General features: G+C 38.4%; 23 protein-coding genes and 3 pseudogenes across 23 annotated transcripts; 24 read left to right on the top strand and 2 right to left on the bottom strand.

Annotated features, from left to right (window-relative positions):
• Positions 1-2,617: 2,617 nt before the first annotated feature.
• On the top strand, positions 2,618-3,490 carry LOC139462149 (uncharacterized). The gene is made up of 2 exons (XM_071243652.1): positions 2,618-2,705; positions 3,168-3,490. The coding sequence occupies exons 1-2, from the start codon at positions 2,618-2,620 to the stop codon at positions 3,488-3,490; spliced, it is 411 nt and encodes a 136-aa protein (XP_071099753.1).
• A 7,171-nt stretch (positions 3,491-10,661) lies between these two features.
• On the top strand, positions 10,662-12,186 carry LOC139462687 (serine-enriched protein-like). Its single transcript, XM_071244515.1, has 4 exons — positions 10,662-10,750; positions 10,990-11,192; positions 11,330-11,487; positions 12,166-12,186. The coding sequence occupies exons 1-4, from the start codon at positions 10,662-10,664 to the stop codon at positions 12,184-12,186; spliced, it is 471 nt and encodes a 156-aa protein (XP_071100616.1).
• A 23,852-nt stretch (positions 12,187-36,038) lies between these two features.
• Positions 36,039-40,382, top strand: LOC139462686 (serine-enriched protein-like). Its single transcript, XM_071244514.1, has 4 exons — positions 36,039-36,127; positions 36,300-36,493; positions 36,668-36,825; positions 40,248-40,382. Exons 1-4 carry the CDS (start codon positions 36,039-36,041, stop codon positions 40,380-40,382), a joined length of 576 nt encoding a protein of 191 aa, XP_071100615.1.
• A 50-nt stretch (positions 40,383-40,432) lies between these two features.
• On the top strand, positions 40,433-44,776 carry LOC139462685 (serine-enriched protein-like). Its single transcript, XM_071244512.1, has 4 exons — positions 40,433-40,521; positions 40,694-40,887; positions 41,062-41,219; positions 44,642-44,776. The coding sequence occupies exons 1-4, from the start codon at positions 40,433-40,435 to the stop codon at positions 44,774-44,776; spliced, it is 576 nt and encodes a 191-aa protein (XP_071100613.1).
• A 50-nt stretch (positions 44,777-44,826) lies between these two features.
• On the top strand, positions 44,827-49,170 carry LOC139462684 (serine-enriched protein-like). Its single transcript, XM_071244511.1, has 4 exons — positions 44,827-44,915; positions 45,088-45,281; positions 45,456-45,613; positions 49,036-49,170. The coding sequence occupies exons 1-4, from the start codon at positions 44,827-44,829 to the stop codon at positions 49,168-49,170; spliced, it is 576 nt and encodes a 191-aa protein (XP_071100612.1).
• A 50-nt stretch (positions 49,171-49,220) lies between these two features.
• On the top strand, positions 49,221-53,562 carry LOC139462683 (serine-enriched protein-like). Its single transcript, XM_071244510.1, has 4 exons — positions 49,221-49,309; positions 49,482-49,675; positions 49,850-50,007; positions 53,428-53,562. Exons 1-4 carry the CDS (start codon positions 49,221-49,223, stop codon positions 53,560-53,562), a joined length of 576 nt encoding a protein of 191 aa, XP_071100611.1.
• A 50-nt stretch (positions 53,563-53,612) lies between these two features.
• Positions 53,613-57,956, top strand: LOC139462681 (serine-enriched protein-like). The gene is made up of 4 exons (XM_071244509.1): positions 53,613-53,701; positions 53,874-54,067; positions 54,242-54,399; positions 57,822-57,956. The coding sequence occupies exons 1-4, from the start codon at positions 53,613-53,615 to the stop codon at positions 57,954-57,956; spliced, it is 576 nt and encodes a 191-aa protein (XP_071100610.1).
• Positions 57,957-58,006: 50 nt separating this feature from the next.
• On the top strand, positions 58,007-62,350 carry LOC139462680 (serine-enriched protein-like). The gene is made up of 4 exons (XM_071244508.1): positions 58,007-58,095; positions 58,268-58,461; positions 58,636-58,793; positions 62,216-62,350. The coding sequence occupies exons 1-4, from the start codon at positions 58,007-58,009 to the stop codon at positions 62,348-62,350; spliced, it is 576 nt and encodes a 191-aa protein (XP_071100609.1).
• A 50-nt stretch (positions 62,351-62,400) lies between these two features.
• On the top strand, positions 62,401-66,742 carry LOC139462679 (serine-enriched protein-like). The gene is made up of 4 exons (XM_071244507.1): positions 62,401-62,489; positions 62,662-62,855; positions 63,030-63,187; positions 66,608-66,742. Exons 1-4 carry the CDS (start codon positions 62,401-62,403, stop codon positions 66,740-66,742), a joined length of 576 nt encoding a protein of 191 aa, XP_071100608.1.
• Positions 66,743-66,792: 50 nt separating this feature from the next.
• LOC139462678 (serine-enriched protein-like) lies at positions 66,793-71,136 on the top strand. Its single transcript, XM_071244506.1, has 4 exons — positions 66,793-66,881; positions 67,054-67,247; positions 67,422-67,579; positions 71,002-71,136. Exons 1-4 carry the CDS (start codon positions 66,793-66,795, stop codon positions 71,134-71,136), a joined length of 576 nt encoding a protein of 191 aa, XP_071100607.1.
• A 50-nt stretch (positions 71,137-71,186) lies between these two features.
• Positions 71,187-75,528, top strand: LOC139462677 (serine-enriched protein-like). Its single transcript, XM_071244505.1, has 4 exons — positions 71,187-71,275; positions 71,448-71,641; positions 71,816-71,973; positions 75,394-75,528. Exons 1-4 carry the CDS (start codon positions 71,187-71,189, stop codon positions 75,526-75,528), a joined length of 576 nt encoding a protein of 191 aa, XP_071100606.1.
• A 50-nt stretch (positions 75,529-75,578) lies between these two features.
• Positions 75,579-79,920, top strand: LOC139462676 (serine-enriched protein-like). The gene is made up of 4 exons (XM_071244504.1): positions 75,579-75,667; positions 75,840-76,033; positions 76,208-76,365; positions 79,786-79,920. Exons 1-4 carry the CDS (start codon positions 75,579-75,581, stop codon positions 79,918-79,920), a joined length of 576 nt encoding a protein of 191 aa, XP_071100605.1.
• A 50-nt stretch (positions 79,921-79,970) lies between these two features.
• LOC139462675 (serine-enriched protein-like) lies at positions 79,971-84,312 on the top strand. The gene is made up of 4 exons (XM_071244503.1): positions 79,971-80,059; positions 80,232-80,425; positions 80,600-80,757; positions 84,178-84,312. The coding sequence occupies exons 1-4, from the start codon at positions 79,971-79,973 to the stop codon at positions 84,310-84,312; spliced, it is 576 nt and encodes a 191-aa protein (XP_071100604.1).
• A 50-nt stretch (positions 84,313-84,362) lies between these two features.
• Positions 84,363-88,704, top strand: LOC139462674 (serine-enriched protein-like). The gene is made up of 4 exons (XM_071244502.1): positions 84,363-84,451; positions 84,624-84,817; positions 84,992-85,149; positions 88,570-88,704. Exons 1-4 carry the CDS (start codon positions 84,363-84,365, stop codon positions 88,702-88,704), a joined length of 576 nt encoding a protein of 191 aa, XP_071100603.1.
• A 50-nt stretch (positions 88,705-88,754) lies between these two features.
• LOC139462673 (serine-enriched protein-like) lies at positions 88,755-93,096 on the top strand. The gene is made up of 4 exons (XM_071244501.1): positions 88,755-88,843; positions 89,016-89,209; positions 89,384-89,541; positions 92,962-93,096. Exons 1-4 carry the CDS (start codon positions 88,755-88,757, stop codon positions 93,094-93,096), a joined length of 576 nt encoding a protein of 191 aa, XP_071100602.1.
• Positions 93,097-94,531: 1,435 nt separating this feature from the next.
• On the bottom strand, positions 94,532-96,441 carry LOC139462242 (uncharacterized). The gene is made up of 2 exons (XM_071243842.1): positions 96,394-96,441; positions 94,532-95,779 (listed from the first exon to the last, which is right to left on the bottom strand). The coding sequence occupies exon 2, from the start codon at positions 95,772-95,774 to the stop codon at positions 95,235-95,237; it is 540 nt and encodes a 179-aa protein (XP_071099943.1). The 5' UTR covers positions 95,775-95,779; positions 96,394-96,441; the 3' UTR covers positions 94,532-95,234.
• LOC139462243 (uncharacterized) lies at positions 95,692-99,712 on the bottom strand (annotated as a pseudogene).
• A 4,318-nt stretch (positions 99,713-104,030) lies between these two features.
• Positions 104,031-105,231, top strand: LOC139462672 (serine-enriched protein-like). Its single transcript, XM_071244500.1, has 4 exons — positions 104,031-104,119; positions 104,302-104,495; positions 104,670-104,822; positions 105,131-105,231. Exons 1-4 carry the CDS (start codon positions 104,031-104,033, stop codon positions 105,229-105,231), a joined length of 537 nt encoding a protein of 178 aa, XP_071100601.1.
• A 2,231-nt stretch (positions 105,232-107,462) lies between these two features.
• LOC139462670 (serine-enriched protein-like) lies at positions 107,463-109,124 on the top strand. Its single transcript, XM_071244498.1, has 5 exons — positions 107,463-107,544; positions 107,718-108,012; positions 108,195-108,388; positions 108,563-108,715; positions 109,024-109,124. The coding sequence occupies exons 1-5, from the start codon at positions 107,463-107,465 to the stop codon at positions 109,122-109,124; spliced, it is 825 nt and encodes a 274-aa protein (XP_071100599.1).
• Positions 109,125-111,354: 2,230 nt separating this feature from the next.
• LOC139462669 (serine-enriched protein-like) lies at positions 111,355-113,018 on the top strand (annotated as a pseudogene).
• A 2,230-nt stretch (positions 113,019-115,248) lies between these two features.
• On the top strand, positions 115,249-119,077 carry LOC139462668 (serine-enriched protein-like; annotated as a pseudogene).
• Positions 119,078-119,143: 66 nt separating this feature from the next.
• On the top strand, positions 119,144-123,347 carry LOC139462667 (serine-enriched protein-like). Its single transcript, XM_071244497.1, has 5 exons — positions 119,144-119,225; positions 119,399-119,693; positions 119,876-120,069; positions 120,244-120,401; positions 123,291-123,347. Exons 1-5 carry the CDS (start codon positions 119,144-119,146, stop codon positions 123,345-123,347), a joined length of 786 nt encoding a protein of 261 aa, XP_071100598.1.
• Positions 123,348-123,496: 149 nt separating this feature from the next.
• On the top strand, positions 123,497-127,239 carry LOC139462666 (serine-enriched protein-like). Its single transcript, XM_071244496.1, has 4 exons — positions 123,497-123,585; positions 123,768-123,961; positions 124,136-124,293; positions 127,183-127,239. Exons 1-4 carry the CDS (start codon positions 123,497-123,499, stop codon positions 127,237-127,239), a joined length of 498 nt encoding a protein of 165 aa, XP_071100597.1.
• Positions 127,240-127,388: 149 nt separating this feature from the next.
• Positions 127,389-130,754, top strand: LOC139462665 (serine-enriched protein-like). Its single transcript, XM_071244495.1, has 4 exons — positions 127,389-127,477; positions 127,660-127,853; positions 128,028-128,185; positions 130,698-130,754. The coding sequence occupies exons 1-4, from the start codon at positions 127,389-127,391 to the stop codon at positions 130,752-130,754; spliced, it is 498 nt and encodes a 165-aa protein (XP_071100596.1).
• A 66-nt stretch (positions 130,755-130,820) lies between these two features.
• LOC139462664 (serine-enriched protein-like) lies at positions 130,821-134,627 on the top strand. The gene is made up of 5 exons (XM_071244494.1): positions 130,821-130,902; positions 131,076-131,370; positions 131,553-131,746; positions 131,921-132,078; positions 134,571-134,627. The coding sequence occupies exons 1-5, from the start codon at positions 130,821-130,823 to the stop codon at positions 134,625-134,627; spliced, it is 786 nt and encodes a 261-aa protein (XP_071100595.1).
• A 66-nt stretch (positions 134,628-134,693) lies between these two features.
• On the top strand, positions 134,694-137,183 carry LOC139462663 (serine-enriched protein-like). Its single transcript, XM_071244492.1, has 5 exons — positions 134,694-134,775; positions 134,949-135,243; positions 135,426-135,619; positions 135,794-135,951; positions 137,049-137,183. Exons 1-5 carry the CDS (start codon positions 134,694-134,696, stop codon positions 137,181-137,183), a joined length of 864 nt encoding a protein of 287 aa, XP_071100593.1.
• The last annotated feature ends 4,217 nt before the right edge of the window (positions 137,184-141,400 follow it).

Here is a 141,400-nt window from a genome sequence, read left to right as displayed (position 1 = left end):
ACCTGATGAGGCTGACATAGACATGTATTCTGATTTACTCTAGAAACAAAATACACGTTGTTTTCACATTCACGGATGTCCTCATACATAGGGGGTCGCCTTTCACTACACTTTTTCCCCATGTTTTCTGTTGTTGCATCATTTTTCAAAGACCGCTTTATCTTTACATCTTGTTTGAGAAGATGAAGAACATGTACTCTTGCATTGTCCCAAATATTATGACATACGCTCTTCATGTTTTTCTTCAAAATATGATTAATTATCGTCATATAAGGTGAATTTGTTTGTCAAATAATAATAAAAACCACAATATTAATGCTTGCTAAATGTGTGTACGATATGTTCAAGATTCATGAAAATACAGGATATTAAGTTGTAACCAGAGCATATGTGTTCAATATACTATATAAGTAGATGCATGTCTTACATTGGTCTGTGGGCCTGAAGGGCAATAGAAATTGTCATTGTTAGCATGTTGGATTATTTAATAATATTCGCGGGGGCACGGGTGGCCCAGTCGTCTAAGGCGCCGCGATTCGCTGTGCAGAGTTGCGTCCCTTGGACACGCCAGAAACCTATAATTGTGGGTTCGAATCCCGGTTCGCCCCGATTATGTTTCTAGGTTTGTCAGCACCATACCCGTGCTCGTGGGTTTCACCGAAGTGGTAAAGGTCTGAGACCTGCATGACTTCGGGCTTTCCTCCCACATTAAGCTGACACGCCGCGATATAACTGGAATACTGTTAAAAGCGGCGTTAAACCAAACTCACTCACTAATAATATTCGCGTACACCCGTTGTCATCACTCGTTTTCACATAATTTTCACCACTATTTTGACGTTACACCCTATGGAATCTGTCTCCCCGGATATTCGAGACTGGTCATTCTCTGATATTTTACATTAAAAAGATTGTGGTAATTCAGAGTAATATATAACGTCAAGGATAGAGATTTTTTAATTATCGATTATCTGCCGAAACAGATTACATTGGGCTTAAAATTGAAAATAGAGTTGGAAATGATATCATCCTGCAATGCACAATGTAAAAGGTAATGTTTTTCACTTTTAACGATAACGCTGTTGTTTTAAATTAACAGCAATATAATAATACATGTGGAATCAATCTTCCATGTACGTGTCATCTGCTGTTTGGGACGAATTTCTTTTTAGGTGTGAAGCACTTCTCCAACAACGACTTCTTTACATCCCACAGAATTGTTATATCTGGCCAAAAATGTGTAAATTGAGTAAAACGTTATCACCTAAAAATATATCCACTTTGAAACATCTGTCCAGATTCATCGAACATTTGAACACATTATTGCGTTCAGGTGTCTAATTTGATTTCTTCTTCTTCTTCTTCTTCTTCTTCTTCTTCTTCTTCTTCTTATCATTATTATTATTATTATTATTATTTTTATATTATTATTATTATTATTATTATTATTATTATTATTATTATTATTATTATTTGATGATGATGATGATGATGATGATTATTATTATTATTATTATTTTATTATTATTATAATTATTATTATTTATTTTTTTTATTTAGGCTTGTTACCAACTTGATCTGCATTGTATGTTATATGTTGTATATATATATATACTCTTGTACCACCTTTGGTGGTTTTTCAGAGAAATAAAACTGAAACTGAAATCAATCTTCCATGTACGTGTCACGCCTAGTGTGAAAGTCCTTAAGGCTCGTTGCATCTCCAACGTACATGTTTATTTAGCAGAACTAGAGTTGGTTCAACTTCTTTAAATCTTAAATGAAATAATAACAGGGCATTAAAGCAGAAAAGAGTTTAGCTTATGTCCTCTTTCCAACAATGTGTCAAAAGATAACGACGAGCTATGTGCGTTGTTGACACAATGTTGAAGCCTTTTTGTTCATTGCCATCCATTAAACAAATGTTCGGTTAGAGTTTCTTAAATTTAAAATCTTGAAAAATCATATACGATTGCGTTATTAATAAGTGCAATATATTCCATTTTAATATATGTCGTTGTAGGAGGTATTTGCTTATATATTTTAATTAGTTTTAATTTAGATCAATCATTGTCCATTTATTATCTATTTACACAGGTGTTGCGTACATTCTAACAACACCGTTGTGATTGCAAACTTTCATTTCAAGAAGCTCAAATACTTCAGAATCTGTTGCAAAGAGCAATGTGTAACAGTTGTTTCGCCTTTGTCCATAAATCTATCAATCTCACTAATAATCTGATAATCACATCTCTAATTGACCACTTAACTCTTAAACCCCTTTCATAGGATAAATCCGTAAACCTAACAAATCGCTGAGCCTAATGCCTTAATTACGTCGGTGTTGTGACACGTAACAACCTTCAGCTATGAACAGTTGTGATAAGCAGATATCACGTGGTGGCAATTCATTCGGCGTGGAATCACGTGGCACGAGCAGAGCGCGTGAAGTTGAAGCCTCAGTGTCAACATTGATTTATGAATGACACTGACATTGGTTGTTTTTATAAGTACAGCTATATAATGTAGCTTGTTGTAGATGCGGTCATTCCCCACTTGGATTTGAACATACACAGCTTTCTCCCACATTTAGTCTAAGTTATCCCAAACATCAAGAATGAACCGTTATGATTCTCGTGTGTGTCTGTTGGATGCTGATGTCCTTGAATTCGAAACAGTTCAGGGCAATGACGGTGATGTTGATGGTGAGTTTACCTTCATATTTGTCTTAGAACCTGTCACAAACATGATTCCTAGTAATTTCTTTGGGAGGCATTTAGAAGTTGGAGGTCTAAGTAAGGATACGAATTATGGATGAACTACTTCTTTATTACACATGTTTGATAACGGTGATAGAACCTACACCAAAACGTCGCTCCTAATTGTAATAAAGAAGTTGTCCATCCATAAATCTTTATCCTTACCATGTATCATTGTATATGAAACTGCAAAATAATTTTCCCACACTAGGACCAAGCATCCATTATTTTCCAATCCGTTTTTGTTAGGTTATCATAAATTGATTTTCATAGACCATTACGGCATAAAAAAAGCTGTAGAGCAAGTCATCGTAATCTGGGTATGATATTGAACATATAATGTGAACTACACGTGAAAATGTGTTTTTCAAGACATGTTATGATGATTAATTTCCATGATTGTTCCAGCCGAGAGCTCTTCATCTGGGTACGACTCTAGTGATTACAGCTCTGACGAAGAAGTAAACCCCACCAACGTACCCAACGTCACTTCCGGGCTCGCTACCCTCCATCCAGCCTCGACTCGCTCCAACCCCGTCCAACACAGTCACTGCGGGAACGCCATGGTGTTCAGGAGTACAGGAGGACTCCAGGACAGCCTTGCACTCATCCTGGAAATGCCTGACATGTGTGACGTCACTTTTCTTGTGGGCAAGACAAAGGTTCCTGTTTATGGAGTCAAAGCCATTTTGGCAACGCGAAGCAGGTACGTCGTGTTCTTTATTACATGAAAACAGTGTAACAAAGATACTCATTTTATGAATGATTTACCGAATGTGATTTATTATTAGGGTAATACCCAATTTACCCTTTTACACTTTTTGTTATTTGTTTTTTTTGGGGATATGTTTCATTACCATTTCAGAAAATGAAAGCGACAAAACCCTTTCCAAGGGCACAAGAAACAAAATCCCGAAAATGAAGTCATTTCTGTGCATTTATAAACCATTTTCACTTTTTAGATATCTGTACCAGCTGGTATTAAAGCACCAGAAACAATCAAGGCAAGATATTTCCAACAAGAAAAAATCTAAAAAGGTCAAAGACTCTCCGTTGTCAGCGAGACTCCTCATCAACGTCCCCGATTACCAAGTCGAGGACTTCAAGACATTCATCAAATTTGTCCACTCCGGGAAGGCCAGAGTCGATCTTGGCAATGTGATAGGTGAGTGTCCTTGTATTCAAGTCATCACTATAAACACAATAATGAATGACTGTTTATCATTACATTTTCCTCATTAATATCTTTTACGAACTTCATTTCAAATGTTCACAACTAACGTTTTATTTGTCAATGTTTTTATAGGACTACTTTGTTCTGCGGTCGAGTTTGGATTTACTGACCTTGAAGCTGCCTGTAATGAGTTCATACAGAGATGCCGAGGTCAAGGCCATGGATCAGTGCTTATAGATTGTGCCTGGAACTATCAACACAAAAGAACAGCACAAAGACTTATTTGCCAGGTATGTACCCGCATTTCCTTTTAGATGACCGCTTCCAAAAGTATACAGTTTAATATCGCCACATGATGCCAAAGTGTCTAGAAAAATATATAGAGGACAATGTTATAGTATTAGGATCGATTGAATTTGAAAAACGAAACATCGCTCTTTTCCTGAATGGAGACAAAATTAATAAACTAGTTTACATTTTACCCTCAGCTTTCGACGGTGACAAGCTGAACAACACATGTGAGCAGTAAGGATCAAAGCGCGTCATAATAATCCCAAGGTGATTCGAAAATGACAACAAGCAGACGAAGTGAGAATCAGAAAGAGAAGAAGTAAGACAAGAAGGACACCAACCAAGCCGGAACGGAACAGTACTTGTGAATGTCAAGTCACTCCACACCAGTGCAAGAAAGCACATCGACGACGCTCACCGTGAAAGCTGGGAAAAGCAAATATATCCACAACTATCGGAGGCGGTGATGAAACTCGAGATGAACCATGTACAGCAGTACTGGTATTTCTAAGTTCACGGAACAGCAGTTCAAGGCGCAGCAACGGGTCAATTGGTGCAGACAACGTATCGACGCCCCATTGTATGGCTCTACAATGCGACTTTGATTAATAAAGAATATTTATTCATACTCCAGGTCTTTACTGTTGCTACATTACACAGAGTTCCAAATCTGAGACGCAAAAAAACTGGTGGAAAGAAGTAAGAGAACAATTGTTCGGGGACGTACACATCAAGAATTCCATTTCGTACATATCTTATCCCGGACATTAATTGGTTGTGTAGCAAACACATTAGATACAACATTCCACCTCGTTATTTACTTACTTGAAAATGTACATTCTGAACACAACTGTTTCCTGTTCTCTTACTAAGATCCGAGGTTCAATAGGTCTTCAGCAACCCATGCTGGCCGTAAAAGGCGACTTTGCTTGTCGTCAGAGGCGACTAACGGCATCGGGTCGTCAGGCTCGCTAACCTGGTTGATGCATATCATAGTATCCCAATTACGTTGATCGATGCTCATGATGTCAATCACCGGAGTGTCTGGTCCAGACTCGATTATTTCCAGACCGCCGTCATATAGCTGGAACATTGCTGAGTGCTGAGTTAAACGACAAACAAATCTTACTTGCACTTGCGGGACACAGCATGCGTGTACAAGCCATTGTATAAACTATAAGGCTACACATGTGGAAAACTTGGAAGAACACAACATTCACCAATGCATATGCGTTTACTCATGTATATAACCATATAAAATACCCCCAGACACACAAGTATGCGTAAATGCGAGACTTTTCGCATGACGGTTAACCATCACATGCACTCAGGCCGACACACAAACATGTAAACGTATCCGAATTTTGACATTCAGATACATACATACCCGTATTTGATATACCCAGTTCATATATACTAGAATACGCACGCGCACATACAAGAAAGATGTACCTATGCTTATTCAAATACACACGCGCACATAGACATGTGGATATGCCAAGTAATGATAACATGCTTTTACCAAAAGTAAATGAAAGTTAGACGTATATTTGTTTTGTTTTAAGCATATTTTACTGTCCCAAAAGACAATGGGATTGGCACCATTGCAACCGTATTGTCGTCTTCTCCCTGAACTCTGGTATCAACTTGTAAAATAAAATACGTCACTGGCAATATGATATCTTTATACTTGATTTATCTTATAAACCTTTCCCATCAACTTTCTTAAAAACATGATAAGCGCGTTTATTTTCATATGTTCCTTCGCGACATTTTTGCTTAATTGAGTCCCAATGCAATGCGTATATGTACGAATAAAACATCATTATAAAATGCCAATGCAGCGACATCCTTACTGTGACAATACTACGTCAAACAATGTATGTTATTCGGAAGATTAAGCGTTGTGGAATACATTGTAGGTGTATGTTGAAATAACATGTGAAGCCGGCGTATGTGTTCAATTAAGTTGGATTTGCTATTCGCAGCAACAACGTGTTTGCTCTGTAAACATTGAAGCCTTAAAACGTAGAACCAGTGTTATTCACTTTATTTCTTAATTCATTGCGAAATCATGTATTTTTTAATCTCTTAAGCTGAGCCTTAACTATAGGCAAATAAGCAGACAGAAATAATTCAAAACAGATGCAGATTTTGGTTTGTCTTTTATGATAATTACAACGTTGTACACGACTTATGAAATGACAGTTTTTGTCCAAATCATTTAAGTCCTATTTACAATTGTGTCTCATCAAGTCAAGATTTGTAAATGTCACCCAAACTGTGTTAACCGTCATTCCTGTTGGTGGATATGTAAGTTAAATGGATACGTTTTCTTCCCAAATTGTAATTTATGGCCTGTTAATTATTGCCATAACAGTCAACTTTCACTTCACGTCGAGATATATTCCAGCAACACCAACCTTTGGTGTCCACATTTTCTCAGCCGTCATGGAAAAAAACCCAGTTGACATAAGTGTTCAAAACAAAAGCTTGTACATACAGCCTTATTAGGCGTTTAGGAGACACATTTAAGTACATGTGTATTCATTGTGAAATAGTAATGAATGAATGAATGAATGAATGAATGAATGAATGAATGAATGAATGAATGAATGAATGAATGAATGAATAAATAAATAAATAAATAAATAAATAAATAAATAAATAAATAAATAAATAAATAAATAAATAAATAAATAAATAAATAAATAAATAAATAAATAAATAAATAAATAAATTGTCAGTATCTCGGACATGAACAATGAAATTGTTCCTAAAGAAGAAATATTTCCCAAGGTAAATCATATAGAAAGCATTATGTTTGAAGCGAACAATGCAATTATTGCATATACCAATAAATAATGCCAGGTCAAAACGTATATTATAATGGTTAAGAGCACATTGTTTGACACTCATATCGTGTTAAAGTATACTGCGTGTCACTAGCAGCACAATACCCACATTCATCTGTTAACGTGTCAGGTACTTCTGAAAGCTTATACGCTATAAGTTAATTGCCCATAAACAGCTGAGATACGCAAGGTAATGAAATTTAATTGATGATCTAATTAACGCGACATGATACACATGTTCTCTTAATTGCTGCCCCCTGTGTTATTTCAACAATATGACAGAACGGTAACACCTTAACAGAAGGTGTCATAGCCAAGATATCGCTGCATGCGCATATTGTGGATATATAGATAGATTTAAGTATGTGGTTTGTGGATTCTAAAAAATATCAATGCAATTGCAATTTTTAATTAGACCTTGGATAAATGTTTCTTAAGTATTTACCATTTAACAATTTCCCTAGTATGATAACAAAATATGTATTTGATTTGGTTTAGGGAACGATCCCGCTTATTCCACCACAACAAAATATATCACTTATCCGCTTAATGTGTCATGCGATATTATACCACATATATGTTGATTTAAACATATTTTATTGCGGAAAACCAAATGGATTAGGCACAAGTGACACACTTACGAGGCCTTCTCCTATATACATTTCGTTACATTGTGGTATGTGAATTCTGTTGTGCAGAATAAATGTACAGTGCATAGGAATTACAAGTAATGAGAAAATATAAAAACACACACATATTCATATATATACACTATGACACACAAACACATATACCTACATACACTCACACATACATATGCATATATACATATGATGAATTTACATTTTTGGTATACAATGGTACATGATATATTTATAAAATAACACAGTAGTTAATAAACTACATGTAATAGACATTTTAAATTTATGTGATAGACATTTACATCTATGTTCCGGGAACAAACAGTCATGTACGACAAGCACGTGGCCTCCCGTTTTGCCTTTCCCTATTTCTTCTAGCCGTATTTCTAACCGTATTAGTTTTTAAAAAATCACATATTGTTATACATATATCAATATTCATATACACATATGTATGTTATTTGCTCAGGAAATACTTGTTGTTTCTGTTATATTATGAACACGGGAGTTTTATCGACTGGGAATTGAATGGAATTTTCTCGATGTTAAGAACGATAAAATCGACATCCCCACACGCAAGATTTCGATTTGTTTTGTAGATGAGTACCAATATATAAATGAAGTGATAACATTGTGTCAAACATCTGCAGCTTCTGGAACTATAACTGACGCTTCCAACCAATACTGACTCAGCCCTCGGGTTAATACATACGCGCACTCTATGTCATTCTCTTATATAACTTTGCCTGTAAATGTTGGAAATATAGATTGTTACATAAGGAAAAATCACATGTCCCGCGTGAGAAGTTTGATTATCTGGACTGAGCATGCATTTGTTTCCTAAAAGGTTTTGTTTGTTGTTTAACGGCGCACTCAGCAACATTCTATCCATATGACGGCGATCTGTAAATAAATGATTCTGGACAGGACATTCCAGTGATTGACATCGTGAACATCGATCTATGCAATTGGGATACGACGACATGCGTAATTATGCATCAACCAAGTCAGCGAGCCTGACAAACGGATCCCGTTAGTCGTATACTTACGACAAGCAAAGTCGCATCTTTCGGCAAGCATGGGTTGCTGAAGACTTTTTCTCTTCCTGGATCTTCACGGGTCTTCTAAAAGGTAAATGAACGGTATCGTTTTTGCACAAACAAAGTAAACGACCAATGTTCCGATGATACAGGCCGGAAAACATAATGACTCATTATACAGATTTTTAAATCCGAAGTTACTTATACAGAAAAGAAATGTTTGATGTGGTCGAAACTTTGTATTTTAAAAACATGTCGCAAATTACAATTCTATTCTAAGGGATATCTTCGCTTGAATTCATTTTATATGTACAATATGGTATATAATAGCGTCGTAATTAAGGTTTAATTCAAAACAATATTTCTTATCTATTTAACGTGTTAATATTCGTCAAATATTCGTTTTCATGATATTTCATAATAAATTCCGAACATAAATCAAGCTGATGCATCGATGCCTCCGTTTGGTAACAATCTATCTGATCGGAACATGTATTTTAAGAATCAATCTGCAAAGCAAACCATACAAAAAATTATATGAAATGTATGCACTTTGATATGATATTTTATCCCGAGTTTAATGTAGCATTTGGGTATGTACCTGAATCGAAGCAGTGTGAGCCACTGATCACAGTAAAAGTTATTAAGCTGCAATCTGCGAAATATTCCTTATGATTTTGTCGGAATCTTACAACGGACTCAGAGATTTTAAGGTTTATTCAAGTTTTATACAATAGGATATTATCAACACATATACAAACAAGTCTATCAATCTCCTTCCTCTCTGTTCGGCAATCAGGGCTCAATTACCCACATAACACACAACACCGAGTCACCTAGGCGCTTAATACAAACAACCCAGATAGTCGCTTTCACGGATATGAATGTTTTCCCAAGTAACAGGTCTTATCTGTATGTTGGTGTTCTTGCAGCGGTCACGTGATTACGACTTATTCATCCCTGAAACACGTGTCACAAGCACAACACACGAAACTGAAGCCGATATGTCAACATTGATGTAAGCATGACATGAAGTGGTTAGAACTACAGTTTAAGCTGTGTTTGGAAACGCTTGGGTATAAAGCTTAGCCGAGTGTATGGGTTGACATTGCTACCTAAGATAACTGTGTACAAAGACGTCGAAAACTGTATAATACTTCTACGAACAGTTGAACATTTTATCTGAAAGAAGATATGAACCGTTATGTTTCTCGAGTTTGTCTCCTTGACAGTGATGTCTTGGAACATGTTGACCATTGTAACTACGAATCAGATGTTTATGGTAGGAATAAATATACTTTATGTTTTTTACATGTTTAAGTTATTTAAAGGACTAAAATGCAAACTTTCTCACCTCAATAAGCAAATGTTACAGAGTTATAGTTCTAATGTCTCACTATCGTTTCAGAACCCATTGTATATTTTAAAGTATCCAGTACATACACAAGTCACATATAATAAATCATTTTCAAGTATTATTTGCAGAGTTCATTTCAGATTTGATATACTTTCCTAAACGTGGAAGTTTAGGCTATTCAATGCATTAGTGCGCTGGTTTATATCGATAAATTATTTACCTTATATAAAACCTATAGATGTTATTTCATGTTATAATCCACATAATACGGATGACGTATTTGTCTTTATAATCTTACAACTATTTTAAAACAAATTTACTGATTTCAGCAGAAAGTTCTTCCTCCGGCTATGAGTCGAGTGATTTCTCAGATGAGGAGGCAAACGACCACCACTTACCCCTAAACCCCACTCTATGTCCAGCATCTGCCTTTAAACAGCAACCTACTGGACGTTGTAGATCCATCCGAACCCCCACATGCGGGGACGTGATGATGTTGAGGAGTACAGGGAAGCTTCAGGATAACCTCAGCCTCATTTTGGAAATGCCAGACATGTGTGACGTCACATTCCTTGTTGGTAGAAAACAGGTTCCTATCTATGGAGTCAAGGCTATTTTAGCTACCAGAAGCAGGTAATTCACATTGCAGGCTAAACGTCTTAAAGCATATAATTGAAAAATGTCCACAGTGTAAATAGATGTATTAGAATTCTCAATAACATAGAATCAATGTACAAACAAAACGTAAGCTCATACTTCAAAACAGTGTCAACGTTTTTAGCTATAAATTCTTCTTCTCGGACAGTTTTGACATGTGAGAAAAGTAACAGTAAAGAATTTGCATTTGCACTTTTTAAATTCCATATTTTCAGATATCTGTACCAGCTGATTCAGCAACAACAAAAACAAGTCGAACACGATAACGCCAGTAAGAAACGATCAAAGAAATCCAAACCTTCCCCAATCCAACACAAACTCTGCATCAAGGTCCCTGATTATCAAGTTGAGGATTTCAGGGCATTTCTACGTTTCGTTCATTCGGGCAAGGTAGAAATAGATTCCAGCAATGTAATAGGTAAGTGTGTGCATTTATCCTGTGCTTATATCTATCAACTTGCACACTAATAAGGAAAATCCTTTATTGTACTTCGTTGTGTTTCTATCTGATGTTTTTTCGTGACAATTATTTTTTTACAATTGTTTTTTTTGCAGGACTACTTTGTGCTGCTGTCGAGTTTGGATTCTCCGACCTTCAGTCGACCTGCATGAAGTTTACTGAGATATTACAAGACAAGGGCCGTAGATCAGCATTACTCGATTCTGCTTGGAACTATCAGCACAAGCGTACAGCACAGAAACTGATCTGTCAGGTATATATAAAACATAGAGCATATCATCGTTCTTGTAGTAATATAGTAAACACACATACATTTTTATTTTAAGTGCACCCCAGACCAATAACGACAACCATACATATAGTACACTAACTCACTCGATCTCACTGTTTGGCAGTTTAGAGTGTCGTGGTTAAATGCTATTTTGCACCATTATGGCATTTCAGTAATATTGGGGGACACGGGTGGACCAGTCGTCTTAGGCGCCGTGATTCTCTGTGCGTTGCGTCCCTTGGGCACGCCAGAAACCTATGGTTATGGTTTCGAATCCCGGTTCGCCCCGATGTCGTTTTTAGGTTTGTCAGCACCATACCCGTGTTCGTGTGTTTCACCGAAGTGGTAAACGTCTAAGACCTGCATTACTTCGGGCTTTCCTCCCATATTAAGCCGACACGCCGTGATATAACTGAAATACTGTTACAAGCGGCGTTAAACCAAACTCACACTCTCAGTCACTTCAGTGATATTGAGACGCCAAACCTGAGTCATGTATAGTGTAATTGATAAAAGTGTAACTCAAAGAAGAAACTCCAAGACAATAACTCACATAAGACGAAATTGCTGGAGCAACTGTGCCCCTTTCAACAACAGTGAATATTAGTCAATATATATGTGAAATATATCCATTAAATAATTATTTCTTTTATATTCCAGCTGTCCAGTATAACCAGCTGAAGTTCTCAAAGCGCCGCGAGGTTTCAGTAACAGCCCGCCCCTGGGATCCAGAAGAAGACTGGAGACACGGATGGAGGACATCAACGACAGATCTTAGTGGATGAGAAGACGACAACCGTATGTCATCGTACGACCCAGTGGAATGTCTTACGGCCCTGAAGGAGGCACAGCTGAACACAAGCTTACATTGGTTTCCATTGGATACAGCAGAGAGACTATACAAAGCCTATAGACTCCCTGGGTATAGGTTCGAATCCCAGATCACTTACCGGGTTCCAGTAGATGACTGAAGAAATAGATCGAGGACATCAACGTCAGGTCACAGTGAATGAGAAGATGACTACGGAAGGTCACGGTGCTGCGGAACTGTCCAGGTCAGCGTACAGGCATACCTTGATCCCTGTGAAGGACAAAGACGACAGGTCTCAGTGGATGAGAAGAAGAGAACCGTATGTCATCGTACGACCTTGTGGAATGTCGTCGTACGGCCCTAAAGGATGTTCAGCTGATCACACATTGGTTCCATCAATGCAAGCTGTGCAAACTGTATGCCGCATTTAAAGTTATGCGGCTTGCTGTCGGAGATATTTGATGCAACAGGGGAACAATACAAAGACCATAGACACCCTTGATATTGGTTCGAATCTCAGACACCTTCCCAGCCTCCAGAAGATGACTTAAGAAATAGATCGAGGACATCAACGTCATGTCACAATGAATGAGAAGATGACTACGGAAAGTCATGGTGCTGCGGCCCACGGAATGCCATCGTATATATGGAACAGAAAGAAGTCCAGGTCAACGCACAGGCATGCCTTGGTCCCTATGAAGAACAAAGACGTGGATGTTCCAACCACGAACGGGGTCATGAATGTAAGCTGTGCAGAATGTCCAGCACGTTACAGTTGTTGCGGGGCAATATTTGATATTGGTTCGAATTCCAGACACCTTCTCTGTCACAACCAGAGTGGTAAACATCTACCACATGCGTCTCTCTGTCGTTTGGGTGGTCGGGTAGCCTAGTGATTAAAGTGTTCGCTCTTCACGCTGGAGACCCGGGTTCAATTCCCGACATGGGTACAATGTGTGAAGCCCATGTCTAGTGTCCCCGCCGTGATATTGCTGGAATATTGCTAAAAGCGGCGTAAAATCAAACTCACTGTACATGTCTCTGCGCATTGTAATGACACACAATGATGTATATGGACTGGAGAAGTTCCACAGCAACGTCAATCCAAATAACACTTATAATTACAGAGACTGTGTGCTCAATATAATCTATTATTTTAATGTATTGATCTGGTTCATACAATTGAACGCAATGGTTGTATTTCAAAGTATGAATTAAAAGTGTTTTTTGTACGAATGTCTTGTAATTCGTTATCATTGCTGGGCCGTATTAACCGATGTCGTCACTGATGTTCACTGTTGTTTTGCCTTGTACACCCAATGGAAACTATTTGGGCGGATAATCGAGACTGGTTGTTCTCTGGCAGTGACGTTTTGTAGTTATAAAATAACATACGTGAATGAATACACAGATGCAAATATGCCAAGATGTTCAAGTTGTGATCTAAAACCATGAAATGTAATCATCCTAGGAAAAGTTAAACGTGCATGATATAGAATGTGACTTACTATTTGTCACTAGAGCCACCTGTCACGTGGTATCATCACTAATTAGTTTTGAGTCATAAAAACAGGCTTTTGGTATAGCTGGAATCGTACAATAAGATTGCTTATGGTTCGTGATGTGGTTTTGTCGCTTTTACGAACAACAAGGGTTATTACAGGCATGCATTCCAGTTTATTTTTCACACACCTTATGAATGCTTCTTTTTAATATTGTTCAATTGCATACATGCACACAAGCATCAACACCTGTATAATAACATGCGGAAATATGTTCCTACACACGCCCACGTACAGTCAAGTAGACAAGTCCTAAATTGTAAACATGTTGAGATGCAAAGAGAAATTGATATCATACAATTTCACAAATTAAATTGAGGCATGAAATTTGTTTCGGAAAGTATGTGCTATATTTCAATTTGTAAATAGATGTGGGACATTGGCAGTATAATATGTTTATACTTTAGTCCCCAAATATCCTTCATTAAGCTTCATAGATATAACAAACGCATGTAGTAGACAATTTGCTTATACACTTTCATTGTGTTACTTTATCCCTTCACAATGGTACAGGGAAAGAATAAAAGATCAAGGTAGAATGACAAAGAAGAAACGAGGTTCTTACTTTGACAACACTACGTTTATCTCTTTATAGGCATCTACAAGTAAACAAGGAAACAATAAATGTGTTTCGGAATGTCGCAATTAAGCCCTGCTGAATATATTGAAATAACAGTTTCCAAGTGAAGCAGGCATATGTGTTCAGTTCAGTTGGATATGCTATCCCCGCCAGCGAACTTGTTTGCTCTGTAAAGCATGGAAGCCCCATGTGAACATAAAACCAGTTAATTTCTTTTGGACTGTAATGTCCCTATTTTCTTTACCCTGTTATGTTGTGCGCTAAAGCTGCGTCTAATAGCCTATGAACACAAGCGTACACAGTTCATTGTAAATATGTTAAGTTAGGTAAATAGGTACATATAATGAATACATCTCGATGAATAAAATCACACAAACATTGCTATTATGACATTTTCATGTGCATGTCATGAAATACAAGTCTTTCTCCCAATTATTTGACACATATTTTGGTACTTCATGTTGTTTTCAGTCAAACTTTGAAAATGTTCAAAACAAAAACGACTGATGAGACTTAACCTAAAATTTATTAAGCGTAATTACTTTTCGTAAATTAAACTTGTACAAATGTGTATGTCTGAAGGGTTAGTTGTCTTTTAAGTTACATGAACATATTCGTTTAAAAAATTTGTTTCCCAAATGTTTAATTATTTCGGCTTTTCCTTTCGACATACTCCAATAAATAATATTTGTGTGATTTATTCACAATTGAACTCGCTGTACGAAGGGCATAATAGCTTGGAAAGATTTGTTTAGCAAATGAGATAAAAAGACAAATGTATGTGTGCATCAATGTACTAATGGCTTACCTTCCGTTATATGTTTAATGTGATACACTTTATTAAGTGGTTACTTGATGATCTTTCATCTGATATTTTGAAGAACCTACACAATTAACCACACCAAACCAAATCAGACAACTACATTGTAATATATATTTTTTGATAAATAGAGTCATGACAAAAAATTAAAATGCTAATTATTTGACACTCGGATCATGTTATGTCGTTCTGGAAGTCGCATCCAGGGCTCTACATACAGTATCTATAATGTGTCAGTTGCTTATATTGTTTGTATTGGCATTACCCTGTAAGTTAATTGCACATAAACAGCTGAATACACACAGCAGTGCAATTTAATTGATGATCTAATTAACACGACACGATACACTTCTTATCTCAACTGTTATCCACTATGTGATTTCAATGATATGCCATAACGGTAACACCTTAATGCTAAACATTGAACACACAATATCAAGAAGAAAGGTGTCATTTAATGTATGATGAGGGAAAATGTGTTACGTACGTGTTTAAGTTGATACACTATGGACAATGGGAATCCAGTGTGTGAGTAAAAAAGGGGTATTTTGATTTGGATTAGGGAACGACTTTACTCATCCCTCTTCAACAAAATATGTCACTTACTAAATATGGCTCAAAATATCTAACCCATGCCTCCTTTCTGCGGTTTGCGATTTCTATCCATTCGTATTTTTATACCTGGAAATAATACATGGGCATTTTTATTGACAAGTAAATAAATGCAAACGACATCCTCACACGCGAGATTTACACGTTTTTTCAAACTCATTTTTAATCCTGAAGACGAGTGACAATTTGTACGATTCCAGCTATTGCCTTTGTACATTCGGTTTAATATACATACACACTGTGACATCCTGATACAACGGTTGTCAATAAGGGTTTGGATGTGTTTGAATGAGCGGGTGTGTTTGAACAGTTTGAGTAAGCTGCTGTGTCTGGACTGGATGTTGGAATGGATGTGGTTGTGTGTAAATAGGATGCTTGTACGGGGGATATTTTGAATGTTATTTATTAAAAGTGGTGTGCATATATTTAATAAAATATTGTTTTTATGAGTCTTTTAGTGTCTCATAGGCTATTTTGGCCGGCCGATGATCAGTTTTTACACCCTTGCCTTGTCATTGTATATGTATAACGGGTGACACTATAATAAAATATTCTTCTTCGTCTTCTTTTATAACCTTGTCAATACGTACCATGTCATCCTCATATACCTTTGCTGCAAATGTTGTTGAAAACTAAGATTGCATAATTTATGAATAGTTGTGTGAATGGGTACCAAGAACTTTGCTTTCGTAAAAACATGTGTGTCGCACAAGAAGATAAGGTATCTGACGAAGCATGAAAAACTAATCTCAAAGGTACAAAAACAAAGAGACGAACAATGGACCGATGACACAGACATTTAAAAGAAAAAGACGTATCGCAAATGGCGATTCTATTCTGAGTAATATATTGGTCATGAATTAATTCATAATACACTATTTGATCTACAAGAGCTTGCAATTATTTTTTTATTCCTCGCTTTCTTATTCATATTTATTCAATATGTTGTTAATGTACATAAAGGTTGCACATTTTGTTCATCTTTAACATTTCATCATATATTCTTAATATCAATCATGTTGATACATAGATTCTTCCACCTGACATATAAATAATCAACTATCTTGTCTAAACATGTATTTTAATCATCGATATGCTGAGCCACATTTAAAGTATTTCTTCAAGCGTTACAAAACCGGTTATAAGCAAACCATCTACAAACGAATTTATATGATTTTTTTGCGCCTTGTGTTAGCTTCATATTGCTCACAGTTATTACACTGTAGCCTTTAATTGTATGTACTGAAACGAAACATATTGATAAACAGATTCCTCCATTTGAGAACTTAAATAACAATTTGTGTGGCTTTTGTATGCATTATTAAACCTTGATATGATATAGTCTGAATCGCAATACAGACTGTGCTTAAGCGGAGATATTTCTCATCATTGGGGAAATGGTTTTGTTGCTTGTATTCAAGTATAAAACAAATTATTTCTAACATATATAAAAACAAATCTATCACTCTCCACTCTCTTCCGGCAATCACGTCTCATTTAACCACTTGACACAAACAAACAACTGAGCCTAGATATTCTAGTAATCATGGTTGTTTTAACAAGTAAATGGTCAAAACCGTAAGTTGTTTTGGTTGTAGCGGTCACGTGATTACGACTAATTCATCACTGAACCACGTGGCACGAGCAAACAATCGAAACAGAAGCCGATATGTCAACATTGATTTTGGTTGACATGAAGTGATTAGAACTACATTATCAGCTGTGTTTGGATACGCTTGGGTATAAAACTTAGCCGAGTGTATGGGGTGACATTGCTACCTGAGATAACTGTGATCAAAGACCTCGAAAACAGTGTAATACTTCAAGAACAGTTGAACATTTTATCTGACAGAGGATATGAACCGTTATGATTCCCGAGTTTGTCTCCTTGACAGTGATGTCTTGGAACATGTTGACCATTGTAACTACGAATCAGATGTTTATGGTAAGAATACATATAGTTTATGATGTTTACATTTCTTAGCTATTTAAATGACTAAAATCCAAACTCACTAACCTTCAATAAGAGAATGTTATAGGGTTATAGTTTTAATGTCACACTATCGTTCCAGAACCCATCATATGTTTCTTTATGTACTCTGAACTGTCCAGTCTATACACAAGTCACATATCATAAGATATTTTCAATTATTTTTTGCAGAATTCACTTCAGATTTAATATACTTTCCTAAGCGTGGAAGTTTAGGTTATTCAAGACATTAGTGTGCTGGTTTACATCGATAAATTATTTACCTTATATAATACCTATAGATGTTATTTCATGTTATACTCGACATCATACATGATGTATTTGTCTTTTAAATCTAACCACTGTTTTAAAACAAATTTACTGATTTCAGCAGAAAGTTCTTCCTCCGGCTATGAGTCGAGTGATTTCTCAGATGAGGAGGCAAACGACCACCACTTACCCCTAAACCCCCCTCCAGCATGTCCAGCATCTGCCTTTAAACAGCAACCTACAGGACGTTGTAGATCCATCCGAAACCCGACATGCGGGAATGTGATGATGTTGAGGAGTACAGGGAAGCTTCAGGATAACCTCAGCCTCATTTTGGAAATGCCAGACATGTGTGACGTCACATTCCTTGTTGGTAGAAAACAGGTTCCTATCTATGGAGTCAAGGCTATTTTAGCTACCAGAAGCAGGTAATACATGTTACAGGCTTGCCATCTTAACGCATGAAATTAAAAAATATCAGCCGTGTAAATAGATGTATGAATATTCGTATCCATTTTACAAGAACAATATACAAACAAAACGTAAGCTCATATCTTAATACAGGGTCAACACTTGTATGTACAAATGATTGTTCTCAGCCATTTTTGCCATGTAAGAAAAGTAACAGTAAAGAATTTGCATTACACTTTTTAATTCCATATTTTCAGATACCTGTACCAGCTGATTCTGCAACAACAAAAACAAGTCGAATACGATAACACCAGTAAGAAAAGATCAAAGAAATCCAAACCTTCCCCAATCCAACACAAACTCTGCATCAAGGTCCCTGATTATCAAGTTGAGGATTTCAGGGCATTTGTACGTTTCGTTCATTCGGGCAAGGTAGAAATAGATTCCAGCAATGTAATAGGTAAGTGTGTGCATTAATCTTGTGCTTTTATATTTCTATATAAACACTAATAAGGAACATTCTTTGTTTTACTTATTTTGTTTCTATATCTGTTGCATTGATTTTTTTGTGTGTCGAAAGTCTTTTCGTGACAAATATTTTTTATAAATATTTTTTGTTTGTAGGACTTCTTTGTGCTGCTGTCGAGTTTGGATTTCCCGACCTTCAGTCGACCTGCATGAAGTTCAATGATATATTACAAGACAAGGGACATAGATCAGCATTAATCGGCTCTGCTTGGAACTACCAGCACAAACGTACAGCACAGAAACTGATATGTCGGGTATGTATAAGAAAAACATATGCTATATGATTATTTATGTTGTAATATATACACATATAACTATTCTACTCTATTTTAAGTGCAATTCAGATCAATAAAGATAAATTGTCAATGCAAGAGAAAAAACAGCCTTGATTTTCTCCCGAAACAGATTCCACTTGGTGTAGAAGGGAAATACATGTAGCAATGGACATTATACTAATGGAACACTGACCAACAACCATACATACATGTTTACATTATACTAACTCACTCGAGGTCATTGCTTGGCTGATGAGAGTGGTTAAAATGCTATTTTGCACCAATAAGGCATTTCAGTGATATCACGGCACCAATCCCGAGTTATACGTAGGCGTGGTAGGCATTGATTGCTTTGGTGAAATATTCGTAACAATAACATACATCAAATTTTGGATAAAAGTGGTTCAACTCCTAGACAATACCTTACATTAGCCTGTAATTACTGGATCAGTTGTGCAGTGAACCGATATTTGTTCAATATATTTGACATAATTAGCCATTGCATAATTCATGTTTGTTCCAGCTATCCAATGTAAGCAGCTGAAGTTCTCAATGCGTCAAGAGGTTTCAGTAACAGCCCACCCCCGGGATCCAGTAGAAGACTGGAGACACAGATGGAGGACATCAACGACAGGTCTCGACAGGACAGGACGTGGAATGTCGTCGTACGGCCCTGAAGGAGGCACAGCTGAACACAAGCTGAAATTGGTTTCCATTGGATACAGCAGGGAAACTATACAAAGACTATAGACTCCCTGGGTGTAGGTTCGAATCCCAGATCCCTTACCGGGCTCCAGTTGGTGACTGAAGAAATAGATCGAGGACATCAAAGTCATGTCACAGTGAATGAGAGGATGACCATGGAAGTTCATGGTGCTGCGGAACAGTCCAGGTCAGCGCACAAGCATGCCTTGATCCCTGTGAAGGACAAATTTGTGGATGTACCAATCAGGCACGGGGCCACGAATATAAATTGTGCAGAATGTACAACACGTTACAGTTGTTACCGGGAATTTTTGATATTTGTTCGAATTCCAGACAAGTTCTCTGTTACCACCGGAGTGGTAAACATCTGTCACATGCTTCACTCTGTTACTTCCTGCGCATTATGATGACACATCAGGTTGTATATAGAGTGGAGTAGTTCCACAGCAACTACAATCCCAATAACACTTATAATTACATGAATGTGTGCTTCATATAATCGATTATTTTGATGTGTTGATCTAGTTGAAACAAATGAACGCAATGATTGTATTTCAAAGAATCAATTAAAAGTGTTCATTGTAATGTCTTGTAATTCGTTAATCATTGCTGGACTGTGATAATTGATGTCAGAATCAGTTTATTCTCAAAAACCATAAAAGGTGGTACATATTACAATAAATAATTATGTATATGTACAAAAAGCAGACAAGGTGGAAGTTAATAAACAACATGTGATTACCTAGCATTTTTAATACTAATGGACATTTTTACAATAAACTTCGAGAAATTCTTTACATCCTGTGTGTTTGTTGTTGATAAGAGTTTTATATTATTATAATATTTAGCCATTCAGTATAATATGATGAGAGAAATGTTTGTGTCTCTCTTTTAAAAAACATACATCTGAATAAGTAGTGAAATTCATCAGCAATAGATGGAGATTTACATATTTTTCTATCGGCCAGTCTCATTAGGTAAATTATGATTACAGGTTCGAAATCGTAGTATTGGAATTGCTATTCGTTTTGGCAATAGAAGATATTTATCGAGAGCCGGAGTGTCCTTTAAATGTTTATATTATAATCCTTTAGAACTAAAATTAACGTCACTTCTCCATTTCTGAAAAGAATTATCTTTAAGCATTTGCTCTACTTCTGACACTAGCCACTTTGTTGTGCAAATTGACGGAATGTTAAATACATAAGATAATTCAATACTGTCTAATATATCCATAACACGTCTAACCCAGGGCTTTTTTGATGCAATAGTCTTATTCCTATTAATTGACAAATATTGATATAACAGCTGTGAAAGTTTATACACACCAGTTTGATGTGTTAATTTGTAGCAGAAAGATATCATTCCTTTACAAATTATTATTCTTAACGGCAGCCTACCTAATTCGCCATATATCATATAAAGAGGAGCTGAATTTCTTAATCCTGTGATCAGTCTGAGGAATTTGAGGTGTATTCTTTCTATAAGTTCTAAATTTTCAAAGCCCCAGATTTCTGAACCATAGGTTAATATTTGGTAATACCATCGTATCAAAAGCTGATAATACACAGTCGAAAGGTAAATTTAAATTTCTTGATTTTTTATCAGACAAAACATTGCTTTCAATGCATTATCACTAAGGGACCTAAGACTTGATACTAGTTTTCTATTCCTGTGAAGTACAATTCCTAGATACGTATAAGTGTCGACAATATTTAGAGTTTTATCAGAATAGTGAAATTTATGTTTCGAATTTTTCGATGGGTCACCACCGAAAATCACAATTTTTGTTTATATTTACATGTAATTTCCACTCTTCACAATGTTCATTAAAAGTGTCTAAGCCTTTCTATAAACCTTCTGGTGATTCATCAAATAATACAGCATCATCTGCACACAATAAAATTATGAATTGGATCCATACAATTAAGTCTTTATCTTCTTACTACATCTATCACTTTTTGCGGTAAGCGACATTCATATGAAAACAATTAAACGGATGTTTTGTTTTAGGCCCACCGCTCAATTGAAGCAATATTGTCGTCATGAAACCAGGATAATATTGTTGTTTGTCGGTATAATTCCCTTATATAACTGCAATGTTTGTTTTGTAAAGCATGGAAGCCTAACATATAGATAAAAAACGGTTTCCCTTCATTTCACCACTACATTGCCAAATCATATGTTGAGACTGCTCAAAGAATGTGATCTAAAACCATGGTAAAAAATCATCCTTTGCAAAGGTAAAAGTGCCATATACAGAAGGTGGCTCACTATTTATCACTAAAGCCACCTGTCACCTGGTATCATCACTAATTGATTTTGATTCATAAAAGCAGGTTATTGGTATAATTGGAATCGTACAAGGAGATTGCTTATGATTCTGAACGTGGTTTTGTCGCTTTTATGACAAGTAAGGGTCATTTCAGACATGCATACCCAGAATATATTTCACACACTTCAGGAATTCCTCTTTTTGATTTTATTCTCAATTAACAAACTTTAAAAAGAAGAAAATGATGATAAATAACTACCTAACATGCACACAACCTACAACACTGTTACATACTTCATTTTCTTTACTATGGAGCTGCGTCTTATTAACTAGGAACACAATTCGTACTTAGTCCATTGTAACTATTATATTTCGGGCAAACAGGTATATGAATTGAATTCTTCCAGGGACTCTTCTTTTTAATTTTATTCCCAAATCACAAGCTTTAAAAAGAAGAAAATGATGATAAATAACTACCTACGTAAGCAACACACACGTTTACGGATAATAGTAAACTAGCATATCATTCACACATGAACACCGCATACACACACACATACGCATCTTCACACAGACATCTACATTCATACATGCACCTATTGGGCATACATATACATGCACACAACCTACAAGACATGATGGATTCCTCCGATAGTTAGACAGTGGATGTGTATTGTTAGACAGTATTGTCGTTTTACTAAAATGTCCCTTAGATTAAATAAGTATGCTTTTATGTGGTCTGAACGTTATGCTGGTGGACGTGTGAAAAACTGGAATTTTCGTCTGAGGGCAAAGCTGAACGAATGGGGTCTGAATTTTTCTGAGAATGTTAGCGTGAAAAGTGTAGTTGTACGTGTGCAAGATATATGCATGGGAAAGTATGTGCCTGGTTGCAATGAACGGTTATGCAAGCCTGGCGGAAGAACGGGTGGTAACAAATTACGTACGTATAGAATGTTTAAAGATGGGTATGGATGTGAAAGTTATGTAAGTATGTATATGCCTCGTTCTTACCGCTCTGCCTTCTCCAAATTTATATCATGTACTGCTCCTCTGAAGTTGGAAACAGGCAGATATATGAATATGAATGGGAATGAAAGAGTGTGTTTTCAGTGTAAGGGAAGTATTGAAGATGAATGTCATGTATTGCTTGATTGTCCTGTGTACGATGATTTGCGTGAAAGTTTATACGAAAAGGTGAGTTTTAGCTATCCCAACTATCTAGAGTTATCCAATACTGATATACTTATTGTACTTTTTAAATATTATGTATATTTAACAGCCAAAACCTGCTTTTTAATTCTCCCACGAAGAAAAAATATTTTACATGGCTAGTTGCGGGTAGTATATTTTCATACCCCTTTTACACCAATATATTTATGCTGTACATACTGTGATATATTTTAAGTCTCTCGTAACCCTTAACGGGTGGCTCACTTTTATGTCCTTTTATATGTATTTATGTAATTATTTTTGTGAGGTGAGACTCAAATAAACAATCTGTCTGTCTGTCTGTCTATATGGTACCTACACACGCCTGTATATAGACAAGTAGACGGGTCCATTTTTGTAAACATGTTGAGATGCAAAGAGAAATAGATATCATGCAATTTCACAAATTAAAGGAAGGCACGAAGTATGGTTCGAAACGTTGATGCTACATTTCAATTTGTAAATAGGCGTGTGGCATTGGCAGTGTAATATATTTATACCTTAGTCACCTATTATCATTTATAATGCTATATACATATAACAAACTCATGTTTCCGATAATTTGCTTATGTGCTTTCATTAAGTTGATCTATCACTTCTACAATGCACACACAAAAGAATTTAAGACCCAAGTAGAATGACAAAGATGCAGCGAGGTTCTCCCTTTTTACAGGCATCTATAAGTAAACAACTATACAATGAATGTGTTTCGGAATCTTAATTAAGCGCTACTGAATACATTGAAATCACAGATTCCAGGTGAAGCGGGGATATGTGTTTATTTCGGTTGGTTATGCTATCCTTAGTAACAATCGTGTTTGCGCTATAAAAGCAAGGAAGCCTAATATAAACTTTAACTAGTTAATTCGTTTGAACTGTTATATACTTCATTTTCTTTACTCTGGGGCTGCGTCTTATAACCTGGGAACACAATTCGTACTTAGTCCATTGTAACTATGATATTTCAGGCAAATAGGTACATAAATTGATAAGCCCGAAGGGGAAAAGCATTGACATTGCAACATCTTTAGGACAATGTTATATGCATGGCATGGTTCGGCAAATTTTCTCCCAAGTATTTTTACTCATATTTCGTATATGTACTTGATGTTGTCTCAAGTTAAACTTTGCGAATTTTAAAATGCATACGACTGTTGAGGTTTCACCTAAGTTTTGTTTACAGTCATTACTGATTTTTTCCAAATGTGTAACCCTAAATGGTAAGTAATTAATATAACTGTTGTCTTTCAACTTAAATCAAACACATTCTACCTATTCCAACCAGGTATTTGTGTGACTTATTCATCATAGAATTCGCATGAAAAAGGGCACAAGGACTTTAAGAGAATTTCCTTAAACATACCATATAATCTTCCATTAAATATTTATTACGATACATGTTATTAATTGGTTACTTGATGATATTCCATCTGATAGTTTGAAGAAAAGAATTAAGCGAGGAATAATACTAAGAATATATTTACGACAAGTTTCTTTCTGCGAAGACCCTACACAGTTTCATCCCACAAATCCAGATCAAACAACTATATTTTGATGTTCATCGATCTTAAGAATGCACATGATAAAATACCTATTGATTACAATTATTGCACATTACTATAAACAGTGTCATGACAGCTTAAAAGTCGTAATGTTGACGAACATATTATTGTAAAAATGTCGGGTTATTTCGTTCTGGAAGTCGCCCTCAGGGCATTACATACAGTATCTGTAATGTGTCAGTTCCTCCTGAAGTTTGTCTTGCCATTATCATGTAAGTTAATTGCCCATAAACAGCTGAATACACACACCAATGCAATTTAATTGATGATCTAATTAACAGGACATTATACACTTGTTATCTTAATTGTTATCTACTTTGTGATTACAATACTATGCCAGAACAGTAACACATTAAAGCTAAACATTGAAAATACAATGTCAGAAGGAAAGGTGTCCTTTAATGGAAAAATGTCATTTTGTGATGAGGGAAAATGTGTAAAGTACGTATTTAATTTGAGACACTGTGGATATTTTCCTTACATCTAGTACGACTAAAAAAACCTATTTGGTTCAGGGAACGACTTCATTTGTCTCTGTCTCTAAACAAATATGTCACTTTGTGGAATGATACAAGAGCTCAAACTATAAAACCCATGCCTCTTTTCTGCTGTTTGCGACTTCTTTGCAGAGATTTCTATTAGATTTGGAAGTTTAATCCTGAAGATGAGTGCCAGTTTCTAAATGAGGTGGTAACACCTATGAAGTAGTACTGGATATGTAAGGAACAATTCCAGCCATTGCCTTGTACATTCAGGTTTATATACATACATACGATGACATCCTTATATAACCTTGCCTGTACACACCATGTCATCCTTATATAATATTGCTTGTAAGTGTTGTTGAAAATAGATATTGCAGAAGAAATGAATGGTTGTGTGAATGGGTACCAAGGACTTCGCTTTCCTAGAAACATATGCCACACGAGAAGTATCTGGCTATCTGGTGAGGCATCAAAAGCTCACCTAAAAGATGCACATACAAAGAGACGAAAAGTGGACTGATGATACAGGTTTTTTATTATTAAAAAAACGTATCGCAAATGACGATTTAATTCTGACTTAATTATTTTGGTCATGAATTAATTTATAATATAATATGTGATCTACAACAGATTGAACTGATTTGTTATTCATTTCTTTCTTGTTTATGTTTATTCAACATGTTGGTTATATACATAAAAGTTGTACATTTTGGTAAACTTTAAAATATCATCATAAATTCTGAAAATAAATCATGTTGACACCGGTTGTTAGCAAACCATCTACAAACATCTTAAAATGATTTTTTTGCGCTTTGTGTTGAGTGAAGCTGAGAATCATCTTCGCTTTCTTCAACATTCCCAAATGATGTGGTCATGTGTCACGAGTATTCCAGAACACAATAAAGTTTCAGTTTAGCAAACTGAATGAAGAGTGACACGGTGAATTGACTTTGGCTGACACAAATTTTAAGGGAATAGTGAGTGAGTGAGTGAGTGAGTATGGTTTTACGCCGCTTTTAGCAATATTCCAGCAATATCACGGCGGGGACAACAGCAATGGGCTTCACACATTGTACCCATGTCGGGAATCGAACCCGGGTCTTCGGCCTGACGAGCAAACGCTTTCACCACTACCCGACCGCCCCTTTAAGGAAATAGCAGGGAGTCATATGCACATACCAGAAATAGAAACATTCTCTTCTATAATTTGCCATTCTAACTTTGTGTTATCATACTCGTACTTGAGAAAATTGCAACAGCAAAAAACACACCAAAAGATCAGTTATGCTTAAACACAGTTCAATAATAGACCTATTTCAGTTCAATTTCAAATTAATAAGGAAATCACAATGACTGTCTTCAATTTAATATCTATATGTCAAGTGCAAATAATTCACTTATTTATGCAGGTAGATATTGTATAATTCCACCAACATTCTGTAACTACATCTACATTATTAGCATCTAAACATTAAACTCACATCAAATATAACTTCTGTACAAATAGAAGCTTCAAACAAGATACCATTTAACACCGGCAAAGGAAACACATTATCATCCAAACTCTATTATCTCGGTGTTTTGACAACAGACGGCATTACCGTGGAACACTCACGGCTAGATTGGTCACGTGATGTCAGCTCATTAAGTGCAGCAATCGTGACATATAGTTGTAGTTGACTCTGTCATTTGTGTTGTGATACGCTAAGGTATAAAGCTGGTCTGGTAGAGGAAGAAGAACCGTGTGCGAAATACGCTGTAGTCGGAAAGCGCACGTTAAATCTTCTATATCAGTCAGTCAGTCGGAAGAAGGCATTCCAATCTTGGAAACATTACATCGAGATACATACTTAGATCTTTAGATTCGTCGAGTTTAACCAAATACCAGTTCTGTCTTTCATTATCAAAAAGATCTAACAACAAGTAACATGAATCATTACGATTCCCGACTTTGTCTTCTGGACTCTTCGGCCATGGAAACTATTGACCACACTGGTCATGACGCAGACGGTGAGATATTTGCATTATTCACTTTTATCACATCAGGATAATAATCCCTTGATGTTTTTATTCAAAGTATATTTCAAGGACACATTTTGTTCATGAAACAACACTCAGCTTTACTAACATTTGCAACAAATGAAATATTATTTCATAACTGATTTGTTTTCTTAATCCAGCTGAAGGTACCTCTTCAGGCTATGACTCAAGCGACTACTCCTCTGATGAAGGCGTCAGCACGACCTCGAAGTCAAGATCTTTCAGCCAATCCAGCTCTCACCCCTCACAGTCCTCCGGTCGGGGTGACGTCATGATGCTTAAAAGCACAGGGGACTTACAGGAAAGTCTCTCCCTCATCCTAAACATGCCAGAGATGTCAGGGACATGGTCGAGCCCTTCTGGATTTAGCCTGGACCTACCAACATAAACGACCAGCACAGAAACTCATCTGCCAGGTATGTAGCTTGAGATGCTCTTGGCATTGACCACACTTGGGCGACACGCATGATAAAGGTATATGAAATTGATTTGGTTGAGGAACATTTCAAGGAACCGAATGATTTTTAAGGGATTGATAAATATAGACTGCAAAGAACTTCGAATATCAGATGATCAAATACTCTCTATTGCTGTTCTAATTTTGGATACTTTACTCTTTTCCAGCTGTCGTGTGTAACCAGATGAAAACCGCAACCGAGCTTACATGAAGGTTCCCAACAGTAGGATCAATATCCACACTACATTCTCTGTTCCCAACGAGAGGATAAACCAACAGCAGCAAGCCTGTTGTTCAAGATGACGAAGACGACGAAATGAAGAAGAAGACACCAGTCACTGTCGCTCAGTCCCATAACGTTTAGAGCGTCACAAAGCTGTGGTTGACGAAGACGAAGATAAAGTCACCAAGACACTCTGTGTGTGAAGACAATAGCATTGTCAAACATGATTCTTGACTTGCACATTGTACGTTGTTGTTAATGTGAAGGAACAAAGCATACCGACAAGTACTTAACAGTGTCATCGTACTTATGTTCCTTGCCAGTGTCAGTGTGAATGTATAAAAATAGCGACACATGTTATGTATTACTATGTTCATTAAACAGTATTGGCAGAAAATATGAACCTGTTTAAGTTTTACATTTCCACATTGCTTGCATGGTGACAGTTTATGTTGTAACAATGAACAGATACAATACATTCAAGAACATGTATTATCATATATTATTTCAACTGAGCATTACAGGAACTGCGATTTAATCAGAATTACGATTTTTTTTAGAAAATAAAATGTTACAAAAATACCAAATACATATCCATTCATTTTCATTGTTGACATGTGTGGCCTCGACCACCGCATTTCTGTATGCACAGTTGCGTCCAGAATCCAGTGTTTGTTGGTTTGAATCTAGATTTAGAAGTTGTACGCCATTTGCGGCTTTCCTTCCATATTTAGCTGAAATACTGCATATTTTATCTCATTAATAAAGGACACATTGTTGTCAACTGTATCTGCAAAGAGCTTTCGTGGTAAAAAGAACTTGAACACGCATGTTAATGTCATTAGCTCATTTGTATATAATTAGGTGTAACGTATGTTGCACATGTAAATTTTAATGATCTTTGATATTTCAAACGTACGTCTGAGACAATACAACACTAAAGAGTTGTTTTTTTCTGAGAGTGCATGTAACCATAATTAGAAAGTGTGGAAAGTTGAAGCTTTTCTTAGGCTTTACGTAAATGATTATTTGAGAATGGTTGAAATAAAATTATTGCTTGAAATCAAACTGGATTGGAAAACAAGCCCATGTCTTATGTTGATGCCAATCCATTACAAGCTATTCTGCACGGGATATCAGTGTATGAGCTGTGATTTCATAGGAAGCACATATAGCCTGGCATTCAGATGTTAATTCAATAACACGACTCAACAATGGAAGGTTTTGCTTATAAGATACTAGTATGTGTTTGAACAATGAACCCTAATTGCTTCATTTAATGTGACAGATGTAACGATGCACAGACTGAATGAAATCTACCCTTTTACTTACCGATTTTTGCAACATTTCCATATTCCACTTAGGATCTTACGGTCACAAGATCGTATCCAATTGGATAACAAACATATTATTTCTATGTGTGTACTAATATTGACATCCAAATAAATAATGAGTTGTAGTTTCGCAAGTAGCGCCACAAGAGCAGGATGACTTATTTGAAATCATTCTATGAGCTTTGTGTAAGCTGAGATCACTACAAGCTAATCGTAGTCGCGAATGCATTGCGTGGCAGAATCTATTGTAGCAAATGCTGGAAATAACAAAGGAAACATGTATTGACATTATTGTCTCAGAACCATTTCATGTCACTGGCAACTGTCTCTGGCTTTTCGGAAGTCAGAGCGGACCATGTGTATCAATAATGTCATCACTACAAGTCTCATGTGCCATTTCCTGATAATGTGCACGTGGTCTTTGTGTTTTCAAAGGTTCTAGTTATATGTGACACGTTGGAAGATTGTTCATCAAAGCGCCTTGATTGCCAATCAATTTGTTTAAAAAACATGTACCACTTGACTAGCTTGTCTACAACATCTATCAGCAATCGTACAATCACACATTCAATTTATGATTAAACAATACTCCTCACTGTGCATATCATCTATAGCCAAGCCCTCAACTCAACAAATCGCTGCGCCTCCGCTCAATCCCAAATGATGTGGTTATGTGTCACGAGTAATCCGGAGTACAATAAAGTTCAGTTCAGCAAACTGTTTGTTTGACGAATGACACGATGAAATGACTTTGGCTGACACAAATTTTATTGAAATAGCAGGGTGTCATTTGCACACATGAACAATAAAAAATCATTTGACACTCTAACTTTGTTGTCATATCACACTTGCACTTGAAAAAATTGAAACAAAAAAGATCAGTTATATATTTATACACTGTTCAATAACAGAACTATTTTAGTTCAATTTTATTTCAATAAGGAAATCACAATGGCTGTTTTCAGTGAGTGGAATCTATAACGCTAGACATTTATATTTCAAGTGCAAATAATTCACGTACGTATACAGGTAGATAATGTATAATTCCATCAACATACCGTTACTACATTTACATCATTAGCATCTAAAAGTTCCACTCGCATTAAACATAACTTGACTCCAAATGGATCCTTAATAACATAATACCATTTATCACCGACAAATGAACACGTATATCGTAAATCCTTAAATAATCAAACACCCGAAACACATCATCACCCAAACTCTATTATCTCGGTGTTTTGACAACAGACGACATTACCGTAGAACACTTATTCTTAGATTGGTCACGTGATGTCAGCTCATTAACAAGTGCAGCACGTGCCACTAGCAAAATGTGCTAAGCTGAAGCCTTCGTGTCAACATTGACTTAATCCTGACATGTAGTTGTAGTAATGACTCTGTCATTTGTGTTGTGATACGCAAAGGTATAAAGCTGGTCTGGTAGAGGAAGAAGGCATTCCAATCTTGGAAACATTACATCGAGATACATACTTAGATCTTTAGATTCGCCGAGTTTAACCAAATATCAGTTCTGTCTTTCATTATCAATAAGATCTAACAACAAGTAACATGAATCATTACGATTCCCGACTTTGTCTTCTGGACTCTTCGGCCATGGAAACTATTGACCACACTGGTCATGACGCAGACGGTGAGACATTTGCATTATTCACTTTTATCACATCAGGATAATAATTCCTTGATGGTTTTTTCAAAGTATATTTCAAGGACACATTTTGTTCATGAAACAACACTCAGCTTTACTAACATTTGCAACAAATGAAATATTATTTCATAACTGATTTGTTTTCTTATTCCAGCTGAAGGTACCTCTTCAGGCTATGACTCAAGCGACTACTCCTCTGATGAAGGCGTCAGCACGACCTCGAAGTCAAGATCTTTCAGCCAATCCAGCTCTCACCCCTCACAGTCCTCCGGTCGGGGTGACGTCATGATGCTTAAAAGCACAGGGGACTTACAGGACAGTCTCTCCCTCATCCTAAACATGCCAGAGATGTGTGACGTCACCTTTCTCGTTGGGAAGGAGAAGGCTCCTGTTCATGGAGTCAAAGCCATAATGGCTACACGAAGCAGGTAAGATATTCTACAAAACAATAATCCATTAAAAAGGTCAGAACAATAATAAGTGTATGTTTAAGTAGAGTACATTTGGCTCTTATACCCTGTGAATGTACTCAACATGGGAACAATTTTTGGACTGTTTGTGTTTAAATATCGTCTTCAATTTTTTCTTTCTTTTCTCTAGGTACATGTATCAGCTTTTGCTTCAACATCAGAAACAGTCCTCCGTTGAGCGACCCAAGACCAAAAAGATCAAAGACTCACCCTTTTCACAGAAACTCACCATCACCATTCCTGACTACCACATTGGAGACTTTCAGGCGTTTCTCAAATTCGTCCACTCAGGGAAAGCTAACATCGGTTTTAACAATGTGATTGGTAAGTACTATCTTCATTTGTTTAACTGGGATATTCATTTCAACACAAAAGTATGGCCATTCCACTAATCGTGATGACACATGCGCGAAACACACACAATTATCCATAACATGAACTTCACCTTCATGATAATATTTTATCAAACACATTACAATATGTCCTCGGTTCTTTCAGGATTACTCTGTGCATCTGTGGAATTTGGATTCTCCGACCTACGAACGGCCTGTATGCAGTTTATCCAGAGATGTCAAAGTCAGGGACATGGTCTAGCCCTTCTGGATTTAGCCTGGACCTACCAACATAAACGACCAGCACAGAAACTCATCTGCCAGGTATGTAGCTTGAGATGCTCTTGGCATTGACCACACTTGGGCCACACGCATGATAAACGTATATGTAATTGATTTGGTTGAGGAACATTTCAAGGAACCGAATGATTTTTAAGGGATTGATAAATATAGACTGCAAAGAACTTCGAATATTAGATGATCAAATAGTCTTTATTGCTGTTCTAATTTTGGATACTTTACTCTTTTCCAGCTGTCGTGTGTAACCAGATGAAAACCGCAACCGAGCTTACATGAAGGTTCCCAACAGTAGGATCAATATCCACACTACATTCTCTGTTCCCAACGAGAGGATGAACCAACAGCAGCAAGCCTGTTGTTCAAGATGACGAAGACGACGAAATGAAGAAGAAGACACCAGTCACTGTCGCTCAGTCCCATAACGTTTAGAGCGTCACAAAGCTGTGGTTGACGAAGACGAAGATAAAGTCACCAAGACACTCTGTGTGTGAAGACAATAGCATTGTCAAACACGATTCTTGACTTGCACATTGTACGTTGTTGTTAATGTGAAGGAACAAAGCATACCGACAAGTACTTAACAGTGTCATCGTACTTATGTTCCTTGCCAGTGTCAGTGTGAATGTATAAAAATAGCGACACATGTTATGTATTACTATGTTCATTAAACAGTATTGGCAGAAAATATGAACCTGTTTAAGTTTTACATTTCCACATTGCTTGCATGGTGACAGTTTATGTTGTAACAATGAACAGATACAATACATTCAAGAACATGTATTATCATATATTATTTCAACTGAGCATTACAGGAACTGCGATTTAATCAGAATTACGATTTTTTTCTAAAAAATAAAATGTTACAAAAATACCAAATACATATCCATTCATTTTCATTGTTGACATGTGTGGCCTCGACCACCGCATTTCTGTATGCACAGTTGCGTCCAGAATCCAGTGTTTGTTGGTTTGAATCTAGATTTAGAAGTTGTACGCCATTTGCGGCTTTCCTTCCATATTTAGCTGAAATACTGCATATTTTATCTCATTAATAAAGGACACATTGTTGTCAACTGTATCTGCAAAGAGCTTTCGTGGTAAAAAGAACTTGAACACGCATGTTAATGTCATTAGCTCATTTGTATATAATTAGGTGTAACGTATGTTGCACATGTAAATTTTAATGATCTTTGATATTTCAAACGTACGTCTGAGACAATACAACACTAAAGAGTTGTTTTTTTCTGAGAGTGCATGTAACCATAATTAGAAAGTGTGGAAAGTTGAAGCTTTTCTTAGGCTTTACGTAAATGATTATTTGAGAATGGTTGAAATAAAATTATTGCTTGAAATCAAACTGGATTGGAAAACAAGCCCATGTCTTATGTTGATGCCAATCCATTACAAGCTATTCTGCACGGGATATCAGTGTATGAGCTGTGATTTCATAGGAAGCACATATAGCCTGGCATTCAGATGTTAATTCAATAACACGACTCAACAATGGAAGGTTTTGCTTATAAGATACTAGTATGTGTTTGAACAATGAACCCTAATTGCTTCATTTAATGTGACAGATGTAACGATGCACAGACTGAATGAAATCTACCCTTTTACTTACCGATTTTTGCAACATTTCCATATTCCACTTAGGATCTTACGGTCACAAGATCGTATCCAATTGGATAACAAACATATTATTTCTATGTGTGTACTAATATTGACATCCAAATAAATAATGAGTTGTAGTTTCGCAAGTAGCGCCACAAGAGCAGGATGACTTATTTGAAATCATTCTATGAGCTTTGTGTAAGCTGAGATCACTACAAGCTAATCGTAGTCGCGAATGCATTGCGTGGCAGAATCTATTGTAGCAAATGCTGGAAATAACAAAGGAAACATGTATTGACATTATTGTCTCAGAACCATTTCATGTCACTGGCAACTGTCTCTGGCTTTTCGGAAGTCAGAGCGGACCATGTGTATCAATAATGTCATCACTACAAGTCTCATGTGCCATTTCCTGATAATGTGCACGTGGTCTTTGTGTTTTCAAAGGTTCTAGTTATATGTGACACGTTGGAAGATTGTTCATCAAAGCGCCTTGATTGCCAATCAATTTGTTTAAAAAACATGTACCACTTGACTAGCTTGTCTACAACATCTATCAGCAATCGTACAATCACACATTCAATTTATGATTAAACAATACTCCTCACTGTGCATATCATCTATAGCCAAGCCCTCAACTCAACAAATCGCTGCGCCTCCGCTCAATCCCAAATGATGTGGTTATGTGTCACGAGTAATCCGGAGTACAATAAAGTTCAGTTCAGCAAACTGTTTGTTTGACGAATGACACGATGAAATGACTTTGGCTGACACAAATTTTATTGAAATAGCAGGGTGTCATTTGCACACATGAACAATAAAAAATCATTTGACACTCTAACTTTGTTGTCATATCACACTTGCACTTGAAAAAATTGAAACAAAAAAGATCAGTTATATATTTATACACTGTTCAATAACAGAACTATTTTAGTTCAATTTTATTTCAATAAGGAAATCACAATGGCTGTTTTCAGTGAGTGGAATCTATAACGCTAGACATTTATATTTCAAGTGCAAATAATTCACGTACGTATACAGGTAGATAATGTATAATTCCATCAACATACCGTTACTACATTTACATCATTAGCATCTAAAAGTTCCACTCGCATTAAACATAACTTGACTCCAAATGGATCCTTAATAACACAATACCATTTATCACCGACAAATGAACACGTATATCGTAAATCCTTAAATAATCAAACACCCGAAACACATCATCACCCAAACTCTATTATCTCGGTGTTTTGACAACAGACGACATTACCGTAGAACACTTATTCTTAGATTGGTCACGTGATGTCAGCTCATTAACAAGTGCAGCACGTGCCACTAGCAAAATGTGCTAAGCTGAAGCCTTCGTGTCAACATTGACTTAATCCTGACATGTAGTTGTAGTAATGACTCTGTCATTTGTGTTGTGATACGCAAAGGTATAAAGCTGGTCTGGTAGAGGAAGAAGGCATTCCAATCTTGGAAACATTACATCGAGATACATACTTAGATCTTTAGATTCGCCGAGTTTAACCAAATATCAGTTCTGTCTTTCATTATCAATAAGATCTAACAACAAGTAACATGAATCATTACGATTCCCGACTTTGTCTTCTGGACTCTTCGGCCATGGAAACTATTGACCACACTGGTCATGACGCAGACGGTGAGACATTTGCATTATTCACTTTTATCACATCAGGATAATAATTCCTTGATGGTTTTTTCAAAGTATATTTCAAGGACACATTTTGTTCAAGAAACAACACTCAGCTTTACTAACATTTGCAACAAATGAAATATTATTTCATAACTGATTTGTTTTCTTATTCCAGCTGAAGGTACCTCTTCAGGCTATGACTCAAGCGACTACTCCTCTGATGAAGGCGTCAGCACGACCTCGAAGTCAAGATCTTTCAGCCAATCCAGCTCTCACCCCTCACAGTCCTCCGGTCGGGGTGACGTCATGATGCTTAAAAGCACAGGGGACTTACAGGACAGTCTCTCCCTCATCCTAAACATGCCAGAGATGTGTGACGTCACCTTTCTCGTTGGGAAGGAGAAGGCTCCTGTTCATGGAGTCAAAGCCATAATGGCTACACGAAGCAGGTAAGATATTCTACAAAACAATAATCCATTAAAAAGGTCAGAACAATAATAAGTGTATGTTTAAGTAGAGTACATTTGGCTCTTATACCCTGTGAATGTACTCAACATGGGAACAATTTTTGGACTGTTTGTGTTTAAATATCGTCTTCAATTTTTTCTTTCTTTTCTCTAGGTACATGTATCAGCTTTTGCTTCAACATCAGAAACAGTCCTCCGTTGAGCGACCCAAGACCAAAAAGATCAAAGACTCACCCTTTTCACAGAAACTCACCATCACCATTCCTGACTACCACATTGGAGACTTTCAGGCGTTTCTCAAATTCGTCCACTCAGGGAAAGCTAACATCGGTTTTAACAATGTGATTGGTAAGTACTATCTTCATTTGTTTAACTGGGATATTCATTTCAACACAAAAGTATGGCCATTCCACTAATCGTGATGACACATGCGCGAAACACACACAATTATCCATAACATGAACTTCACCTTCATGATAATATTTTATCAAACACATTACAATATGTCCTCGGTTCTTTCAGGATTACTCTGTGCATCTGTGGAATTTGGATTCTCCGACCTACGAACGGCCTGTATGCAGTTTATCCAGAGATGTCAAAGTCAGGGACATGGTCTAGCCCTTCTGGATTTAGCCTGGACCTACCAACATAAACGACCAGCACAGAAACTCATCTGCCAGGTATGTAGCTTGAGATGCTCTTGGCATTGACCACACTTGGGCCACACGCATGATAAACGTATATGTAATTGATTTGGTTGAGGAACATTTCAAGGAACCGAATGATTTTTAAGGGATTGATAAATATAGACTGCAAAGAACTTCGAATATTAGATGATCAAATAGTCTTTATTGCTGTTCTAATTTTGGATACTTTACTCTTTTCCAGCTGTCGTGTGTAACCAGATGAAAACCGCAACCGAGCTTACATGAAGGTTCCCAACAGTAGGATCAATATCCACACTACATTCTCTGTTCCCAACGAGAGGATGAACCAACAGCAGCAAGCCTGTTGTTCAAGATGACGAAGACGACGAAATGAAGAAGAAGACACCAGTCACTGTCGCTCAGTCCCATAACGTTTAGAGCGTCACAAAGCTGTGGTTGACGAAGACGAAGATAAAGTCACCAAGACACTCTGTGTGTGAAGACAATAGCATTGTCAAACACGATTCTTGACTTGCACATTGTACGTTGTTGTTAATGTGAAGGAACAAAGCATACCGACAAGTACTTAACAGTGTCATCGTACTTATGTTCCTTGCCAGTGTCAGTGTGAATGTATAAAAATAGCGACACATGTTATGTATTACTATGTTCATTAAACAGTATTGGCAGAAAATATGAACCTGTTTAAGTTTTACATTTCCACATTGCTTGCATGGTGACAGTTTATGTTGTAACAATGAACAGATACAATACATTCAAGAACATGTATTATCATATATTATTTCAACTGAGCATTACAGGAACTGCGATTTAATCAGAATTACGATTTTTTTCTAAAAAATAAAATGTTACAAAAATACCAAATACATATCCATTCATTTTCATTGTTGACATGTGTGGCCTCGACCACCGCATTTCTGTATGCACAGTTGCGTCCAGAATCCAGTGTTTGTTGGTTTGAATCTAGATTTAGAAGTTGTACGCCATTTGCGGCTTTCCTTCCATATTTAGCTGAAATACTGCATATTTTATCTCATTAATAAAGGACACATTGTTGTCAACTGTATCTGCAAAGAGCTTTCGTGGTAAAAAGAACTTGAACACGCATGTTAATGTCATTAGCTCATTTGTATATAATTAGGTGTAACGTATGTTGCACATGTAAATTTTAATGATCTTTGATATTTCAAACGTACGTCTGAGACAATACAACACTAAAGAGTTGTTTTTTTCTGAGAGTGCATGTAACCATAATTAGAAAGTGTGGAAAGTTGAAGCTTTTCTTAGGCTTTACGTAAATGATTATTTGAGAATGGTTGAAATAAAATTATTGCTTGAAATCAAACTGGATTGGAAAACAAGCCCATGTCTTATGTTGATGCCAATCCATTACAAGCTATTCTGCACGGGATATCAGTGTATGAGCTGTGATTTCATAGGAAGCACATATAGCCTGGCATTCAGATGTTAATTCAATAACACGACTCAACAATGGAAGGTTTTGCTTATAAGATACTAGTATGTGTTTGAACAATGAACCCTAATTGCTTCATTTAATGTGACAGATGTAACGATGCACAGACTGAATGAAATCTACCCTTTTACTTACCGATTTTTGCAACATTTCCATATTCCACTTAGGATCTTACGGTCACAAGATCGTATCCAATTGGATAACAAACATATTATTTCTATGTGTGTACTAATATTGACATCCAAATAAATAATGAGTTGTAGTTTCGCAAGTAGCGCCACAAGAGCAGGATGACTTATTTGAAATCATTCTATGAGCTTTGTGTAAGCTGAGATCACTACAAGCTAATCGTAGTCGCGAATGCATTGCGTGGCAGAATCTATTGTAGCAAATGCTGGAAATAACAAAGGAAACATGTATTGACATTATTGTCTCAGAACCATTTCATGTCACTGGCAACTGTCTCTGGCTTTTCGGAAGTCAGAGCGGACCATGTGTGTCAATAATGTCATCACTACAAGTCTCATGTGCCATTTCCTGATAATGTGCACGTGGTCTTTGTGTTTTCAAAGGTTCTAGTTATATGTGACACGTTGGAAGATTGTTCATCAAAGCGCCTTGATTGCCAATCAATTTGTTTAAAAAACATGTACCACTTGACTAGCTTGTCTACAACATCTATCAGCAATCGTACAATCACACATTCAATTTATGATTAAACAATACTCCTCACTGTGCATATCATCTATAGCCAAGCCCTCAACTCAACAAATCGCTGCGCCTCCGCTCAATCCCAAATGATGTGGTTATGTGTCACGAGTAATCCGGAGTACAATAAAGTTCAGTTCAGCAAACTGTTTGTTTGACGAATGACACGATGAAATGACTTTGGCTGACACAAATTTTATTGAAATAGCAGGGTGTCATTTGCACACATGAACAATAAAAAATCATTTGACACTCTAACTTTGTTGTCATATCACACTTGCACTTGAAAAAATTGAAACAAAAAAGATCAGTTATATATTTATACACTGTTCAATAACAGAACTATTTTAGTTCAATTTTATTTCAATAAGGAAATCACAATGGCTGTTTTCAGTGAGTGGAATCTATAACGCTAGACATTTATATTTCAAGTGCAAATAATTCACGTACGTATACAGGTAGATAATGTATAATTCCATCAACATACCGTTACTACATTTACATCATTAGCATCTAAAAGTTCCACTCGCATTAAACATAACTTGACTCCAAATGGATCCTTAATAACATAATACCATTTATCACCGACAAATGAACACGTATATCGTAAATCCTTAAATAATCAAACACCCGAAACACATCATCACCCAAACTCTATTATCTCGGTGTTTTGACAACAGACGACATTACCGTAGAACACTTATTCTTAGATTGGTCACGTGATGTCAGCTCATTAACAAGTGCAGCACGTGCCACTAGCAAAATGTGCTAAGCTGAAGCCTTCGTGTCAACATTGACTTAATCCTGACATGTAGTTGTAGTAATGACTCTGTCATTTGTGTTGTGATACGCAAAGGTATAAAGCTGGTCTGGTAGAGGAAGAAGGCATTCCAATCTTGGAAACATTACATCGAGATACATACTTAGATCTTTAGATTCGCCGAGTTTAACCAAATATCAGTTCTGTCTTTCATTATCAATAAGATCTAACAACAAGTAACATGAATCATTACGATTCCCGACTTTGTCTTCTGGACTCTTCGGCCATGGAAACTATTGACCACACTGGTCATGACGCAGACGGTGAGACATTTGCATTATTCACTTTTATCACATCAGGATAATAATTCCTTGATGGTTTTTTCAAAGTATATTTCAAGGACACATTTTGTTCATGAAACAACACTCAGCTTTACTAACATTTGCAACAAATGAAATATTATTTCATAACTGATTTGTTTTCTTATTCCAGCTGAAGGTACCTCTTCAGGCTATGACTCAAGCGACTACTCCTCTGATGAAGGCGTCAGCACGACCTCGAAGTCAAGATCTTTCAGCCAATCCAGCTCTCACCCCTCACAGTCCTCCGGTCGGGGTGACGTCATGATGCTTAAAAGCACAGGGGACTTACAGGACAGTCTCTCCCTCATCCTAAACATGCCAGAGATGTGTGACGTCACCTTTCTCGTTGGGAAGGAGAAGGCTCCTGTTCATGGAGTCAAAGCCATAATGGCTACACGAAGCAGGTAAGATATTCTACAAAACAATAATCCATTAAAAAGGTCAGAACAATAATAAGTGTATGTTTAAGTAGAGTACATTTGGCTCTTATACCCTGTGAATGTACTCAACATGGGAACAATTTTTGGACTGTTTGTGTTTAAATATCGTCTTCAATTTTTTCTTTCTTTTCTCTAGGTACATGTATCAGCTTTTGCTTCAACATCAGAAACAGTCCTCCGTTGAGCGACCCAAGACCAAAAAGATCAAAGACTCACCCTTTTCACAGAAACTCACCATCACCATTCCTGACTACCACATTGGAGACTTTCAGGCGTTTCTCAAATTCGTCCACTCAGGGAAAGCTAACATCGGTTTTAACAATGTGATTGGTAAGTACTATCTTCATTTGTTTAACTGGGATATTCATTTCAACACAAAAGTATGGCCATTCCACTAATCGTGATGACACATGCGCGAAACACACACAATTATCCATAACATGAACTTCACCTTCATGATAATATTTTATCAAACACATTACAATATGTCCTCGGTTCTTTCAGGATTACTCTGTGCATCTGTGGAATTTGGATTCTCCGACCTACGAACGGCCTGTATGCAGTTTATCCAGAGATGTCAAAGTCAGGGACATGGTCTAGCCCTTCTGGATTTAGCCTGGACCTACCAACATAAACGACCAGCACAGAAACTCATCTGCCAGGTATGTAGCTTGAGATGCTCTTGGCATTGACCACACTTGGGCCACACGCATGATAAACGTATATGTAATTGATTTGGTTGAGGAACATTTCAAGGAACCGAATGATTTTTAAGGGATTGATAAATATAGACTGCAAAGAACTTCGAATATTAGATGATCAAATAGTCTTTATTGCTGTTCTAATTTTGGATACTTTACTCTTTTCCAGCTGTCGTGTGTAACCAGATGAAAACCGCAACCGAGCTTACATGAAGGTTCCCAACAGTAGGATCAATATCCACACTACATTCTCTGTTCCCAACGAGAGGATGAACCAACAGCAGCAAGCCTGTTGTTCAAGATGACGAAGACGACGAAATGAAGAAGAAGACACCAGTCACTGTCGCTCAGTCCCATAACGTTTAGAGCGTCACAAAGCTGTGGTTGACGAAGACGAAGATAAAGTCACCAAGACACTCTGTGTGTGAAGACAATAGCATTGTCAAACACGATTCTTGACTTGCACATTGTACGTTGTTGTTAATGTGAAGGAACAAAGCATACCGACAAGTACTTAACAGTGTCATCGTACTTATGTTCCTTGCCAGTGTCAGTGTGAATGTATAAAAATAGCGACACATGTTATGTATTACTATGTTCATTAAACAGTATTGGCAGAAAATATGAACCTGTTTAAGTTTTACATTTCCACATTGCTTGCATGGTGACAGTTTATGTTGTAACAATGAACAGATACAATACATTCAAGAACATGTATTATCATATATTATTTCAACTGAGCATTACAGGAACTGCGATTTAATCAGAATTACGATTTTTTTCTAAAAAATAAAATGTTACAAAAATACCAAATACATATCCATTCATTTTCATTGTTGACATGTGTGGCCTCGACCACCGCATTTCTGTATGCACAGTTGCGTCCAGAATCCAGTGTTTGTTGGTTTGAATCTAGATTTAGAAGTTGTACGCCATTTGCGGCTTTCCTTCCATATTTAGCTGAAATACTGCATATTTTATCTCATTAATAAAGGACACATTGTTGTCAACTGTATCTGCAAAGAGCTTTCGTGGTAAAAAGAACTTGAACACGCATGTTAATGTCATTAGCTCATTTGTATATAATTAGGTGTAACGTATGTTGCACATGTAAATTTTAATGATCTTTGATATTTCAAACGTACGTCTGAGACAATACAACACTAAAGAGTTGTTTTTTTCTGAGAGTGCATGTAACCATAATTAGAAAGTGTGGAAAGTTGAAGCTTTTCTTAGGCTTTACGTAAATGATTATTTGAGAATGGTTGAAATAAAATTATTGCTTGAAATCAAACTGGATTGGAAAACAAGCCCATGTCTTATGTTGATGCCAATCCATTACAAGCTATTCTGCACGGGATATCAGTGTATGAGCTGTGATTTCATAGGAAGCACATATAGCCTGGCATTCAGATGTTAATTCAATAACACGACTCAACAATGGAAGGTTTTGCTTATAAGATACTAGTATGTGTTTGAACAATGAACCCTAATTGCTTCATTTAATGTGACAGATGTAACGATGCACAGACTGAATGAAATCTACCCTTTTACTTACCGATTTTTGCAACATTTCCATATTCCACTTAGGATCTTACGGTCACAAGATCGTATCCAATTGGATAACAAACATATTATTTCTATGTGTGTACTAATATTGACATCCAAATAAATAATGAGTTGTAGTTTCGCAAGTAGCGCCACAAGAGCAGGATGACTTATTTGAAATCATTCTATGAGCTTTGTGTAAGCTGAGATCACTACAAGCTAATCGTAGTCGCGAATGCATTGCGTGGCAGAATCTATTGTAGCAAATGCTGGAAATAACAAAGGAAACATGTATTGACATTATTGTCTCAGAACCATTTCATGTCACTGGCAACTGTCTCTGGCTTTTCGGAAGTCAGAGCGGACCAAGTGTGTCAATAATGTCATCACTACAAGTCTCATGTGCCATTTCCTGATAATGTGCACGTGGTCTTTGTGTTTTCAAAGGTTCTAGTTATATGTGACACGTTGGAAGATTGTTCATCAAAGCGCCTTGATTGCCAATCAATTTGTTTAAAAAACATGTACCACTTGACTAGCTTGTCTACAACATCTATCAGCAATCGTACAATCACACATTCAATTTATGATTAAACAATACTCCTCACTGTGCATATCATCTATAGCCAAGCCCTCAACTCAACAAATCGCTGCGCCTCCGCTCAATCCCAAATGATGTGGTTATGTGTCACGAGTAATCCGGAGTACAATAAAGTTCAGTTCAGCAAACTGTTTGTTTGACGAATCACACGATGAAATGACTTTGGCTGACACAAATTTTATTGAAATAGCAGGGTGTCATTTGCACACATGAACAATAAAAAATCATTTGACACTCTAACTTTGTTGTCATATCACACTTGCACTTGAAAAAATTGAAACAAAAAAGATCAGTTATATATTTATACACTGTTCAATAACAGAACTATTTTAGTTCAATTTTATTTCAATAAGGAAATCACAATGGCTGTTTTCAGTGAGTGGAATCTATAACGCTAGACATTTATATTTCAAGTGCAAATAATTCACGTACGTATACAGGTAGATAATGTATAATTCCATCAACATACCGTTACTACATTTACATCATTAGCATCTAAAAGTTCCACTCGCATTAAACATAACTTGACTCCAAATGGATCCTTAATAACATAATACCATTTATCACCGACAAATGAACACGTATATCGTAAATCCTTAAATAATCAAACACCCGAAACACATCATCACCCAAACTCTATTATCTCGGTGTTTTGACAACAGACGACATTACCGTAGAACACTTATTCTTAGATTGGTCACGTGATGTCAGCTCATTAACAAGTGCAGCACGTGCCACTAGCAAAATGTGCTAAGCTGAAGCCTTCGTGTCAACATTGACTTAATCCTGACATGTAGTTGTAGTAATGACTCTGTCATTTGTGTTGTGATACGCAAAGGTATAAAGCTGGTCTGGTAGAGGAAGAAGGCATTCCAATCTTGGAAACATTACATCGAGATACATACTTAGATCTTTAGATTCGCCGAGTTTAACCAAATATCAGTTCTGTCTTTCATTATCAATAAGATCTAACAACAAGTAACATGAATCATTACGATTCCCGACTTTGTCTTCTGGACTCTTCGGCCATGGAAACTATTGACCACACTGGTCATGACGCAGACGGTGAGACATTTGCATTATTCACTTTTATCACATCAGGATAATAATTCCTTGATGGTTTTTTCAAAGTATATTTCAAGGACACATTTTGTTCATGAAACAACACTCAGCTTTACTAACATTTGCAACAAATGAAATATTATTTCATAACTGATTTGTTTTCTTATTCCAGCTGAAGGTACCTCTTCAGGCTATGACTCAAGCGACTACTCCTCTGATGAAGGCGTCAGCACGACCTCGAAGTCAAGATCTTTCAGCCAATCCAGCTCTCACCCCTCACAGTCCTCCGGTCGGGGTGACGTCATGATGCTTAAAAGCACAGGGGACTTACAGGACAGTCTCTCCCTCATCCTAAACATGCCAGAGATGTGTGACGTCACCTTTCTCGTTGGGAAGGAGAAGGCTCCTGTTCATGGAGTCAAAGCCATAATGGCTACACGAAGCAGGTAAGATATTCTACAAAACAATAATCCATTAAAAAGGTCAGAACAATAATAAGTGTATGTTTAAGTAGAGTACATTTGGCTCTTATACCCTGTGAATGTACTCAACATGGGAACAATTTTTGGACTGTTTGTGTTTAAATATCGTCTTCAATTTTTTCTTTCTTTTCTCTAGGTACATGTATCAGCTTTTGCTTCAACATCAGAAACAGTCCTCCGTTGAGCGACCCAAGACCAAAAAGATCAAAGACTCACCCTTTTCACAGAAACTCACCATCACCATTCCTGACTACCACATTGGAGACTTTCAGGCGTTTCTCAAATTCGTCCACTCAGGGAAAGCTAACATCGGTTTTAACAATGTGATTGGTAAGTACTATCTTCATTTGTTTAACTGGGATATTCATTTCAACACAAAAGTATGGCCATTCCACTAATCGTGATGACACATGCGCGAAACACACACAATTATCCATAACATGAACTTCACCTTCATGATAATATTTTATCAAACACATTACAATATGTCCTCGGTTCTTTCAGGATTACTCTGTGCATCTGTGGAATTTGGATTCTCCGACCTACGAACGGCCTGTATGCAGTTTATCCAGAGATGTCAAAGTCAGGGACATGGTCTAGCCCTTCTGGATTTAGCCTGGACCTACCAACATAAACGACCAGCACAGAAACTCATCTGCCAGGTATGTAGCTTGAGATGCTCTTGGCATTGACCACACTTGGGCCACACGCATGATAAACGTATATGTAATTGATTTGGTTGAGGAACATTTCAAGGAACCGAATGATTTTTAAGGGATTGATAAATATAGACTGCAAAGAACTTCGAATATTAGATGATCAAATAGTCTTTATTGCTGTTCTAATTTTGGATACTTTACTCTTTTCCAGCTGTCGTGTGTAACCAGATGAAAACCGCAACCGAGCTTACATGAAGGTTCCCAACAGTAGGATCAATATCCACACTACATTCTCTGTTCCCAACGAGAGGATGAACCAACAGCAGCAAGCCTGTTGTTCAAGATGACGAAGACGACGAAATGAAGAAGAAGACACCAGTCACTGTCGCTCAGTCCCATAACGTTTAGAGCGTCACAAAGCTGTGGTTGACGAAGACGAAGATAAAGTCACCAAGACACTCTGTGTGTGAAGACAATAGCATTGTCAAACACGATTCTTGACTTGCACATTGTACGTTGTTGTTAATGTGAAGGAACAAAGCATACCGACAAGTACTTAACAGTGTCATCGTACTTATGTTCCTTGCCAGTGTCAGTGTGAATGTATAAAAATAGCGACACATGTTATGTATTACTATGTTCATTAAACAGTATTGGCAGAAAATATGAACCTGTTTAAGTTTTACATTTCCACATTGCTTGCATGGTGACAGTTTATGTTGTAACAATGAACAGATACAATACATTCAAGAACATGTATTATCATATATTATTTCAACTGAGCATTACAGGAACTGCGATTTAATCAGAATTACGATTTTTTTCTAAAAAATAAAATGTTACAAAAATACCAAATACATATCCATTCATTTTCATTGTTGACATGTGTGGCCTCGACCACCGCATTTCTGTATGCACAGTTGCGTCCAGAATCCAGTGTTTGTTGGTTTGAATCTAGATTTAGAAGTTGTACGCCATTTGCGGCTTTCCTTCCATATTTAGCTGAAATACTGCATATTTTATCTCATTAATAAAGGACACATTGTTGTCAACTGTATCTGCAAAGAGCTTTCGTGGTAAAAAGAACTTGAACACGCATGTTAATGTCATTAGCTCATTTGTATATAATTAGGTGTAACGTATGTTGCACATGTAAATTTTAATGATCTTTGATATTTCAAACGTACGTCTGAGACAATACAACACTAAAGAGTTGTTTTTTTCTGAGAGTGCATGTAACCATAATTAGAAAGTGTGGAAAGTTGAAGCTTTTCTTAGGCTTTACGTAAATGATTATTTGAGAATGGTTGAAATAAAATTATTGCTTGAAATCAAACTGGATTGGAAAACAAGCCCATGTCTTATGTTGATGCCAATCCATTACAAGCTATTCTGCACGGGATATCAGTGTATGAGCTGTGATTTCATAGGAAGCACATATAGCCTGGCATTCAGATGTTAATTCAATAACACGACTCAACAATGGAAGGTTTTGCTTATAAGATACTAGTATGTGTTTGAACAATGAACCCTAATTGCTTCATTTAATGTGACAGATGTAACGATGCACAGACTGAATGAAATCTACCCTTTTACTTACCGATTTTTGCAACATTTCCATATTCCACTTAGGATCTTACGGTCACAAGATCGTATCCAATTGGATAACAAACATATTATTTCTATGTGTGTACTAATATTGACATCCAAATAAATAATGAGTTGTAGTTTCGCAAGTAGCGCCACAAGAGCAGGATGACTTATTTGAAATCATTCTATGAGCTTTGTGTAAGCTGAGATCACTACAAGCTAATCGTAGTCGCGAATGCATTGCGTGGCAGAATCTATTGTAGCAAATGCTGGAAATAACAAAGGAAACATGTATTGACATTATTGTCTCAGAACCATTTCATGTCACTGGCAACTGTCTCTGGCTTTTCGGAAGTCAGAGCGGACCATGTGTATCAATAATGTCATCACTACAAGTCTCATGTGCCATTTCCTGATAATGTGCACGTGGTCTTTGTGTTTTCAAAGGTTCTAGTTATATGTGACACGTTGGAAGATTGTTCATCAAAGCGCCTTGATTGCCAATCAATTTGTTTAAAAAACATGTACCACTTGACTAGCTTGTCTACAACATCTATCAGCAATCGTACAATCACACATTCAATTTATGATTAAACAATACTCCTCACTGTGCATATCATCTATAGCCAAGCCCTCAACTCAACAAATCGCTGCGCCTCCGCTCAATCCCAAATGATGTGGTTATGTGTCACGAGTAATCCGGAGTACAATAAAGTTCAGTTCAGCAAACTGTTTGTTTGACGAATGACACGATGAAATGACTTTGGCTGACACAAATTTTATTGAAATAGCAGGGTGTCATTTGCACACATGAACAATAAAAAATCATTTGACACTCTAACTTTGTTGTCATATCACACTTGCACTTGAAAAAATTGAAACAAAAAAGATCAGTTATATATTTATACACTGTTCAATAACAGAACTATTTTAGTTCAATTTTATTTCAATAAGGAAATCACAATGGCTGTTTTCAGTGAGTGGAATCTATAACGCTAGACATTTATATTTCAAGTGCAAATAATTCACGTACGTATACAGGTAGATAATGTATAATTCCATCAACATACCGTTACTACATTTACATCATTAGCATCTAAAAGTTCCACTCGCATTAAACATAACTTGACTCCAAATGGATCCTTAATAACACAATACCATTTATCACCGACAAATGAACACGTATATCGTAAATCCTTAAATAATCAAACACCCGAAACACATCATCACCCAAACTCTATTATCTCGGTGTTTTGACAACAGACGACATTACCGTAGAACACTTATTCTTAGATTGGTCACGTGATGTCAGCTCATTAACAAGTGCAGCACGTGCCACTAGCAAAATGTGCTAAGCTGAAGCCTTCGTGTCAACATTGACTTAATCCTGACATGTAGTTGTAGTAATGACTCTGTCATTTGTGTTGTGATACGCAAAGGTATAAAGCTGGTCTGGTAGAGGAAGAAGGCATTCCAATCTTGGAAACATTACATCGAGATACATACTTAGATCTTTAGATTCGCCGAGTTTAACCAAATATCAGTTCTGTCTTTCATTATCAATAAGATCTAACAACAAGTAACATGAATCATTACGATTCCCGACTTTGTCTTCTGGACTCTTCGGCCATGGAAACTATTGACCACACTGGTCATGACGCAGACGGTGAGACATTTGCATTATTCACTTTTATCACATCAGGATAATAATTCCTTGATGGTTTTTTCAAAGTATATTTCAAGGACACATTTTGTTCATGAAACAACACTCAGCTTTACTAACATTTGCAACAAATGAAATATTATTTCATAACTGATTTGTTTTCTTATTCCAGCTGAAGGTACCTCTTCAGGCTATGACTCAAGCGACTACTCCTCTGATGAAGGCGTCAGCACGACCTCGAAGTCAAGATCTTTCAGCCAATCCAGCTCTCACCCCTCACAGTCCTCCGGTCGGGGTGACGTCATGATGCTTAAAAGCACAGGGGACTTACAGGACAGTCTCTCCCTCATCCTAAACATGCCAGAGATGTGTGACGTCACCTTTCTCGTTGGGAAGGAGAAGGCTCCTGTTCATGGAGTCAAAGCCATAATGGCTACACGAAGCAGGTAAGATATTCTACAAAACAATAATCCATTAAAAAGGTCAGAACAATAATAAGTGTATGTTTAAGTAGAGTACATTTGGCTCTTATACCCTGTGAATGTACTCAACATGGGAACAATTTTTGGACTGTTTGTGTTTAAATATCGTCTTCAATTTTTTCTTTCTTTTCTCTAGGTACATGTATCAGCTTTTGCTTCAACATCAGAAACAGTCCTCCGTTGAGCGACCCAAGACCAAAAAGATCAAAGACTCACCCTTTTCACAGAAACTCACCATCACCATTCCTGACTACCACATTGGAGACTTTCAGGCGTTTCTCAAATTCGTCCACTCAGGGAAAGCTAACATCGGTTTTAACAATGTGATTGGTAAGTACTATCTTCATTTGTTTAACTGGGATATTCATTTCAACACAAAAGTATGGCCATTCCACTAATCGTGATGACACATGCGCGAAACACACACAATTATCCATAACATGAACTTCACCTTCATGATAATATTTTATCAAACACATTACAATATGTCCTCGGTTCTTTCAGGATTACTCTGTGCATCTGTGGAATTTGGATTCTCCGACCTACGAACGGCCTGTATGCAGTTTATCCAGAGATGTCAAAGTCAGGGACATGGTCTAGCCCTTCTGGATTTAGCCTGGACCTACCAACATAAACGACCAGCACAGAAACTCATCTGCCAGGTATGTAGCTTGAGATGCTCTTGGCATTGACCACACTTGGGCCACACGCATGATAAACGTATATGTAATTGATTTGGTTGAGGAACATTTCAAGGAACCGAATGATTTTTAAGGGATTGATAAATATAGACTGCAAAGAACTTCGAATATTAGATGATCAAATAGTCTTTATTGCTGTTCTAATTTTGGATACTTTACTCTTTTCCAGCTGTCGTGTGTAACCAGATGAAAACCGCAACCGAGCTTACATGAAGGTTCCCAACAGTAGGATCAATATCCACACTACATTCTCTGTTCCCAACGAGAGGATGAACCAACAGCAGCAAGCCTGTTGTTCAAGATGACGAAGACGACGAAATGAAGAAGAAGACACCAGTCACTGTCGCTCAGTCCCATAACGTTTAGAGCGTCACAAAGCTGTGGTTGACGAAGACGAAGATAAAGTCACCAAGACACTCTGTGTGTGAAGACAATAGCATTGTCAAACATGATTCTTGACTTGCACATTGTACGTTGTTGTTAATGTGAAGGAACAAAGCATACCGACAAGTACTTAACAGTGTCATCGTACTTATGTTCTTTGCCAGTGTCAGTGTGAATGTATAAAAATAGCGACACATGTTATGTATTACTATGTTCATTAAACAGTATTGGCAGAAAATATGAACCTGTTTAAGTTTTACATTTCCACATTGCTTGCATGGTGACAGTTTATGTTGTAACAATGAACAGATACAATACATTCAAGAACATGTATTATCATATATTATTTCAACTGAGCATTACAGGAACTGCGATTTAATCAGAATTACGATTTTTTTTAGAAAATAAAATGTTACAAAAATACCAAATACATATCCGTTCATTTTCATTGTTGACATGTGTGGCCTCGACCACCGCATTTCTGTATGCACAGTTGCGTCCAGAATCCAGTGTTTGTTGGTTTGAATCTAGATTTAGAAGTTGTACGCCATTTGCGGCTTTCCTTCCATATTTAGCTGAAATACTGCATATTTTATCTCATTAATAAAGGACACATTGTTGTCAACTGTATCTGCAAAGAGCTTTCGTGGTAAAAAGAACTTGAACAGGCATGTTAATGTCATTAGCTCATTTGTATATAATTAGGTGTAACGTATGTTGCACATGTAAATTTTAATGATCTTTGATATTTCAAACGTACGTCTGAGACAATACAACACTAAAGAGTTGTTTTTTCTGAGAGTGCATGTAACCATAATTAGAAAGTGTGGAAAGTTGAAGCTTTTCTTAGGCTTTACGTAAATGATTATTTGAGAATGGTTGAAATAAAATTATTGCTTGAAATCAAACTGGATTGGAAAACAAGCCCATGTCTTATGTTGATGCCAATCCATTACAAGCTATTCTGCACGGGATATCAGTGTATGAGCTGTGATTTCATAGGAAGCACATATAGCCTGGCATTCAGATGTTAATTCAATAACACGACTCAACAATGGAAGGTTTTGCTTATAAGATACTAGTATGTGTTTGAACAATGAACCCTAATTGCTTCATTTAATGTGACAGATGTAACGATGCACAGACTGAATGAAATCTACCCTTTTACTTACCGATTTTTGCAACATTTCCATATTCCACTTAGGATCTTACGGTCACAAGATCGTATCCAATTGGATAACAAACATATTATTTCTATGTGTGTACTAATATTGACATCCAAATAAATAATGAGTTGTAGTTTCGCAAGTAGCGCCACAAGAGCAGGATGACTTATTTGAAATCATTCTATGAGCTTTGTGTAAGCTGAGATCACTACAAGCTAATCGTAGTCGCGAATGCATTGCGTGGCAGAATCTATTGTAGCAAATGCTGGAAATAACAAAGGAAACATGTATTGACATTATTGTCTCAGAACCATTTCATGTCACTGGCAACTGTCTCTGGCTTTTCGGAAGTCAGAGCGGACCATGTGTGTCAATAATGTCATCACTACAAGTCTCATGTGCCATTTCCTGATAATGTGCACGTGGTCTTTGTGTTTTCAAAGGTTCTAGTTATATGTGACACGTTGGAAGATTGTTCATCAAAGCGCCTTGATTGCCAATCAATTTGTTTAAAAAACATGTACCACTTGACTAGCTTGTCTACAACATCTATCAGCAATCGTACAATCACACATTCAATTTATGATTAAACAATACTCCTCACTGTGCATATCATCTATAGCCAAGCCCTCAACTCAACAAATCGCTGCGCCTCCGCTCAATCCCAAATGATGTGGTTATGTGTCACGAGTAATCCGGAGTACAATAAAGTTCAGTTCAGCAAACTGTTTGTTTGACGAATGACACGATGAAATGACTTTGGCTGACACAAATTTTATTGAAATAGCAGGGTGTCATTTGCACACATGAACAATAAAAAATCATTTGACACTCTAACTTTGTTGTCATATCACACTTGCACTTGAAAAAATTGAAACAAAAAAGATCAGTTATATATTTATACACTGTTCAATAACAGAACTATTTTAGTTCAATTTTATTTCAATAAGGAAATCACAATGGCTGTTTTCAGTGAGTGGAATCTATAACGCTAGACATTTATATTTCAAGTGCAAATAATTCACGTACGTATACAGGTAGATAATGTATAATTCCATCAACATACCGTTACTACATTTACATCATTAGCATCTAAAAGTTCCACTCGCATTAAACATAACTTGACTCCAAATGGATCCTTAATAACACAATACCATTTATCACCGACAAATGAACACGTATATCGTAAATCCTTAAATAATCAAACACCCGAAACACATCATCACCCAAACTCTATTATCTCGGTGTTTTGACAACAGACGACATTACCGTAGAACACTTATTCTTAGATTGGTCACGTGATGTCAGCTCATTAACAAGTGCAGCACGTGCCACTAGCAAAATGTGCTAAGCTGAAGCCTTCGTGTCAACATTGACTTAATCCTGACATGTAGTTGTAGTAATGACTCTGTCATTTGTGTTGTGATACGCAAAGGTATAAAGCTGGTCTGGTAGAGGAAGAAGGCATTCCAATCTTGGAAACATTACATCGAGATACATACTTAGATCTTTAGATTCGCCGAGTTTAACCAAATATCAGTTCTGTCTTTCATTATCAATAAGATCTAACAACAAGTAACATGAATCATTACGATTCCCGACTTTGTCTTCTGGACTCTTCGGCCATGGAAACTATTGACCACACTGGTCATGACGCAGACGGTGAGACATTTGCATTATTCACTTTTATCACATCAGGATAATAATTCCTTGATGGTTTTTTCAAAGTATATTTCAAGGACACATTTTGTTCATGAAACAACACTCAGCTTTACTAACATTTGCAACAAATGAAATATTATTTCATAACTGATTTGTTTTCTTATTCCAGCTGAAGGTACCTCTTCAGGCTATGACTCAAGCGACTACTCCTCTGATGAAGGCGTCAGCACGACCTCGAAGTCAAGATCTTTCAGCCAATCCAGCTCTCACCCCTCACAGTCCTCCGGTCGGGGTGACGTCATGATGCTTAAAAGCACAGGGGACTTACAGGACAGTCTCTCCCTCATCCTAAACATGCCAGAGATGTGTGACGTCACCTTTCTCGTTGGGAAGGAGAAGGCTCCTGTTCATGGAGTCAAAGCCATAATGGCTACACGAAGCAGGTAAGATATTCTACAAAACAATAATCCATTAAAAAGGTCAGAACAATAATAAGTGTATGTTTAAGTAGAGTACATTTGGCTCTTATACCCTGTGAATGTACTCAACATGGGAACAATTTTTGGACTGTTTGTGTTTAAATATCGTCTTCAATTTTTTCTTTCTTTTCTCTAGGTACATGTATCAGCTTTTGCTTCAACATCAGAAACAGTCCTCCGTTGAGCGACCCAAGACCAAAAAGATCAAAGACTCACCCTTTTCACAGAAACTCACCATCACCATTCCTGACTACCACATTGGAGACTTTCAGGCGTTTCTCAAATTCGTCCACTCAGGGAAAGCTAACATCGGTTTTAACAATGTGATTGGTAAGTACTATCTTCATTTGTTTAACTGGGATATTCATTTCAACACAAAAGTATGGCCATTCCACTAATCGTGATGACACATGCGCGAAACACACACAATTATCCATAACATGAACTTCACCTTCATGATAATATTTTATCAAACACATTACAATATGTCCTCGGTTCTTTCAGGATTACTCTGTGCATCTGTGGAATTTGGATTCTCCGACCTACGAACGGCCTGTATGCAGTTTATCCAGAGATGTCAAAGTCAGGGACATGGTCTAGCCCTTCTGGATTTAGCCTGGACCTACCAACATAAACGACCAGCACAGAAACTCATCTGCCAGGTATGTAGCTTGAGATGCTCTTGGCATTGACCACACTTGGGCCACACGCATGATAAACGTATATGTAATTGATTTGGTTGAGGAACATTTCAAGGAACCGAATGATTTTTAAGGGATTGATAAATATAGACTGCAAAGAACTTCGAATATTAGATGATCAAATAGTCTTTATTGCTGTTCTAATTTTGGATACTTTACTCTTTTCCAGCTGTCGTGTGTAACCAGATGAAAACCGCAACCGAGCTTACATGAAGGTTCCCAACAGTAGGATCAATATCCACACTACATTCTCTGTTCCCAACGAGAGGATGAACCAACAGCAGCAAGCCTGTTGTTCAAGATGACGAAGACGACGAAATGAAGAAGAAGACACCAGTCACTGTCGCTCAGTCCCATAACGTTTAGAGCGTCACAAAGCTGTGGTTGACGAAGACGAAGATAAAGTCACCAAGACACTCTGTGTGTGAAGACAATAGCATTGTCAAACACGATTCTTGACTTGCACATTGTACGTTGTTGTTAATGTGAAGGAACAAAGCATACCGACAAGTACTTAACAGTGTCATCGTACTTATGTTCCTTGCCAGTGTCAGTGTGAATGTATAAAAATAGCGACACATGTTATGTATTACTATGTTCATTAAACAGTATTGGCAGAAAATATGAACCTGTTTAAGTTTTACATTTCCACATTGCTTGCATGGTGACAGTTTATGTTGTAACAATGAACAGATACAATACATTCAAGAACATGTATTATCATATATTATTTCAACTGAGCATTACAGGAACTGCGATTTAATCAGAATTACGATTTTTTTCTAAAAAATAAAATGTTACAAAAATACCAAATACATATCCATTCATTTTCATTGTTGACATGTGTGGCCTCGACCACCGCATTTCTGTATGCACAGTTGCGTCCAGAATCCAGTGTTTGTTGGTTTGAATCTAGATTTAGAAGTTGTACGCCATTTGCGGCTTTCCTTCCATATTTAGCTGAAATACTGCATATTTTATCTCATTAATAAAGGACACATTGTTGTCAACTGTATCTGCAAAGAGCTTTCGTGGTAAAAAGAACTTGAACACGCATGTTAATGTCATTAGCTCATTTGTATATAATTAGGTGTAACGTATGTTGCACATGTAAATTTTAATGATCTTTGATATTTCAAACGTACGTCTGAGACAATACAACACTAAAGAGTTGTTTTTTTCTGAGAGTGCATGTAACCATAATTAGAAAGTGTGGAAAGTTGAAGCTTTTCTTAGGCTTTACGTAAATGATTATTTGAGAATGGTTGAAATAAAATTATTGCTTGAAATCAAACTGGATTGGAAAACAAGCCCATGTCTTATGTTGATGCCAATCCATTACAAGCTATTCTGCACGGGATATCAGTGTATGAGCTGTGATTTCATAGGAAGCACATATAGCCTGGCATTCAGATGTTAATTCAATAACACGACTCAACAATGGAAGGTTTTGCTTATAAGATACTAGTATGTGTTTGAACAATGAACCCTAATTGCTTCATTTAATGTGACAGATGTAACGATGCACAGACTGAATGAAATCTACCCTTTTACTTACCGATTTTTGCAACATTTCCATATTCCACTTAGGATCTTACGGTCACAAGATCGTATCCAATTGGATAACAAACATATTATTTCTATGTGTGTACTAATATTGACATCCAAATAAATAATGAGTTGTAGTTTCGCAAGTAGCGCCACAAGAGCAGGATGACTTATTTGAAATCATTCTATGAGCTTTGTGTAAGCTGAGATCACTACAAGCTAATCGTAGTCGCGAATGCATTGCGTGGCAGAATCTATTGTAGCAAATGCTGGAAATAACAAAGGAAACATGTATTGACATTATTGTCTCAGAACCATTTCATGTCACTGGCAACTGTCTCTGGCTTTTCGGAAGTCAGAGCGGACCATGTGTATCAATAATGTCATCACTACAAGTCTCATGTGCCATTTCCTGATAATGTGCACGTGGTCTTTGTGTTTTCAAAGGTTCTAGTTATATGTGACACGTTGGAAGATTGTTCATCAAAGCGCCTTGATTGCCAATCAATTTGTTTAAAAAACATGTACCACTTGACTAGCTTGTCTACAACATCTATCAGCAATCGTACAATCACACATTCAATTTATGATTAAACAATACTCCTCACTGTGCATATCATCTATAGCCAAGCCCTCAACTCAACAAATCGCTGCGCCTCCGCTCAATCCCAAATGATGTGGTTATGTGTCACGAGTAATCCGGAGTACAATAAAGTTCAGTTCAGCAAACTGTTTGTTTGACGAATGACACGATGAAATGACTTTGGCTGACACAAATTTTATTGAAATAGCAGGGTGTCATTTGCACACATGAACAATAAAAAATCATTTGACACTCTAACTTTGTTGTCATATCACACTTGCACTTGAAAAAATTGAAACAAAAAAGATCAGTTATATATTTATACACTGTTCAATAACAGAACTATTTTAGTTCAATTTTATTTCAATAAGGAAATCACAATGGCTGTTTTCAGTGAGTGGAATCTATAACGCTAGACATTTATATTTCAAGTGCAAATAATTCACGTACGTATACAGGTAGATAATGTATAATTCCATCAACATACCGTTACTACATTTACATCATTAGCATCTAAAAGTTCCACTCGCATTAAACATAACTTGACTCCAAATGGATCCTTAATAACACAATACCATTTATCACCGACAAATGAACACGTATATCGTAAATCCTTAAATAATCAAACACCCGAAACACATCATCACCCAAACTCTATTATCTCGGTGTTTTGACAACAGACGACATTACCGTAGAACACTTATTCTTAGATTGGTCACGTGATGTCAGCTCATTAACAAGTGCAGCACGTGCCACTAGCAAAATGTGCTAAGCTGAAGCCTTCGTGTCAACATTGACTTAATCCTGACATGTAGTTGTAGTAATGACTCTGTCATTTGTGTTGTGATACGCAAAGGTATAAAGCTGGTCTGGTAGAGGAAGAAGGCATTCCAATCTTGGAAACATTACATCGAGATACATACTTAGATCTTTAGATTCGCCGAGTTTAACCAAATATCAGTTCTGTCTTTCATTATCAATAAGATCTAACAACAAGTAACATGAATCATTACGATTCCCGACTTTGTCTTCTGGACTCTTCGGCCATGGAAACTATTGACCACACTGGTCATGACGCAGACGGTGAGACATTTGCATTATTCACTTTTATCACATCAGGATAATAATTCCTTGATGGTTTTTTCAAAGTATATTTCAAGGACACATTTTGTTCATGAAACAACACTCAGCTTTACTAACATTTGCAACAAATGAAATATTATTTCATAACTGATTTGTTTTCTTATTCCAGCTGAAGGTACCTCTTCAGGCTATGACTCAAGCGACTACTCCTCTGATGAAGGCGTCAGCACGACCTCGAAGTCAAGATCTTTCAGCCAATCCAGCTCTCACCCCTCACAGTCCTCCGGTCGGGGTGACGTCATGATGCTTAAAAGCACAGGGGACTTACAGGACAGTCTCTCCCTCATCCTAAACATGCCAGAGATGTGTGACGTCACCTTTCTCGTTGGGAAGGAGAAGGCTCCTGTTCATGGAGTCAAAGCCATAATGGCTACACGAAGCAGGTAAGATATTCTACAAAACAATAATCCATTAAAAAGGTCAGAACAATAATAAGTGTATGTTTAAGTAGAGTACATTTGGCTCTTATACCCTGTGAATGTACTCAACATGGGAACAATTTTTGGACTGTTTGTGTTTAAATATCGTCTTCAATTTTTTCTTTCTTTTCTCTAGGTACATGTATCAGCTTTTGCTTCAACATCAGAAACAGTCCTCCGTTGAGCGACCCAAGACCAAAAAGATCAAAGACTCACCCTTTTCACAGAAACTCACCATCACCATTCCTGACTACCACATTGGAGACTTTCAGGCGTTTCTCAAATTCGTCCACTCAGGGAAAGCTAACATCGGTTTTAACAATGTGATTGGTAAGTACTATCTTCATTTGTTTAACTGGGATATTCATTTCAACACAAAAGTATGGCCATTCCACTAATCGTGATGACACATGCGCGAAACACACACAATTATCCATAACATGAACTTCACCTTCATGATAATATTTTATCAAACACATTACAATATGTCCTCGGTTCTTTCAGGATTACTCTGTGCATCTGTGGAATTTGGATTCTCCGACCTACGAACGGCCTGTATGCAGTTTATCCAGAGATGTCAAAGTCAGGGACATGGTCTAGCCCTTCTGGATTTAGCCTGGACCTACCAACATAAACGACCAGCACAGAAACTCATCTGCCAGGTATGTAGCTTGAGATGCTCTTGGCATTGACCACACTTGGGCCACACGCATGATAAACGTATATGTAATTGATTTGGTTGAGGAACATTTCAAGGAACCGAATGATTTTTAAGGGATTGATAAATATAGACTGCAAAGAACTTCGAATATTAGATGATCAAATAGTCTTTATTGCTGTTCTAATTTTGGATACTTTACTCTTTTCCAGCTGTCGTGTGTAACCAGATGAAAACCGCAACCGAGCTTACATGAAGGTTCCCAACAGTAGGATCAATATCCACACTACATTCTCTGTTCCCAACGAGAGGATGAACCAACAGCAGCAAGCCTGTTGTTCAAGATGACGAAGACGACGAAATGAAGAAGAAGACACCAGTCACTGTCGCTCAGTCCCATAACGTTTAGAGCGTCACAAAGCTGTGGTTGACGAAGACGAAGATAAAGTCACCAAGACACTCTGTGTGTGAAGACAATAGCATTGTCAAACATGATTCTTGACTTGCACATTGTACGTTGTTGTTAATGTGAAGGAACAAAGCATACCGACAAGTACTTAACAGTGTCATCGTACTTATGTTCCTTGCCAGTGTCAGTGTGAATGTATAAAAATAGCGACACATGTTATGTATTACTATGTTCATTAAACAGTATTGGCAGAAAATATGAACCTGTTTAAGTTTTACATTTCCACATTGCTTGCATGGTGACAGTTTATGTTGTAACAATGAACAGATACAATACATTCAAGAACATGTATTATCATATATTATTTCAACTGAGCATTACAGGAACTGCGATTTAATCAGAATTACGATTTTTTTCTAAAAAATAAAATGTTACAAAAATACCAAATACATATCCATTCATTTTCATTGTTGACATGTGTGGCCTCGACCACCGCATTTCTGTATGCACAGTTGCGTCCAGAATCCAGTGTTTGTTGGTTTGAATCTAGATTTAGAAGTTGTACGCCATTTGCGGCTTTCCTTCCATATTTAGCTGAAATACTGCATATTTTATCTCATTAATAAAGGACACATTGTTGTCAACTGTATCTGCAAAGAGCTTTCGTGGTAAAAAGAACTTGAACACGCATGTTAATGTCATTAGCTCATTTGTATATAATTAGGTGTAACGTATGTTGCACATGTAAATTTTAATGATCTTTGATATTTCAAACGTACGTCTGAGACAATACAACACTAAAGAGTTGTTTTTTTCTGAGAGTGCATGTAACCATAATTAGAAAGTGTGGAAAGTTGAAGCTTTTCTTAGGCTTTACGTAAATGATTATTTGAGAATGGTTGAAATAAAATTATTGCTTGAAATCAAACTGGATTGGAAAACAAGCCCATGTCTTATGTTGATGCCAATCCATTACAAGCTATTCTGCACGGGATATCAGTGTATGAGCTGTGATTTCATAGGAAGCACATATAGCCTGGCATTCAGATGTTAATTCAATAACACGACTCAACAATGGAAGGTTTTGCTTATAAGATACTAGTATGTGTTTGAACAATGAACCCTAATTGCTTCATTTAATGTGACAGATGTAACGATGCACAGACTGAATGAAATCTACCCTTTTACTTACCGATTTTTGCAACATTTCCATATTCCACTTAGGATCTTACGGTCACAAGATCGTATCCAATTGGATAACAAACATATTATTTCTATGTGTGTACTAATATTGACATCCAAATAAATAATGAGTTGTAGTTTCGCAAGTAGCGCCACAAGAGCAGGATGACTTATTTGAAATCATTCTATGAGCTTTGTGTAAGCTGAGATCACTACAAGCTAATCGTAGTCGCGAATGCATTGCGTGGCAGAATCTATTGTAGCAAATGCTGGAAATAACAAAGGAAACATGTATTGACATTATTGTCTCAGAACCATTTCATGTCACTGGCAACTGTCTCTGGCTTTTCGGAAGTCAGAGCGGACCATGTGTGTCAATAATGTCATCACTACAAGTCTCATGTGCCATTTCCTGATAATGTGCACGTGGTCTTTGTGTTTTCAAAGGTTCTAGTTATATGTGACACGTTGGAAGATTGTTCATCAAAGCGCCTTGATTGCCAATCAATTTGTTTAAAAAACATGTACCACTTGACTAGCTTGTCTACAACATCTATCAGCAATCGTACAATCACACATTCAATTTATGATTAAACAATACTCCTCACTGTGCATATCATCTATAGCCAAGCCCTCAACTCAACAAATCGCTGCGCCTCCGCTCAATCCCAAATGATGTGGTTATGTGTCACGAGTAATCCGGAGTACAATAAAGTTCAGTTCAGCAAACTGTTTGTTTGACGAATGACACGATGAAATGACTTTGGCTGACACAAATTTTATTGAAATAGCAGGGTGTCATTTGCACACATGAACAATAAAAAATCATTTGACACTCTAACTTTGTTGTCATATCACACTTGCACTTGAAAAAATTGAAACAAAAAAGATCAGTTATATATTTATACACTGTTCAATAACAGAACTATTTTAGTTCAATTTTATTTCAATAAGGAAATCACAATGGCTGTTTTCAGTGAGTGGAATCTATAACGCTAGACATTTATATTTCAAGTGCAAATAATTCACGTACGTATACAGGTAGATAATGTATAATTCCATCAACATACCGTTACTACATTTACATCATTAGCATCTAAAAGTTCCACTCGCATTAAACATAACTTGACTCCAAATGGATCCTTAATAACACAATACCATTTATCACCGACAAATGAACACGTATATCGTAAATCCTTAAATAATCAAACACCCGAAACACATCATCACCCAAACTCTATTATCTCGGTGTTTTGACAACAGACGACATTACCGTAGAACACTTATTCTTAGATTGGTCACGTGATGTCAGCTCATTAACAAGTGCAGCACGTGCCACTAGCAAAATGTGCTAAGCTGAAGCCTTCGTGTCAACATTGACTTAATCCTGACATGTAGTTGTAGTAATGACTCTGTCATTTGTGTTGTGATACGCAAAGGTATAAAGCTGGTCTGGTAGAGGAAGAAGGCATTCCAATCTTGGAAACATTACATCGAGATACATACTTAGATCTTTAGATTCGCCGAGTTTAACCAAATATCAGTTCTGTCTTTCATTATCAATAAGATCTAACAACAAGTAACATGAATCATTACGATTCCCGACTTTGTCTTCTGGACTCTTCGGCCATGGAAACTATTGACCACACTGGTCATGACGCAGACGGTGAGACATTTGCATTATTCACTTTTATCACATCAGGATAATAATTCCTTGATGGTTTTTTCAAAGTATATTTCAAGGACACATTTTGTTCATGAAACAACACTCAGCTTTACTAACATTTGCAACAAATGAAATATTATTTCATAACTGATTTGTTTTCTTATTCCAGCTGAAGGTACCTCTTCAGGCTATGACTCAAGCGACTACTCCTCTGATGAAGGCGTCAGCACGACCTCGAAGTCAAGATCTTTCAGCCAATCCAGCTCTCACCCCTCACAGTCCTCCGGTCGGGGTGACGTCATGATGCTTAAAAGCACAGGGGACTTACAGGACAGTCTCTCCCTCATCCTAAACATGCCAGAGATGTGTGACGTCACCTTTCTCGTTGGGAAGGAGAAGGCTCCTGTTCATGGAGTCAAAGCCATAATGGCTACACGAAGCAGGTAAGATATTCTACAAAACAATAATCCATTAAAAAGGTCAGAACAATAATAAGTGTATGTTTAAGTAGAGTACATTTGGCTCTTATACCCTGTGAATGTACTCAACATGGGAACAATTTTTGGACTGTTTGTGTTTAAATATCGTCTTCAATTTTTTCTTTCTTTTCTCTAGGTACATGTATCAGCTTTTGCTTCAACATCAGAAACAGTCCTCCGTTGAGCGACCCAAGACCAAAAAGATCAAAGACTCACCCTTTTCACAGAAACTCACCATCACCATTCCTGACTACCAGATTGGAGACTTTCAGGCGTTTCTCAAATTCGTCCACTCAGGGAAAGCTAACATCGGTTTTAACAATGTGATTGGTAAGTACTATCTTCATTTGTTTAACTGGGATATTCATTTCAACACAAAAGTATGGCCATTCCACTAATCGTGATGACACATGCGCGAAACACACACAATTATCCATAACATGAACTTCACCTTCATGATAATATTTTATCAAACACATTACAATATGTCCTCGGTTCTTTCAGGATTACTCTGTGCATCTGTGGAATTTGGATTCTCCGACCTACGAACGGCCTGTATGCAGTTTATCCAGAGATGTCAAAGTCAGGGACATGGTCTAGCCCTTCTGGATTTAGCCTGGACCTACCAACATAAACGACCAGCACAGAAACTCATCTGCCAGGTATGTAGCTTGAGATGCTCTTGGCATTGACCACACTTGGGCCACACGCATGATAAACGTATATGTAATTGATTTGGTTGAGGAACATTTCAAGGAACCGAATGATTTTTAAGGGATTGATAAATATAGACTGCAAAGAACTTCGAATATTAGATGATCAAATAGTCTTTATTGCTGTTCTAATTTTGGATACTTTACTCTTTTCCAGCTGTCGTGTGTAACCAGATGAAAACCGCAACCGAGCTTACATGAAGGTTCCCAACAGTAGGATCAATATCCACACTACATTCTCTGTTCCCAACGAGAGGATGAACCAACAGCAGCAAGCCTGTTGTTCAAGATGACGAAGACGACGAAATGAAGAAGAAGACACCAGTCACTGTCGCTCAGTCCCATAACGTTTAGAGCGTCACAAAGCTGTGGTTGACGAAGACGAAGATAAAGTCACCAAGACACTCTGTGTGTGAAGACAATAGCATTGTCAAAAATGATTCTTGACTTGCACATTGTACGTTGTTGTTAATGTGAAGGAACAAAGCATACCGACAAGTACTTAACAGTGTCATCGTACTTATGTTCTTTGCCAGTGTCAGTGTGAATGTATAAAAATAGCGACACATGTTATGTATTACTATGTTCATTAAACAGTATTGGCAGAAAATATGAACCTGTTTAAGTTTTACATTTCCACATTGCTTGCATGGTGACAGTTTATGTTGTAACAATGAACAGATACAATACATTCAAGAACATGTATTATCATATATTATTTCAACTGAGCATTACAGGAACTGCGATTTAATCAGAATTACGATTTTTTTTAGAAAATAAAATGTTACAAAAATACCAAATACATATCCGTTCATTTTCATTGTTGACATGTGTGGCCTCGACCACCGCATTTCTGTATGCACAGTTGCGTCCAGAATCCAGTGTTTGTTGGTTTGAATCTAGATTTAGAAGTTGTACGCCATTTGCGGCTTTCCTTCCATATTTAGCTGAAATACTGCATATTTTATCTCATTAATAAAGGACACATTGTTGTCAACTGTATCTGCAAAGAGCTTTCGTGGTAAAAAGAACTTGAACACGCATGTTAATGTCATTAGCTCATTTGTATATAATTAGGTGTAACGTATGTTGCACATGTAAATTTTAATGATCTTTGATATTTCAAACGTACGTCTGAGACAATACAACACTAAAGAGTTTTTTTTTCTGAGAGTGCATGTAACCATAATTAGAAAGTGTGGAAAGTTGAAGCTTTTCTTAGGCTTTACGTAAATGATTATTTGAGAATGGTTGAAATAAAATTATTGCTTGAAATCAAACTGGATTGGAAAACAAGCCCATGTCTTATGTTGATGCCAATCCATTACAAGCTATTCTGCACGGGATATCAGTGTATGAGCTGTGATTTCATAGGAAGCACATATAGCCTGGCATTCAGATGTTAATTCAATAACACGACTCAACAATGGAAGGTTTTGCTTATAAGATACTAGTATGTGTTTGAACAATGAACCCTAATTGCTTCATTTAATGTGACAGATGTAACGATGCACAGACTGAATGAAATCTACCCTTTTACTTACCGATTTTTGCAACATTTCCATATTCCACTTAGGATCTTACGGTCACAAGATCGTATCCAATTGGATAACAAACATATTATTTCTATGTGTGTACTAATATTGACATCCAAATAAATAATGAGTTGTAGTTTCGCAAGTAGCGCCACAAGAGCAGGATGACTTATTTGAAATCATTCTATGAGCTCTGTGTAAGCTGAGATCACTACAAGCTAATCGTAGTCGCGAATGCATTGCGTGGCAGAATCTATTGTAGCAAATGCTGGAAATAACAAAGGAAACATGTATTGACATTATTGTCTCAGAACCATTTCATGTCACTGGCAACTGTCTCTGGCTTTTCGGAAGTCAGAGCGGACCATGTGTGTCAATAATGTCATCACTACAAGTCTCATGTGCCATTTCCTGATAATGTGCACGTGGTCTTTGTGTTTTCAAAGGTTCTAGTTATATGTGACACGTTGGAAGATTGTTCATCAAAGCGCCTTGATTGCCAATCAATTTGTTTAAAAAACATGTACCACTTGACTAGCTTGTCTACAACATCTATCAGCAATCGTACAATCACACATTCAATTTATGATTAAACAATACTCCTCACTGTGCATATCATCTATAGCCAAGCCCTCAACTCAACAAATCGCTGCGCCTCCGCTCAATCCCAAATGATGTGGTTATGTGTCACGAGTAATCCGGAGTACAATAAAGTTCAGTTCAGCAAACTGTTTGTTTGACGAATGACACGATGAAATGACTTTGGCTGACACAAATTTTATTGAAATAGCAGGGTGTCATTTGCACACATGAACAATAAAAAATCATTTGACACTCTAACTTTGTTGTCATATCACACTTGCACTTGAAAAAATTGAAACAAAAAAGATCAGTTATATATTTATACACTGTTCAATAACAGAACTATTTTAGTTCAATTTTATTTCAATAAGGAAATCACAATGGCTGTTTTCAGTGAGTGGAATCTATAACGCTAGACATTTATATTTCAAGTGCAAATAATTCACGTACGTATACAGGTAGATAATGTATAATTCCATCAACATACCGTTACTACATTTACATCATTAGCATCTAAAAGTTCCACTCGCATTAAACATAACTTGACTCCAAATGGATCCTTAATAACATAATACCATTTATCACCGACAAATGAACACGTATATCGTAAATCCTTAAATAATCAAACACCCGAAACACATCATCACCCAAACTCTATTATCTCGGTGTTTTGACAACAGACGACATTACCGTAGAACACTTATTCTTAGATTGGTCACGTGATGTCAGCTCATTAACAAGTGCAGCACGTGCCACTAGCAAAATGTGCTAAGCTGAAGCCTTCGTGTCAACATTGACTTAATCCTGACATGTAGTTGTAGTAATGACTCTGTCATTTGTGTTGTGATACGCAAAGGTATAAAGCTGGTCTGGTAGAGGAAGAAGGCATTCCAATCTTGGAAACATTACATCGAGATACATACTTAGATCTTTAGATTCGCCGAGTTTAACCAAATATCAGTTCTGTCTTTCATTATCAATAAGATCTAACAACAAGTAACATGAATCATTACGATTCCCGACTTTGTCTTCTGGACTCTTCGGCCATGGAAACTATTGACCACACTGGTCATGACGCAGACGGTGAGACATTTGCATTATTCACTTTTATCACATCAGGATAATAATTCCTTGATGGTTTTTTCAAAGTATATTTCAAGGACACATTTTGTTCATGAAACAACACTCAGCTTTACTAACATTTGCAACAAATGAAATATTATTTCATAACTGATTTGTTTTCTTATTCCAGCTGAAGGTACCTCTTCAGGCTATGACTCAAGCGACTACTCCTCTGATGAAGGCGTCAGCACGACCTCGAAGTCAAGATCTTTCAGCCAATCCAGCTCTCACCCCTCACAGTCCTCCGGTCGGGGTGACGTCATGATGCTTAAAAGCACAGGGGACTTACAGGACAGTCTCTCCCTCATCCTAAACATGCCAGAGATGTGTGACGTCACCTTTCTCGTTGGGAAGGAGAAGGCTCCTGTTCATGGAGTCAAAGCCATAATGGCTACACGAAGCAGGTAAGATATTCTACAAAACAATAATCCATTAAAAAGGTCAGAACAATAATAAGTGTATGTTTAAGTAGAGTACATTTGGCTCTTATACCCTGTGAATGTACTCAACATGGGAACAATTTTTGGACTGTTTGTGTTTAAATATCGTCTTCAATTTTTTCTTTCTTTTCTCTAGGTACATGTATCAGCTTTTGCTTCAACATCAGAAACAGTCCTCCGTTGAGCGACCCAAGACCAAAAAGATCAAAGACTCACCCTTTTCACAGAAACTCACCATCACCATTCCTGACTACCACATTGGAGACTTTCAGGCGTTTCTCAAATTCGTCCACTCAGGGAAAGCTAACATCGGTTTTAACAATGTGATTGGTAAGTACTATCTTCATTTGTTTAACTGGGATATTCATTTCAACACAAAAGTATGGCCATTCCACTAATCGTGATGACACATGCGCGAAACACACACAATTATCCATAACATGAACTTCACCTTCATGATAATATTTTATCAAACACATTACAATATGTCCTCGGTTCTTTCAGGATTACTCTGTGCATCTGTGGAATTTGGATTCTCCGACCTACGAACGGCCTGTATGCAGTTTATCCAGAGATGTCAAAGTCAGGGACATGGTCTAGCCCTTCTGGATTTAGCCTGGACCTACCAACATAAACGACCAGCACAGAAACTCATCTGCCAGGTATGTAGCTTGAGATGCTCTTGGCATTGACCACACTTGGGCCACACGCATGATAAACGTATATGTAATTGATTTGGTTGAGGAACATTTCAAGGAACCGAATGATTTTTAAGGGATTGATAAATATAGACTGCAAAGAACTTCGAATATTAGATGATCAAATAGTCTTTATTGCTGTTCTAATTTTGGATACTTTACTCTTTTCCAGCTGTCGTGTGTAACCAGATGAAAACCGCAACCGAGCTTACATGAAGGTTCCCAACAGTAGGATCAATATCCACACTACATTCTCTGTTCCCAACGAGAGGATGAACCAACAGCAGCAAGCCTGTTGTTCAAGATGACGAAGACGACGAAATGAAGAAGAAGACACCAGTCACTGTCGCTCAGTCCCATAACGTTTAGAGCGTCACAAAGCTGTGGTTGACGAAGACGAAGATAAAGTCACCAAGACACTCTGTGTGTGAAGACAATAGCATTGTCAAACACGATTCTTGACTTGCACATTGTACGTTGTTGTTAATGTGAAGGAACAAAGCATACCGACAAGTACTTAACAGTGTCATCGTACTTATGTTCCTTGCCAGTGTCAGTGTGAATGTATAAAAATAGCGACACATGTTATGTATTACTATGTTCATTAAACAGTATTGGCAGAAAATATGAACCTGTTTAAGTTTTACATTTCCACATTGCTTGCATGGTGACAGTTTATGTTGTAACAATGAACAGATACAATACATTCAAGAACATGTATTATCATATATTATTTCAACTGAGCATTACAGGAACTGCGATTTAATCAGAATTACGATTTTTTTCTAAAAAATAAAATGTTACAAAAATACCAAATACATATCCATTCATTTTCATTGTTGACATGTGTGGCCTCGACCACCGCATTTCTGTATGCACAGTTGCGTCCAGAATCCAGTGTTTGTTGGTTTGAATCTAGATTTAGAAGTTGTACGCCATTTGCGGCTTTCCTTCCATATTTAGCTGAAATACTGCATATTTTATCTCATTAATAAAGGACACATTGTTGTCAACTGTATCTGCAAAGAGCTTTCGTGGTAAAAAGAACTTGAACACGCATGTTAATGTCATTAGCTCATTTGTATATAATTAGGTGTAACGTATGTTGCACATGTAAATTTTAATGATCTTTGATATTTCAAACGTACGTCTGAGACAATACAACACTAAAGAGTTGTTTTTTTCTGAGAGTGCATGTAACCATAATTAGAAAGTGTGGAAAGTTGAAGCTTTTCTTAGGCTTTACGTAAATGATTATTTGAGAATGGTTGAAATAAAATTATTGCTTGAAATCAAACTGGATTGGAAAACAAGCCCATGTCTTATGTTGATGCCAATCCATTACAAGCTATTCTGCACGGGATATCAGTGTATGAGCTGTGATTTCATAGGAAGCACATATAGCCTGGCATTCAGATGTTAATTCAATAACACGACTCAACAATGGAAGGTTTTGCTTATAAGATACTAGTATGTGTTTGAACAATGAACCCTAATTGCTTCATTTAATGTGACAGATGTAACGATGCACAGACTGAATGAAATCTACCCTTTTACTTACCGATTTTTGCAACATTTCCATATTCCACTTAGGATCTTACGGTCACAAGATCGTATCCAATTGGATAACAAACATATTATTTCTATGTGTGTACTAATATTGACATCCAAATAAATAATGAGTTGTAGTTTCGCAAGTAGCGCCACAAGAGCAGGATGACTTATTTGAAATCATTCTATGAGCTCTGTGTAAGCTGAGATCACTACAAGCTAATCGTAGTCGCGAATGCATTGCGTGGCAGAATCTATTGTAGCAAATGCTGGAAATAACAAAGGAAACATGTATTGACATTATTGTCTCAGAACCATTTCATGTCACTGGCAACTGTCTCTGGCTTTTCGGAAGTCAGAGCGGACCATGTGTATCAATAATGTCATCACTACAAGTCTCATGTGCCATTTCCTGATAATGTGCACGTGGTCTTTGTGTTTTCAAAGGTTCTAGTTATATGTGACACGTTGGAAGATTGTTCATCAAAGCGCCTTGATTGCCAATCAATTTGTTTAAAAAACATGTACCACTTGACTAGCTTGTCTACAACATCTATCAGCAATCGTACAATCACACATTCAATTAATGATTAAACAATACTCCTCACTGTGCATATCATCTATAGCCAAGCCCTCAACTCAACAAATCGCTGCGCCTCCGCTCAATCCCAAATGATGTGGTTATGTGTCACGAGTAATCCGGAGTACAATAAAGTTCAGTTCAGCAAACTGTTTGTTTGACGAATCACACGATGAAATGACTTTGGCTGACACAAATTTTATTGAAATAGCAGGGTGTCATTTGCACACATGAACAATAAAAAATCATTTGACACTCTAACTTTGTTGTCATATCACACTTGCACTTGAAAAAATTGAAACAAAAAAGATCAGTTATATATTTATACACTGTTCAATAACAGAACTATTTTAGTTCAATTTTATTTCAATAAGGAAATCACAATGGCTGTTTTCAGTGAGTGGAATCTATAACGCTAGACATTTATATTTCAAGTGCAAATAATTCACGTACGTATACAGGTAGATAATGTATAATTCCATCAACATACCGTTACTACATTTACATCATTAGCATCTAAAAGTTCCACTCGCATTAAACATAACTTGACTCCAAATGGATCCTTAATAACATAATACCATTTATCACCGACAAATGAACACGTATATCGTAAATCCTTAAATAATCAAACACCCGAAACACATCATCACCCAAACTCTATTATCTCGGTGTTTTGACAACAGACGACATTACCGTAGAACACTTATTCTTAGATTGGTCACGTGATGTCAGCTCATTAACAAGTGCAGCACGTGCCACTAGCAAAATGTGCTAAGCTGAAGCCTTCGTGTCAACATTGACTTAATCCTGACATGTAGTTGTAGTAATGACTCTGTCATTTGTGTTGTGATACGCAAAGGTATAAAGCTGGTCTGGTAGAGGAAGAAGGCATTCCAATCTTGGAAACATTACATCGAGATACATACTTAGATCTTTAGATTCGCCGAGTTTAACCAAATATCAGTTCTGTCTTTCATTATCAATAAGATCTACTAACAAGTAACATGAATCATTACGATTCCCGACTTTGTCTTCTGGACTCTTCGGCCATGGAAACTATTGACCACACTGGTCATGACGCAGACGGTGAGACATTTGCATTATTCACTTTTATCACATCAGGATAATAATTCCTTGATGGTTTTTTCAAAGTATATTTCAAGGACACATTTTGTTCATGAAACAACACTCAGCTTTACTAACATTTGCAACAAATGAAATATTATTTCATAACTGATTTGTTTTCTTATTCCAGCTGAAGGTACCTCTTCAGGCTATGACTCAAGCGACTACTCCTCTGATGAAGGCGTCAGCACGACCTCGAAGTCAAGATCTTTCAGCCAATCCAGCTCTCACCCCTCACAGTCCTCCGGTCGGGGTGACGTCATGATGCTTAAAAGCACAGGGGACTTACAGGACAGTCTCTCCCTCATCCTAAACATGCCAGAGATGTGTGACGTCACCTTTCTCGTTGGGAAGGAGAAGGCTCCTGTTCATGGAGTCAAAGCCATAATGGCTACACGAAGCAGGTAAGATATTCTACAAAACAATAATCCATTAAAAAGGTCAGAACAATAATAAGTGTATGTTTAAGTAGAGTACATTTGGCTCTTATACCCTGTGAATGTACTCAACATGGGAACAATTTTTGGACTGTTTGTGTTTAAATATCGTCTTCAATTTTTTCTTTCTTTTCTCTAGGTACATGTATCAGCTTTTGCTTCAACATCAGAAACAGTCCTCCGTTGAGCGACCCAAGACCAAAAAGATCAAAGACTCACCCTTTTCACAGAAACTCACCATCACCATTCCTGACTACCAGATTGGAGACTTTCAGGCGTTTCTCAAATTCGTCCACTCAGGGAAAGCTAACATCGGTTTTAACAATGTGATTGGTAAGTACTATCTTCATTTGTTTAACTGGGATATTCATTTCAACACAAAAGTATGGCCATTCCACTAATCGTGATGACACATGCGCGAAACACACACAATTATCCATAACATGAACTTCACCTTCATGATAATATTTTATCAAACACATTACAATATGTCCTCGGTTCTTTCAGGATTACTCTGTGCATCTGTGGAATTTGGATTCTCCGACCTACGAACGGCCTGTATGCAGTTTATCCAGAGATGTCAAAGTCAGGGACATGGTCTAGCCCTTCTGGATTTAGCCTGGACCTACCAACATAAACGACCAGCACAGAAACTCATCTGCCAGGTATGTAGCTTGAGATGCTCTTGGCATTGACCACACTTGGGCCACACGCATGATAAACGTATATGTAATTGATTTGGTTGAGGAACATTTCAAGGAACCGAATGATTTTTAAGGGATTGATAAATATAGACTGCAAAGAACTTCGAATATTAGATGATCAAATAGTCTTTATTGCTGTTCTAATTTTGGATACTTTACTCTTTTCCAGCTGTCGTGTGTAACCAGATGAAAACCGCAACCGAGCTTACATGAAGGTTCCCAACAGTAGGATCAATATCCACACTACATTCTCTGTTCCCAACGAGAGGATGAACCAACAGCAGCAAGCCTGTTGTTCAAGATGACGAAGACGACGAAATGAAGAAGAAGACACCAGTCACTGTCGCTCAGTCCCATAATGTTTAGAGCGTCACAAAGCTGTGGTTGACGAAGACGAAGATAAAGTCACCAAGACACTCTGTGTGTGAAGACAATAGCATTGTCAAACATGATTCTTGACTTGCACATTGTACGTTGTTGTTAATGTGAAGGAACAAAGCATACCGACAAGTACTTAACAGTGTCATCGTACTTATGTTCCTTGCCAGTGTCAGTGTGAATGTATAAAAATAGCGACACATGTTATGTATTACTATGTTCATTACACAGTATTGGCAGAAAATATGAACCTGTTTAAGTTTTACATTTCCACATTGCTTGCATGGTGACAGTTTATGTTGTAACAATGAACAGATACAATACATTCAAGAACATGTATTATCATATATTATTTCAACTGAGCATTACAGGAACTGCGATTTAATCAGAATTACGATTTTTTTTAGAAAATAAAATGTTACAAAAATACCAAATACATATCCGTTCATTTTCATTGTTGACATGTGTGGCCTCGACCACCGCATTTCTGTATGCACAGTTGCGTCCAGAATCCAGTGTTTGTTGGTTTGAATCTAGATTTAGAAGTTGTACGCCATTTGCGGCTTTCCTTCCATATTTAGCTGAAATACTGCATATTTTATCTCATTAATAAAGGACACATTGTTGTCAACTGTATCTGCAAAGAGCTTTCGTGGTAAAAAGAACTTGAACACGCATGTTAATGTCATTAGCTCATTTGTATATAATTAGGTGTAACGTATGTTGCACATGTAAATTTTAATGATCTTTGATATTTCAAACGTACGTCTGAGACAATACAACACTAAAGAGTTTTTTTTTCTGAGAGTGCATGTAACCATAATTAGAAAGTGTGGAAAGTTGAAGCTTTTCTTAGGCTTTACGTAAATGATTATTTGAGAATGGTTGAAATAAAATTATTGCTTGAAATCAAACTGGATTGGAAAACAAGCCCATGTCTTATGTTGATGCCAATCCATTACAAGCTATTCTGCACGGGATATCAGTGTATGAGCTGTGATTTCATAGGAAGCACATATAGCCTGGCATTCAGATGTTAATTCAATAACACGACTCAACAATGGAAGGTTTTGCTTATAAGATACTAGTATGTGTTTGAACAATGAACCCTAATTGCGTCATTTAATGTGACAGATGTAACGATGCACAGACTGAATGAAATCTACCCTTTTACTTACCGATTTTTGCAACATTTCCATATTCCACTTAGGATCTTACGGTCACAAGATCGTATCCAATTGGATAACAAACATATTATTTCTATGTGTGTACTAATATTGACATCCAAATAAATAATGAGTTGTAGTTTCGCAAGTAGCGCCACAAGAGCAGGATGACTTATTTGAAATCATTCTATGAGCTTTGTGTAAGCTGAGATCACTACAAGCTAATCGTAGTCGCGAATGCATTGCGTGGCAGAATCTATTATAGCAAATGCTGGAAATAACAAAGGAAACATGTATTGACATTATTGTCTCAGAACCATTTCATGTCACTGGCAACTGTCTCTGGCTTTTCGGAAGTCAGAGCGGACCATGTGTGTCAATAATGTCATCACTACAAGTCTCATGTGCCATTTCCTGATAATGTGCACGTGGTCTTTGTGTTTTCAAAGGTTCTAGTTATATGTGACACGTTGGAAGATTGTTCATCAAAGCGCCTTGATTGCCAATCAATTTGTTTAAAAAACATGTACCACTTGACTAGCTTGTCTACAACATCTATCAGCAATCGTACAATCACACATTCAATTAATGATTAAACAATACTCCTCACTGTGCATATCATCTATAGCCAAGCCCTCAACTCAACAAATCGCTGCGCCTCCGCTCAATCCCAAATGATGTGGTTATGTGTCACGAGTAATCCGGAGTACAATAAAGTTCAGTTCAGCAAACTGTTTGTTTGACGAATCACACGATGAAATGACTTTGGCTGACACAAATTTTATTGAAATAGCAGGGTGTCATTTGCACACATGAACAATAAAAAATCATTTGACACTCTAACTTTGTTGTCATATCACACTTGCACTTGAAAAAATTGAAACAAAAAAGATCAGTTATATATTTATACACTGTTCAATAACAGAACTATTTTAGTTCAATTTTATTTCAATAAGGAAATCACAATGGCTGTTTTCAGTGAGTGGAATCTATAACGCTAGACATTTATATTTCAAGTGCAAATAATTCACGTACGTATACAGGTAGATAATGTATAATTCCATCAACATACCGTTACTACATTTACATCATTAGCATCTAAAAGTTCCACTCGCATTAAACATAACTTGACTCCAAATGGATCCTTAATAACATAATACCATTTATCACCGACAAATGAACACGTATATCGTAAATCCTTAAATAATCAAACACCCGAAACACATCATCACCCAAACTCTATTATCTCGGTGTTTTGACAACAGACGACATTACCGTAGAACACTTATTCTTAGATTGGTCACGTGATGTCAGCTCATTAACAAGTGCAGCACGTGCCACTAGCAAAATGTGCTAAGCTGAAGCCTTCGTGTCAACATTGACTTAATCCTGACATGTAGTTGTAGTAATGACTCTGTCATTTGTGTTGTGATACGCAAAGGTATAAAGCTGGTCTGGTAGAGGAAGAAGGCATTCCAATCTTGGAAACATTACATCGAGATACATACTTAGATCTTTAGATTCGCCGAGTTTAACCAAATATCAGTTCTGTCTTTCATTATCAATAAGATCTAACAACAAGTAACATGAATCATTACGATTCCCGACTTTGTCTTCTGGACTTTTCGGCCATGGAAACTATTGACCACACTGGTCATGACGCAGACGGTGAGACATTTGCATTATTCACTTTTATCACATCAGGATAATAATTCCTTGATGGTTTTTTCAAAGTATATTTCAAGGACACATTTTGTTCATGAAACAACACTCAGCTTTACTAACATTTGCAACAAATGAAATATTATTTCATAACTGATTTGTTTTCTTATTCCAGCTGAAGGTACCTCTTCAGGCTATGACTCAAGCGACTACTCCTCTGATGAAGGCGTCAGCACGACCTCGAAGTCAAGATCTTTCAGCCAATCCAGCTCTCACCCCTCACAGTCCTCCGGTCGGGGTGACGTCATGATGCTTAAAAGCACAGGGGACTTACAGGACAGTCTCTCCCTCATCCTAAACATGCCAGAGATGTGTGACGTCACCTTTCTCGTTGGGAAGGAGAAGGCTCCTGTTCATGGAGTCAAAGCCATAATGGCTACACGAAGCAGGTAAGATATTCTACAAAACAATAATCCATTAAAAAGGTCAGAACAATAATAAGTGTATGTTTAAGTAGAGTACATTTGGCTCTTATACCCTGTGAATGTACTCAACATGGGAACAATTTTTGGACTGTTTGTGTTTAAATATCGTCTTCAATTTTTTCTTTCTTTTCTCTAGGTACATGTATCAGCTTTTGCTTCAACATCAGAAACAGTCCTCCGTTGAGCGACCCAAGACCAAAAAGATCAAAGACTCACCCTTTTCACAGAAACTCACCATCACCATTCCTGACTACCAGATTGGAGACTTTCAGGCGTTTCTCAAATTCGTCCACTCAGGGAAAGCTAACATCGGTTTTAACAATGTGATTGGTAAGTACTATCTTCATTTGTTTAACTGGGATATTCATTTCAACACAAAAGTATGGCCATTCCACTAATCGTGATGACACATGCGCGAAACACACACAATTATCCATAACATGAACTTCACCTTCATGATAATATTTTATCAAACACATTACAATATGTCCTCGGTTCTTTCAGGATTACTCTGTGCATCTGTGGAATTTGGATTCTCCGACCTACGAACGGCCTGTATGCAGTTTATCCAGAGATGTCAAAGTCAGGGACATGGTCTAGCCCTTCTGGATTTAGCCTGGACCTACCAACATAAACGACCAGCACAGAAACTCATCTGCCAGGTATGTAGCTTGAGATGCTCTTGGCATTGACCACACTTGGGCCACACGCATGATAAACGTATATGTAATTGATTTGGTTGAGGAACATTTCAAGGAACCGAATGATTTTTAAGGGATTGATAAATATAGACTGCAAAGAACTTCGAATATTAGATGATCAAATAGTCTTTATTGCTGTTCTAATTTTGGATACTTTACTCTTTTCCAGCTGTCGTGTGTAACCAGATGAAAACCGCAACCGAGCTTACATGAAGGTTCCCAACAGTAGGATCAATATCCACACTACATTCTCTGTTCCCAACGAGAGGATGAACCAACAGCAGCAAGCCTGTTGTTCAAGATGACGAAGACGACGAAATGAAGAAGAAGACACCAGTCACTGTCGCTCAGTCCCATAACGTTTAGAGCGTCACAAAGCTGTGGTTGACGAAGACGAAGATAAAGTCACCAAGACACTCTGTGTGTGAAGACAATAGCATTGTCAAACATGATTCTTGACTTGCACATTGTACGTTGTTGTTAATGTGAAGGAACAAAGCATACCGACAAGTACTTAACAGTGTCATCGTACTTATGTTCCTTGCCAGTGTCAGTGTGAATGTATAAAAATAGCGACACATGTTATGTATTACTATGTTCATTACACAGTATTGGCAGAAAATATGAACCTGTTTAAGTTTTACATTTCCACATTGCTTGCATGGTGACAGTTTATGTTGTAACAATGAACAGATACAATACATTCAAGAACATGTATTATCATATATTATTTCAACTGAGCATTACAGGAACTGCGATTTAATCAGAATTACGATTTTTTTTAGAAAATAAAATGTTACAAAAATACCAAATACATATCCGTTCATTTTCATTGTTGACATGTGTGGCCTCGACCACCGCATTTCTGTATGCACAGTTGCGTCCAGAATCCAGTGTTTGTTGGTTTGAATCTAGATTTAGAAGTTGTACGCCATTTGCGGCTTTCCTTCCATATTTAGCTGAAATACTGCATATTTTATCTCATTAATAAAGGACACATTGTTGTCAACTGTATCTGCAAAGAGCTTTCGTGGTAAAAAGAACTTGAACACGCATGTTAATGTCATTAGCTCATTTGTATATAATTAGGTGTAACGTATGTTGCACATGTAAATTTTAATGATCTTTGATATTTCAAACGTACGTCTGAGACAATACAACACTAAAGAGTTTTTTTTTCTGAGAGTGCATGTAACCATAATTAGAAAGTGTGGAAAGTTGAAGCTTTTCTTAGGCTTTACGTAAATGATTATTTGAGAATGGTTGAAATAAAATTATTGCTTGAAATCAAACTGGATTGGAAAACAAGCCCATGTCTTATGTTGATGCCAATCCATTACAAGCTATTCTGCACGGGATATCAGTGTATGAGCTGTGATTTCATAGGAAGCACATATAGCCTGGCATTCAGATGTTAATTCAATAACACGACTCAACAATGGAAGGTTTTGCTTATAAGATACTAGTATGTGTTTGAACAATGAACCCTAATTGCGTCATTTAATGTGACAGATGTAACGATGCACAGACTGAATGAAATCTACCCTTTTACTTACCGATTTTTGCAACATTTCCATATTCCACTTAGGATCTTACGGTCACAAGATCGTATCCAATTGGATAACAAACATATTATTTCTATGTGTGTACTAATATTGACATCCAAATAAATAATGAGTTGTAGTTTCGCAAGTAGCGCCACAAGAGCAGGATGACTTATTTGAAATCATTCTATGAGCTTTGTGTAAGCTGAGATCACTACAAGCTAATCGTAGTCGCGAATGCATTGCGTGGCAGAATCTATTATAGCAAATGCTGGAAATAACAAAGGAAACATGTATTGACATTATTGTCTCAGAACCATTTCATGTCACTGGCAACTGTCTCTGGCTTTTCGGAAGTCAGAGCGGACCATGTGTGTCAATAATGTCATCACTACAAGTCTCATGTGCCATTTCCTGATAATGTGCACGTGGTCTTTGTGTTTTCAAAGGTTCTAGTTATATGTGACACGTTGGAAGATTGTTCATCAAAGCGCCTTGATTGCCAATCAATTTGTTTAAAAAACATGTACCACTTGACTAGCTTGTCTACAACATCTATCAGCAATCGTACAATCACACATTCAATTAATGATTAAACAATACTCCTCACTGTGCATATCATCTATAGCCAAGCCCTCAACTCAACAAATCGCTGCGCCTCCGCTCAATCCCAAATGATGTGGTTATGTGTCACGAGTAATCCGGAGTACAATAAAGTTCAGTTCAGCAAACTGTTTGTTTGACGAATCACACGATGAAATGACTTTGGCTGACACAAATTTTATTGAAATAGCAGGGTGTCATTTGCACACATGAACAATAAAAAATCATTTGACACTCTAACTTTGTTGTCATATCACACTTGCACTTGAAAAAATTGAAACAAAAAAGATCAGTTATATATTTATACACTGTTCAATAACAGAACTATTTTAGTTCAATTTTATTTCAATAAGGAAATCACAATGGCTGTTTTCAGTGAGTGGAATCTATAACGCTAGACATTTATATTTCAAGTGCAAATAATTCACGTACGTATACAGGTAGATAATGTATAATTCCATCAACATACCGTTACTACATTTACATCATTAGCATCTAAAAGTTCCACTCGCATTAAACATAACTTGACTCCAAATGGATCCTTAATAACATAATACCATTTATCACCGACAAATGAACACGTATATCGTAAATCCTTAAATAATCAAACACCCGAAACACATCATCACCCAAACTCTATTATCTCGGTGTTTTGACAACAGACGACATTACCGTAGAACACTTATTCTTAGATTGGTCACGTGATGTCAGCTCATTAACAAGTGCAGCACGTGCCACTAGCAAAATGTGCTAAGCTGAAGCCTTCGTGTCAACATTGACTTAATCCTGACATGTAGTTGTAGTAATGACTCTGTCATTTGTGTTGTGATACGCAAAGGTATAAAGCTGGTCTGGTAGAGGAAGAAGGCATTCCAATCTTGGAAACATTACATCGAGATACATACTTAGATCTTTAGATTCGCCGAGTTTAACCAAATATCAGTTCTGTCTTTCATTATCAATAAGATCTAACAACAAGTAACATGAATCATTACGATTCCCGACTTTGTCTTCTGGACTCTTCGGCCATGGAAACTATTGACCACACTGGTCATGACGCAGACGGTGAGACATTTGCATTATTCACTTTTATCACATCAGGATAATAATTCCTTGATGGTTTTTTCAAAGTATATTTCAAGGACACATTTTGTTCATGAAACAACACTCAGCTTTACTAACATTTGCAACAAATGAAATATTATTTCATAACTGATTTGTTTTCTTATTCCAGCTGAAGGTACCTCTTCAGGCTATGACTCAAGCGACTACTCCTCTGATGAAGGCGTCAGCACGACCTCGAAGTCAAGATCTTTCAGCCAATCCAGCTCTCACCCCTCACAGTCCTCCGGTCGGGGTGACGTCATGATGCTTAAAAGCACAGGGGACTTACAGGACAGTCTCTCCCTCATCCTAAACATGCCAGAGATGTGTGACGTCACCTTTCTCGTTGGGAAGGAGAAGGCTCCTGTTCATGGAGTCAAAGCCATAATGGCTACACGAAGCAGGTAAGATATTCTACAAAACAATAATCCATTAAAAAGGTCAGAACAATAATAAGTGTATGTTTAAGTAGAGTACATTTGGCTCTTATACCCTGTGAATGTACTCAACATGGGAACAATTTTTGGACTGTTTGTGTTTAAATATCGTCTTCAATTTTTTCTTTCTTTTCTCTAGGTACATGTATCAGCTTTTGCTTCAACATCAGAAACAGTCCTCCGTTGAGCGACCCAAGACCAAAAAGATCAAAGACTCACCCTTTTCACAGAAACTCACCATCACCATTCCTGACTACCAGATTGGAGACTTTCAGGCGTTTCTCAAATTCGTCCACTCAGGGAAAGCTAACATCGGTTTTAACAATGTGATTGGTAAGTACTATCTTCATTTGTTTAACTGGGATATTCATTTCAACACAAAAGTATGGCCATTCCACTAATCGTGATGACACATGCGCGAAACACACACAATTATCCATAACATGAACTTCACCTTCATGATAATATTTTATCAAACACATTACAATATGTCCTCGGTTCTTTCAGGATTACTCTGTGCATCTGTGGAATTTGGATTCTCCGACCTACGAACGGCCTGTATGCAGTTTATCCAGAGATGTCAAAGTCAGGGACATGGTCTAGCCCTTCTGGATTTAGCCTGGACCTACCAACATAAACGACCAGCACAGAAACTCATCTGCCAGGTATGTAGCTTGAGATGCTCTTGGCATTGACCACACTTGGGCCACACGCATGATAAACGTATATGTAATTGATTTGGTTGAGGAACATTTCAAGGAACCGAATGATTTTTAAGGGATTGATAAATATAGACTGCAAAGAACTTCGAATATTAGATGATCAAATAGTCTTTATTGCTGTTCTAATTTTGGATACTTTACTCTTTTCCAGCTGTCGTGTGTAACCAGATGAAAACCGCAACCGAGCTTACATGAAGGTTCCCAACAGTAGGATCAATATCCACACTACATTCTCTGTTCCCAACGAGATGATGAACCAACAGCAGCAAGCCTGTTGTTCAAGATGACGAAGACGACGAAATGAAGAAGAAGACACCAGTCACTGTCGCTCAGTCCCATAACGTTTAGAGCGTCACAAAGCTGTGGTTGACGAAGACGAAGATAAAGTCACCAAGACACTCTGTGTGTGAAGACAATAGCATTGTCAAACATGATTCTTGACTTGCACATTGTACGTTGTTGTTAATGTGAAGGAACAAAGCATACCGACAAGTACTTAACAGTGTCATCGTACTTATGTTCCTTGCCAGTGTCAGTGTGAATGTATAAAAATAGCGACACATGTTATGTATTACTATGTTCATTACACAGTATTGGCAGAAAATATGAACCTGTTTAAGTTTTACATTTCCACATTGCTTGCATGGTGACAGTTTATGTTGTAACAATGAACAGATACAATACATTCAAGAACATGTATTATCATATATTATTTCAACTGAGCATTACAGGAACTGCGATTTAATCAGAATTACGATTTTTTTTAGAAAATAAAATGTTACAAAAATACCAAATACATATCCGTTCATTTTCATTGTTGACATGTGTGGCCTCGACCACCGCATTTCTGTATGCACAGTTGCGTCCAGAATCCAGTGTTTGTTGGTTTGAATCTAGATTTAGAAGTTGTACGCCATTTGCGGCTTTCCTTCCATATTTAGCTGAAATACTGCATATTTTATCTCATTAATAAAGGACACATTGTTGTCAACTGTATCTGCAAAGAGCTTTCGTGGTAAAAAGAACTTGAACACGCATGTTAATGTCATTAGCTCATTTGTATATAATTAGGTGTAACGTATGTTGCACATGTAAATTTTAATGATCTTTGATATTTCAAACGTACGTCTGAGACAATACAACACTAAAGAGTTTTTTTTTCTGAGAGTGCATGTAACCATAATTAGAAAGTGTGGAAAGTTGAAGCTTTTCTTAGGCTTTACGTAAATGATTATTTGAGAATGGTTGAAATAAAATTATTGCTTGAAATCAAACTGGATTGGAAAACAAGCCCATGTCTTATGTTGATGCCAATCCATTACAAGCTATTCTGCACGGGATATCAGTGTATGAGCTGTGATTTCATAGGAAGCACATATAGCCTGGCATTCAGATGTTAATTCAATAACACGACTCAACAATGGAAGGTTTTGCTTATAAGATACTAGTATGTGTTTGAACAATGAACCCTAATTGCGTCATTTAATGTGACAGATGTAACGATGCACAGACTGAATGAAATCTACCCTTTTACTTACCGATTTTTGCAACATTTCCATATTCCACTTAGGATCTTACGGTCACAAGATCGTATCCAATTGGATAACAAACATATTATTTCTATGTGTGTACTAATATTGACATCCAAATAAATAATGAGTTGTAGTTTCGCAAGTAGCGCCACAAGAGCAGGATGACTTATTTGAAATCATTCTATGAGCTTTGTGTAAGCTGAGATCACTACAAGCTAATCGTAGTCGCGAATGCATTGCGTGGCAGAATCTATTATAGCAAATGCTGGAAATAACAAAGGAAACATGTATTGACATTATTGTCTCAGAACCATTTCATGTCACTGGCAACTGTCTCTGGCTTTTCGGAAGTCAGAGCGGACCATGTGTGTCAATAATGTCATCACTACAAGTCTCATGTGCCATTTCCTGATAATGTGCACGTGGTCTTTGTGTTTTCAAAGGTTCTAGTTATATGTGACACGTTGGAAGATTGTTCATCAAAGCGCCTTGATTGCCAATCAATTTGTTTAAAAAACATGTACCACTTGACTAGCTTGTCTACAACATCTATCAGCAATCGTACAATCACACATTCAATTAATGATTAAACAATACTCCTCACTGTGCATATCATCTATAGCCAAGCCCTCAACTCAACAAATCGCTGCGCCTCCGCTCAATCCCAAATGATGTGGTTATGTGTCACGAGTAATCCGGAGTACAATAAAGTTCAGTTCAGCAAACTGTTTGTTTGACGAATCACACGATGAAATGACTTTGGCTGACACAAATTTTATTGAAATAGCAGGGTGTCATTTGCACACATGAACAATAAAAAATCATTTGACACTCTAACTTTGTTGTCATATCACACTTGCACTTGAAAAAATTGAAACAAAAAAGATCAGTTATATATTTATACACTGTTCAATAACAGAACTATTTTAGTTCAATTTTATTTCAATAAGGAAATCACAATGGCTGTTTTCAGTGAGTGGAATCTATAACGCTAGACATTTATATTTCAAGTGCAAATAATTCACGTACGTATACAGGTAGATAATGTATAATTCCATCAACATACCGTTACTACATTTACATCATTAGCATCTAAAAGTTCCACTCGCATTAAACATAACTTGACTCCAAATGGATCCTTAATAACATAATACCATTTATCACCGACAAATGAACACGTATATCGTAAATCCTTAAATAATCAAACACCCGAAACACATCATCACCCAAACTCTATTATCTCGGTGTTTTGACAACAGACGACATTACCGTAGAACACTTATTCTTAGATTGGTCACGTGATGTCAGCTCATTAACAAGTGCAGCACGTGCCACTAGCAAAATGTGCTAAGCTGAAGCCTTCGTGTCAACATTGACTTAATCCTGACATGTAGTTGTAGTAATGACTCTGTCATTTGTGTTGTGATACGCAAAGGTATAAAGCTGGTCTGGTAGAGGAAGAAGGCATTCCAATCTTGGAAACATTACATCGAGATACATACTTAGATCTTTAGATTCGCCGAGTTTAACCAAATATCAGTTCTGTCTTTCATTATCAATAAGATCTAACAACAAGTAACATGAATCATTACGATTCCCGACTTTGTCTTCTGGACTCTTCGGCCATGGAAACTATTGACCACACTGGTCATGACGCAGACGGTGAGACATTTGCATTATTCACTTTTATCACATCAGGATAATAATTCCTTGATGGTTTTTTCAAAGTATATTTCAAGGACACATTTTGTTCATGAAACAACACTCAGCTTTACTAACATTTGCAACAAATGAAATATTATTTCATAACTGATTTGTTTTCTTATTCCAGCTGAAGGTACCTCTTCAGGCTATGACTCAAGCGACTACTCCTCTGATGAAGGCGTCAGCACGACCTCGAAGTCAAGATCTTTCAGCCAATCCAGCTCTCACCCCTCACAGTCCTCCGGTCGGGGTGACGTCATGATGCTTAAAAGCACAGGGGACTTACAGGACAGTCTCTCCCTCATCCTAAACATGCCAGAGATGTGTGACGTCACCTTTCTCGTTGGGAAGGAGAAGGCTCCTGTTCATGGAGTCAAAGCCATAATGGCTACACGAAGCAGGTAAGATATTCTACAAAACAATAATCCATTAAAAAGGTCAGAACAATAATAAGTGTATGTTTAAGTAGAGTACATTTGGCTCTTATACCCTGTGAATGTACTCAACATGGGAACAATTTTTGGACTGTTTGTGTTTAAATATCGTCTTCAATTTTTTCTTTCTTTTCTCTAGGTACATGTATCAGCTTTTGCTTCAACATCAGAAACAGTCCTCCGTTGAGCGACCCAAGACCAAAAAGATCAAAGACTCACCCTTTTCACAGAAACTCACCATCACCATTCCTGACTACCAGATTGGAGACTTTCAGGCGTTTCTCAAATTCGTCCACTCAGGGAAAGCTAACATCGGTTTTAACAATGTGATTGGTAAGTACTATCTTCATTTGTTTAACTGGGATATTCATTTCAACACAAAAGTATGGCCATTCCACTAATCGTGATGACACATGCGCGAAACACACACAATTATCCATAACATGAACTTCACCTTCATGATAATATTTTATCAAACACATTACAATATGTCCTCGGTTCTTTCAGGATTACTCTGTGCATCTGTGGAATTTGGATTCTCCGACCTACGAACGGCCTGTATGCAGTTTATCCAGAGATGTCAAAGTCAGGGACATGGTCTAGCCCTTCTGGATTTAGCCTGGACCTACCAACATAAACGACCAGCACAGAAACTCATCTGCCAGGTATGTAGCTTGAGATGCTCTTGGCATTGACCACACTTGGGCCACACGCATGATAAACGTATATGTAATTGATTTGGTTGAGGAACATTTCAAGGAACCGAATGATTTTTAAGGGATTGATAAATATAGACTGCAAAGAACTTCGAATATTAGATGATCAAATAGTCTTTATTGCTGTTCTAATTTTGGATACTTTACTCTTTTCCAGCTGTCGTGTGTAACCAGATGAAAACCGCAACCGAGCTTACATGAAGGTTCCCAACAGTAGGATCAATATCCACACTACATTCTCTGTTCCCAACGAGAGGATGAACCAACAGCAGCAAGCCTGTTGTTCAAGATGACGAAGACGACGAAATGAAGAAGAAGACACCAGTCACTGTCGCTCAGTCCCATAACGTTTAGAGCGTCACAAAGCTGTGGTTGACGAAGACGAAGATAAAGTCACCAAGACACTCTGTGTGTGAAGACAATAGCATTGTCAAACATGATTCTTGACTTGCACATTGTACGTTGTTGTTAATGTGAAGGAACAAAGCATACCGACAAGTACTTAACAGTGTCATCGTACTTATGTTCCTTGCCAGTGTCAGTGTGAATGTATAAAAATAGCGACACATGTTATGTATTACTATGTTCATTACACAGTATTGGCAGAAAATATGAACCTGTTTAAGTTTTACATTTCCACATTGCTTGCATGGTGACAGTTTATGTTGTAACAATGAACAGATACAATACATTCAAGAACATGTATTATCATATATTATTTCAACTGAGCATTACAGGAACTGCGATTTAATCAGAATTACGATTTTTTTTAGAAAATAAAATGTTACAAAAATACCAAATACATATCCGTTCATTTTCATTGTTGACATGTGTGGCCTCGACCACCGCATTTCTGTATGCACAGTTGCGTCCAGAATCCAGTGTTTGTTGGTTTGAATCTAGATTTAGAAGTTGTACGCCATTTGCGGCTTTCCTTCCATATTTAGCTGAAATACTGCATATTTTATCTCATTAATAAAGGACACATTGTTGTCAACTGTATCTGCAAAGAGCTTTCGTGGTAAAAAGAACTTGAACACGCATGTTAATGTCATTAGCTCATTTGTATATAATTAGGTGTAACGTATGTTGCACATGTAAATTTTAATGATCTTTGATATTTCAAACGTACGTCTGAGACAATACAACACTAAAGAGTTTTTTTTTCTGAGAGTGCATGTAACCATAATTAGAAAGTGTGGAAAGTTGAAGCTTTTCTTAGGCTTTACGTAAATGATTATTTGAGAATGGTTGAAATAAAATTATTGCTTGAAATCAAACTGGATTGGAAAACAAGCCCATGTCTTATGTTGATGCCAATCCATTACAAGCTATTCTGCACGGGATATCAGTGTATGAGCTGTGATTTCATAGGAAGCACATATAGCCTGGCATTCAGATGTTAATTCAATAACACGACTCAACAATGGAAGGTTTTGCTTATAAGATACTAGTATGTGTTTGAACAATGAACCCTAATTGCGTCATTTAATGTGACAGATGTAACGATGCACAGACTGAATGAAATCTACCCTTTTACTTACCGATTTTTGCAACATTTCCATATTCCACTTAGGATCTTACGGTCACAAGATCGTATCCAATTGGATAACAAACATATTATTTCTATGTGTGTACTAATATTGACATCCAAATAAATAATGAGTTGTAGTTTCGCAAGTAGCGCCACAAGAGCAGGATGACTTATTTGAAATCATTCTATGAGCTTTGTGTAAGCTGAGATCACTACAAGCTAATCGTAGTCGCGAATGCATTGCGTGGCAGAATCTATTATAGCAAATGCTGGAAATAACAAAGGAAACATGTATTGACATTATTGTCTCAGAACCATTTCATGTCACTGGCAACTGTCTCTGGCTTTTCGGAAGTCAGAGCGGACCATGTGTATCAATAATGTCATCACTACAAGTCTCATGTGCCATTTCCTGATAATGTGCACGTGGTCTTTGTGTTTTCAAAGGTTCTAGTTATATGTGACACGTTGGAAGATTGTTCATCAAAGCGCCTTGATTGCCAATCAATTTGTTTAAAAAACATGTACCACTTGACTAGCTTGTCTACAACATCTATCAGCAATCGTACAATCACACATTCAATTAATGATTAAACAATACTCCTCACTGTGCATATCATCTATAGCCAAGCCCTCAACTCAACAAATCGCTGCGCCTCCGCTCAATCCCAAATGATGTGGTTATGTGTCACGAGTAATCCGGAGTACAATAAAGTTCAGTTCAGCAAACTGTTTGTTTGACGAATCACACGATGAAATGACTTTGGCTGACACAAATTTTATTGAAATAGCAGGGTGTCATTTGCACACATGAACAATAAAAAATCATTTGACACTCTAACTTTGTTGTCATATCACACTTGCACTTGAAAAAATTGAAACAAAAGAGATCAGTTATATATTTATACACTGTTCAATAACAGAACTATTTTAGTTCAATTTTATTTCAATAAGGAAATCACAATGGCTGTTTTCAGTGAGTGGAATCTATAACGCTAGACATTTATATTTCAAGTGCAAATAATTCACGTACGTATACAGGTAGATAATGTATAATTCCATCAACATACCGTTACTACATTTACATCATTAGCATCTAAAAGTTCCACTCGCATTAAACATAACTTGACTCCAAATGGATCCTTAATAACATAATACCATTTATCACCGACAAATGAACACGTATATCGTAAATCCTTAAATAATCAAACACCCGAAACACATCATCACCCAAACTCTATTATCTCGGTGTTTTGACAACAGACGACATTACCGTAGAACACTTATTCTTAGATTGGTCACGTGATGTCAGCTCATTAACAAGTGCAGCACGTGCCACTAGCAAAATGTGCTAAGCTGAAGCCTTCGTGTCAACATTGACTTAATCCTGACATGTAGTTGTAGTAATGACTCTGTCATTTGTGTTGTGATACGCAAAGGTATAAAGCTGGTCTGGTAGAGGAAGAAGGCATTCCAATCTTGGAAACATTACATCGAGATACATACTTAGATCTTTAGATTCGCCGAGTTTAACCAAATATCAGTTCTGTCTTTCATTATCAATAAGATCTAACAACAAGTAACATGAATCATTACGATTCCCGACTTTGTCTTCTGGACTCTTCGGCCATGGAAACTATTGACCACACTGGTCATGACGCAGACGGTGAGACATTTGCATTATTCACTTTTATCACATCAGGATAATAATTCCTTGATGGTTTTTTCAAAGTATATTTCAAGGACACATTTTGTTCATGAAACAACACTCAGCTTTACTAACATTTGCAACAAATGAAATATTATTTCATAACTGATTTGTTTTCTTATTCCAGCTGAAGGTACCTCTTCAGGCTATGACTCAAGCGACTACTCCTCTGATGAAGGCGTCAGCACGACCTCGAAGTCAAGATCTTTCAGCCAATCCAGCTCTCACCCCTCACAGTCCTCCGGTCGGGGTGACGTCATGATGCTTAAAAGCACAGGGGACTTACAGGACAGTCTCTCCCTCATCCTAAACATGCCAGAGATGTGTGACGTCACCTTTCTCGTTGGGAAGGAGAAGGCTCCTGTTCATGGAGTCAAAGCCATAATGGCTACACGAAGCAGGTAAGATATTCTACAAAACAATAATCCATTAAAAAGGTCAGAACAATAATAAGTGTATGTTTAAGTAGAGTACATTTGGCTCTTATACCCTGTGAATGTACTCAACATGGGAACAATTTTTGGACTGTTTGTGTTTAAATATCGTCTTCAATTTTTTCTTTCTTTTCTCTAGGTACATGTATCAGCTTTTGCTTCAACATCAGAAACAGTCCTCCGTTGAGCGACCCAAGACCAAAAAGATCAAAGACTCACCCTTTTCACAGAAACTCACCATCACCATTCCTGACTACCAGATTGGAGACTTTCAGGCGTTTCTCAAATTCGTCCACTCAGGGAAAGCTAACATCGGTTTTAACAATGTGATTGGTAAGTACTATCTTCATTTGTTTAACTGGGATATTCATTTCAACACAAAAGTATGGCCATTCCACTAATCGTGATGACACATGCGCGAAACACACACAATTATCCATAACATGAACTTCACCTTCATGATAATATTTTATCAAACACATTACAATATGTCCTCGGTTCTTTCAGGATTACTCTGTGCATCTGTGGAATTTGGATTCTCCGACCTACGAACGGCCTGTATGCAGTTTATCCAGAGATGTCAAAGTCAGGGACATGGTCTAGCCCTTCTGGATTTAGCCTGGACCTACCAACATAAACGACCAGCACAGAAACTCATCTGCCAGGTATGTAGCTTGAGATGCTCTTGGCATTGACCACACTTGGGCCACACGCATGATAAACGTATATGTAATTGATTTGGTTGAGGAACATTTCAAGGAACCGAATGATTTTTAAGGGATTGATAAATATAGACTGCAAAGAACTTCGAATATTAGATGATCAAATAGTCTTTATTGCTGTTCTAATTTTGGATACTTTACTCTTTTCCAGCTGTCGTGTGTAACCAGATGAAAACCGCAACCGAGCTTACATGAAGGTTCCCAACAGTAGGATCAATATCCACACTACATTCTCTGTTCCCAACGAGAGGATGAACCAACAGCAGCAAGCCTGTTGTTCAAGATGACGAAGACGACGAAATGAAGAAGAAGACACCAGTCACTGTCGCTCAGTCCCATAACGTTTAGAGCGTCACAAAGCTGTGGTTGACGAAGACGAAGATAAAGTCACCAAGACACTCTGTGTGTGAAGACAATAGCATTGTCAAACATGATTCTTGACTTGCACATTGTACGTTGTTGTTAATGTGAAGGAACAAAGCATACCGACAAGTACTTAACAGTGTCATCGTACTTATGTTCCTTGCCAGTGTCAGTGTGAATGTATAAAAATAGCGACACATGTTATGTATTACTATGTTCATTACACAGTATTGGCAGAAAATATGAACCTGTTTAAGTTTTACATTTCCACATTGCTTGCATGGTGACAGTTTATGTTGTAACAATGAACAGATACAATACATTCAAGAACATGTATTATCATATATTATTTCAACTGAGCATTACAGGAACTGCGATTTAATCAGAATTACGATTTTTTTTAGAAAATAAAATGTTACAAAAATACCAAATACATATCCGTTCATTTTCATTGTTGACATGTGTGGCCTCGACCACCGCATTTCTGTATGCACAGTTGCGTCCAGAATCCAGTGTTTGTTGGTTTGAATCTAGATTTAGAAGTTGTACGCCATTTGCGGCTTTCCTTCCATATTTAGCTGAAATACTGCATATTTTATCTCATTAATAAAGGACACATTGTTGTCAACTGTATCTGCAAAGAGCTTTCGTGGTAAAAAGAACTTGAACACGCATGTTAATGTCATTAGCTCATTTGTATATAATTAGGTGTAACGTATGTTGCACATGTAAATTTTAATGATCTTTGATATTTCAAACGTACGTCTGAGACAATACAACACTAAAGAGTTTTTTTTTCTGAGCGTGCATGTAACCATAATTAGAAAGTGTGGAAAGTTGAAGCTTTTCTTAGGCTTTACGTAAATGATTATTTGAGAATGGTTGAAATAAAATTATTGCTTGAAATCAAACTGGATTGGAAAACAAGCCCATGTCTTATGTTGATGCCAATCCATTACAAGCTATTCTGCACGGGATATCAGTGTATGAGCTGTGATTTCATAGGAAGCACATATAGCCTGGCATTCAGATGTTAATTCAATAACACGACTCAACAATGGAAGGTTTTGCTTATAAGATACTAGTATGTGTTTGAACAATGAACCCTAATTGCTTCATTTAATGTGACAGATGTAACGATGCACAGACTGAATGAAATCTACCCTTTTACTTACCGATTTTTGCAACATTTCCATATTCCACTTAGGATCTTACGGTCACAAGATCGTATCCAATTGGATAACAAACATATTATTTCTATGTGTGTACTAATATTGACATCCAAATAAATAATGAGTTGTAGTTTCGCAAGTAGCGCCACAAGAGCAGGATGACTTATTTGAAATCATTCTATGAGCTTTGTGTAAGCTGAGATCACTACAAGCTAATCGTAGTCGCGAATGCATTGCGTGGCAGAATCTATTATAGCAAATGCTGGAAATAACAAAGGAAACATGTATTGACATTATTGTCTCAGAACCATTTCATGTCACTGGCAACTGTCTCTGGCTTTTCGGAAGTCAGAGCGGACCATGTGTATCAATAATGTCATCACTACAAGTCTCATGTGCCATTTCCTGATAATGTGCACGTGGTCTTTGTGTTTTCAAAGGTTCTAGTTATATGTGACACGTTGGAAGATTGTTCATCAAAGCGCCTTGATTGCCAATCAATTTGTTTAAAAAACATGTACCACTTGACTAGCTTGTCTACAACATCTATCAGCAATCGTACAATCACACATTCAATTTATGATTAAACAATACTCCTCACTGTGCATATCATCTATAGCCAAGCCCTCAACTCAACAAATCGCTGCGCCTCCGCTCAATCCCAAATGATGTGGTTATGTGTCACGAGTAATCCGGAGTACAATAAAGTTCAGTTCAGCAAACTGTTTGTTTGACGAATGACACGATGAAATGACTTTGGCTGACACAAATTTTATTGAAATAGCAGGGTGTCATTTGCACACATGAACAATAAAAAATCATTTGACACTCTAACTTTGTTGTCATATCACACTTGCACTTGAAAAAATTGAAACAAAAAAGATCAGTTATATATTTATACACTGTTCAATAACAGAACTATTTTAGTTCAATTTTATTTCAATAAGGAAATCACAATGGCTGTTTTCAGTGAGTGGAATCTATAACGCTAGACATTTATATTTCAAGTGCAAATAATTCACGTACGTATACAGGTAGATAATGTATAATTCCATCAACATACCGTTACTACATTTACATCATTAGCATCTAAAAGTTCCACTCGCATTAAACATAACTTGACTCCAAATGGATCCTTAATAACACAATACCATTTATCACCGACAAATGAACACGTATATCGTAAATCCTTAAATAATCAAACACCCGAAACACATCATCACCCAAACTCTATTATCTCGGTGTTTTGACAACAGACGACATTACCGTAGAACACTTATTCTTAGATTGGTCACGTGATGTCAGCTCATTAACAAGTGCAGCACGTGCCACTAGCAAAATGTGCTAAGCTGAAGCCTTCGTGTCAACATTGACTTAATCCTGACATGTAGTTGTAGTAATGACTCTGTCATTTGTGTTGTGATACGCAAAGGTATAAAGCTGGTCTGGTAGAGGAAGAAGGCATTCCAATCTTGGAAACATTACATCGAGATACATACTTAGATCTTTAGATTCGCCGAGTTTAACCAAATATCAGTTCTGTCTTTCATTATCAATAAGATCTAACAACAAGTAACATGAATCATTACGATTCCCGACTTTGTCTTCTGGACTCTTCGGCCATGGAAACTATTGACCACACTGGTCATGACGCAGACGGTGAGACATTTGCATTATTCACTTTTATCACATCAGGATAATAATTCCTTGATGGTTTTTTCAAAGTATATTTCAAGGACACATTTTGTTCATGAAACAACACTCAGCTTTACTAACATTTGCAACAAATGAAATATTATTTCATAACTGATTTGTTTTCTTATTCCAGCTGAAGGTACCTCTTCAGGCTATGACTCAAGCGACTACTCCTCTGATGAAGGCGTCAGCACGACCTCGAAGTCAAGATCTTTCAGCCAATCCAGCTCTCACCCCTCACAGTCCTCCGGTCGGGGTGACGTCATGATGCTTAAAAGCACAGGGGACTTACAGGACAGTCTCTCCCTCATCCTAAACATGCCAGAGATGTGTGACGTCACCTTTCTCGTTGGGAAGGAGAAGGCTCCTGTTCATGGAGTCAAAGCCATAATGGCTACACGTAGCAGGTAAGATATTCTACAAAACAATAATCCATTAAAAAGGTCAGAACAATAATAAGTGTTTATCCCGCGATATGCCAAGGAGAGGCACGGGCCACCGAGCCGTTGGTGCCCGTGCCTGTAATAAAACAGAAGATGAGATTGGGTTAAATGGCCGAGGGTGTGCAGGTACTAGTGGGCTACTTAGCTGCTAATTGTATATACCAAAAATGCTACCGTTGCCATGGCCACGCGCGTGGCCGACGGCGATTGCAGCTAGCGCTGCTGGCCTGAGACTGCTACCGCTGTCCGGCCCCCACGGTAGCATATTTAAACGCTACCATTGCTTGGCAACTCCCACGTTGCCAAAATCAGCTCCACGCTGCTGGCCTAAGTCAGACTGCCGCTGCCCGGCCCCAGGTAGCCGGCCAAAGCAGATCACACTGCCCGGCCCCATTAGCAAAACCATTGTGCGGCTCCCGCCGCGGACCCAACTGTCAGCTACCGCTTGACAAGACGACTTCCGCCGCCGGGCCCATATACGTGGCAACTGTTTGCCCCAACGTATGTTATTCTACGATTCCCCGGCTGAAAAGTCGGGAAAGACAAGGTTCCCACTGAGAAGCAGGTAACCCCGGAAAGGTTCCCACTGAAAAGCAGGTAGCCTTAAGCACGAGTATTAATTTGGAAGCAAGTTAATTTGTTACTAGCAGTGTAGCCCACAAGAACCCCCGCACACCTCGACATAGTTTATTGTTGAGACAGGTATTGCATATGTACAGATATACAGCTATTAAGAAGTCATGTTTAATTACATATATCAGAATCGTTTAGAAGTATGTACATATATACAAGCGCTCTGAAAACCTATTTTACATATGTACAGGTTTATTTACATATATACAATCCGCTCTGCTGGTACCTGTAATAGAATAAACGCTGAAGAAAAGAAGTGATTAGCATTCCAGGTGAAGAGGACACGTCAGGCTGAAAAGGAAAGAAAAAGGAGTGGCAAGCTGGGTGGGTTGGTGGGAAAGCGATTAGATACAGTGACACACGTGTGTACTTGGGGAAGGGCTGCTCGCGAATGACGGACTAACAAAGGGCGGGATGATGCTTGCGCGGGATTATTCCCCGGGCACGGTGCCGAGTGGTGGCCCGGGGTGATTGAGTTACGAGGGGTGATTGGGTTACAGACGTAATTAGCCCATGGTTTGGATACGCGCGATAAAGTCATTTAGTAGTTAGTACTAAATGTAATTATCCTGCGATATGCCAAGGAGAGGCACGGGCCACCGAGCCGTTGGTGCCCGTGCCTGTAATAAAACAGAAGATGAGATTGGGTTAAATGGCCGAGGGTGTGCAGGTACTAGTGGGCTACTTAGCTGCTAATTGTATATACCAAAAATGCTACCGTTGCCATGGCCACGCGCGTGGCCGACGGCGATTGCAGCTAGCGCTGCTGGCCTGAGACTGCTACCGCTGTCCGGCCCCCACGGTAGCATATTTAAACGCTACCATTGCTTGGCAACTCCCACGTTGCCAAAAGCAGCTCCACGCTGCTGGCCTAAGTCAGACTGCCGCTGCCCGGCCCCAGGTAGCCGGCCAAAGCAGATCACACTGCCCGGCCCCATTAGCAAAACCATTGTGCGGCTCCCGCCGCGGACCCAACTGTCAGCTACCGCTTGACAAGACGACTTCCGCCGCCGGGCCCATATACGTGGCAACTGTTTGCCCCAACGTATGTTATTCTACGATTCCCCGGCTGAAAAGTCGGGAAAGACAAGGTTCCCACTGAGAAGCAGGTAACCCCGGAAAGGTTCCCGCTGAAAAGCAGGTAGCCTTAAGCACGAGTATTAATTTGGAAGCAAGTTAATTTGTTACTAGCAGTGTAGCCCACAAGAACCCCGCCACAAAGCACCAGAGTGCTACCCCACACCCACGGCCACGCGATACGCGGAGATAGCATTGTTGCCCGGCTTGCTTATGCACTGAAAGGAAACACTAACCTGTGGAGATAATATCCTTACTGGCGCAAAACGAGCGCCAGGGCATGCAATAAATTGTCCGTAAACACACACAGTCCTTTGTCACTGAGGTGGACGCCCTCCCAGGCGTACCATGTCTTGTCAGATGCCAGGATCTGGGGATGTGGCACTGTTGTACCGCCGAGCTCTTTGATTCGGTTGGTCAGTCGGCGGTTGATATTCTTCCGCATCCCCTCGATCTTTCGTGGATCCCTGGCATCGTGCCAGTAGCGCCTGGGCAGCATTGAGGATACGATGATCTTGGTGTCAGGAAGCTGGAGTTGTATCCGAAGGATTGATGCCACCATGTCAAGGTAGAGTTGGCTGCCTTTGACCGAGCACAGGTCGTTGGAGCCCAGGTGAATGATGAGGGCTCTGGGGCTGCGCCGTGTCGCCTTGACCTGTGCATCCAGAATGGTGTCCAGCTCCTTCCACCTCATCCCCCCTCGTGCCAGCCATAGCATCCTCGGTTGGTTCGGGCTGGTGCCCTTCAGGAGCAAGTACTGCCGTGCCCTGGCCATGTAGCTGGATCCCACCATCCAAACTGTAAACAATAAGAAGTGTAGTAAGTACCATGAAAGACTATTTGATTTAATTGTGCAACATTGAATTTGTTGGTAGGCGTATGTAAGCATTGTAGCAATCTGATTTCCACCTGCCGTATTGTTGTATGAGGTGTTCGGGCACCCCGTTCATGGCTGCTGATGTGGCTGCCCCAATGCGGAAGGAGTGCGAAGAATAGCAGGCCGTGTTTATGTTGCTGTGTGCTAAGGCCTTTTTTAGGAGTGCCTGGAATTGGTACCTTGTAACGGGGGAATGGTCAAAGTGGACGAATGCATGTTGTGGGCCGGAGGGGCGCGCCTCCAGGTAGTGCTTGATGGCGACTACCGGACATAGCGGATTACCTGGTATAGGTGACATTGTAACTGTTGTCCCCATCCTGTACTGATCAGACTTTGAGTGTGGTAAATGGATTGAAAGCTGCTGGGGGTTGCCCGAGAAGCTTAAATTCTGGATGGCGCAACCTGTTTTTGAGGGTCCAGTTTGGACGAGTTCGCTAACCCTAAAGAAACCGAAGAAGGCTGTGCAGTAGACTGCCTTGAACAGCCTGGCTTCATATGCTGATGAGCATACGTGAGGCAGATTGTTGGTTACTACCTGCAGCAGATCTGCAGTGATCGGTTTTCTGGTGTCTGGTCGGCCCGCTGATTTGTGTAAGGCGGTTACAATCTTGCCTATCAGGAAATGGTTTGTACAGTCGGTGAGCCCGTGGAATTTGTGGTGTGAAGACAGCGCTGCAATGTAAGTCTTGACTGTGTTAGGGGAGTGGTGAGTGACTGACAGATAAGCAATAAAGTTTACGACCTGATCCAGCGGGACTGGCCACACCTCTTGTAGCTGGTGTGCGGACCGGAACTGGTGCAAGGCATTGATGCCTGTTTGGTAAGTGGCCCATGTATTAGTAGACAGAGATTGTTGTAGGAGTCTGCCGGCTTCCTGCCTCAGATCAGCCATATGTTGCACGGGATAGGTGTGGGGTTCTGGTCCGCGGCTGGTGCTGCCTCTCGGAAGCGTTTGAGCTGAAACCTCGAGAGAGCATCGGCAATAGTGTTAGCAGTGGAACATACATACTTTGCCTTAAACATAATATTATATCGGAGACACTGCAGGATTAGGCGACGGAGTAGGCTCATCACTCTGGGGGCCTTGGTTGACTGCTTGTTGATTATTGTTACGACGGCTTGGGTGTCGCAGTAAAAGAGGACCTTTTTGTTTGCGAGTTGCTTGCCCCAGATTTGGATGGCCAGTGTGATGGGGAACAGCTCCAGGAGCGTCAAGTCCCGTGTAGTTCCATCCGTCACCCACCGGGGTGGCCATGCGCCGTTAAACCATTTGCCCTGCATGTAGGCCCCAAAGCCGGCGCCACCCGCTGCGTCTGAAAACAGCTGGAGGAAATCGCTGTCCACCCATAGTTGGTCCTGAAACACTGAAATGCCGTTATAACTCGTAAGAAATGTTAACCACATTTGTAGGTCTTCCTTGACCCAGCTGGTAATCCTAATGTGGTGAAATGGTTGCTTACCTTTGCTAAGCAGATCGATTAGCCTGCGGCTGAATGCCCTTGCCATTGGTATAGCCCTGCACATAAAGTTAAGCTTGCCTATGAGGGACTGAAGGGCCCTTTTTGTGACCTTGATGTTACCTGTTGACAGGATGTCTTGGATTTCCCTTGTTGCCTCCTTGATCTTGGGCTCTGGGATTCTGATCTGCATTGCAATGGTGTCGATTTCCAGCCCTAGGAATGTCAGTTTGGTTGTGGGGCCCACCGTCTTGTCGTGCGCAATAGGAACCCCAAGCTGTTCAAGTGTATTCACGCATCCGTTGAGGTTGTCTGAGCAGTGGCTGGTGCCTGCTGTGCCCCCCGTTAGGAAGTCATCCAGGTAATGCATGACCGGACACGTTGGAAGATGCGATTGCATGCACCATTGCACGAAGGTACTAAACGTTTCAAATATGGCGCAAGATATGGAGCAGCCAAATGGTAAGCATTTATCGAAATAGAACTCACCTTCGAATCTGATGCCTAGCAGCTCGAAATCGGATGGGTGGACTGGTATAATTCTAAAGGCCGACTGAATGTCGAATTTTGCTAGTAATGCTCCCTTTCCCAGTTGTTGCACCATCTGGGTAGCTTCATCAAATCTGGCGTACACAACGGAGCAGGCCTCTGTGTCTATGGAGTCATTTATAGATTTACCCCTGGGATAGGATAGATGGTGAATTAGACGGAATTCCTCCGCATGCTTACCCAGGTGCTGACCATATCCTGGCTGCTTCTTGGGCACCAGGCCTATTGGGGATACTTGGAGGTTGTCTAGGGGGGTGTCCTTGAAGGGGCCCGCCATCCTGCCAAGGTCGACTTCCTTTTGTAGTTTTTGTTTCACGTAGCCTGCCGTATCTTGGTGTGTGGCTGATCGCAAGTTTCGTGCCAGGCGACCCGTGCGGCTTCCCTGGAACTCGAGCTTAAAGCCAAAGCTAAAACCTACCCATAAATAATTTGCATCTCTGTAATTGACCCTAGCATATTGGCGTAACCAGGGTGCCATTTCATTGAGATCCACGGGGGAAGGGGCCATTGAATTTACCTGCCTTGCCGGCTGGTTTTCTGTTAGGAAAGGGCTGATTGGGCTTGTATGGGGTCGGTTGGACCCCATTCCCTCGAAAGCAGGTCCTAGAGCTATGGGAATGTTTGCAACACTTACCGCATTTGTGAGTGTACTTACAGTTGACCCTGCTACAGCCAAATTTATTGAAATCCCAGCATACCTGACTGGCGATGTCCCCCTGTACGCGTGTCATTGCGCCCCGTCCGCCTGATTCTGGTTGTAGTACCGGCTGTGTTACCATGTACTTCAGCCACAACTCCCCGTCGATGTTGTCCCAGCGTCGTGAGGGGTCCCTTGACATTCTGTGTCGGAATTGTTGGTCGTAGGTTGACCAGGCATCCCCCCCGAATCGAAGTGCCGCCGTTCTTATGGTTTCCATGTAGGACAGCAACCCCTGGGTTGTGCGGACCTCGGAGTGCCTACTAACGTAAGTACACATGAAAATGTGGAAAGCTGAAGTCCAGCTTGCCAGGGACAGGCGCTTTGCTTGCTGTTTTATTGGTTTAAAAATTACCTTACCTGAGGAGTCATACGCCATGGTAATCGTACCGTCCTCGTGACTTCCCTCGGTGTTTGGTAGTATTGTGCCGAGGTCAACATACTCGCCACGCCAGATTTTTTCCCTCACCTGTTGTTTGACGTGCGCGTCTATTCCGTCCGCACGGAAGGAAAGGGAATCCCCGTATCCAGCGATGTGATTGGCTGGGGCCGCGTCACCGTCGGCCTCGTTGTGCGCATCGGGGATTCTCCCTATGTTGGGCGAAATGGCGGGAGAACTAAAACCAAGCCTTACCTGTTGGTTTGCGCTAACCGGGCCGGGCGCTGAATGTTCCAGCAACTGGAGTATTTTTCCCAGTTGCTCGTTTACCTGGGTAGCCGAGTTGGCAACCTGCGCGGCATTTACAAGCTGCGCCGATTGTACGTTAATTCTGTTGCCACCTTCGATATTTCCGTAATTGGCAGACTCACCATCAGCTGTTGTCTCCTGTACAATGTGTACTCCCGGGGTTTGTCTTCTGGTTGTCCTGGCCTGCTTGGCTCCCCTCACAAGCTTGTGGTTGACGGTTGCTCTTCTCTTGGGAGGCATCACGAAAAGTCGGGGTGGTGAGTTGGTATTCCACAAGCGTAAATTGTCCCGAGGGTGAAGTTCGGGAGTAGAGCGGAATAAATGCGATACGGCGAGTGCTGAAATAGATGGTATTCAAAGCGTAATCGGCGAAACGGTCGCGATTGTGTAAATGCGATACGGCGAGTGTTGGAATAGATGGTATTCAAAGCGTAATCGGCGAAACGTTCGCGACTGGGTACAAAGGAAACATAAAATGGGAAAGCGATTAGATACAGTGACACACGTGTGTACTTGGGGAAGGGCTGCTCGCGAATGACGGACTAACAAAGGGCGGGATGATGCTTGCGCGGGATTATTCCCCGGGCACGGTGCCGAGTGGTGGCCCGGGGTGATTGAGTTACGAGGGGTGATTGGGTTACAGACGTAATTAGCCCATGGTTTGGATACGCGCGATAAAGTCATTTAGTAGTTAGTACTAAATGTAAATGTTTAAGTAGAGTACATTTGGCTCTTATACCCTGTGAATGTACTCAACATGGGAACATTTTTTGGACTGTTTGTGTTTAAATATCGTCTTCAATTTTTTCTTTCTTTTCTCTAGGTACATGTATCAGCTTTTGCTTCAACATCAGAAACAGTCCTCCGTTGAGCGACCCAAGACCAAAAAGATCAAAGACTCACCCTTTTCACAGAAACTCACCATCACCATTCCTGACTACTCATGATAATATTTTATCAAACACATTACAATATGTCCTCGGTTCTTTCAGGATTACTCTGTGCATCTGTGGAATTTGGATTCTCCGACCTACGAACGGCCTGTATGCAGTTTATCCAGAGATGTCAAAGTCAGGGACATGGTCTAGCCCTTCTGGATTTAGCCTGGACCTACCAACATAAACGACCAGCACAGAAACTCATCTGCCAGGTATGTAGCTTGAGATGCTCTTGGCATTGACCACACTTGGGCCACACGCATGATAAACGTATATGTAATTGATTTGGTTGAGGAACATTTCAAGGAACCGAATGATTTTTAAGGGATTGATAAATATAGACTGCAAAGAACTTCTCGAATATTAGATGATCAAATAGTCTTTATTGCTGTTCTAATTTTGGATACTTTACTCTTTTCCAGCTGTCGTGTGTAACCAGATGAAAACCGCAACCGAGCTTACATGAAGGTTCCCAACAGTAGGATCAATATCCATACTACATTCTCTGTTCCCAACGAGAGGATGAACCAACAGCAGCAAGCCTGTTGTTCAAGATGACGAAGACGACGAAATGAAGAAGAAGACACCAGTCACTGTCGCTCAGTCCCATAACGTTTAGAGCGTCACAAAGCTGTGGTTGACGAAGACGAAGATAAAGTCACCAAGACACTCTGTGTGTGAAGACACTAGCATTGTCAAACATGATTCTTGACTTGCACATTGTACGTTGTTGTTAATGTGAAGGAACAAAGCATACCGACAAGTACTTAACAGTGTCATCGTACTTATGTTCCTTGCCAGTGTCAGTGTGAATGTATAAAAATAGCGACACATGTTATGTATTACTATGTTCATTAAACAGTATTGGCAGAAAATATGAACCTGTTTAAGTTTTACATTTCCACATTGCTTGCATGGTGACAGTTTATGTTGTAACAATGAACAGATACAATACATTCAAGAACATGTATTATCATATATTATTTCAACTGAGCATTACAGGAACTGCGATTTAATCAGATTTACGATTTTTTTTAGAAAATAAAATGTTACAAAAATACCAAATACATATCCGTTCATTTTCATTGTTGACATGTGTGGCCTCGACCACCGCATTTCTGTATGCACAGTTGCGTCCTGAATCCAGTGTTTGTTGGTTTGAATCTAGATTTAGAAGTTGTACGCCATTTGCGGCTTTCCTTCCATATTTAGCTGAAATACTGCATATTTTATCTCATTAATAAAGGACACATTGTTGTCAACTGTATCTGCAAAGAGCTTTCTTGGTAAAAAGAACTTGAACACGCATGTTAATGTCATTAGCTCATTTGTATATAATTAGGTGTAACGTATGTTGCACATGTAAATTTTAATGATCTTTGATATTTCAAACGTACGTCTGAGACAATACAACACTAAAGAGGTTTTTTTTCTGAGAGTGCATGTAACCATAATTAGAAAGTGTGGAAAGTTGAAGCTTTTCTTAGGCTTTACGTAAATGATTATTTGAGAATGGTTGAAACAAAATTATTGCTTGAAATCAAAATGGATTGGAAAACAAGCCCAAGTCTTATGTTGATGCCAATCCATTACAAGCTATTCTTCACGGGACATCAGTGTATGAGCTGTGATTTCATAGGAAGCACATATAGCCTGGCATTCAGATGTTAATTCAATAACACGACTCAACAATGGAAGGTTTTGCTTATAAGATACTAGTATGTGTTTGAACAATGAACCCTAATTGCTTCATTTAATGTGACAGATGTAACGATGCACAAACTGAATGAAATCTACCCTTTTACTTACCGATTTTTGCAACATTTCCATATTCCACTTAGGATCTTACGGTCACAAGATCGTATCGTATTGGATAACAAACATATTATTTCTATGTGTGTACTAATATTGACATCCAAATAAATAATGAGTTGTAGTTTCGCAAGTAGCGCCACAAGAGCAGGATGACTTATTTGAAATCATTCTATGAGCTTTGTGTAAGCTGAGATCACTACAAGCTAATCGTAGTCGCGAATGCATTGCGTGGCAGAATCTATTATAGCAAATGCTGGAAATAACAAAGGAAACATGTATTGACATTATTGTCTCAGAACCATTTCATGTCACTGGCAACTGTCTCTGGCTTTTCGGAAGTCAGAGCGGACCATGTGTATCAATAATGTCATCACTACAAGTCTCATGTGCCATTTCCTGATAATGTGCACGTGGTCTTTGTGTTTTCAAAGGTTCTAGTTATATGTGACACGTTGGAAGATTGTTCATCAAAGCGCCTTGATTGCCAATCAATTTTTAAAAAAAACATGTACCACTTGACTAGCTTGTCTACAACATCTATCAGCAATCGTACAATCACACATTCAATTAATGATTAAACAATACTCCTCATTGTGCATATCATCTATAGCCAAGCCCTCAACTCAACAAATCGCTGCGCCTCCGCTCAATCCCAAATGATGTGGTTATGTGTCACGAGTAATCCGGAGTACAATAAAGTTCAGTTCAGCAAACTGTTTGTTTGACGAATGACACGATGAAATGACTTTGGCTGACACAAATTTTATTGAAATAGCAGGGTGTCATTTGCACACACGAACAATAAAAAATCATTTGACACTCTAACTTTGTTGTCATATCACACTTGCACTTGAAAAAATTGAAACAAAAAAGATCAGTTATATATTTATACACTGTTCAATAACAGAACTATTTTAGTTTAATTTTATTTCAATAAGGAAATCACAATGGCTGTTTTCAGTGAGTGGAAACTGTAACCCTAGCATCTATATTTCAAGTGCAAATAATTCACGTACGTATACAGGTAGATAATGTATAATTCCATCAACATATCGTTACTACATTTACATCATCAGCATCTAAAAGTTCCACTCGCATTAAACATAACTTGACTCCAAATGGATCCTTAATAACATAATACCATTTATCACCGACAAATGAACACGTATATCGTAAATCCTTAAATAATCAAACACCCGAAACACATCATCACCCAAACTCTATTACCTCGGTGTTTTGACAACAGACGACATTACCGTAGCACACTTATTCTTAGATTGGTCACGTGATGTCATCTCATTCACAAGTGCAGCACGTGCCACTAGCTAAATGTGCTAAGCAAAAGCCTTCATGTCAACATTGAATTAATCGTGACATGTAGTTGTAGTAATGACCCTGTCGTTTGTGTTGTGATACGCAAAGGTATAAAGCTGTTCTGTTACAGGAAGAAGGCATTCCACTCTTGGAAACATTACATCGAGGTACATACTTAGCTCTTTAGATTCGTCGAATTTAGCCAAATATCAGTTCTGTCTTTCATTCTTAATTAGATCTAACAACAAGTAACATGAATCATTACGATTCCCGACTTTGTCTTCTGGACTCTTCGGCCATGGAAACTATTGACCACAGTGGTCATGACGCAGACGGTGAGTCATTTGCACTATTCACTTTTATCACATCAGGATAATAATTCATTGGTGTTGTTTTTATTCAAAGTATATTTCAACTACCCGTTCTGTTCATCAAACACCACTCAGCTTTAATAACATTTGCAACAAACTGAATATTGTTTCATAACTGATTTCTTTTCTTATTCCAGCTGAAGGTACCTCTTCAGGCTATGACTCAAGCGACTACTCCTCTGATGAAGGCGTGAGCGCGACCTCAAAATCAAGATCGTTCAGCCAATCCAGTTCCAACCCATCACAAGGCCGCACTCACCCCACACAGTCCTCCGGTCGGGGAGACGTCATGATGCTTAGAAGCACAGGGGACTTACAGGACAGCCTCTCCCTCATCCTCAACATGCCAGATATGTGTGACGTCACCTTTCTCGTTGGGAAGGAGAAGGCTCCTGTTCATGGAGTCAAAGCCATAATGGCTACACGAAGCAGGTAAGATATTCTCGAAAACAATCAAATCCATTACAAAGGTCAGGACAATAATAAGTGCATGTTTAAGTAGAGCCTGTTTGGCTCTTATACTCTGTGAATGTACTCAACATGAGAACAATATTTGGACCATTTACTAGTTGTGTATGCATGTCGTCTTTAACTTGTTTCTTTCTTTTCTCTAGGTACCTATATCAGCTTTTGCTTCAACATCAGAAACACTCCTCCTTGGAACGATCAAAGAGCAAAAAGATCAAAGACTCAGCCTTTGCACAGAAACTCACCATCAGCATTCCTGACTACCAGATTGGAGACTTTCGGGCGTTCCTCAAATTCGTCCACTCAGGGAAAGCTAACATCGATTTTAACAATGTGGTTGGTAAGTACTATCTTTAATTGTTTAAATGGGATATTCATTTCAACACAAAAATTTCCCCATACCACTAATCTTGATGACACATGAGCGAAACACAGACAATTATCCATAATATGAACTTCACCCTTTTGATGATATTTGATCAAACACATTACAATATGTCCTCGGATCTTTCAGGATTACTCTGTGCATCTGTGGAATTTGGATTCACCGACCTACAAACGGCCTGTACGCAGTTTGTCCAGAGATGTCAAAATCAGGGACATGGTCCAGCCCTTCTGGATTTAGCCTGGACCTACCAACACAAACGGCCAGCACAGAAGCTCATCTGTCAGGTATGTAACATACTTTCCTTCAGGTTCTCTTGGCCATGATCTCACTTGGGCCACACGCATGCTAAAATTAATTGATTTCGTTTGGGAAACATTTCAAGGACCCAAATGATTCTTAATGTGATTGATAAATTTTGACTCCAAAAACAACCTTCGAATATTACATGATTAAAATACTCTCTACTGCGGTTCTAATTTTTGCAAATGTACTCTTTTCCAGCTGTCAGGTGTAACCAGATGAAAAGCGCAAACGAACTTACAAGAAGGTTCCAAACAGTAGGATCAATATCCATACTATACTCACAGTTCCCAACAAGAGGATGAACCAACAGCAGCAAGCCTGTTGTCCAAGACGACGAAGACGACGCCAAGAAGAAGACACAAGTCACTGTCGCTCAGTCCCATAACGTTTAGAGCGTCACAAGGTTGGGGTTGACGAAGACGAAGATAAAGTCATCAAGACACTCTCTGTGTGAAGACGATAGCATTGTCAGACATGATGCTTGACTTGCACATTGTACGTTGTTGTTTATGTGAAGGAACAAAGCATACCGACACGTACTTAACAGTGTCATTGTACTAATGTTACTCGTCAGTGTCAGTGTGCTTGTGTGTAAACATTGCGACACAAGTTATGCATTACTATGTTCATTAAACAATATTGGCAGAATATATGAACCTGGTTAAGTTTAACATTTTCACCTTGCTTGCAAGGTGACCGCTCATGTTGTAACAATGAAACAGATACAATACCTGCAAGAACGTGTATTATCATATAATAGATTACACTGAGCATTACAGGAACTGCGATTTTATCTGAATTGCGATTTGTCCAGAAAATAAAATATTTCAACAATACAAAATATGTTTCCGTTCAGTTTCATCGTTAACAAGTGTGGCCTAGAGCGCCGCATTTCTTAATGCACACTTGCGTACCTTCGACGGCCCAGAATCCTGTGGTTGTTGGTTTGAATCTAGATCAGCTCTGATTATGATTCTCAGTTTGCCAGCAATAAACCCTGCACATCGGTTTCACCAAAGTTGTGCACCATTATCGGCTTTCCTCTCACATTTACATGACATACTGCATATTTTATCTTATAAATAAAGAACATATTGGTGCCAATTGTACCTGCAAAGAGCTTCCTTCATCAAAAGAACTTGAACACGCATGTTAATGTCATTAGCTCATTTGTATATAATTAGGTGTGATGTATGTCTCACATGTAAATTGCAATGAACTTTAATGTTTCAACTGTTCGAATGAGACAATACAACACAAAAGATTTTTTTGTGAGCGTGCATGTAACCATAATTAGAAATTGTGGAAAGTTAAAGCCTTCATTAGGCTTGATGTTAATGCTTAGTTAAGAGTAGTTGAAACAAAGTTATTTCTTGAAATCCAACTGGATTGGCAAACAAGCCCATGTCTTATGTTGATGCCAATCCATTACAAGCTATACAGCATGGGATATAAGTGCAGAAGCAGTGAGCGCATAGGTTCTAGTTATATGTTGCAAGTTTGTTCCTCAAACTGCCTTTATTGCCAGTCAATTCAAATGCAAACATGTACCACTTGACTAGCCTGTCTACAACGTCTGTCAGCAACCGTACAATCACACATTCCATTATGATTAAACAAATACACATCGCTGAGTATATCATCTATAGCCAAGCCCTCTAATCAACAAATCGTTGCGCCTCCGCTCAGTTTCAAATCATGTGGTCATGTGTCACGAGTAATCCCGAGTACAATAAAGTTCAGTTTAGCAAACTCTTTGCCTGAAGAGTGACACGGTGAATTGACTTTGGCTGACACAAATTGTAAGGAAACAGCAGGGTGTCATATACACACACCAGAAATAAAAACACTCTCTTTCAACATTTGACACTCTAACTTTGTGTTGTCACACTTGCACTTAGGAAAAGTGAAACAAAAAACTATCAGTTATGTTTATACACAGTTCAATAACAGAACTATTTTAGTTCAATTATACATCAATAAGGAAATCACAATGACTGTCTTTAGTCAGTGGAAACTATAACCCTAAACATCTATATTTCAAGTGCAAGTAAGTTTCACATATTTATACAGATATATAGTGTATAATTCCACCAACATTCTGTAACTACATCTACATCACGAGCATATAAAAGTTCCACTCATATCAAATCTAACTTGTGTACAAATGGATGCTTTATAACAAGATACCAATTAACACCGGCAAATGAACACGGATATCGTAAATCCTTAAATAATCAAACACCTGAAACACATTATCATCCTAATTATATTGTGTCGATGTTTTGACAACAAACGACATTACCGTAGCACACTTACGGCTAGATTGGTCACGTGATGTCATCTCATTCACAAGTGCAGCACGTGCCACTAGCTAAATGTGCTAAGCAAAAGCCTTAATGTCAACATTGAATTAATCGTGACATGTAGTTGTAGTAATGACCCTGTCGTTTGTGTTGTGATACGCAAAGGTATAAAGCTGTTCTGTTACAGGAAGAAGGCATTCCACTCTTGGAAACATTACATCGAGGTACATACTTAGCTCTTTAGATTCGTCGAATTTAGCCAAATATCAGTTCTGTCTTTCATTCTTAATTAGATCTAACAACAAGTAACATGAATCATTACGATTCCCGACTTTGTCTTCTGGACTCTTCGGCCATGGAAACTATTGACCACAGTGGTCATGACGCAGACGGTGAGTCATTTGCACTATTCACTTTTATCACATCAGGATAATAATTCATTGGTGTTGTTTTTATTCAAAGTATATTTCAACTACCCGTTCTGTTCATCAAACACCACTCAGCTTTAATAACATTTGCAACAAACTGAATATTGTTTCATAACTGATTTCTTTTCTTATTCCAGCTGAAGGTACCTCGTCAGGCTATGACTCAAGCGACTACTCCTCTGATGAAGGCGTGAGCGCGACCTCAAAATCAAGATCGTTCAGCCAATCCAGTTCCAACCCATCACAAGGCCGCACTCACCCCTCACAGTCCTCCGGTCGGGGAGACGTCATGATGCTTAGAAGCACAGGGGACTTACAGGACAGCCTCTCCCTCATCCTCAACATGCCAGATATGTGTGACGTCACCTTTCTCGTTGGGAAGGAGAAGGCTCCTGTTCATGGAGTCAAAGCCATAATGGCTACACGAAGCAGGTAAGATATTCTCGAAAACAATCAAATCCATTACAAAGGTCAGGACAATAATAAGTGCATGTTTAAGTAGAGCCTGTTTGGCTCTAATACTCTGTGAATGTACTCAACATGAGAACAATATTTGGACCATTTACTAGTTGTGTATGCATGTCGTCTTTAACTTGTTTCTTTCTTTTCTCTAGGTACCTATATCAGCTTTTGCTTCAACATCAGAAACACTCCTCCTTGGAACGATCAAAGAGCAAAAAGATCAAAGACTCAGCCTTTGCACAGAAACTCACCATCAGCATTCCTGACTACCAGATTGGAGACTTTCGGGCGTTCCTCAAATTCGTCCACTCAGGGAAAGCTAACATCGATTTTAACAATGTGGTTGGTAAGTACTATCTTTAATTGTTTAAATGGGATATTCATTTCAACACAAAAATTTCCCCATACCACTAATCTTGATGACACATGAGCGAAACACAGACAATTATCCATAATATGAACTTCACCCTTTTGATGATATTTGATCAAACACATTACAATATGTCCTCGGATCTTTCAGGATTACTCTGTGCATCTGTGGAATTTGGATTCACCGACCTACAAACGGCCTGTACGCAGTTTGTCCAGAGATGTCAAAATCAGGGACATGGTCCAGCCCTTCTGGATTTAGCCTGGACCTACCAACACAAACGACCAGCACAGAAGCTCATCTGTCAGGTATGTAACATACTTTCCTTCAGGTTCTCTTGGCCATGATCTCACTTGGGCCACACGCATGCTAAAATTAATTGATTTCGATTGGGAAACATTTCAAGGACCCAAATGATTCTTAATGTGATTGATAAATTTTGACTCCAAAAACAACCTTCGAATATTACATGATTAAAATACTCTCTACTGCGGTTCTAATTTTTGCAAATGTACTCTTTTCCAGCTGTCAGGTGTAACCAGATGAAAAGCGCAAACGAACTTACAAGAAGGTTCCAAACAGTAGGATCAATATCCATACTATACTCACAGTTCCCAACAAGAGGATGAACCAACAGCAGCAAGCCTGTTGTCCAAGACGACGAAGACGACGCCAAGAAGAAGACACAAGTCACTGTCGCTCAGTCCCATAACGTTTAGAGCGTCACAAGGTTGGGGTTGACGAAGACGAAGATAAAGTCATCAAGACACTCTCTGTGTGAAGACGATAGCATTGTCAGACATGATGCTTGACTTGCACATTGTACGTTGTTGTTTATGTGAAGGAACAAAGCATACCGACACGTACTTAACAGTGTCATTGTACTAATGTTACTCGTCAGTGTCAGTGTGCTTGTGTGTAAACATTGCGACACAAGTTATGCATTACTATGTTCATTAAACAATATTGGCAGAATATATGAACCTGGTTAAGTTTAACATTTTCACCTTGCTTGCAAGGTGACTGCTCATGTTGTAACAATGAAACAGATACAATACCTGCAAGAACGTGTATTATCATATAATAGATTACACTGAGCATTACAGGAACTGCGATTTTATCTGAATTGCGATTTGTCCAGAAAATAAAATATTTCAACAATACAAAATATGTTTCCGTTCAGTTTCATCGTTAACAAGTGTGGCCTAGAGCGCCGCATTTCTTAATGCACACTTGCGTCCCTTCGACGGCCCAGAATCCTGTGGTTGTTGGTTTGAATCTAGATCAGCTCTGATTATGATTCTCAGTTTGCCAGCAATAAACCCTGCACATCGGTTTCACCAAAGTTGTGCACCATTATCGGCTTTCCTCCCACATTTACATGACATACTGCATATTTTATCTTATAAATAAAGAACATATTGGTGCCAATTGTACCTGCAAAGAGCTTCCTTCATCAAAAGAACTTGAACACGCATGTTAATGTCATTAGCTCATTTGTATATAATTAGGTGTGATGTATGTCTCACATGTAAATTGCAATGAACTTTAATGTTTCAACTGTTCGAATGAGACAATACAACACAAAAGATTTTTTGTGAGCGTGCATGTAACCATAATTAGAAATTGTGGAAAGTTAAAGCCTTCATTAGGCTTGATGTTAATGCTTAGTTAAGAGTAGTTGAAACAAAGTTATTTCTTGAAATCCAACTGGATTGGCAAACAAGCCCATGTCTTATGTTGATGCCAATCCATTACAAGCTATACAGCATGGGATATAAGTGCAGAAGCAGTGAGCGCATAGGTTCTAGTTATATGTTGCAAGTTTGTTCCTCAAACTGCCTTTATTGCCAGTCAATTCAAATGCAAACATGTACCACTTGACTAGCCTGTCTACAACGTCTGTCAGCAACCGTACAATCACACATTCCATTATGATTAAACAAATACACATCGCTGAGTATATCATCTATAGCCAAGCCCTCTAATCAACAAATCGTTGCGCCTCCGCTCAGTTTCAAATCATGTGGTCATGTGTCACGAGTAATCCCGAGTACAATAAAGTTCAGTTTAGCAAACTCTTTGCCTGAAGAGTGACACGGTGAATTGACTTTGGCTGACACAAATTGTAAGGAAACAGCAGGGTGTCACATACACACACCAGAAATAAAAACACTCTCTTTCAACATTTGACACTCTAACTTTGTGTTGTCACACTTGCACTTAGGAAAAGTGAAACAAAAAACTATCAGTTATGTTTATACACAGTTCAATAACAGAACTATTTTAGTTCAATTATACATCAATAAGGAAATCACAATGACTGTCTTTAGTCAGTGGAAACTATAACCCTAAACATCTATATTTCAAGTGCAAGTAAGTTTCACATATTTATACAGATATATAGTGTATAATTCCACCAACATTCTGTAACTACATCTACATCACGAGCATATAAAAGTTCCACTCATATCAAATCTAACTTGTGTACAAATGGATGCTTTATAACAAGATACCAATTAACACCGGCAAATGAACACGGATATCGTAAATCCTTAAATAATCAAACACCTGAAACACATTATCATCCTAATTATATTGTGTCGATGTTTTGACAACAAACGACATTACCGTAGCACACTTACGGCTAGATTGGTCACGTGATGTCATCTCATTCACAAGTGCAGCACGTGCCACTAGCTAAATGTGCTAAGCTGAAGCCTTCATGTCAACATTGAATTAATCGTGACATGTAGTTGTAGTAATGACCCTGTCGTTTGTGTTGTGATACGCAAAGGTATAAAGCTGTTCTGTTACAGGAAGAAGGCATTCCACTCTTGGAAACATTACATCGAGGTACATACTTAGCTCTTTAGATTCGTCGAATTTAGCCAAATATCAGTTCTGTCTTTCATTCTTAATTAGATCTAACAACAAGTAACATGAATCATTACGATTCCCGACTTTGTCTTCTGGACTCTTCGGCCATGGAAACTATTGACCACAGTGGTCATGACGCAGACGGTGAGTCATTTGCACTATTCACTTTTATCACATCAGGATAATAATTCATTGGTGTTGTTTTTATTCAAAGTATATTTCAACTACCCGTTCTGTTCATCAAACACCACTCAGCTTTAATAACATTTGCAACAAACTGAATATTGTTTCATAACTGATTTCTTTTCTTATTCCAGCTGAAGGTACCTCGTCAGGCTATGACTCAAGCGACTACTCCTCTGATGAAGGCGTGAGCGCGACCTCAAAATCAAGATCGTTCAGCCAATCCAGTTCCAACCCATCACAAGGCCGCACTCACCCCTCACAGTCCTCCGGTCGGGGAGACGTCATGATGCTTAGAAGCACAGGGGACTTACAGGACAGCCTCTCCCTCATCCTCAACATGCCAGATATGTGTGACGTCACCTTTCTCGTTGGGAAGGAGAAGGCTCCTGTTCATGGAGTCAAAGCCATAATGGCTACACGAAGCAGGTAAGATATTCTCGAAAACAATCAAATCCATTACAAAGGTCAGGACAATAATAAGTGCATGTTTAAGTAGAGCCTGTTTGGCTCTTATACTCTGTGAATGTACTCAACATGAGAACAATATTTGGACCATTTACTAGTTGTGTATGCATGTCGTCTTTAACTTGTTTCTTTCTTTTCTCTAGGTACCTATATCAGCTTTTGCTTCAACATCAGAAACACTCCTCCTTGGAACGATCAAAGAGCAAAAAGATCAAAGACTCAGCCTTTGCACAGAAACTCACCATCAGCATTCCTGACTACCAGATTGGAGACTTTCGGGCGTTCCTCAAATTCGTCCACTCAGGGAAAGCTAACATCGATTTTAACAATGTGGTTGGTAAGTACTATCTTTAATTGTTTAAATGGGATATTCATTTCAACACAAAAATTTCCCCATACCACTAATCTTGATGACACATGAGCGAAACACAGACAATTATCCATAATATGAACTTCACCCTTTTGATGATATTTGATCAAACACATTACAATATGTCCTCGGATCTTTCAGGATTACTCTGTGCATCTGTGGAATTTGGATTCACCGACCTACAAACGGCCTGTACGCAGTTTGTCCAGAGATGTCAAAATCAGGGACATGGTCCAGCCCTTCTGGACATCAAGCCTGGACCTACCAACACAAACGACCAGCACAGAAGCTCATCTGTCAGGTATGTAACATACTTTCCTTCAGGTTCTCTTGGCCATGATCTCACTTGGGCCACACGCATGCTAAAATTAATTGATTTCGTTTGGGAAACATTTCAAGGACCCAAATGATTCTTAATGTGATTGATAAATTTTGACTCCAAAAACAACCTTCGAATATTACATGATTAAAATACTCTCTACTGCGGTTCTAATTTTTGCAAATGTACTCTTTTCCAGCTGTCAGGTGTAACCAGATGAAAAGCGCAAACGAACTTACAAGAAGGTTCCAAACAGTAGGATCAATATCCATACTATACTCACAGTTCCCAACAAGAGGATGAACCAACAGCAGCAAGCCTGTTGTCCAAGACGACGAAGACGACGCCAAGAAGAAGACACAAGTCACTGTCGCTCAGTCCCATAACGTTTAGAGCGTCACAAGGTTGGGGTTGACGAAGACGAAGATAAAGTCATCAAGACACTCTCTGTGTGAAGACGATAGCATTGTCAGACATGATGCTTGACTTGCACATTGTACGTTGTTGTTTATGTGAAGGAACAAAGCATACCGACACGTACTTAACAGTGTCATTGTACTAATGTTACTCGTCAGTGTCAGTGTGCTTGTGTGTAAACATTGCGACACAAGTTATGCATTACTATGTTCATTAAACAATATTGGCAGAATATATGAACCTGGTTAAGTTTAACATTTTCACCTTGCTTGCAAGGTGACTGCTCATGTTGTAACAATGAAACAGATACAATACCTGCAAGAACGTGTATTATCATATAATAGATTACACTGAGCATTACAGGAACTGCGATTTTATCTGAATTGCGATTTGTCCAGAAAATAAATTATTTCAACAATACAAAATATGTTTCCGTTCAGTTTCATCGTTAACAAGTGTGGCCTAGAGCGCCGCATTTCTTAATGCACACTTGCGTCCCTTCGACGGCCCAGAATCCTGTGGTTGTTGGTTTGAATCTAGATCAGCTCTGATTATGATTCTCAGTTTGCCAGCAATAAACCCTGCACATCGGTTTCACCAAAGTTGTGCACCATTATCGGCTTTCCTCCCACATTTACATGACATACTGCATATTTTATCTTATAAATAAAGAACATATTGGTGCCAATTGTACCTGCAAAGAGCTTCCTTCATCAAAAGAACTTGAACACGCATGTTAATGTCATTAGCTCATTTGTATATAATTAGGTGTGATGTATGTCTCACATGTAAATTGCAATGAACTTTAATGTTTCAACTGTTCGAATGAGACAATACAACACAAAAGATTTTTTGTGAGCGTGCATGTAACCATAATTAGAAATTGTGGAAAGTTAAAGCCTTCATTAGGCTTGATGTTAATGCTTAGTTAAGAGTAGTTGAAACAAAGTTATTTCTTGAAATCCAACTGGATTGGCAAACAAGCCCATGTCTTATGTTGATGCCAATCCATTACAAGCTATACAGCATGGGATATAAGTGCAGAAGCAGTGAGCGCATAGGTTCTAGTTATATGTTGCAAGTTTGTTCCTCAAACTGCCTTTATTGCCAGTCAATTCAAATGCAAACATGTACCACTTGACTAGCCTGTCTACAACGTCTGTCAGCAACCGTACAATCACACATTCCATTATGATTAAACAAATACACATCGCTGAGTATATCATCTATAGCCAAGCCCTCTAATCAACAAATCGTTGCGCCTCCGCTCAGTTTCAAATCATGTGGTCATGTGTCACGAGTAATCCCGAGTACAATAAAGTTCAGTTTAGCAAACTCTTTGCCTGAAGAGTGACACGGTGAATTGACTTTGACTGACACAAATTGTAAGGAAACAGCAGGGTGTCATATACACACACCAGAAATAAAAACACTCCCTTTCAACATTTGACACTCTAACTTTGTGTTGTCACACTTGCACTTAGGAAAAGTGAAACAAAAAACTATCAGTTATGTTTATACACAGTTCAATAACAGAACTATTTTAGTTCAATTATACATCAATAAGGAAATCACAATGACTGTCTTTAGTCAGTGGAAACTATAACCCTAAACATCTATATTTCAAGTGCAAGTAAGTTTCACATATTTATACAGATATATAGTGTATAATTCCACCAACATTCTGTAACTACATCTACATCACGAGCATATAAAAGTTCCACTCATATCAAATCTAACTTGTGTACAAATGGATGCTTTATAACAAGATACCAATTAACACCGGCAAATGAACACGGATATCGTAAATCCTTAAATAATCAAACACCTGAAACACATTATCATCCTAATGATATTGTGTCGATGTTTTGACAACAAACGACATTACCGTAGCACACTTACGGCTAGATTGGTCACGTGATGTCATCTCATTCACAAGTGCAGCACGTGCCACTAGCTAAATGTGCTAAGCAAAAGCCTTAATGTCAACATTGAATTAATCGTGACATGTAGTTGTAGTAATGACCCTGTCGTTTGTGTTGTGATACGCAAAGGTATAAAGCTGTTCTGTTACAGGAAGAAGGCATTCCACTCTTGGAAACATTACATCGAGGTACATACTTAGCTCTTTAGATTCGTCAAATTTAGCCAAATATCAGTTCTTTCTTTCATTCTTAATTAGATCTAACAACAAGTAACATGAATCATTACGATTCCCGACTTTGTCTTCTGGACTCTTCGGCCATGGAAACTATTGACCACAGTGGTCATGACGCAGACGGTGAGTCATTTGCACTATTCACTTTTATCACATCAGGATAATAATTCATTGGTGTTGTTTTTATTCAAAGTATATTTCAACTACCCGTTCTGTTCATCAAACACCACTCAGCTTTAATAACATTTGCAACAAACTGAATATTGTTTCATAACTGATTTCTTTTCTTATTCCAGCTGAAGGTACCTCGTCAGGCTATGACTCAAGCGACTACTCCTCTGATGAAGGCGTGAGCGCGACCTCAAAATCAAGATCGTTCAGCCAATCCAGTTCCAACCCATCACAAGGCCGCACTCACCCCTCACAGTCCTCCGGTCGGGGAGACGTCATGATGCTTAGAAGCACAGGGGACTTACAGGACAGCCTCTCCCTCATCCTCAACATGCCAGATATGTGTGACGTCACCTTTCTCGTTGGGAAGGAGAAGGCTCCTGTTCATGGAGTCAAAGCCATAATGGCTACACGAAGCAGGTAAGATATTCTCGAAAACAATCAAATCCATTACAAAGGTCAGGACAATAATAAGTGCATGTTTAAGTAGAGCCTGTTTGGCTCTTATACTCTGTGAATGTACTCAACATGAGAACAATATTTGGACCATTTACTAGTTGTGTATGCATGTCGTCTTTAACTTGTTTCTTTCTTTTCTCTAGGTACCTATATCAGCTTTTGCTTCAACATCAGAAACACTCCTCCTTGGAACGATCAAAGAGCAAAAAGATCAAAGACTCAGCCTTTGCACAGAAACTCACCATCAGCATTCCTGACTACCAGATTGGAGACTTTCGGGCGTTCCTCAAATTCGTCCACTCAGGGAAAGCTAACATCGATTTTAACAATGTGGTTGGTAAGTACTATCTTTAATTGTTTAAATGGGATATTCATTTCAACACAAAAATTTCCCCATACCACTAATCTTGATGACACATGAGCGAAACACAGACAATTATCCATAATATGAACTTCACCCTTTTGATGATATTTGATCAAACACATTACAATATGTCCTCGGATCTTTCAGGATTACTCTGTGCATCTGTGGAATTTGGATTCACCGACCTACAAACGGCCTGTACGCAGTTTGTCCAGAGATGTCAAAATCAGGGACATGGTCCAGCCCTTCTGGACATCAAGCCTGGACCTACCAACACAAACGACCAGCACAGAAGCTCATCTGTCAGGTATGTAACATACTTTCCTTCAGGTTCTCTTGGCCATGATCTCACTTGGGCCACACGCATGCTAAAATTAATTGATTTCGATTGGGAAACATTTCAAGGACCCAAATGATTCTTAATGTGATTGATAAATTGTGACACCAAAAACAACCTTCGAATATTACATGATTAAAATACTCTCTACTGCGGTTCTAATTTTTGCAAATGTACTCTTTTCCAGCTGTCAGGTGTAACCAGATGAAAAGCGCAACCGAACTCACAAGAAGGTTCCAAACAGTAGGATCAATATCCATACTATACTCACAGTTCCCAACAAGAGGATGAACCAACAGCAGCAAGCCTGTTGTCCAAGACGACGAAGACGACGCCAAAAAGAAGACATAAGTCACTGTCGCTCAGTCCCATAACGTTTAGAGCGTCACAAGGTTGGGGTTGACGAAGACGAAGATAAAGTCATCAAGACACTCTCTGTGTGAAGACGATAGCATTGTCAGACATGATGCTTGACTTGCACATTGTACGTTGTTGTTTATGTGAAGGAACAAAGCATACCGACACGTACTTAACAGTGTCATTGTACTAATGTTACTCGTCAGTGTCAGTGTGCTTGTGTGTAAACATTGCGACACAAGTTATACATTACTATGTTCATTAAACAATATTGGCAGAAAATATGAACCTGGTTAAGTTTAACATTTTCACCTTGCTTGCAAGGTGACCGTTCATGTTGTAACAATGAAACATATACAATACCTGCAAGAACGTGTATTATCATATAATAGATTACACTGAGCATTACAGGAACTGCGGTTTTATCTGAATTGCGATTTGTCCAGAAAATAAAATATTTCAACAATACAAAATATGTTTCCGTTCAGTTTCATCGTTAACAAGTGTGGCCTAGAGCGCCGCATTTCTTAATGCACACTTGCGTCCTTTAGACGGCCCAGAATCCTGTGGTTGTTGGTTTGAATCTAGATCAGCTCTGATTATGATTCTCAGTTTGCCAGCAATAAACCCTGCACATCGGTTTCACCAAAGTTGTGCACCATTATCGGCTTTCCTCCCACATTTACATGACATACTGCATATTTTATCTTATAAATAAAGAACATATTGGTGCCAATTGTACCTGCAAAGAGCTTCCTTCATCAAAAGAACTTGAACACGCATGTTAATGTCATTAGCTCATTTGTATATAATTAGGTGTGATGTATGTCTCACATGTAAATTGCAATGAACTTTAATGTTTCAACTGTTCGAATGAGACAATACAACACAAAAGATTTTTTTGTGAGCGTGCATGTAACCATAATTAGAAATTGTGGAAAGTTAAAGACTTCATTAGGCTTGATGTTAATGCTTAGTTAAGAGTAGTTGAAACAAAGTTATTTCTTGAAATCCAACTGGATTGGCAAACAAGCCCATGTCTTATGTTGATGCCAATCCATTAAAAGCTATACAGCATGGGATATAAGTGCAGAAGCAGTGAGCGCAAAGGTTCTAGTTATATGTTGCAAGTTTGTTCCTCAAACTGCCTTGATTGCCAGTCAATTCAAATGCAAACATGTACCACTTGACTAGCCTGTCTACAACGTCTATCAGCAACCGTACAATCACACATTCCATTATGATTAAACAAATACACATCGCTGAGTATATCATCTATAGCCAAGCCCTCTAATCAACAAATCGTTGCGCCTCCGCTCAGTTTCAAATCATGTGGTCATGTGTCACGAGTAATCCCGAGTACAATAAAGTTCAGTTTAGCAAACTCTTTGCCTGAAGAGTGACACGGTGAATTGACTTTGACTGACACAAATTGTAAGGAAACAGCAGGGTGTCATATACACACACCAGAAATAAAAACACTCCCTTTCAACATTTGACACTCTAACTTTGTGTTGTCACACTTGCACTTAGGAAAATTGAAACAAAAAACTATCAGTTATGTTTATACACAGTTCAATAACAGAACTATTTTAGTTCAATTATACATCAATAAGGAAATCATAATGACTGTCTTCAGTCAGTGGAAACTATAACCCTAAACATCTATATTTCAAGTGCAAGTAAGTTTCACATATTTATACAGATATATAGTGTATAATTCCACCAACATTCTGTAACTACATCTACATCACGGGCATATAAAAGTTCCACTCATATCAAATCTAACTTGTGTACAAATGGATGCTTTATAACAAGATACCAATTAACACCGGCAAATGAACACAGATATCGTAAATCCTTAAATAATCAAACACCTGAAACACATTATCATCCTAATTATATTATGTCGATGTTTTGACAACAAACGACATTACCGTAGCACACTTACGGCTAGATTGGTCACGTGATGTCATCTCATTCACAAGTGCAGCACGTGCCACTAGCTAAATGTGCTAAGCTGAAGCCTTCATGTCAACATTGAATTAATCGTGACATGTAGTTGTAGTAATGACCCTGTCGTTTGTGTTGTGATACGCAAAGGTATAAAGCTGTTCTGTTACAGGAAGAAGGCATTCCACTCTTGGAAACATTACATCGAGGTACATACTTAGCTCTTTAGATTCGTCGAATTTAGCCAAATATCAGTTCTGTCTTTCATTCTTAATTAGATCTAACAACAAGTAACATGAATCATTACGATTCCCGACTTTGTCTTCTGGACTCTTCGGCCATGGAAACTATTGACCACAGTGGTCATGACGCAGACGGTGAGTCATTTGCACTATTCACTTTTATCACATCAGGATAATAATTCATTGGTGTTGTTTTTATTCAAAGTATATTTCAACTACCCGTTCTGTTCATCAAACACCACTCAGCTTTAATAACATTTGCAACAAACTGAATATTGTTTCATAACTGATTTCTTTTCTTATTCCAGCTGAAGGTACCTCGTCAGGCTATGACTCAAGCGACTACTCCTCTGATGAAGGCGTGAGCACGACCTCAAAATCAAGATCGTTCAGCCAATCCAGTTCCAACCCATCACAAGGCCGCTCTCACCCCTCACAGTCCTCCGGTCGGGGTGACGTCATGATGCTTAGAAGCACAGGGGACTTACAGGACAGCCTCTCCCTCATCCTCAACATGCCAGATATGTGTGACGTCACCTTTCTCGTTGGGAAGGAGAAGGCTCCTGTTCATGGAGTCAAAGCCATAATGGCTACACGAAGCAGGTAAGATATTCTCGAAAACAATCAAATCCATTACACAGGTCAGGACAATAATAAGTGCATGTTTAAGTAGAGCCTGTTTGGCTCTTATACTCTGTGAATGTACTCAACATGAGAACAATATTTGGACCATTTACTAGTTGTGTATGCATGTCGTCTTTAACTTGTTTCTTTCTTTTCTCTAGGTACCTATATCAGCTTTTGCTTCAACATCAGAAACACTCCTCCTTGGAACGATCAAAGAGCAAAAAGATCAAAGACTCAGCCTTTGCACAGAAACTCACCATCAGCATTCCTGACTACCAGATTGGAGACTTTCGGGCGTTCCTCAAATTCGTCCACTCAGGGAAAGCTAACATCGATTTTAACAATGTGGTTGGTAAGTACTATCTTTAATTGTTTAAATGGCATATTCATTTCAACACAAAAATTTCCCCATACCACTAATCTTGATGACACATGAGCGAAACACAGACAATTATCCATAATATGAACTTCACCCTTTTGATGATATTTGATCAAACACATTACAATATGTCCTCGGATCTTTCAGGATTACTCTGTGCATCTGTGGAATTTGGATTCACCGACCTACAAACGGCCTGTACGCAGTTTGTCCAGAGATGTCAAAATCAGGGACATGGTCCAGCCCTTCTGGATTTAGCCTGGACCTACCAACACAAACGACCAGCACAGAAGCTCATCTGTCAGGTATGTAACATACTTTCCTTCAGGTTCTCTTGGCCATGATCTCACTTGGGCCACACGCATGCTAAAATTAATTGATTTCGTTTGGGAAACATTTCAAGGACCCAAATGATTCTTAATGTGATTGATAAATTTTGACACCAAAAACAACCTTCGAATATTACATGATTAAAATACTCTCTACTGCGGTTCTAATTTTTGCAAATGTACTCTTTTCCAGCTGTCAGGTGTAACCAGATGAAAAGCGCAAACGAACTTACAAGAAGGTTCCAAACAGTAGGATCAATATCCATACTATACTCACAGTTCCCAACAAGAGGATGAACCAACAGCAGCAAGCCTGTTGTCCAAGACGACGAAGACGACGCCAAGAAGAAGACACAAGTCACTGTCGCTCAGTCCCATAACGTTTAGAGCGTCACAAGGTTGGGGTTGACGAAGACGAAGATAAAGTCATCAAGACACTCTCTGTGTGAAGACGATAGCATTGTCAGACATGATGCTTGACTTGCACATTGTACGTTGTTGTTTATGTGAAGGAACAAAGCATACCGACACGTACTTAACAGTGTCATTGTACTAATGTTACTCATCAGTGTCAGTGTGCTTGTGTGTAAACATTGCGACACAAGTTATACATTACTATGTTCATTAAACAATATTGGCAGAATATATGAACCTGGTTAAGTTTAACATTTTCACCTTGCTTGCAAGGTGACTGCTCATGTTGTAACAATGAAACAGATACAATACCTGCAAGAACGTGTATTATCATATAATAGATTACACTGAGCGTTACAGGAACTGCGATTTTATCTGAATTGCGATTTGTCCAGAAAATAAAATATTTCAACAATACAAAATATGTTTCCGTTCAGTTTCATCGTTAACAAGTGTGGCCTAGAGCGCCGCATTTCTTAATGCACACTTGCGTCCCTTCGACGGCCCAGAATCCTGTGGTTGTTGGTTTGAATCTAGATCAGCTCTGATTATGATTCTCAGTTTGCCAGCAATAAACCCTGCACATCGGTTTCACCAAAGTTGTGCACCATTATCGGCTTTCCTCCCACATTTACATGACATACTGCATATTTTATCTTATAAATAAAGAACATATTGGTGCCAATTGTACCTGCAAAGAGCTTCCTTCATCAAAAGAACTTGAACACGCATGTTAATGTCATTAGCTCATTTGTATATAATTAGGTGTGATGTATGTCTCACATGTAAATTGCAATGAACTTTAATGTTTCAACTGTTCGAATGAGACAATACAACACAAAAGATTTTTTGTGAGCGTGCATGTAACCATAATTAGAAATTGTGGAAAGTTAAAGCCTTCATTAGGCTTGATGTTAATGCTTAGTTAAGAGTAGTTGAAACAAAGTTATTTCTTGAAATCCAACTGGATTGGCAAACAAGCCCATGTCTTATGTTGATGCCAATCCATTACAAGCTATACAGCATGGGATATAAGTGCAGAAGCAGTGAGCGCATAGGTTCTAGTTATATGTTGCAAGTTTGTTCCTCAAACTGCCTTTATTGCCAGTCAATTCAAATGCAAACATGTACCACTTGACTAGCCTGTCTACAACGTCTGTCAGCAACCGTACAATCACACATTCCATTATGATTAAACAAATACACATCGCTGAGTATATCATCTATAGCCAAGCCCTCTAATCAACAAATCGTTGCGCCTCCGCTCAGTTTCAAATCATGTGGTCATGTGTCACGAGTAATCCCGAGTACAATAAAGTTCAGTTTAGCAAACTCTTTGCCTGAAGAGTGACACGGTGAATTGACTTTGGCTGACACAAATTGTAAGGAAACAGCAGGGTGTCATATACACACACCAGAAATAAAAACACTCTCTTTCAACATTTGACACTCTAACTTTGTGTTGTCACACTTGCACTTAGGAAAAGTGAAACAAAAAACTATCAGTTATGTTTATACACAGTTCAATAACAGAACTATTTTAGTTCAATTATACATCAATAAGGAAATCACAATGACTGTCTTTAGTCAGTGGAAACTATAACCCTAAACATCTATATTTCAAGTGCAAGTAAGTTTCACATATTTATACAGATATATAGTGTATAATTCCACCAACATTCTGTAACTACATCTACATCACGAGCATATAAAAGTTCCACTCATATCAAATCTAACTTGTGTACAAATGGATGCTTTATAACAAGATACCAATTAACACCGGCAAATGAACACGGATATCGTAAATCCTTAAATAATCAAACACCTGAAACACATTATCATCCTAATTACATTGTGTCGATGTTTTGACAACAAACGACATTACCGTAGAACACTTACGGCTAGATTGGTCACGTGATGTCATCTCATTCACAAGTGCAGCACGTGCCACTAGCTAAATGTGCTAAGCAAAAGCCTTCATGTCAACATTGAATTAATCGTGACATGTAGTTGTAGTAATGACCCTGTCGTTTGTGTTGTGATACGCAAAGGTATAAAGCTGTTCTGTTACAGGAAGAAGGCATTCCACTCTTGGAAACATTACATCGAGGTACATACTTAGCTCTTTAGATTCGTCGAATTTAGCCAAATATCAGTTCTGTCTTTCATTCTTAATTAGATCTAACAACAAGTAACATGAATCATTACGATTCCCGACTTTGTCTTCTGGACTCTTCGGCCATGGAAACTATTGACCACAGTGGTCATGACGCAGACGGTGAGTCATTTGCACTATTCACTTTTATCACATCAGGATAATAATTCATTGGTGTTGTTTTTATTCAAAGTATATTTCAACTACCCGTTCTGTTCATCAAACACCACTCAGCATTAATAACATTTGCAACAAACTGAATATTGTTTCATAACTGATTTCTTTTCTTATTCCAGCTGAAGGTACCTCGTCAGGCTATGACTCAAGCGACTACTCCTCTGATGAAGGCGTGAGCGCGACCTCAAAATCAAGATCGTTCAGCCAATCCAGTTCCAACCCATCACAAGGCCGCACTCACCCTACACAGTCCTCCGGTCGGGGAGACGTCATGATGCTTAGAAGCACAGGGGACTTACAGGACAGCCTCTCCCTCATCCTCAACATGCCAGATATGTGTGACGTCACCTTTCTCGTTGGGAAGGAGAAGGCTCCTGTTCATGGAGTCAAAGCCATAATGGCTACACGAAGCAGGTAAGATATTCTCGAAAACAATCAAATCCATTACAAAGGTCAGGACAATAATAAGTGCATGTTTAAGTAGAGCCTGTTTGGCTCTTATACTCTGTGAATTTACTCAACATGAGAACAATATTTGGACCATTTACTAGTTGTGTATGCATGTCGTCTTTAACTTGTTTCTTTCTTTTCTCTAGGTACCTATATCAGCTTTTGCTTCAACATCAGAAACACTCCTCCTTGGAACGATCAAAGAGCAAAAAGATCAAAGACTCAGCCTTTGCACAGAAACTCACCATCAGCATTCCTGACTACCAGATTGGAGACTTTCGGGCGTTCCTCAAATTCGTCCACTCAGGGAAAGCTAACATCGATTTTAACAATGTGGTTGGTAAGTACTATCTTTAATTGTTTAAATGGCATATTCATTTCAACACAAAAATTTCCCCATACCACTAATCTTGATGACACATGAGCGAAACACAGACAATTATCCATAATATGAACTTCACCCTTTTGATGATATTTGATCAAACACATTACAATATGTCCTCGGATCTTTCAGGATTACTCTGTGCATCTGTGGAATTTGGATTCACCGACCTACAAACGGCCTGTACGCAGTTTGTCCAGAGATGTCAAAATCAGGGACATGGTCCAGCCCTTCTGGATTTAGCCTGGACCTACCAACACAAACGACCAGCACAGAAGCTCATCTGTCAGGTATGTAACATACTTTCCTTCAGGTTCTCTTGGCCATGATCTCACTTGGGCCACACGCATGCTAAAATTAATTGATTTCGTTTGGGAAACATTTCAAGGACCCAAATGATTCTTAATGTGATTGATAAATTTTGACACCAAAAACAACCTTCGAATATTACATGATTAAAATACTCTCTACTGCGGTTCTAATTTTTGCAAATGTACTCTTTTCCAGCTGTCAGGTGTAACCAGATGAAAAGCGCAAACGAACTTACAAGAAGGTTCCAAACAGTAGGATCAATATCCATACTATACTCACAGTTCCCAACAAGAGGATGAACCAACAGCAGCAAGCCTGTTGTCCAAGACGACGAAGACGACGCCAAGAAGAAGACACAAGTCACTGTCGCTCAGTCCCATAACGTTTAGAGCGTCACAAGGTTGGGGTTGACGAAGACGAAGATAAAGTCATCAAGACACTCTCTGTGTGAAGACGATAGCATTGTCAGACATGATGCTTGACTTGCACATTGTACGTTGTTGTTTATGTGAAGGAACAAAGCATACCGACACGTACTTAACAGTGTCATTGTACTAATGTTACTCATCAGTGTCAGTGTGCTTGTGTGTAAACATTGCGACACAAGTTATACATTACTATGTTCATTAAACAATATTGGCAGAATATATGAACCTGGTTAAGTTTAACATTTTCACCTTGCTTGCAAGGTGACTGCTCATGTTGTAACAATGAAACAGATACAATACCTGCAAGAACGTGTATTATCATATAATAGATTACACTGAGCGTTACAGGAACTGCGATTTTATCTGAATTGCGATTTGTCCAGAAAATAAAATATTTCAACAATACAAAATATGTTTCCGTTCAGTTTCATCGTTAACAAGTGTGGCCTAGAGCGCCGCATTTCTTAATGCACACTTGCGTCCCTTCGACGGCCCAGAATCCTGTGGTTGTTGGTTTGAATCTAGATCAGCTCTGATTATGATTCTCAGTTTGCCAGCAATAAACCCTGCACATCGGTTTCACCAAAGTTGTGCACCATTATCGGCTTTCCTCCCACATTTACATGACATACTGCATATTTTATCTTATAAATAAAGAACATATTGGTGCCAATTGTACCTGCAAAGAGCTTCCTTCATCAAAAGAACTTGAACACGCATGTTAATGTCATTAGCTCATTTGTATATAATTAGGTGTGATGTATGTCTCACATGTAAATTGCAATGAACTTTAATGTTTCAACTGTTCGAATGAGACAATACAACACAAAAGATTTTTTGTGAGCGTGCATGTAACCATAATTAGAAATTGTGGAAAGTTAAAGCCTTCATTAGGCTTGATGTTAATGCTTAGTTAAGAGTAGTTGAAACAAAGTTATTTCTTGAAATCCAACTGGATTGGCAAACAAGCCCATGTCTTATGTTGATGCCAATCCATTACAAGCTATACAGCATGGGATATAAGTGCAGAAGCAGTGAGCGCATAGGTTCTAGTTATATGTTGCAAGTTTGTTCCTCAAACTGCCTTTATTGCCAGTCAATTCAAATGCAAACATGTACCACTTGACTAGCCTGTCTACAACGTCTGTCAGCAACCGTACAATCACACATTCCATTATGATTAAACAAATACACATCGCTGAGTATATCATCTATAGCCAAGCCCTCTAATCAACAAATCGTTGCGCCTCCGCTCAGTTTCAAATCATGTGGTCATGTGTCACGAGTAATCCCGAGTACAATAAAGTTCAGTTTAGCAAACTCTTTGCCTGAAGAGTGACACGGTGAATTGACTTTGGCTGACACAAATTGTAAGGAAACAGCAGGGTGTCATATACACACACCAGAAATAAAAACACTCTCTTTCAACATTTGACACTCTAACTTTGTGTTGTCACACTTGCACTTAGGAAAAATGAAACAAAAAACTATCAGTTATGTTTATACACAGTTCAATAACAGAACTATTTTAGTTCAATTATACATCAATAAGGAAATCACAATGACTGTCTTTAGTCAGTGGAAACTATAACCCTAAACATCTATATTTCAAGTGCAAGTAAGTTTCACATATTTATACAGATATATAGTGTATAATTCCACCAACATTCTGTAACTACATCTACATCACGAGCATATAAAAGTTCCACTCATATCAAATCTAACTTGTGTACAAATGGATGCTTTATAACAAGATACCAATTAACACCGGCAAATGAACACGGATATCGTAAATCCTTAAATAATCAAACACCTGAAACACATTATCATCCTAATTACATTGTGTCGATGTTTTGACAACAAACGACATTACCGTAGAACACTTACGGCTAGATTGGTCACGTGATGTCATCTCATTCACAAGTGCAGCACGTGCCACTAGCTAAATGTGCTAAGCAAAAGCCTTCATGTCAACATTGAATTAATCGTGACATGTAGTTGTAGTAATGACCCTGTCGTTTGTGTTGTGATACGCAAAGGTATAAAGCTGTTCTGTTACAGGAAGAAGGCATTCCACTCTTGGAAACATTACATCGAGGTACATACTTAGCTCTTTAGATTCGTCGAATTTAGCCAAATATCAGTTCTGTCTTTCATTCTTAATTAGATCTAACAACAAGTAACATGAATCATTACGATTCCCGACTTTGTCTTCTGGACTCTTCGGCCATGGAAACTATTGACCACAGTGGTCATGACGCAGACGGTGAGTCATTTGCACTATTCACTTTTATCACATCAGGATAATAATTCATTGGTGTTGTTTTTATTCAAAGTATATTTCAACTACCCGTTCTGTTCATCAAACACCACTCAGCATTAATAACATTTGCAACAAACTGAATATTGTTTCATAACTGATTTCTTTTCTTATTCCAGCTGAAGGTACCTCGTCAGGCTATGACTCAAGCGACTACTCCTCTGATGAAGGCGTGAGCGCGACCTCAAAATCAAGATCGTTCAGCCAATCCAGTTCCAACCCATCACAAGGCCGCACTCACCCTACACAGTCCTCCGGTCGGGGAGACGTCATGATGCTTAGAAGCACAGGGGACTTACAGGACAGCCTCTCCCTCATCCTCAACATGCCAGATATGTGTGACGTCACCTTTCTCGTTGGGAAGGAGAAGGCTCCTGTTCATGGAGTCAAAGCCATAATGGCTACACGAAGCAGGTAAGATATTCTCGAAAACAATCAAATCCATTACAAAGGTCAGGACAATAATAAGTGCATGTTTAAGTAGAGCCTGTTTGGCTCTTATACTCTGTGAATTTACTCAACATGAGAACAATATTTGGACCATTTACTAGTTGTGTATGCATGTCGTCTTTAACTTGTTTCTTTCTTTTCTCTAGGTACCTATATCAGCTTTTGCTTCAACATCAGAAACACTCCTCCTTGGAACGATCAAAGAGCAAAAAGATCAAAGACTCAGCCTTTGCACAGAAACTCACCATCAGCATTCCTGACTACCAGATTGGAGACTTTCGGGCGTTCCTCAAATTCGTCCACTCAGGGAAAGCTAACATCGATTTTAACAATGTGGTTGGTAAGTACTATCTTTAATTGTTTAAATGGCATATTCATTTCAACACAAAAATTTCCCCATACCACTAATCTTGATGACACATGAGCGAAACACAGACAATTATCCATAATATGAACTTCACCCTTTTGATGATATTTGATCAAACACATTACAATATGTCCTCGGATCTTTCAGGATTACTCTGTGCATCTGTGGAATTTGGATTCACCGACCTACAAACGGCCTGTACGCAGTTTGTCCAGAGATGTCAAAATCAGGGACATGGTCCAGCCCTTCTGGATTTAGCCTGGACCTACCAACACAAACGACCAGCACAGAAGCTCATCTGTCAGGTATGTAACATACTTTCCTTCAGGTTCTCTTGGCCATGATCTCACTTGGGCCACACGCATGCTAAAATTAATTGATTTCGTTTGGGAAACATTTCAAGGACCCAAATGATTCTTAATGTGATTGATAAATTTTGACTCCAAAAACAACCTTCGAATATTACATGATTAAAATACTCTCTACTGCGGTTCTAATTTTTGCAAATGTACTCTTTTCCAGCTGTCAGGTGTAACCAGATGAAAAGCGCAACCGAACTCACTAGAAGGTTCCAAACAGTAGGATCAATATCCATACTATACTCACAGTTCCCAACAAGAGGATGAACCAACAGCAGCAAGCCTGTTGTCCAAGACGACGAAGACGACGCCAAAAAGAAGACATAAGTCACTGTCGCTCAGTCCCATAACGTTTAGAGCGTCACAAGGTTGGGGTTGACGAAGACGAAGATAAAGTCATCAAGACACTCTCTGTGTGAAGACGATAGCATTGTCAGACATGATGCTTGACTTGCACATTGTACGTTGTTGTTTATGTGAAGGAACAAAGCATACCGACACGTACTTAACAGTGTCATTGTACTAATGTTACTCGTCAGTGTCAGTGTGCTTGTGTGTAAACATTGCGACACAAGTTATACATTACTATGTTCATTAAACAATATTGGCAGAAAATATGAACCTGGTTAAGTTTAACATTTTCACCTTGCTTGCAAGGTGACCGTTCATGTTGTAACAATGAAACATATACAATACCTGCAAGAACGTGTATTATCATATAATAGATTACACTGAGCATTACAGGAACTGCGATTTTATCTGAATTGCGATTTGTCCAGAAAATAAAATATTTCAACAATACAAAATATGTTTCCGTTCAGTTTCATCGTTAACAAGTGTGGCCTAGAGCGCCGCATTTCTTAATGCACACTTGCGTCCTTTAGACGGCCCAGAATCCTGTGGTTGTTGGTTTGAATCTAGATCAGCTCTGATTATGATTCTCAGTTTGCCAGCAATAAACCCTGCACATCGGTTTCACCAAAGTTGTGCACCATTATCGGCTTTCCTCCCACATTTACATGACATACTGCATATTTTATCTTATAAATAAAGAACATATTGGTGCCAATTGTACCTGCAAAGAGCTTCCTTCATCAAAAGAACTTGAACACGCATGTTAATGTCATTAGCTCATTTGTATATAATTAGGTGTGATGTATGTCTCACATGTAAATTGCAATGAACTTTAATGTTTCAACTGTTCGAATGAGACAATACAACACAAAAGATTTTTTTGTGAGCGTGCATGTAACCATAATTAGAAATTGTGGAAAGTTAAAGCCTTCATTAGGCTTGATGTTAATGCTTAGTTAAGAGTAGTTGAAACAAAGTTATTTCTTGAAATCCAACTGGATTGGCAAACAAGCCCATGTCTTATGTTGATGCCAATCCATTAAAAGCTATACAGCATGGGATATAAGTGCAGAAGCAGTGAGCGCAAAGGTTCTAGTGATATGTTGCAAGTTTGTTCCTCAAACTGCCTTGATTGCCAGTCAATTCAAATGCAAACATGTACCACTTGACTAGCCTGTCTACAACGTCTATCAGCAACCGTACAATCACACATTCCATTATGATTAAACAAATACACATCGCTGAGTATATCATCTATAGCCAAGCCCTCTAATCAACAAATCGTTGCGCCTCCGCTCAGTTTCAAATCATGTGGTCATGTGTCACGAGTAATCCCGAGTACAATAAAGTTCAGTTTAGCAAACTCTTTGCCTGAAGAGTGACACGGTGAATTGACTTTGACTGACACAAATTGTAAGGAAACAGCAGGGTGTCATATACACACACCAGAAATAAAAACACTCTCTTTCAACATTTGACACTCTAACTTTGTGTTGTCACACTTGCACTTAGGAAAAGTGAAACAAAAAACTATCAGTTATGTTTATACACAGTTCAATAACAGAACTATTTTAGTTCAATTATACATCAATAAGGAAATCATAATGACTGTCTTCAGTCAGTGGAAACTATAACCCTAAACATCTATATTTCAAGTGCAAGTAAGTTTCACATATTTATACAGATATATAGTGTATAATTCCACCAACATTCTGTAACTACATCTACATCACGGGCATATAAAAGTTCCACTCATATCAAATCTAACTTGTGTACAAATGGATGCTTTATAACAAGATACCAATTAACACCGGCAAATGAACACAGATATCGTAAATCCTTAAATAATCAAACACCTGAAACACATTATCATCCTAATTATATTGTGTCGATGTTTTGACAACAAACGACATTACCGTAGCACACTTACGGCTAGATTGGTCACGTGATGTCATCTCATTCACAAGTGCAGCACGTGCCACTAGCTAAATGTGCTAAGCTGAAGCCTTCATGTCAACATTGAATTAATCGTGACATGTAGTTGTAGTAATGACCCTGTCGTTTGTGTTGTGATACGCAAAGGTATAAAGCTGTTCTGTTACAGGAAGAAGGCATTCCACTCTTGGAAACATTACATCGAGGTACATACTTAGCTCTTTAGATTCGTCGAATTTAGCCAAATATCAGTTCTGTCTTTCATTCTTAATTAGATCTAACAACAAGTAACATGAATCATTACGATTCCCGACTTTGTCTTCTGGACTCTTCGGCCATGGAAACTATTGACCACAGTGGTCATGACGCAGACGGTGAGACATTTGCACTATTCACTTTTATCACATCAGGATAATAATTCATTGGTGTTGTTTTTATTCAAAGTATATTTCAACTACCCGTTCTGTTCATCAAACACCACTCAGCTTTAATAACATTTGCAACAAACTGAATATTGTTTCATAACTGATTTCTTTTCTTATTCCAGCTGAAGGTACCTCGTCAGGCTATGACTCAAGCGACTACTCCTCTGATGAAGGCGTGAGCACGACCTCAAAATCAAGATCGTTCAGCCAATCCAGTTCCAACCCATCACAAGGCCGCTCTCACCCCTCACAGTCCTCCGGTCGGGGTGACGTCATGATGCTTAGAAGCACAGGGGACTTACAGGACAGCCTCTCCCTCATCCTCAACATGCCAGAGATGTGTGACGTCACCTTTCTCGTTGGGAAGGAGAAGGCTCCTGTTCATGGAGTCAAAGCCATAATGGCTACACGAAGCAGGTAAGATATTCTCGAAAACAATCAAATCCATTACAAAGGTCAGGACAATAATAAGTGCATGTTTAAGTAGAGCCTGTTTGGCTCTTATACTCTGTGAATGTACTCAACATGAGAACAATATTTGGACCATTTACTAGTTGTGTATGCATGTCGTCTTTAACTTGTTTCTTTCTTTTCTCTAGGTACCTATATCAGCTTTTGCTTCAACATCAGAAACACTCCTCCTTGGAACGATCAAAGAGCAAAAAGATCAAAGACTCAGCCTTTGCACAGAAACTCACCATCAGCATTCCTGACTACCAGATTGGAGACTTTCGGGCGTTCCTCAAATTCGTCCACTCAGGGAAAGCTAACATCGATTTTAACAATGTGGTTGGTAAGTACTATCTTTAATTGTTTAAATGGGATATTCATTTCAACACAAAAATTTCCCCATACCACTAATCTTGATGACACATGAGCGAAACACAGACAATTATCCATAATATGAACTTCACCCTTTTGATGATATTTGATCAAACACATTACAATATGTCCTCGGATCTTTCAGGATTACTCTGTGCATCTGTGGAATTTGGATTCACCGACCTACAAACGGCCTGTACGCAGTTTGTCCAGAGATGTCAAAATCAGGGACATGGTCCAGCCCTTCTGGATTTAGCCTGGACCTACCAACACAAACGACCAGCACAGAAGCTCATCTGTCAGGTATGTAACATACTTTCCTTCAGGTTCTCTTGGCCATGATCTCACTTGGGCCACACGCATGCTAAAATTAATTGATTTCGTTTGGGAAACATTTCAAGGACCCAAATGATTCTTAATGTGATTGATAAATTTTGACTCCAAAAACAACCTTCGAATATTACATGATTAAAATACTCTCTACTGCGGTTCTAATTTTTGCAAATGTACTCTTTTCCAGCTGTCAGGTGTAACCAGATGAAAAGCGCAAACGAACTTACAAGAAGGTTCCAAACAGTAGGATCAATATCCATACTATACTCACAGTTCCCAACAAGAGGATGAACCAACAGCAGCAAGCCTGTTGTCCAAGACGACGAAGACGACGCCAAGAAGAAGACATAAGTCACTGTCGCTCAGTCCCATAACGTTTAGAGCGTCACAAGGTTGGGGTTGACGAAGACGAAGATAAAGTCATCAAGACACTCTCTGTGTGAAGACGATAGCATTGTCAGACATGATGCTTGACTTGCACATTGTACGTTGTTGTTTATGTGAAGGAACAAAGCATACCGACACGTACTTAACAGTGTCATTGTACTAATCTTACTTGTCAGTGTCAGTGTGCTTGTGTGTAAACATTGCGACACAAGTTATACATTACTATGTTCATTAAACAATATTGGCAGAAAATATGAACCTGGTTAAGTTTAACATTTTCACCTTGCTTGCAAGGTGACCGTTCATGTTGTAACAATGAAACAGATACAATACCTGCAAGAACGTGTATTATCATATAATAGATTACACTGAGCATTACAGGAACTGCGGTTTTATCTGAATTGCGATTTGTCCAGAAAATAAAATATTTCAACAATACAAAATATGTTTCCGTTCAGTTTCATCGTTAACAAGTGTGGCCTAGAGAGCCGCATTCCTTAATGCACACTTGCGTCCTTTAGACGGCCCAGAATCCTGTGGTTGTTGGTTTGAATCTAGATCAGCTCTGATTATGATTCTCATTTTGCCAGCAATAAACCCTGCACATCGGTTTCACCAAAGTTGTGCACCATTATCGGCTTTCCTCCCACATTTACATGACATACTGCATATTTTATCTTATAAATAAAGAACATATTGGTGCCAATTGTACCTGCAAAGAGCTTCCTTCATCAAAAGAACTCATTAGCTCATTTGTATATAATTAGGTGTGATGTATGTCTCACATGTAAATTGCAATGAACTCTAATGTTTCAACTGTTCGAATGAGACAATACAACACAAAAGATTTTTTGTGAGCGTGCATGTAACCATAATTAGAAATTGTGGAAAGTTAAAGCCTTCATTAGGCTTGATGTTAATGCTTAGTTAAGAGTAGTTGAAACAAAGTTATTTCTTGAAATCCAACTGGATTGGCAAACAAGCCTATATCTTATGTTGATGCCAATCCATTACAAGCTATACAGCATGGGATATAAGTGCAGAAGCAGTGAGCGCATAGGTTCTAGTGATATGTTGCAAGTTTGTTCCTCAAACTGCCTTGATTGCCAGTCAATTCAAATGCAAACATGTACCACTTGACTAGCCTGTCTACAACGTCTGTCAGCAACCGTACAATCACACATTCCATTATGATTAAACAAATACACATCGCTGAGTATATCATCTATAGCCAAGCCCTCTAATCAACAAATCGTTGCGCCTCCGCTCAGTTTCAAATCATGTGGTCATGTGTCACGAGTAATCCCGAGTACAATAAAGTTCAGTTTAGCAAACTCTTTGCCTGAAGAGTGACACGGTGAATTGACTTTGGCTGACACAAATTGTAAGGAAACAGCAGGGTGTCATATACACACACCAGAAATAAAAACACTCCCTTTCAACATTTGACACTCTAACTTTTGGTTGTCACACTTGCACTTAGGAAAAGTGAAACAAAAAACTATCAGTTATGTTTATACACAGTTCAATAACAGAACTATTTTAGTTCAATTATACATCAATAAGGAAATCACAATGACTGTCTTTAGTCAGTGGAAACTATAACCCTAAACATCTATATTTCAAGTGCAAGTAAGTTTCACATATTTATACAGATATATAGTGTATAATTCCACCAACATTCTGTAACTACATCTACATCACGAGCATATAAAAGTTCCACTCATATCAAATCTAACTTGTGTACAAATGGATGCTTTATAACAAGATACCAATTAACACCGGCAAATGAACACGGATATCGTAAATCCTTAAATAATCAAACGCCTGAAACACATTATCATCCTAATTATATTATGTCGATGTTTTGACAACTAACGACATTACCCTAGAACACTTACGGCTAGATTGGTCACGTGATGTCATCTCATTCACAAGTGCAGCACGTGCCACTAGCTAAGTGTGCTAAGCAAAAGCCTTCATGTCAACATTGAATTAATCGTGACATGTAGTTGTAGTAATGACCCTGTCGTTTGTGTTGTGATACGCAAAGGTATAAAGCTGTTCTGTTACAGGAAGAAGGCATTCCACTCTTGGAAACATTACATCGAGATACATACTTAGCTCTTTAGATTCGTCGAATTTAGCCAAATATCAGTTCTGTCTTTCATTCTTAATTAGATCTAACAACAAGTAACATGAATCATTACGATTCCCGACTTTGTCTTCTGGACTCTTCGGCCATGGAAACTATTGACCACAGTGGTCATGACGCAGACGGTGAGACATTTGCACTATTCACTTTTATCACATCAGGATAATAATTCATTGGTGTTGTTTTTATTCAAAGTATATTTCAACTACCCGTTCTGTTCATCAAACACCACTCAGCTTTAATAACATTTGCAACAAACTGAATATTGTTTCATAACTGATTTCTTTTCTTATTCCAGCTGAAGGTACCTCGTCAGGCTATGACTCAAGCGACTACTCCTCTGATGAAGGCGTGAGCACGACCTCAAAATCAAGATCGTTCAGCCAATCCAGTTCCAACCCATCACAAGGCCGCTCTCACCCCTCACAGTCCTCCGGTCGGGGTGACGTCATGATGCTTAGAAGCACAGGGGACTTACAGGACAGCCTCTCCCTCATCCTCAACATGCCAGATATGTGTGACGTCACCTTTCTCGTTGGGAAGGAGAAGGCTCCTGTTCATGGAGTCAAAGCCATAATGGCTACACGAAGCAGGTAAGATATTCTCGAAAACAATCAAATCCATTACAAAGGTCAGGACAATAATAAGTGCATGTTTAAGTAGAGCCTGTTTGGCTCTTATACTCTGTGAATGTACTCAACATGAGAACAATATTTGGACCATTTACTAGTTGTGTATGCATGTCGTCTTTAACTTGTTTCTTTCTTTTCTCTAGGTACCTATATCAGCTTTTGCTTCAACATCAGAAACACTCCTCCTTGGAACGATCAAAGAGCAAAAAGATCAAAGACTCAGCCTTTGCACAGAAACTCACCATCAGCATTCCTGACTACCAGATTGGAGACTTTCGGGCGTTCCTCAAATTCGTCCACTCAGGGAAAGCTAACTTCGATTTTAACAATGTGGTTGGTAAGCACTATCTTTAATTGTTTAAATGGGATATTCATTTCAAAACAAACATTTCCCCATACCACTAATCTTGATGACACATGAGCGAAACACAGACAATTATCCATAATATGAACTTCACCCTTTTGATGATATTTGATCAAACACATTACAATATGTCCTCGGATCTTTCAGGATTACTCTGTGCATCTGTGGAATTTGGATTCACCGACCTACAAACGGCCTGTACGCAGTTTGTCCAGAGATGTCAAAATCAGGGACATGGTCCAGCCCTTCTGGATTTAGCCTGGACCTACCAACACAAACGACCAGCACAGAAGCTCATCTGTCAGGTATGTAACATACTTTCCTTCAGGTTCTCTTGGCCATGATCTCACTTGGGCCACACGCATGCTAAAATTAATTGATTTCGTTTGGGAAACATTTCAAGGACCCAAATGATTCTTAATGTGATTGATAAATTTTGACTCCAAAAACAACCTTCGAATATTACATGATTAAAATACTCTCTACTGCGGTTCTAATTTTTGCAAATGTACTCTTTTCCAGCTGTCAGGTGTAACCAGATGAAAAGCGCAAACGAACTTACAAGAAGGTTCCAAACAGTAGGATCAATATCCATACTATACTCACAGTTCCCAACAAGAAGATGAACCAACAGCAGCAAGCCTGTTGTCCAAGACGACGAAGACGACGCCAAGAGGAAGACATAAGTCACTGTCGCTCAGTCCCATAACGTTTAGAGCGTCACAAGGTTGGGGTTGACGAAGACGAAGATAAAGTCATCAAGACACTCTCTGTGTGAAGACGATAGCATTGTACTAATGTTACTTGTCAGTGTCAGTGTGCTTGTGTGTAAACATTGCGACACAAGTTATGCATTACTATGTTCATTAAACAATATTGGCAGAAAATATGAACCTGGTTAAGTTTAACATTTTCACCTTGCTTGCAAGGTGACCGTTCATGTTGTAACAATGAAACAGATACAATACCTGCAAGAACGTGTATTTTCATATTACAGGAACTGTTATTTAATCTGAATTGCTACTTTTCCAGAAAATAAAATATTTCAATATTATCAAATATATTTCCGTTCATTTTCATCGTTGACAGGTGTGGCCGAGAGGACCCAATTTCTTAATGCACACTTGCGTCCCTTATGTCCTTCATAAAATTAGCATACTTACAGGAAAAGTGTCAATGTAGTTATGGATCAACATTGCATCGATCTGCTTTTCTGAAAGAGGAATTCGCCACGAGTTGTTTTAAGATCAATATCATGTTTAATTTTGGCAATATTTGGTATCAACATTATTGTTTTATTCAGTGGATGGTATGGAACTTGAATCTCAATGTGTTCTGGAGTTTAAGTATCCCTATTTCGCCCAGTTTTTAAGTGTTTCCAGAAGAAGAACAATCGTCATAGGAAACCGGGGTACTCCTGAAGAAACATATCAAGACTCCATGTTTTCCTACGTCCACAACGGTGACGACAAACGAAGCTTCTCTTCTTGTGGACCAGGACGACGTCCTCAACAAGAAAGGCAGTGCAGTTGCTTAACAAGTACACCTGACCTCCTTAAGAGTAAAATGAAGAAAGAAACACTAGCATTCAGATTGCTTTTTGAAGTTACAGAAAGTTTAAAGCAACGACTAATAGTTATTTTTAGATTACAAAACGTTTGTGAGTGCGGGATGCCATTTGCGGTTTTGCAAAGAGCGTAAAACCTATCTTTAAGGTTTTGTGAATCCCCTATCCTCGTAATAAAATCTACTTCCGCTTTTTGATGAACCATGTTAATGTATGAACGTTGATATTTGAAATATTGGAAATTGATATAACTGAATAAACGCTACATGCAAGAGACATATTTCGTCTTCTCTCATTACTCTGTGGGGGTTAGTTTCTCTGTCCGCGTCCAGACCATTGAAGTATATGTTTTCAGACACAATATGTGTACTTTAAGGAGTGGGGCCTCCTTGTGACGCGATTGACATTTTCGATCAAGTTAATGAATTAATTTTCTTTTTCTATTATTCTTCCGACAGAGACATATTTTACGAATCAAGAGGACAGGAGCAATTGCTCCCCAAAGACATAAAAGGCAATGATTAAAAGGCTGACTCTCATGGGCCGGAATGACATATTTGTTAAAGACTAATTCATACTTGTTCTTATAATTCCATCGACACATACATTTCTTTATAAACCGTGAGGAATACACTTCTTCTTCCACAAAACAGGAAATCATTTGAGTCGTCGTACATGTAAATGGCTGCTCCAAAACAAAACCAATTGTCCAATTTCTCCTAGCTATTTGATTTTTTCATATTAAATTATAAAGCTTCCATGAAAGTGTCAACTCCCGTGGTTGTGCTTCCATGATTAACTAAGGTCAGTCGACTGAACGTTACTTCAACATGACAGCGGTTGTCAGACAAGTGGGAATACCGAATTGAACGTACGTGATTAATATCTATTGTAACCATCTTCCCTTTACTCACCCTGGTGTTGATTAAACAACTATACATGTTCAACTGATATTATTGAAATACGGATGCTATAATTATATATCCTTCATACCAAATACTGTCCTCGGTGCCTCATATTTCACTCATATCACGTTAAATGAATACCATCAAAAAAATATGTTGTTTGTTGTTTAGCGACACACTCAACAATATTTTAGCTGTATGATGTCGATTTCCAAATAATCAATGACCAGACAATTAAGTGATTGATATCTTGACAATCGATTCACGCAACTGGGGATACGATGACATGCATCAACCAAGTCAGCGAGCTTGACAACCCGATCCCGTTGGTCGCCTCTTACGACAAGCATGGGTTGCTGAAGACAGATTCTTTCCCGGATCGTCACGGGCTACAAATGAATAGATAGATAGATAGATAGATAGATAGATAGATAGATATTCTTTATTTCCTGCAATTGCATGAAGGTTACAATATGCAGATATAATTATGTTGCATGTTTAACATGAATTGGGGATATATTTACACATGTTCATAAACATACAAGTTTTTTAGCAGGTATCGTCATTTCCTTATAAAGCGGCTTTGATTAATTATTACTTCTGCCCACACATCTCTTTCTAGTTCCATAATACATTCTATTGGACATCCACCAAGTATAAACGCAAGAATAACATCATCATCTTTCTCCCAGATCTTAACAAAAACATTTACATCCAGGATATCACTTATGGTGTTAAAAAGTACATTTCGGTCATTCATATTGATCGTGCAAGACATAAACACGTGCTTTACAATATTACTGGCAACAGTTTTACAATAGCATTCTCTAGAGACAATTTCAGCTGATCCATAGAATACAAGTCTTGCAATATTCTTTAAATGGTCATACTGCTCCAGAGGCTAGTTTCCTGAGATTGTGTTCATTACTTGATCTTATACTAACATATCTTGACAGACTGATATAAAAGCATATGTAAACGAAGCTTACGTAAAATGTTAGTTACTAAAATACGAACAGAACACACAACCGTGTAATGAACTGTTAATGTTAATACGCCAGTATATAATTATTTATTGGTAACTCATAATGTATCCACATCACGCTGGATTATTATTACCCCGGTCAGTTGGTCAGTGCTCACTCGAATTGCACTGAGTTTAAAACCCAAGCTATCCTAAAGTGGCTAGAAGGTTCAAAGTTAGTCACACGACAACCTCATCCCATCAGGTACGCAGTCACTGCTGGATGCACAGAGACATAACTACATCGAACACTTGTATAGGAGACCTTCTGTATAACACGTGTTTCAGTGTTGGACCCTGGAAAACTCTCAGCTTGACGAATACGGTCACCTATCCAGGAACACTTCGCGACCATCGGTGCTTAACTTCCTCTGTTTGTTTTACCTGTGTGGTGCGCACATGATACTTGTCTTCATAGGATTCACCATAAATATACATCTGTCGCATAGTGACTAAACTTATAAAAAAATACTTCTTGTCTTGGGTATACAGCATACAAAAACATAAGAAGAACCGCATATTTTGTGTTCTCTTGTTCTATTTTCCGATACACTTTGTTTTGTGCCAGAATTGAACTATCCAGATTTACACGCACCAGTTTTGTTACATGTAACCCGTGAAGATCCGGGGTAGAATAGGTCTTCAGCAACCCCTGCTTGCCATAAAAGGCGACAATGCTTGTCGTATGAGGCGACCAAAGAGATCAGAAGGTCAGGCTCGCTGACTTGGTTAATGCATGCTATCGTCTCCCAATTGCTTGGATCGATGATCATGATGCCAAATCTCGGGATGGTCAGGTAAACCCCAAACAAACGAACACTTACAAGTAACGTTCAAACTTCAGATACGTTTTTTGCCTACAACATACTACATTTGGTTTTCAAAAGGGGGGATGGGGATAGAGGGGCGGAGTTTCCGTATCAATAGTGGTAGTACATGTGTGAGCGCGAGGACTTGGTGTCTGTTCCTTGAAATATACTGAACAGCAAGAGATACGTCACCATGGATAGATATATGAGAAACCTTATTTGTCCAAACAATGTAAACATATTTTGAGACATAATAAAAAGATGAAACTTGGCGAAACTGATGATCAAGGTTGAAATTAAAGTGTCAAATGTTCTTAAAGTGAAACACAACACTAGCCTCTGAGAAAATGGCATCACAAGTCAGTATCTCGTGTGTCCGCCATGTGCACTGATGATTGCCGTGCAACGTCGTTACATGGAATGGATGAGGCGGGTGATGAAGGCCATAGGCACTTGAGCCCACACTCTGAGGACCGCCTGACGCAGTTCAGCTGCAGTTGTCGGCCTTGGTCGGACGTCATTCAGCCGTCTTTGAATCTCGTCCCAGGGGTGCTCAATGGGATCAATTCCACCCCACACCATGATGCTCTGACCACCCCACGAGTCTCTCTCAACAACACATGCATCCGAATAACGTTCCCCACGGCGTCGCCAGACTCTCTCTCTCTCTCTCTCTCTCTCTGCCATCTGCTGTTGAGATACAGTAACGGCTCTCGTCTGAGAAGAGGACTCTTCTCCACTGCTGGTGGCGCCAATGCTGGTGCTGTGTTGCCCACTGAAGACGGTCCCGGCGATGACGTGGTGTCAGAATAGGTCCTCGGTGTGGCCTGTGACAGTGGAGGTGTTTGCTCGTAAATCGCCGACGCACGATGTCCGCAATAATGTGTCGCTGGTGTGTCCCCATGGTCTGTCGAGCAGTTTCCGCAGCAGTAACAATGTGATCTTGAAATGCTGTAGCACAATCTGACGATCCTAACGTCGGGTTGTGACCCTTGGTCTTCCACTACGTGGTCGGTCATCTGTAGTGTTGGTGGTCTGGTACAGTTGCTGGAGCATGTATATGGTCCTTACGTGGACTCGAAAAACATTGGCTACTTGCCGGGCGGTTTGTTCAGCTTGCAATCGTCCAAGGGCTTGGTGTCGCGGATTTCTAGTCAATTTTGGCATGTGGTAGCAATCCAATAACGGAAGAATGTTAACCGATCTGGGTGGATTTGTATAGGGCAAGAAATGGGAGAACGCATGTGCATATCAATTTGCACGGAACTCACGTGCATCGGGTTACCATGGCCGTTGCCCTGATGCGATCATCAAATTTCATTTTTCCGGACAAGGTATTGTTAAATTGTAGAAACTTTGACAAAAATTACCCAGATATTTAAATGACAACTTTTCATGCAATGTAACTTTGGGTGACGTTTCTTTTTCGGTTCAGTAATGATGGTTGGG

Source organism: Haliotis cracherodii, unplaced genomic scaffold (genome assembly GCF_022045235.1).
Source record: "Haliotis cracherodii isolate W230 unplaced genomic scaffold, xgHalCrac1.p SCAF_15, whole genome shotgun sequence".
Classification (NCBI taxonomy): Eukaryota; Metazoa; Mollusca; class Gastropoda; order Lepetellida; family Haliotidae; genus Haliotis; species Haliotis cracherodii.
The sequence above is the reverse complement of the archived record's forward strand: the minus strand, read 5'-3'. Positions and strand labels throughout refer to the sequence as shown.

Excerpts from the sequence above, each read along its gene's own strand:
- LOC139462663 (XM_071244492.1), top strand. The coding sequence starts at position 134,694 with ATGAATCATTACGATTCCCGACTTTGTCTTCTGGACTCTTCGGCCATG. Across the intron at positions 135,620-135,793 it reads CGATTTTAACAATGTGGTTG|GATTACTCTGTGCATCTGTG; the intron begins GTAAGCACTATC and ends CGGATCTTTCAG. Across the intron at positions 135,952-137,048 it reads CACAGAAGCTCATCTGTCAG|GAAACCGGGGTACTCCTGAA; the intron begins GTATGTAACATA and ends CAATCGTCATAG.
- LOC139462684 (XM_071244511.1), top strand. The coding sequence starts at position 44,827 with ATGCCAGAGATGTGTGACGTCACCTTTCTCGTTGGGAAGGAGAAGGCT. Across the intron at positions 45,282-45,455 it reads CGGTTTTAACAATGTGATTG|GATTACTCTGTGCATCTGTG; the intron begins GTAAGTACTATC and ends CGGTTCTTTCAG. Across the intron at positions 45,614-49,035 it reads CACAGAAACTCATCTGCCAG|CTGAAGGTACCTCTTCAGGC; the intron begins GTATGTAGCTTG and ends TTCTTATTCCAG.
- LOC139462670 (XM_071244498.1), top strand. The coding sequence starts at position 107,463 with ATGAATCATTACGATTCCCGACTTTGTCTTCTGGACTCTTCGGCCATG. Across the intron at positions 107,545-107,717 it reads CAGTGGTCATGACGCAGACG|CTGAAGGTACCTCGTCAGGC; the intron begins GTGAGTCATTTG and ends TTCTTATTCCAG. Across the intron at positions 108,013-108,194 it reads ATAATGGCTACACGAAGCAG|GTACCTATATCAGCTTTTGC; the intron begins GTAAGATATTCT and ends TCTTTTCTCTAG.
- LOC139462676 (XM_071244504.1), top strand. The coding sequence starts at position 75,579 with ATGCCAGAGATGTGTGACGTCACCTTTCTCGTTGGGAAGGAGAAGGCT. Across the intron at positions 75,668-75,839 it reads ATAATGGCTACACGAAGCAG|GTACATGTATCAGCTTTTGC; the intron begins GTAAGATATTCT and ends TCTTTTCTCTAG. Across the intron at positions 76,366-79,785 it reads CACAGAAACTCATCTGCCAG|CTGAAGGTACCTCTTCAGGC; the intron begins GTATGTAGCTTG and ends TTCTTATTCCAG.
- LOC139462149 (XM_071243652.1), top strand. The coding sequence starts at position 2,618 with ATGAACCGTTATGATTCTCGTGTGTGTCTGTTGGATGCTGATGTCCTT. Across the intron at positions 2,706-3,167 it reads CAATGACGGTGATGTTGATG|CCGAGAGCTCTTCATCTGGG; the intron begins GTGAGTTTACCT and ends TGATTGTTCCAG.
- LOC139462667 (XM_071244497.1), top strand. The coding sequence starts at position 119,144 with ATGAATCATTACGATTCCCGACTTTGTCTTCTGGACTCTTCGGCCATG. Across the intron at positions 119,694-119,875 it reads ATAATGGCTACACGAAGCAG|GTACCTATATCAGCTTTTGC; the intron begins GTAAGATATTCT and ends TCTTTTCTCTAG. Across the intron at positions 120,070-120,243 it reads CGATTTTAACAATGTGGTTG|GATTACTCTGTGCATCTGTG; the intron begins GTAAGTACTATC and ends CGGATCTTTCAG.
- LOC139462673 (XM_071244501.1), top strand. The coding sequence starts at position 88,755 with ATGCCAGAGATGTGTGACGTCACCTTTCTCGTTGGGAAGGAGAAGGCT. Across the intron at positions 88,844-89,015 it reads ATAATGGCTACACGAAGCAG|GTACATGTATCAGCTTTTGC; the intron begins GTAAGATATTCT and ends TCTTTTCTCTAG. Across the intron at positions 89,210-89,383 it reads CGGTTTTAACAATGTGATTG|GATTACTCTGTGCATCTGTG; the intron begins GTAAGTACTATC and ends CGGTTCTTTCAG.
- LOC139462680 (XM_071244508.1), top strand. The coding sequence starts at position 58,007 with ATGCCAGAGATGTGTGACGTCACCTTTCTCGTTGGGAAGGAGAAGGCT. Across the intron at positions 58,096-58,267 it reads ATAATGGCTACACGAAGCAG|GTACATGTATCAGCTTTTGC; the intron begins GTAAGATATTCT and ends TCTTTTCTCTAG. Across the intron at positions 58,794-62,215 it reads CACAGAAACTCATCTGCCAG|CTGAAGGTACCTCTTCAGGC; the intron begins GTATGTAGCTTG and ends TTCTTATTCCAG.
- LOC139462683 (XM_071244510.1), top strand. The coding sequence starts at position 49,221 with ATGCCAGAGATGTGTGACGTCACCTTTCTCGTTGGGAAGGAGAAGGCT. Across the intron at positions 49,676-49,849 it reads CGGTTTTAACAATGTGATTG|GATTACTCTGTGCATCTGTG; the intron begins GTAAGTACTATC and ends CGGTTCTTTCAG. Across the intron at positions 50,008-53,427 it reads CACAGAAACTCATCTGCCAG|CTGAAGGTACCTCTTCAGGC; the intron begins GTATGTAGCTTG and ends TTCTTATTCCAG.
- LOC139462666 (XM_071244496.1), top strand. The coding sequence starts at position 123,497 with ATGCCAGATATGTGTGACGTCACCTTTCTCGTTGGGAAGGAGAAGGCT. Across the intron at positions 123,586-123,767 it reads ATAATGGCTACACGAAGCAG|GTACCTATATCAGCTTTTGC; the intron begins GTAAGATATTCT and ends TCTTTTCTCTAG. Across the intron at positions 124,294-127,182 it reads CACAGAAGCTCATCTGTCAG|CTGAAGGTACCTCGTCAGGC; the intron begins GTATGTAACATA and ends TTCTTATTCCAG.
- LOC139462675 (XM_071244503.1), top strand. The coding sequence starts at position 79,971 with ATGCCAGAGATGTGTGACGTCACCTTTCTCGTTGGGAAGGAGAAGGCT. Across the intron at positions 80,060-80,231 it reads ATAATGGCTACACGAAGCAG|GTACATGTATCAGCTTTTGC; the intron begins GTAAGATATTCT and ends TCTTTTCTCTAG. Across the intron at positions 80,426-80,599 it reads CGGTTTTAACAATGTGATTG|GATTACTCTGTGCATCTGTG; the intron begins GTAAGTACTATC and ends CGGTTCTTTCAG.
- LOC139462687 (XM_071244515.1), top strand. The coding sequence starts at position 10,662 with ATGCCAGACATGTGTGACGTCACATTCCTTGTTGGTAGAAAACAGGTT. Across the intron at positions 10,751-10,989 it reads ATTTTAGCTACCAGAAGCAG|ATATCTGTACCAGCTGATTC; the intron begins GTAATTCACATT and ends CCATATTTTCAG. Across the intron at positions 11,193-11,329 it reads AGATTCCAGCAATGTAATAG|GACTACTTTGTGCTGCTGTC; the intron begins GTAAGTGTGTGC and ends TTTTTTTTGCAG.
- LOC139462242 (XM_071243842.1), bottom strand. The coding sequence starts at position 95,774 with ATGGTGGGATCCAGCTACATGGCCAGGGCACGGCAGTACTTGCTCCTG.
- LOC139462672 (XM_071244500.1), top strand. The coding sequence starts at position 104,031 with ATGCCAGATATGTGTGACGTCACCTTTCTCGTTGGGAAGGAGAAGGCT. Across the intron at positions 104,120-104,301 it reads ATAATGGCTACACGAAGCAG|GTACCTATATCAGCTTTTGC; the intron begins GTAAGATATTCT and ends TCTTTTCTCTAG. Across the intron at positions 104,496-104,669 it reads CGATTTTAACAATGTGGTTG|GATTACTCTGTGCATCTGTG; the intron begins GTAAGTACTATC and ends CGGATCTTTCAG.
- LOC139462679 (XM_071244507.1), top strand. The coding sequence starts at position 62,401 with ATGCCAGAGATGTGTGACGTCACCTTTCTCGTTGGGAAGGAGAAGGCT. Across the intron at positions 62,490-62,661 it reads ATAATGGCTACACGAAGCAG|GTACATGTATCAGCTTTTGC; the intron begins GTAAGATATTCT and ends TCTTTTCTCTAG. Across the intron at positions 63,188-66,607 it reads CACAGAAACTCATCTGCCAG|CTGAAGGTACCTCTTCAGGC; the intron begins GTATGTAGCTTG and ends TTCTTATTCCAG.
- LOC139462664 (XM_071244494.1), top strand. The coding sequence starts at position 130,821 with ATGAATCATTACGATTCCCGACTTTGTCTTCTGGACTCTTCGGCCATG. Across the intron at positions 131,747-131,920 it reads CGATTTTAACAATGTGGTTG|GATTACTCTGTGCATCTGTG; the intron begins GTAAGTACTATC and ends CGGATCTTTCAG. Across the intron at positions 132,079-134,570 it reads CACAGAAGCTCATCTGTCAG|GAAGAAGGCATTCCACTCTT; the intron begins GTATGTAACATA and ends GTTCTGTTACAG.
- LOC139462678 (XM_071244506.1), top strand. The coding sequence starts at position 66,793 with ATGCCAGAGATGTGTGACGTCACCTTTCTCGTTGGGAAGGAGAAGGCT. Across the intron at positions 66,882-67,053 it reads ATAATGGCTACACGAAGCAG|GTACATGTATCAGCTTTTGC; the intron begins GTAAGATATTCT and ends TCTTTTCTCTAG. Across the intron at positions 67,248-67,421 it reads CGGTTTTAACAATGTGATTG|GATTACTCTGTGCATCTGTG; the intron begins GTAAGTACTATC and ends CGGTTCTTTCAG.
- LOC139462685 (XM_071244512.1), top strand. The coding sequence starts at position 40,433 with ATGCCAGAGATGTGTGACGTCACCTTTCTCGTTGGGAAGGAGAAGGCT. Across the intron at positions 40,522-40,693 it reads ATAATGGCTACACGAAGCAG|GTACATGTATCAGCTTTTGC; the intron begins GTAAGATATTCT and ends TCTTTTCTCTAG. Across the intron at positions 41,220-44,641 it reads CACAGAAACTCATCTGCCAG|CTGAAGGTACCTCTTCAGGC; the intron begins GTATGTAGCTTG and ends TTCTTATTCCAG.
- LOC139462677 (XM_071244505.1), top strand. The coding sequence starts at position 71,187 with ATGCCAGAGATGTGTGACGTCACCTTTCTCGTTGGGAAGGAGAAGGCT. Across the intron at positions 71,642-71,815 it reads CGGTTTTAACAATGTGATTG|GATTACTCTGTGCATCTGTG; the intron begins GTAAGTACTATC and ends CGGTTCTTTCAG. Across the intron at positions 71,974-75,393 it reads CACAGAAACTCATCTGCCAG|CTGAAGGTACCTCTTCAGGC; the intron begins GTATGTAGCTTG and ends TTCTTATTCCAG.
- LOC139462665 (XM_071244495.1), top strand. The coding sequence starts at position 127,389 with ATGCCAGATATGTGTGACGTCACCTTTCTCGTTGGGAAGGAGAAGGCT. Across the intron at positions 127,854-128,027 it reads CGATTTTAACAATGTGGTTG|GATTACTCTGTGCATCTGTG; the intron begins GTAAGTACTATC and ends CGGATCTTTCAG. Across the intron at positions 128,186-130,697 it reads CACAGAAGCTCATCTGTCAG|GAAGAAGGCATTCCACTCTT; the intron begins GTATGTAACATA and ends GTTCTGTTACAG.
- LOC139462674 (XM_071244502.1), top strand. The coding sequence starts at position 84,363 with ATGCCAGAGATGTGTGACGTCACCTTTCTCGTTGGGAAGGAGAAGGCT. Across the intron at positions 84,818-84,991 it reads CGGTTTTAACAATGTGATTG|GATTACTCTGTGCATCTGTG; the intron begins GTAAGTACTATC and ends CGGTTCTTTCAG. Across the intron at positions 85,150-88,569 it reads CACAGAAACTCATCTGCCAG|CTGAAGGTACCTCTTCAGGC; the intron begins GTATGTAGCTTG and ends TTCTTATTCCAG.
- LOC139462686 (XM_071244514.1), top strand. The coding sequence starts at position 36,039 with ATGCCAGAGATGTGTGACGTCACCTTTCTCGTTGGGAAGGAGAAGGCT. Across the intron at positions 36,128-36,299 it reads ATAATGGCTACACGAAGCAG|GTACATGTATCAGCTTTTGC; the intron begins GTAAGATATTCT and ends TCTTTTCTCTAG. Across the intron at positions 36,826-40,247 it reads CACAGAAACTCATCTGCCAG|CTGAAGGTACCTCTTCAGGC; the intron begins GTATGTAGCTTG and ends TTCTTATTCCAG.
- LOC139462681 (XM_071244509.1), top strand. The coding sequence starts at position 53,613 with ATGCCAGAGATGTGTGACGTCACCTTTCTCGTTGGGAAGGAGAAGGCT. Across the intron at positions 53,702-53,873 it reads ATAATGGCTACACGAAGCAG|GTACATGTATCAGCTTTTGC; the intron begins GTAAGATATTCT and ends TCTTTTCTCTAG. Across the intron at positions 54,400-57,821 it reads CACAGAAACTCATCTGCCAG|CTGAAGGTACCTCTTCAGGC; the intron begins GTATGTAGCTTG and ends TTCTTATTCCAG.